Source organism: Rattus rattus, chromosome 2 (assembly GCF_011064425.1).
Source record: "Rattus rattus isolate New Zealand chromosome 2, Rrattus_CSIRO_v1, whole genome shotgun sequence".
Classification (NCBI taxonomy): Eukaryota; Metazoa; Chordata; class Mammalia; order Rodentia; family Muridae; genus Rattus; species Rattus rattus.
Window position 1 is genome coordinate 170,330,037 of NC_046155.1, and position 120,000 is coordinate 170,450,036.

Sequence of the window (120,000 nt, forward strand, 5' to 3'; positions counted from 1 at the left end):
ACTGGGGGGTGGGACTTGCCACTATATCAGAGAATAACTTAAGGGAATCAGGTCTCTCCTTCTACCTACCTTGTTGGTCCTGGGGATTGAACTCAGGTTGTCAGGCTTGGCAGCAAGTTCCTGAACCCACTGAACCATTGTACCAACCCATTTTGTTGTTTTTGAGGCGAGATCTCATGTGGCTGAGACTGGCCTTGAACTCCTAATCTTGCCTCCACCTTATAATAAGTGTTGGGATTATAGGCGAGCACCCCCAAATTTAGCTGAGGCTAGCCCCAAACTCAAGTTCTTCCTGCCTTCCACTGGTTTTGGTTTTGTTTGTTTTGAGACCAGGTTTTAGTATGTACTCCTAGCTGTCCTGGAGCTCACTATGTAGACTAGACTGGTCTTGAACTGACAGAGATCCTCCTACCTCTGCCCCCCAAGTCCTTTGATAACCCAGAGCCTCCTGAGTGGTGAGAACATATGGGGAAGCATATGCCACCAGACCCCTCTACAGTTGGGGAAACTGAGGTTGGGGACAGGGCAAATACCTCCCGCAGCAAGATCTGAAGGACTTGGGTGTTTGGAAAGAAACGGCAGCTTTTGGCTTTGTTTACCATTTATTACAAAGTATGAGGGTAGATTGGTGAGCGGCACCCCGCACCCTACTCCCGCGCAGTTTCCGCATTTTGGGGGAAGCAGCGTCCACCAGGGGGCAGCACCTCCCGCCGCTCGGACCTGGTTCCTTCAGCGAGGCCGGCCTGCGGTGACTGAAGCTTCTTCCTAGCATCTTGGACCCCGGGCACCTCCTCTTCCAACAGAGCTTGAGGGGTCATGAACAGCAGCAGCACAGCAGAAAGGACTTTTGATGATGGCCTATGTGTAGTGGTGACCATAGTAACCCCATTGCCATGGGAGGTCCAAGCCAGTGTCCACTCATGGCTGCCACCACCAGAGTCCATGCATCTCAACGTGGATCCACTGTGTCCTGGCATCTTGAGGTGATTTATTCATGGGGCTTGGTCAGAATCGGCAGGGAGGATGTCCTTGAGCTCAGTCCTTCGGTACATAGCCTGATTCTTCTGTGGGTCCTGAGGAGAATGTATAGATCGGTAACAGACTAGAAATCATAGGGGCAGGGATGCCAGAGGTGGAGGTTGGCAGAAGCCGGAGAATGTCCAGAGGTGGGAAGACAGAAGGGTGCCAAAGCCCAGGAAAGGAGGGTACAGGTGTGCACAGGGACACAGAGACCAATCAAAAAAGGGAGAGGGCTGGGAAGCCAAAAGCTGCTAGTTAGGGAATATAACTCAGAGTAGAGCCCTGCCTAGCATCCCCTAGTGAAGGGCTGGGGGCGTGGCTCAATAATAGAGCCCCTGCCTAGAATCCCCCAGTGAGGGGCTGGGGTGTGGCTCAGTGGTAGAGCCCCTGCCTAGAATACACAAGGCCCTAGATTCCATCTCTAATCTTTTGGCCATGCTGCCCCCCCCATCCCCCGCGCACAAAAGCGTGAAAAGTGAGGCTGAGAAGTGCAGAAGGAATCGCTTCAAGTCCAGCTCTGAACTCAGAGTCTTAAGAGGTGAGACAGCTTAAGAGAAAGGGTGGTCTTATCTATAGGCAACAGCCACAGCAGGCACAGCCATAGGTGCCTGTCTCTCCCTCGGGATTTTTCCTGACCCAGCCCCTGCCCCCTCACCAGCTATGTGGCCTCCTGGATGGGTTCTGGCGGCTGCTGCTGCTGCAGGGCAGTGCTGAGCAGTTCAGTCAGGGCATCCAGCTTCCCTGCCAGCCCATCGATTCTCTTCTCCAGGGCAAGGTGCGAGGTGCTGAGCCCGAGCTGCAGGTCGCACAGGATCATGTGCATCTGAGTGGGAGGGGAACACAGGAGTGAGGGCGGAGGAGAGCCCCGTCTGTTCTACAGTGTGGGATAGCAGAACACTGCCGAGCTCTCTCTGTCCCTGGAGGACTGTTCTTTTTGGGGGGATTGGGGGAGTCTCTTGTAGCCCAAGCTGGAACAGAATTTGCTGTGCTACTGGAGTTGCAGTCGGATGAAAGCTGCCATTTGGGATCTGGGAACGCAACCTGGGACCTCTGCAAGAGCAGGAAGTGCTCTTAACCGCTGAGTCATCTCTTCGGTCCCAATAAGCCTGAATTCCTGCTCCTCCTGCCCCTGCCTCCCAAATGCTGGGGTCACAGGCATGCACGCCATGCCTGGTGTTTTTCAGGGCTGGGGATTGAACCCAGGACTTCATGCTTGCCAGGCAAGTGCTCTTCCCCAACCTTGTCTATGAGCTTGCTGTGAGAGCCTTCCAATTCTGTGCTCAGGTCCCATAACCTTCATCCGTAGCGGCCCACCTATTCCTGCTGACCGGAACCATCCTGTTTTCTGAGACGTGTCATGTAGTCCGGGGAGCTGTGTCTATGTTTACCATGGCCTCAGTGCCAAGGGTGGCTGTTTGAATTGTGCTGGGCTAACAAGAAAAGGCCACTATATAAAGAAGGGCCAGTGTGAGCCAGGCCAAAGGGGCATGACGTCATCATCACTGGTGGAGGCGAAGGATCTGAACCTTAGCAGCGAGGGGACCCCTCCGCCCTCGGGTACCCGCTTCACCACAGCCTTAGGAACTGGCTTTGGCTGAAACAACTTTATCACCTGTCACCGTGTCTCTTAAAAATTTTTTTAAAGTTGGGTTTGTTGTCAGTGTTTGAGCTGTAAGTTTGCCCGGTTTTATTTGCTTAAGAGTTGCACCTGGAAGGAAATTTATATCCGTCCACATGTAAATGATAAAGATGATTTGAAACCAAACATTGGCGCTCTTGGGGTGTTTTTTCCCCTTAAGTCTAAAAGGAGCCAGCATCTTACGCAAGCGTGGGAGGCTTTATTCTCCATCCGGTAACCTTTACTGAACATCTGTGTGTTTCAGCCCCCTCCCCCTCCCCCAGGTGATTTCCCCTTCCATGGAGTCAGTTTGTTTTAAAAACAAAATCTTTACTATTGTGCGTGCAGAGGGCTGTGGCGGGCACAAGACTGGATGGAGGTCACAGAATAACTTTGTGGGTCTGTTCTGTTCTTCTACCTTTATTATGGGTTCTAGGAATACAACTCAGGTCACTAAGCCTTTTCACTGGGCCTTAGGGTGGGGGTTATCTGGGGATTTTTTGCTTGTTTGTTTTGTTTTGTTTCATTTTTGAGACAAGGTTTCTCTGTGTAGCTATCCAGGCTATCCCGGAACTTACTCTGTAGACCAGGCTGACCTGGAACTCAGAAATCCACCTGCCTCTGCCTCCCGAGTGCTGGGATTAAACGTGTGCCATCACCACCTGCTTTCTCTCTCTCTCTCTCTCTCTCTCTCTCTCTCTCTCTCTCTCTCGCTCGCTCGCTCGCTCTTTCTTTCTTTCTTTCTTTCTTTCTTTCTTTCTTTCTTTCTTTCTTTCTTTCTTTTTTTCCAGGTAGCGTAGGCTGGTCTTGAACTCACAATTCATCCAGTCTCCTCTGGAGTGTTAGCCTGAGCTACGGTGTCTAGGTCTAAGAGTCCCTCCTTCACTGCCTTCCATCCTCCGTCCCACCTTGCCCCTTCCCCAAGACCTCCTCCCCAGGACCCTGGTACCTTGGAGATGTCCACCATGGAATTCACTTGTTCCCGGAGCTTCCGGTGTTTCAGCCGTACCTGGCGGAACCTGCGGGGAGGTGGACTCAGTTTTAAACTTGGTCCCTGGGTGAGTGAGAGGGTAGGGGAACCAGGGGACAAAGGAGCAGCCTGCCTCAGAGCAGGAGGGATCCCAGGAATCCAGGGCCACCAGCACTGAGTCATGGTCACTCATGGGTGTCCTGGACAGGCCTGGGCACACACACGAGCTAGGCAGAGAGGTGACAGGGACACGGGGAGGCCCTCACGTGTGGATGGCAGCCAGCATCTTGCGCTGATGCCTGCGAGCCGCGCGGGAGTCCTTCCTCCGAGTGTGTTTGTAGTACATCCAGGCTTCCTGCAGCAGCCGAGCAGCCGACTCCTTCATCTGATGGGATGACAGTGTCAGGGGAGAGGGGCGCCCCGGGAATCTGGAAGGCCTGGCTTAGAAGTGTGGGGACTGGACTTTTCCTTTAGGGTCTTGCTATGTAGCCCAGGTTGGCCTCAAATTCCCTGTCACCTCACTGCCTAATCCTCCTGAGTACTGGGCCACACACATGAACTACCACACTTCAAGGGGACCAGCTTTAATACAGGGTGGTCTCCTGTAGCCCTGTTGGCCTTGAACTACAGAGCTGAGGGTTACCTTGAACTCCTGATCCTCCTGCATCTGTCTTCCTAATGCTGGGATCACAGGTCTACACCACCATGCCCGTTGACACAGTGCTTGGGGTTGAACTCAGGGTCTTAGGTGAGCTAGGCAAGGGTCTAACCACTGAGCTACAGCCGTGCGTCTGGTGCCCAGCCTCACCTCTTTGGCATAATGGATGTCCATCATGAAGTTGTGCACATGTTTCTCCGCCTTGTTGAACTCCAGCTTCCGGGCCACCACAGCCACTAGTAGAGCCGTGCAGCAGACCCCCTGTGGGCACGCCAAGCAAGGCATGTGATTTTGTGGGACTGGGACCTGTCTGTCTTCTCATAGCCACTGAGGGCTGTACAGCCACTGCCACTCCACCATTAGCAGAGCTGGCCTGAATTCACTATGTGACCAAGGACGACCTCAAACTTCTGACCTCTGCCTCCACCTCCAAAGTGCTGGAGTTACAGGCACTTATCACAACACTCAGTTAACGCCATATCGGGTACCTCTAACCCCAGGTCTTCATGAATGCTGGACAAGCCAAATTCCCAGCTCCGTTTGTCTTAGGATGTGGACAGAGTCTTTCTATGTAGCCCAGGCTACCCCCAAACCTGCACGGACCCTCCAGTTCTGGATTCCCAGGCATGCTCCACCCATCACCCCCCCTGCAGCTCGAATGCCTCTTTCCTTAAATGACTGATTAGAAGATGAGAGGACGGCCTCTCTAGGGGACAGACATCTCTCAGTATCTGTGAAAATGCCACCAGTTGCACTGGAGAACGTCACAGCACTCTGCTACAGAGGACCTGTCTGCTACAGAGTCAGGCTCTGTGACACACACCTATAGACCTAGTACCAGGGGAGGAGGGGGCAGCACTGAGGCAGGAGGATCAGCCGCAGTTATATGGCAGGCTTGAGGCCAGCCTGGGCTACAAGAGCCTTTGTCCATCCTGCTAACCTCAAAATGAACAACATAGAAAAGTCACTGAGGTGACCCAGTGGGTGCCACTAGGCCTGGTGATCGGAATTGCAGCCCCATCCAAACCCCTCACAGCGGAGGAGAGAACCCACTCTCTACAAGTTGCCCTTGGACCCCAACACGAGGGCCCTGACATGCAACCCCCCAATAAATAATCAAATATAATTTAAAAGTATTAAAAAGATGCTATTATCTCATTGCGCCATGGAGGCTCTGAGCCAGGCATCGTGTGCGTGTGCGTGTGCGTGTGCGCGTGTGCGTGTGTGTATACTTATCATGCCTCATACTTTTGGTTTCTCTTTCTGTCTAATGACACAGCCCTGAGGGGCTCTGATCCTCAGGGATATTTTTCTGGCTTTTCCGTTCACCTACTTTGTGTGTGTCCCAACTTGTTCACCACACCATTGCTCACCCATGGACTCAATGTGTCCTGGGGCAGCATCAGAGCTGGGAGCTGGTGGCTTAGGTCCTCTGTGGGAAGGGCTAGGCCAAGGCACTTGAGGCTGGGCCCCCGAGAGGGAGAAGGAGCTGGGTGGAAGGAACTGGATGGTGGTGGTGGGAATCTGTAGGAGATGGAGGGTGACTGTAGGGAGGGGACAGAGCCTGGAGGAGGTGAGGGTGGGGCATAGCCTGGAGATAGGAGCCTCTGCCTGAAGGGCTCTGGAGCATGGGTGGATGCAGAAAACTGCAGAAAGGCGTGGGATCCATTACAACAACTGCCCACCCCCCCAACCCCCACTTCCTCCCAGAGAGCTCAGGGGCTGGGGTCAGAACAGAAGTGTAGGATCCATCACCGAAACCGCCATCTCCCCCACCCCACCCCCAGTCCTGCCTGTGCTTCCTGTTTGAACCTTTGACGTGACGGTCTTCATTTGTCCTTTCAACAACTCCACAAGGAGTATGCTGGGACTGGCACCCTCTTTACAGATGGGGGCGAGGCCCAGAAACATCATGTGGCTTGCCTGAGCTCCATAGCTGGCAAGGGACAAAATGGGGACCAATCTATGAAGCCTGGTCTTCAAAACATACTCCAGATGGTGACTTTCCACCCAACTCCCTCTAGGGGAGGACAGGAGACTGGATCCCTTGGCTCAGGAAGAAATGGGGCCTGGCTCTGGGGAAATGAACCCTGGGTTCTAGACGAAGGGACAACAGTCTCAAACTAGGTTATTTGTAGTGACCAGCATGCTTGAAAGAGGAAGCAGGAGGATTGAGGGTTTAAAGGCCAGCCTGGAGTACATAGGGAGTTTGGGGCTAGCCTAGGATACATAGCAAAACCCTAACTTTAAGGAGGAGGAGGAGGAGAGAGGGAGAATGGGGGAGAAGGAAGAAGGTGAAGAGGAGAGAGAAATGGGGTTGATATCTGGGTCTTGAATAAAGGATGAAGCTGGAGGTGGAGTCCAGATACCAGCATTTCTCAGGGATGTCAGGGAGGACCTACGTTGGTTTTTCTGAGCCATGAGTATCAGCAGTGGTGGGAGAGGGTCCTGGGGGGCAGTACTCACCATGACTCCGGTGCACAGGCAGACAATCTTGCCCCATATGGTGCCAGGCACGACGTCCCCATAGCCAATGGTCAGGAATGTGATGGGTATCAGCCACAGTGTATCTGTGAGGTGTCCCGTGGCGTTGACAGCCTGCCTACGGGCAAAGGGAACTTAGTTCTGAAACCCCAGCCTGGGGGTGCTTTATCCTCTAACACTGTTTCTCTTCCTGCTCCACTTTTAACGCCAAGAAACATCTGGATAGAAGGCCAGAAATTCTGCTCTCTTCTCTGCTGTGTGACCTCTCTCAGATGCTCAACTATTCTCAGCTGCAAAGTACGAATCCAGGACTGGCAAGTGGCCCTCGACCTGTGGGTCACGACCTCGTGGAGTTCAAATAACCCTTTTACAGGGGCTGCACATGAGATATTTGTGTTATAATTCACAACAGCAGCAAAATTACAGTTCTGAAGGAGCAACAAATATAACTTTCTGGTGGGGGGGTCACCACAGCGTGAGGAACTGTACTAAAGGGTCGCAGCATTGGGGAAGTTGAGAGCGGTTGCTCTAGAGCCTGTTTGAATTCAGCAAGGCAACCAGCCAGGGTCGCTAGACTCAAGGGTGTGGGGATGAGGGCTGAGATGGGGCTGTGACCCAGCCTGAAGTTCACTTGGCAGGAGCTATCCAGAGGAAGCTACACTTTTATCTAACATCCTCAAAGAGGCTCCATGGCCTTCAAGGGATAGATCGGGGTCAAAATGATTGACATCACTAATAATAATAATAATAATAATAATAATAATAATAATAATAATAATAATGGCCTGTCAGGAGCAGGACACAGTGACACTCATCAGTAACCTCAGCATTCAGGAGACTGAGGTACTTGGGGTGTTGGAGGCGGCCTGTGCCCCAAAGTCCTATTGCCAGTTCTCAGGCCAGCGGCTGGATTTCTCTCTGAGACCCTGAGGATCCTTAGGAATCGAGTAGTAGCTTCCCCCTATCTGTTTACAGTTGCTAAGCACCAGCTAGGCCCTGCAGGGAATTCCCCCAGCAAAGCAATTCCAAATGTCTGCTTTCCAGACTCAGCAAGCACTTATGGTACCCGCTAATTTGGAAAAGCTGTTCCTTTCAACAAGGTACTTACTAGGATTAGCCCTATTACCAGAGTCTGAATCTGGACTCACTATGGGAGCCGGAAGGGTGGATTTGCCTGGGCTTGTGCTCTTGCTCTCGTGCTCCCCACCCCCGTGTGTGTGTGTGTGTGTGTGTGTGTGTGTGTGTGTGTGTGTGTGTGTGTGTGTGTTCTAAGTGGCTCAGAAGTTGGGAACCATCTCAAGGGCTTCCGATTTCTCCGCCAAGAAGGACGGAAAGTGTGAGCCTGCCCTGATGTTGGCTAGCCCCCAGCATTGTAGCCTGCACCACCATATCCAGCAGACCCTGGTGTCTCTCCTCCCTGTGCTCCAGGCCCCTCACCTCTCAGCCACAGACAGCACCCATGCTGTGGTGAGCCAGAGGCCCAGCGTGAGGCCCAGAAGCAGGCGACCCGGGTGCGTGTTCATGTATAGTTTGGCCACGAACCAGTGGCGGAAGCGGACTTGGTTGAGCGCCCCGATGCTGCGGTAGGACGCGTTGAGCAGGACCCCGCTACGCAGAAGTACCGCGCGAGGCACCAGGTAGAGACGTAGCAGCATGGCCAGGGACAGCAACGCCTCGCCTTCGCCCAGGAAGCCCGGCCAGGCCTGTGAGTCTGTGGCCTCCCCCGCCAGGGTGCAGTGCGGGCTCCGTAGGGGCACCGGGTGCACCCCGCATACCAGCAGCTCCAGCAGGATCTGCGCCACCTGCCGCCGGGTCAGCGCCACGCGCCAGTCCCGGAGCCCGTTGTCAGTCATGAACAGCTTCAGGGAAGGGACAGACACAGGGAAAGAGGTCAGGTGCGGGGCAGGCAGTGGCACACCCGGCCTGCGCCCCGAGATAAGATGTGGAGGACGCCCTGGGCCAGGAAAGGGTAGGACAGAGATAGCTGCCCGGGGCGTGGGGCTGGGGAAGGAGGCAGGCGGGAACCCAGCAAGTCATCGCTCCACCTTCTCCACTTTCTCCAACTCTCTGGGATAGTTCTGGCCTACTTTCAGAAGGAATACTCCTCCTGCATGAATTGAGTGCACTGGCAGACCGATTTGTAACGACCGAGACAGAACCATCGACCTCCCAGGGCTATCTGCCCATCCTTGAGGGCTCTGCCCACTTATGACTCTGTGGTTAACACCGCTGGCAAAAATAATAGTCAGGGCTTGTGAGATGGCTTAGTGAATAAAGGCATTTGCCACCAAGCCTGACTCCCTGAGTCAACATCGCTAGCATCCACGTTGTGCACGGTGGCGCCAGGTAATTTATAACCTAGGCTGGGCTCACCTGAATGATCTTCCTGCCTCAGACTCCCAAGTGCTGGGACTACAGGTGGGTGCTGCCACACTTCGCTCCATTTATGCAGCATTTGGACGCCCTAGGGACTGCTCTGTCCCCTGTACATGTGACTCAATAAATACACAGAGATTCATGTACTAGCGCTCCCAATTTACAAATCTGAAAATTGAGGCCTGGGTCTCACAACAGGGCAACTGAACACTGGGCCCAGAGCATGAACTGCTCTCTCTGAGGTTTGTTTCTTTGTTTGTTCTTTTGTTGTTGTTTTTTTTTTTTTTCAATGTGAGAGCCTCTCACTGGGGGATTCTAGGCAGGGCCTCTACCACTGAGCCACACCCCAGCCCCTCACTGGGGGATTCTAGGCAGAGGCTCTACCACTGAGCCACGCCCCCAGCCCCTCACTGGGGGATTCTAGGCAGGGGCTCTACCACTGAGCCACGCCCCCAGCCCCTCCCTGGGGGACTCTAGGCAGGGGCTCTACTACTGAGCCACGCCCCCAGCCCCTCACTGGGAGATTCTAGGCAGGGGCTATACCACTGAGCCATGCTCCCAGTCCCTCACTGGGGGATTCTAGGTGGGGGCTCTACTACTGAGCCACGCCCCCAGCCCCTCACTGGGGGATTCTAGGCAGGACCTCTACCCTATATTACTGTGTCCCTACCTATTGAAATCACAAATCACCTAATGCTTAACATCCCACAGTAGTGTCAGCCCCTAGTGTGAGGGTTTTGTTTTTTTTCCCTCCTCCAGACTCAACAACTCTTCCTAGCCATCTTCAAACTCTGGTCTCACTGAAACACAATGCCATTCCCATTTTGATTTCTCCAGATCTTTTCCCCAGTTGCCTGACTACCACGTAAGACAGTATTCTCAGCCATGTACAGCAACACCCTGGGATGTGCTGGGCACCTAAGAGGCGCTCAGTTAAAATTCACATTCTTTGGGCCTTTGCGATGGCTCAGTGTGCCAAGGCCTTTACCTCCAAATGCTATGGCCTGAGTTTGATTCCTAAAAACCCCACGTGGGAAAAGGAGAGAACTGACTTGAATAATTTGCCTTCTGACTTCTAAGTGTGCCCCATAAATTAATAAATGTTAAAAATTTAAGTACACAGGGTTGGGGATTTAGCTCAGCAGTAAAGCGCTTGCCTAGCGAGCGAAAGGCCCTGGGTTTGGTCCCCAGCTCTGGAAAAAAAGAGGAAAAAAAAAAAAATCCCCTGCCTAGAATCCCCCAGTGAGGGGCTGGGGGCGTGGCTCAGTGCAAGGTCCTAAATTTCAGTCCCCAGCACCGAAATTAATTTTAAAAAAGTAAATGGTCTTGGGACTTGGGAGCTGGAAGGGCAGGCGTTGCCACCATCTCTAAGTGGCAAGGAAACACATGGGGGCTACACTGGAGGATGAATCAGCTAAGCCAGCAGAATCTGTCTGTCTGCCTGCCTGCCTGTCTGTCTGTCTGTCTGTCTGTGGCTGGTTCCACCCCAGCAAGCAAAAGTGTGGACTCATGCATCTCAGGGAAGGAGAAGGGTACACGTAGAGCAAAGCTGAGGGGTGGGACCCAGCTTACCTGGACCTCCTTGGCGTGGAAGACCACAATAAGACAAAGGAGGAAGGCAGTGGACAGCGTGATTAAACACTTAACCAAGAGCAGGTACAGCACCCACTGTGGGGAACAAAAGACAGTGAGTGGCGCTGCCACTCCACCACCCCCATTCCCTTCCTTCAGAAAGGCCATCTCTGCACTCCCAACCGTCTGGCTCCCGAACCAGGCCCTCCTGACATCTCAAACCATTCTCGAGTCTAGTGTGTAGGTCACACGTATGATCCCAGCCTCAGTAGGCTGAGACAGGAGGATTTCCAATTTGGGGTCTACTTGGGTTATGGCAGATGGAGAGCATCTAAGCCAGACAGCCATGTCTCATCCTCACTTCCCTCCACTCCCCCACCATCAGGGAGCCTTGAAACTCACATCCTTTCTCTTTCCCTATGAAAAACAGTTCCTCATTTGTGCGTGCATGTGATGTCTAGAAAAAGACATCCAGCCTCACGAGCATGCTCCTTCCATCTCCTGGGCCTGCCCCGAACCCAATTCCAGAAAAGACTAGAGACTGTCACTCAAGTCACTCAAGTCTCCTACAGCATCATCTGCCCTTCTCTAATCTGGGGAATGAACCCCAAGACCCCCGGCCCCAGCTCCCCAGAGGGGGGGTCCCCAGTCCTGCTTCGTGAGCCCCTTCTTCCCCTCTCCTACCACTTCCTCTGGCTATGTGCCCAGGGCACATGGGGCGGAAGTTCAGGGCCTACATAAAGTACCAGAAGTTTTTTTCTCTTCCTCTCTTTGTGTGGCAATGCCTTGGAGAGCGCTAAAATTTAGGGAGGAAGGATTTAGAGAGTTGGGGGTGAGAATTGCTGAGTTCCCTAAGATGAGCCGATGCCCATAGGGAGATACTGTCCCAGGGCAGGGCTTGCCGGGTTCCCTCATTGAACCCTGCACCTGTTCCTCCGCAGCCCTCTGCCAGCTTCCCTGGCTGGGCCTGCGCCAGCACCCCGCCTCTGAGCAGGGGAAGAGGGCCAGTTTCCTGCCCCCGGGGGGCCTCCCCCCACCCCTGTCTGAACAATGGCGCTGTTGTCCCCAGCCTTCCCCTCCCCCGTCATCCTTCACCCTTCCCCAGTTCCCCGTTCAGTTTTTCAGTTTGTCTCAGCCCCTATCGCTTCAGACACCAGCCACTTTCCCACAATGCAATTCATTTCTCCTACGGCGGGGGTCGGGTGGGGGGGGTCCCCTTTTCCAATTCTACACCCAGACGGGGGTCTCTTATGCCCCTCTCTCTGAGAGTTCTGTCTGCTTCTAGACCTCCTAAGTGCTAGGATTGCAGGCAAGCAGCCTTACAGTCCAGAGCAGGAGATCCGAGTCCAGGGCCTTTGCGCATGCTAAGCAAGTACTCTACCAACTGAGCTACTGCCCAACTCTTGTGTGTGTGCATGCGCGTGTCCGGTGTGTGTGTGTGTGTGTGCGGTGAGTGTGGTGTGTGCATGTGTGGTGTGCATATGTGTGTGTGTGCATGTGCGGTGTACGTGTATGTGTAGTGTGTGTATGTGTGGTGTGTGTGTGTATGTGTATGTGTATATGTGGTGTGTGTGTGGTATTGTATGTGTGGTATTGTATGTGTGGTATTGTATGTGTGGTGTGTGGGGTGTGAGTATGGGTGTATGTGGGAGGTGTGTGTGTGGTGTGTTGTGTGTGTGTGTGTGTGTGGTGTGTGTTGTTTTTGGTGTGTGTGTGTGGTGTGTGTGTGTGGTGTGGGTGGGGTGTTTGTGTGGTGTGTGTGGTGTGTGTGTGTGTGTGTGTGTGTTTGTGTGTGTGTGTGTGTGGTGTGTGTGTGTGTGTGGTATGTGTGTGTATGTGTGGTGTGTGTGTGTGTGGTGTATGTGTGTGTGTGTGTGTGTGGTGTATGTGTGTGTGTGTGTGGTGTGTGTATGTGTTGTATGTGGTGTGATGTGTGCGCGTGCGCATGTGTGTGTGTTTGTTTTGGTGTGTGTGTTGGTGGGTGTTATTTATGTGTTGTGGGTTAGGTGTGTATTCGTGGTGTGTGTGTGGTATGTGGTGTGTGTGTGGTGTGTGTGTGTGGTATGTGGTGTGTGTGTGTGTGTGTGTCTTGGGGGAGGAGAGTGGTCCATGCATCATGCACTGCCTTTCTATCCCTTTGTGTGCATCTCTCCAACTAGGGTTTCTCAGTGACTCTGGAACCTTTTCTGTCATTGTGGCATGCGCTCTCTCTCCTCTCTCTCTCTCTCTCTCTCTCTCTCTCTCTCTCTCTCTCTCTCCCTCCCCAAGTCTCTGTCCCATCTTCTCCGCTTCACCTCATGCGAGGCTCTGTCTCTTCCTTCCTACCTTCTTGGCACCCGCCCCTCCTGAAGAGCAGGTGTCCTCGTTCGGTGAAAAACAAGTTTGTTCGATTGAGATGGAGTTGGGGAGGGAGGGGGCATGGAGGTCACCAAGGCAGCCATAGGAGGGGGTTTTAGGTATCGATGTAGCTCAGTTGGAAGAGTGTTTACCTAGCACATGCAGAGCCTTCGTTTGACCCTCATCCTGTGTAAACCGAGTGTTGTGGTACCTGCCTGTGGTCCCTGCACTTGGGGAAGCGGCGGCAGGAGGATCAGAAGTACACGGTCATCCTCAGCTACATTGCGAGTTCCAGGCCAACCTGGGCTACCTTGTCTCAAACAAAGATTGGAAGAGCACTCATGGCTACGGTTGCAGAGATGGGCAAACTGAGGCTCAGAGCGTGGCATCTGCTCCTTCAGAATCACAGTTGGAGGAGAGGGCCTGGGTAGGTAGTGAAAAGGGAGAGATGAAGGAAAAGAGACCCCCTGGTCCCTTCCCTTCTGCTGGACTCCCAGGTCCCCCACCTCCCCTGCTGGGCGCGGTGCAGGAGCGTGGGAGCGCCGGGCCGGCCCCAGCCATGTTTCCTGTTGGCATGGCTCTGGACAGCCCCACCCCCTTGCAGTGGCTGCCCTCTCCTTGGCCACTTGGCTGAAGGAAGCTGTCCTGCCCTGACCGTCCATGTGGCTGCCGGTCACTTCACAGCAGCTGCTGCCCCTTCCTAATCCTCAATCCCAGGGCCCAGAAGTTCTCTCAAAGAACGGTCCACCTAAGCGCACGCGCGTGCGCACACAGGCCGAGCCCCTGCTTCAACTTTTCTGTTGAACAAGTGCGTCTCCCCTTCAGGCCGCATTCCCAACCTTTGCCCTCCATCTCTCTTATGCCACAAACCTGACCAGAGCCAGAATATTCCCGGGGCTTGCTAAGACCTGTCCCAGCCCCACCTCACTCCCTGGTCTTCCAGAGATTGATTGATAGCTCTCTTGAGTGTGTTCTTCCCCCACCCCATTGTTTGGATTTATTTCTGTTTTTTGAGATAAGGTCTTGTGTAGCCCAGGCTGGCCTCCAACTCAGTATGTAGCATAGGCTGGGCCTAACCTTCTGATTCTCTTGCCTCCCACTTCCCCAGTACTTGGATCCCATGCCTGGTGAGACTTTTTGAGGCTCCTCCTGCAGACTCAAGTCTGAACCCCAAGTCTCCTCTCCCCTAGGGACGAGTTCAAGCCATGGTAAACCACTATCTGGTAAATGAATAACAGGTGTCTTCTGGGGGTAACGGCACTTCTGTACGTTAGAGGTGGGGTGGAGGCTCCACTCCCCACCTTCTCCCTGTCGGTTACTTCAGGGCACAGCCTGGTGGCACTGGGTAAATGGCAGAGGCTAGATAAGGAGCAAGGAGACGCCTAATGACAAAGTCTTTCTTCCTCGCCCTCCCTTCACCAGAGATGGGCTATCAAGGGTCAGCCTTGCATGGGCCTCAACATGGCCCAGACCCCCAGTGGTCTGATAACACCCAAAGGCTAACACTGAGAACTGTCTCCCTTCCGTGCGTGGGGGAGGGAGGGAAGGAGTAGGATGGATTCACAGTAACTCAGGTTTCAGGGGTGCAGAACCCCCATCTGCTTCTCCCACACCAAGGGGTCCAGACCCAGCCCTCTTCCCTTAGATCTTAAGAAGTGTAAGACTTCAGATCCCCTCCCTTAGACGCGGGAGTCCAGACCAGCTCTCTTCTCTCACAGCCAGGAGTGCAAAGCCCAGTCCTCCTCTTTCATACCCAGGGTATAAGACCCCCAGATCTCCTCTCTCCTTCACTCTCAGGGGTGTAAGTTGCCAGCACTCTCTCACACAGCCGCAGTGCAGACCCCAGCCCTCCTCCTTCACAGTGAGCGGTATAAAACACCAGCCTCCCTCCCTCACACGCAGGGGTTCAGGCCCCAGCCCTCTTCTCCCCCCACAGGGGTGCAGACCCCAGCTCTCCTTCCTCACAGTCAGGGTTGCAAACCCCAGCCCTCTCCATCACTCCCAGGGGTGCAGACCCCAGCTCTCCTCTCCTTCACACTCAGGGGTGTAAGGCATCAGCACCCTCTCTCACAGCCAGGGGTGCAGACCCCAGCCTTTCCCCCTCACACCAGGTTCCCTGTCCCCAGCCCCCCTCCCTCCCTCCCCCTCTCCCTCACACCAGGCTCCCTGTCCCTTCCCTGCCCTGTGGGAGGGCTCCACTCACCTTGCAACCCAGGAACCACAACATCTCAGCGTGCAGCACCATGAGTCCGATGCCAGTTCCCGCCAGGACCAGTGCCCAGCCGGCCACCCTCTTCTCCTGCTCCAGCAGGCGCTTTCTCCGTCTCAGGGCCCCCAGGCCAGTCACCAGCTCCCCGCCCATGGCCCCCGAGCTCTTGGTGCTCAGCCAGCTTCCTGCCCAGGGTCCCCCACCTCTCAGTACGCAAATGGCAGCCAGCTTGGCTTCCAGGCCAGCGGCCTGTTCTGCTCACCCTGGGACTTTGGCTGGAAGGCACAGCCTAGCCCCATGCCCTCTGGGGAGTGGTAACTGCAGCGGGCAGGGCAGGGCGGGGAGGGACGGGGAGGTCCCTGGGTAGGGGGAGGCTGCCCATCCCATCCCCTTCTGAGACTAAGGAGGGGTTGGGGTGTGTCTTGTGGCCCCGGGCAAGGAAGAAGCGCCCATCCACGTGGGCAAAGACACACACTCTGACACAATAGGTTGTGACTCTCCAACCGTTTGCACTCTGTGGTACACACCTACAACCCACCACACCCACACACCACAGAGCACCCCACGGACAGGCCGGGGATGGAGCTCAACACACCAGCACACACCACACAACCTCCACAGAAGTGACTCACACTCCCGAAAGTTCAGAAACCCACAGCCACACCCAGACACCACACACACATGGTGTGACACACGCCAGCACTTAGCAGGGCAGCAGCGTCCCGCTGCACTCAGGGCCACCCAAAGGTTGTGCTCACACAGTCACACGCAGTCAAAGTGGGGCGGGGGGAGGGGCTCGAAAGTCCGGCACTGAGATTAAAAGGCAGTGCTACTATCGAAAGGAGTCTGACTTCCGTTTCTAGCACCTACTTACCAGGTGGCTCGAATCCACCTGTAACTTCAACTCCGGGAGATCTGACGCCCTTTTTCTGGTCTCTGCGGGCTCCCCTATGCATGTGGCTTATATTCGCACACATACACACGAATAAATTTTAAAAATTAAATAATAATATTTAAATGGGGCCGGGGTGGAGTGCTGTCATTAGCAGTCTCCTTTGGATCACAGAAGCCCTGAGGTGGATCCCGGCATGGCATAAAGTGGGTTCTAGGAAGCCGGAGGCAGAAAGATCAGCAGGTCTCAGTCACTGTCAACTATGAGTTCCAGGTCAGCCTGGGCCATATGAGACCCTGTCTCCAAAAACAAAACCAAGTAAAACCCCATAATATTCCAGGATAGAAAGAGCTAGGCATCACCGACCACAGGAAACAGGAAACATGCACCAAAAGCGACACAAATACACAGCAGGTATGGACACACCAATTTGTAAGAGTCACCAGGCACAACTGTCACATGTCACACAGTCAACAGGCACAGAAGGAGGTGCGAGTGTGAAACACATAGAGATACTCCATATGCGCAAACGTCTAGGGGTAGCAGACACTGTCACCCAGCACCTAGAGGACAGGAAACACACAGTAGCTCACATCTTCGTGTGTGGGGCTCAAACACACACGCCCCTGACACTGATCCTGACACACACACTGGTGCACTTGACACTCAGCGTGCCCTCGCACTGGATGTGACTCAAACCAGGGAACAGTCAACGGAAGTGTGCAAGCAGCTTCTATCCAAAGTTGGACATTCTAGGACATTCTAGCCACACACGGCACAGTCCAGGATGAGATCCTTTGAGGGGGAGGCGTGGGTTAGGGGCCACAAGAACACCGACGTCCAGATTAGTCACATACAATCGCCGTACACGTTACATTCCAACATGCATGGCCACACAAACACAGCACACTCAGGGAAAAGGAAGATCCTTAACGTGGGCATATATCCTGACATGAGTAAAAAAGGCTGTTTCCCTGAATCAGACGGGGTGTTACATTCACATTTACACACACACACACACACACACACACAACCTATAGGTAGGGCTGGGAAGATGGTCAGTTGTTAAAGTGTTTGTGCACAAGTATGAGGATCTGAGTTCGAATCCCTAGCACATTTGTGAAAAGTCAGGTGCAGGGGTTGGAGAGACGTCGTAACAGGTAAGAGCCTGGGCTCCTCTTGCAGAGGACCCTGGTTTAGTGTCCGACATCAACTTTGGGTGGCTCTCGATAGCCTGTAACTTCAGTGCTCCCCGCTGACTTCCACCTGCACACACATGGCAAACACAACACACACTTGGGCATGCACATGCATGCACGCACATACACTTGCATGCACACATGTTCACACGCACTCATGAATGCACGCATGTGCAAGCACAAATAAGACTAAAATAAAACAAGTAATTTTAAAATGTTAGGTGCAGAGTCACACGCCTGCAACCCCTGCCCTTGGTTTGGGGGGGGGCGATGTCGTCAGATGCATGGAGCCATTCTAACCCAATCAATGAGTTCCTGTGAAAAACCGGGCTTCCAAAAAATGAGGGACAAGGCTCAGAGGGTTTAAGGGCACCCACTGCCAACACCGAGAATCTGAGTTCAATTCCCAGAGCCTGCATGATGGAAGGAGAGAACTGATCCATGTGGAGTGACCTTGGATTTTCTTTTTCTTTTTTTTAAAAAATTTGCTTTATGCATATGAGTGCACTGTCGCTGTCTTCAGACACACCAGAAGAGGGCATCGGATCCCATTACAGGTGGTTGTGAGCCACCATGCGGTTGCTGGGAATTGAACTCAGGACCTCTGGAAGAGCAGTCGTGCTCTTAACCCCTGAGCCATCTCCTGTACCATGGCATGCACACACAGTGCACATAAATGTAAGGTGCAGAGCAATTGAGGAAGATATTCTTATATCAACCTCTGATCTCCACAGACATGCACATCCTGTGCACCCAACTCCAACACAGAACACACACACACACACACACACACACACACACACACACACACCTCTCACAAGAGACAAGGCAAAGGCACAGGGTGAACGTGATGCTAAGAACAAGATGTTGTGTGAGACACAGAGATCCAAATAGGGCCATACAACAAAGAAAGCAGACACATGGGTCTACACACCAGGGCCTTAAATGTTCCCATGCATGGCAACACCCACGACAGGACAGGGACATCAAGACAGGTCACAAAGGGATCTTGTAACATGGTGTTTCACCTCACAGTCCTCAGGCTCAGAGAAACGCTCAGTCACAACTCCTTCCCACCCTGTGTCCTGTGGCATCGAGAGCTGTGCACCGCCAGCCACAGGGAAATGAGATACCGGTGGATAGACATGTCTGGCACCAATGCAACCCACATAGACACACCCGGAGACTCCCAACCACACACACACAGACACGCCCAGTGACAGAAACACACCCCGTAGGGGTGCCCCACCCCATGGCACACATGATGATCCCACTCAGTGACACATGGCTGGAGAAGGATGGAGACACACCCAGTCACACCCGGACACCACACGTGTGTCTACTTGGAGAAAATGCTGCAGCTGGGGACTCCTCATGCTGCAACCCCGGCATCCCTGCTGGCTTGCTGCCTGGAACTTGGAGCCATCTCTGCCTCCTCCTCCCCAGAAACATCTCTGGACCTTGCATACAACTCTGTATTAGTATCTCCCTCATTTTAAGTCTTCATGGTTATTTTTCACTGTTGGAATGGGACACAGGGTAGTCTGTGTGCTAGACCTGTGCTCACCACTGGGCTATACTGGGGCCCTTCACTGGGAGATTCTAGGCAGAGGCTCTACCACTGAGCCACACCCCCAGCCCCTCACTGGGGGATTCTAGGCAGGGGCTCTACCACTGAGCCACGCCCCCAGCCCCTCATTGGGGGATTCTAGGCAGGGGCTCTACCACTGAGCCACGCCCCCAGCCCCTCACTGGGGGATTCTAGGCAGGGGCTCTGCCATTGAGCCACACCCCCAGCCACTCACTGGGGGATTCTAGGCAGGACTCTACCACTGAACCACGCACCCAGTCTTGTCTTCATTCTCTCATCTTTCTTGTTTCTTTGTTTCTCTCCTATGGCTGCTGTCCTCAGCCTCCATCTCTGTGTATGCACCCAGAGTCGCAATGCCCTTTCTGCCTTTATGTCTCTGTGTCCCTCATCCATCTGTTTCCATCTGTGATCCCTGCTTTGCTGTTCTATTCTGTCTCCTTTTCTGCCTCCGTCCTTCTGTGGTCACCATCTTCCGTTCTCTCAGACTATGAGCTTCCGTGTCTTCCTCTGTCTTTCTGTCTCGTTCTCTCCCCCTTCCCTCGCCCTCTCTCACTATGTCTCCTGCTCCTCGCCTCTTCCTCAGTCTGCATCACTGGCAGGTGTGGACTTCCATTTCCTTCTTAGCTGCACAGAGGAGCTGAGAGCCGTGTACAGGGACTAGGGCCACACAAGAGGCAAACTCCAAGAACAGCTCAAGCCACTCCAACTGCATAGCTTCTGGGCCCCAGTTCAGGGATTTCTGAGAAATGTACACAGACAAATATCGAGGGAGGGAGGAAGGGAGGGGCTGAGGGAGAGGAGGGCATGGGAGGGGGAAATGGAGGGGGGAGGGAGAGGGAGAGGGAGAGGAGGGGAGAGGGAGAGGAGGGGAGAGGGGGAGAGGGGGAGAGGGAGAGGAGGGGAGAGGGAGAGGGGAGGGAGAGGGAGAGGAGAGGAGGGAGAGGGAGAGGAGAGGGAGAGAGGAGAAATCACAGAGGGTCCAGGAGTCAGGTGTGGTATTAAACATCTGTAATTTCAGAAAAGTGGAGGCTGAGTCATGATAATCAAGAGGTTGAGTCCAGTCAGGGATGTGGAGTTACTTCCTGTCACAAAAAACAAAAACAAAAACAAAATACAAAAAAGAAAGTAAACCACAACACAGGTTTTGGAGGTAGAGGTGAAAAAAAGAAAAGGCTGTGGGCGTGCTTCAGTGGTAGAGGCCCTGCCTAGAATCCCCCAATGAGGGGCTGGGGGCGTGGCTCAGTGGTAGAGCCCCTGCCTAAGGCCCTGGATCTTATCCGTACCATGTGCGCGCACGCACACACACACACACACACACACACACACACACACACACACACACCATCATCATCTGGGAAGTTTGGGTGTAGGAGATACCCCAGCGGGCACCGTTGAGTAATGGACGTGTGAAATGGACATCAAACTCTATACTGAAGCTATGAGCAGTTGAAAGAGTCCCATTTTCTGGTTCTTTCCAGCCCTGGGAGGGGCCGAACTGAGAGGTGGGAGTGACTCAGGCCCCAAAGCTTCCTGTGAGTCAGCCTTGAGTTCAATTCTGAAACACAGAGGGGAGACAGGGGGTCTTTGAGGAAAGAGAAGAGGACTGCGGAGTATAAAAGCAGGGTACTGAACTAGTTTAAGGGAAGAAGGCAGGCGTCTGGACCCTTGGGTCTGAAGGAGGAGGCTAGCACTTGGATCCGTGGGTCTAAGACGGTAGGTGTAGGCCTGCACCCCTGGGTTTGGAGGGAGGAGGGTTGGGGCCTGGAGCTCTGGGTCTGAGGGAGGAGGCTGGTGCCTAGACCTCTAGGTCTGAGGGAGGAGGATTGGGGCATGGAGCCCTGGGTCTGAGAGAGGAGGCTGGTGCTTAGACCCTTGGGTCTGAGGGAGGAGGATTGGGGTCTGGACCCTTGGGTCTAAGATGGGAAGGCCTGAACCCTTAGGTCTGAAGGAGGAGGATTGGGGCCTGGAGCCCTGCGTCTGAGGGAGGAGGCTGGCACCTGGAACCGTGGATCCAAGGAGGGCGCTGGCTCCTGGAGCCCTGGGGGGGGGGGCGGGGGACACCTCTGGGTTCTAGGTGAGAATGGGGCTAGATCCCATAGTTCTATCCAGGAAGAGTGGAAGAGCTGATTCAAAGTCCCCAGGACATTTCTTTGGCCGTTACCCAGATGCCCCACCTTTGTCCCAGCCCCATCTCCGGGCCTGGAAGAGACCCAGGAGCCTCGGGGCTCAGCCGGAAGGGGCCAAGGACAAAGGGTTGTTTAACTGGCTGGTGTTAGAGGGAAGTAGGGAAGAGGGTTCTTGCCGGAAAGGTCAGCTGTTGCCCAGGGCATGTACTGGACTGGCAAGGTGAGCCCCAGGGAAGACACCCTGAAAGGCCTAGGCTGGTGGCAGCATAGCACACTAACGCCAGCTCTGGGACTTGGCTCACCGAGGCGTCAGGGTTTGAAAGACTCCCACCTGGTGGTCATTTTGGGAACTACAGGCACTCTGTGGCTTTGGAACAAAAGTTTCTTGTAGACAGGTATCGTGCACCTACTCAATGCCTGACATTGTTCTAAGAGCAGGAGATATTGCAACAAACAAAACAGACAATCCTGCCCCGAAGGCGCGTTCGGGCCATGGGAGAGAGCGCTCAAAATTCCATCCATCTCAGTGTCTGGTATTTTTGCCAGTTCAAAGTTTTCCTTTCTCTTTGGCCTTTTGTCTCTTCCTCCTAGGCTCTGAGAGCATGCATGTGGCATTCTTACATTGCAGCATTCACCTAGTCCCTTCTTTCCCTTCCTCTTTTCCTTTCCTGTCCTCCTTTTCCCCGTAGTTCACACACACACAAAATTCATACCATTCTTTATTTTAAACATACATTGAGGCTGGGCGACGGTGGTGCATGCCTTTGATCCCAGCACTTGGGCAGCAGAGGCAAGCAGATCTCTGTGAGTTCGAGGCCAGCCTGGTCTACAGAACAAGTTCCAGGGCAGCCAGGAAAAAAGCCAACCAACCAACTAACTGAACAAACAAAACCCAACATACATTGACTGGTTGGTTTTGGGGTGTCCACTGGCATGCACGCAAGTGTGTGGAGGCCAGAGGACAGTTTTCCTGAGCGATCAGGACAGGGTTCTCTCCTCCGCCCATGAGTCCCGTGGGTCAAACTCAGGTCCTCGGGCTTAGCAGCAAGGGCCTCTTAAGCTGCACGAGCTCACAGGCTTTCTGTTTTTGCATTTAAAAACTTTTTTGTTTTGTTTTGTATTTCCGAGATAAGGTCTCTCTACACGGCCCTGGCTGTCCTGGAACTCTCTCTGTAGACCAGGCTGGCCTTGAACTTGCAGAGATCCACCCGCCTCTGCCTCCCCAATGCTGGGATTGGGGAGCATGCATCACTATACCCAGCTGGGATTTTGTATGTTGTATTTTGATCGTATTTCCCCCCTCCCTCTTTCCAGTTCCACCCTCACTTCCCTTCCCACCCAGTTTTGTGCGTGCCTCTCCCCCTGCTCTCCACATCGAGTTATGTTTGTGTTGTCCAGAAGCTCTTGGTTGTGTGATCTGCCACTGGAGTGCGGGCGCACATCAGACTCCTCTCAGACCTTCCCTCCCCCAGCAGCACAGCCGTCAGTACCTCCTCCGCCAGGCATTGGACTCTGTGCTCAGTTCTTCTCTCCGTGCTGGGATTTATCCTATCTTGTGCTTATGAGCTATGAGTTCTCTCCCCTCTCTTTCCTGTGAGTGTTTCAGCCAGGGCTTCCCTTAAAGCCACAATCCTCCTGCCTCAGTCTCACGCGTGCTGCAACATCTGGTGTACACTGCTACATCCACCTCTGCTCACAACCACCGTGAGTTCACAAGTGCAACAGCCCTTCTGGTGGCGTTTGCGTCCTCCCACAGCGAGCCCTGGAGCTTTAAAGAAAGGCATATTATATGTGTGCTGGCTGGTTTTGTGTGTCAACTCGACACAAGCTGGAGTTATCACAGAGAAAGGAGCCTCCGTTGAGGAAATGACTCCATGAGATCCAGCTGTAAGGCATTTTCTCAACTAGTGATCAAGGCGGGAGGGCCCCTTGTGGGTGGTGCCATCCCTGGGCTGGTGGTCTTGGGTTCTATAAGAGAGCAAGCTGAGCAAGCCAGGGGAAGCAAGTCAGTAAGTAACATCCCTCCATGGCCTCTGCATCAGCTCCTGCTTCCTGCCCTGCTTGAGTTCCAGTCCTTACTTCCTTTGGTGAAGAACAGCAGTGTGGAAGTGTAAGCTGAATAAACCCTTTCCTCCCCAACTTGCTTCTTGGTTATGATGTTTGTGCAGGACTAGAAAATCTGACTAACACACATCCACTCAAGAGTTCCCAGGATTCCAAACATCACACAGTCACAGAAACCATCTGGAGCTGGGCCATGCCAGAGCAGGAGGCATGGTTAGCTGTTGTAGACAAACTGAAGCAGCCCCATATCCCACAACTGGGGTTAAAACAAAAACATATCCCCATAACATTTCTGTGCTTAGAGAAACCAAGCTTCTCACTGTATCTGATGCAGCAATAACACTCAATAATCAATAAGCAGAGAGTCGCTCTCCGGGCAATAACACTCAATAATCAATAAGCAGCGAGTCGCTCTCCGGGCAATAATACTCAATAATCAATAAGCAGTGAGTCGCTCTCCGGGCAATAACACTCAGTAATCAATAAGCAGTGAGTTGCTCTCTGGGCAATAACACTCAATAATCAATAAGCAGCGAGTCACTCTCCGGGCCTCTCTAAGTGTTTGGACCTAAGTTCTCCTGTAGCACAGACTGGTCTTGAACTCACTTTGTAGCCAAGGATAATCATGAACTTCTGGTCCTCCTGCCTTCGGATGTCACATAGATTAGAGGCACGAGCATACCCCATCTCTCCCACACCTCTTTCCTGTCGGTGTTTGAACCAGGGCTTTCCTATGTATGTATCCCTTAAAGCCACGGTCATTTGCCTCAGGTTCACAAGCTCTACAATATCTGGTGTACACTGCTACATCTGCTTCCTACAGACATGTGACATTACATCTGACTACACACAGACACACACACAGACACACACACAGACACACACACAGACACATACACACACACACTCACACACACAGACACACACACTCACACCACAGACACACACACTCACACATACACACACATACAGACACACACACACACAGATACACAGACACAGATACACAGACACACAAACACAAAACACACACAGACACACACACACACACACACACACACACACACACACATACAGACACACACACACACAGACACACATACACAGACACACACACTCACACATATACACACATAGACACACACAGAGACATACACACACAGACACACACAAACACACACACTCACACCACACACACTCACACCACACACATTCACACCACACACACACATACACACACACTCACACACATACATACACACACACTCACACACACACATACACACACACACACACACACACACACACACACACACACACGGCGCATGGGAAGTCTCACTATGTAGCCCCAACTGGTCTCAAACTCACAGAGATCTGCTTGCCTCTACCTCCCAAGTGCTAGGATTAAAGATACATGTCATCATGTGAAGCCCCTGACTCTGATCTTGGTGTGTCATTGGCTTTATTTTTACATGGAATTTCCCACAGAAGCAGCCTTTTTTGGGAGCAGATCTGCTTGTAGTTTAGCTGCCATCCCTAACAGGCTGCCCTCTGAGCCCTGTAGAGAGGTCTGGTCCTGATTTTACAGAGTGGTTTGAAGAGTGAGTGGGTGAGAGCCCTTAACTGAGCACCCGTGGCCCACTCTCATAACTACCCAGGTCTCCCTGTCTGTACCACTGTGCAGTCCTTCCTCCAGGCACTGGCGTGGTTCTCCTCTTTGTATCTGACTGGCTTACAACTTGCTAATGAACAGGATTCTGTGGGAATATCTTGGTGTTTGCCAAGAGCACGAAGAATTTCTGTTTCTGTCCTCCCAGACTTTAAAGCAGCCACACTGCAAGAAAGCTTAAACTCATCCCACAGAGAGGGACATTGGAGGAGAGTCCAGACATTGTAAGCAAAAGATTCGGGGTGACAGAATATAGCCATCTAAGTGACCCCAGGAGAAACCAGCAGAAGAGTCCAGAACACAGAAGTACAGGAGCTATATGGGTATGTTTGTGTAGGAGTATGTGCACATGGGTGTAGGTACCAGCAGAGGCCAGAAGAGGGCGCCAGATCACACAGTGTTGGAATTGTAGGTCGTTGAAATCTACTGGATGTGGGTTCAAGGAATCAAACTGTGGTCCTCTGCAAGAGCAGTGTGAGCTCTTAGCCAGCTCTCTGACCCTAACCAATATCATTTTGCTTTACTCTTTCTTGGTCAACCTCTGCTTTTCTCTTACGTGTTCCTGCCTCTTCCTCTCTCTGTGTCTGTGTGTGGATTCCTGTCAAAATTCATCTTACCATAGTCCTTGGCTTATTTTTGCTGATCTGCAAACAACACCAAACTCTTTTTGGCCTCAGGTTCTTGACATTTGTCTGTCCTTTTGGATTGGACGAGTGTCCTCCAATCTCCTTGCTTATGATATCTGGACTCTCCTCCAATATCCCTCTCTGTGGGACGAGTTTACGCTTTCTTGCAGTGCGGTGTCTTTGAGATCTGGGAGGATAGAAACAGAAATTTCTTGTGGCCTTAGCAAGGGTCAAGTTATTCCCACTATGAGTTGCTCATTTCTATACTGTATTCAGCTCTCTGCTCAGACATGTGATCTCTCTCTCTCTCTCTCTCTCTCTCTCTCTCTCTCTCTCTCTCTCTCTTCTAGAGGTGGAATCGAGGATGCCATGCAAGCTAGACAAGAAGTGCACCACTAAGCTACACACAGTATCTTATCTTTCTTGATCACCTCTTCATAGTCTCTGCTGTGGCTGTCACTGCCAACTCGAAGATAACAGCTCTGAACCCCCACTGTGTGAGCCCTTGGAACTAAACTCAGGTCTTCTCAAAGCGTTCGCCTTTGCCCTCTGAGCCATCTGGCTGGCCCATCATGGCCGACTACAGGTGTACCCCTTGGATGTACCTGCAAGGGTGTTTCCAGAGAAGACAAGCAGGAAAGGGTATAGAAGCATCCAGAGTGATAAGTTGTGCTCTGAGATCCTCAAGTGAACAAACTTGGGGGAGGGGAGCCAGAAGAGTGCCAGCATTCACCTCTCTCTCTGTTGTCTGCCCCACCCAGAACTCAACAGGCAGCCCAACGCTCCCACCATGCTTCCCTCCTACACGATGGTTTGCGCCATTACAAACCGAGAGGCAGAGGTAATCCTCCTTCTCAAAAGGTGCTTTCTCTCAAGTGTTCTTTCCTAAGAAAACAGGAACGAATGCTAACACAGCAGCCACTCTGGTCATCCTGTCTCTCAGACTAGTGCCTTGTCCTTACACGGGGTCCATGGTGGAGTAAGGTGATCTTACCTCTTTTTTAGTATTTATATTTATTTTATGTGTTTGGGTGTTTGCCTGCATGTATGTCTGTGTACCATGTGTGTGCCCATGGAGATCAGCAGAGGGTGTCAGATCCCCCAGAACTGGAGTTACAGGCTGTTGTGAGCATCCATGTTGGTGCTGGAAATGAAACCAGGACCTCTGTAAGAGCAGCCAGTGCTCTTAACCACGGAGCCATCTCTCCAATCCCCATGAACTTACTTTCTTATTTGTCAATTTGTTGATGATAGAACCCTTTGCTATCTGGATAGCACACAACAATGTTGGTAAGATGCTGCATCATATGTTTTGAGATGGGGTCCCAGGCTGGCCTTGAACTTACTACGCAGCCAAGATGGTCTCGAACTCTTTATCCTCTCGCCTCCACGTTCTGAGTGCTGAGATCGCAGACACGAGCCATTACATCCAGTTTATGTGCTGCTGGAGATGGGGTCCATCTTCCCATGAATGCTAAGAGAGCATTCTACTCACGGATCAATGCCTCAACCCTCATGGATACTTGTCAAAGGAATGCTCGTGCTCTGTGATCCTGACTGGCTCTTCTGCTGCAGCCTACTCCACACCCTTCTACAGGAGGGAGCGACACCATTTCTCCGTTTCCATAGTACTTGCCCTGACCCCTCAGTCTGGTGAGTTGCTGTCTCTGGTCCTGAGAATGGTGTCTCTGTCCTTGGTGCTGACGCCGAGACTTCACCCCTGGGACAACAGAGAGGGTGGGAGCACTTTGGGGGAGGGGCAGGGTCCTGTTTAGATGCAAACATTGACGCACTGTGTCCCTGCGGGAAGACAGACATGAGTGTGAAGAGGAGGGTTGCACTGGCCCCTGTGAACACTGTAGGATCCACTGTGTCTATCCGCTGTGTTTATCTAGACACACATGCTTGCATGTGTGGGTGTTGATTGAGCCGGGTCTTCCTCGGCATCCGGAGGCACTTGGTGCCACCCCACCCCAGGACATCAAGACCCATGGATTCTCATGTGTCTTAATAAAATATCTTAACATTTAACTTATTAGCACCAGTCCCACTCTTTATCTGCTCATCCTTCCATCCATCCATTTATTTATTGTATAGATATGCACACGTGTTAGCCTATGTGTGGGTATGTGATTGTGTGTTCACATGTGTTATCATGTGTGAAGGCTAAAGATCAAACTTGGGTGCTATTCCTTGAAGGCCATCTATTTTAGTTGTGTGTGTGTGTGTGTGTGTGTGTGTGTGTGTGTGTGTGTGTGCGTGTAGCTCCGGCTGTCCTAGAACTCACTCTGTAGACCAGGTTGACCTTGAACTCAGAGATCTGCCTGCCTCTGCTTCTCAAGTGCTGAGCCTAAAGGCATACGCCACACCACCTGGCATCTTTTTTTTTTCTCCTTCCTTTCTTTCTTTTGAAACAAGGTTTCTTTGTGTAGCTTTGGCTCTGTAGACCAGGCTGACCTTTTTTTCCCACCTTAAATATAAGTACTTCAGGGGTTGGGGATTTAGCTCAGCGGTAGAGCGCTTGCCTAGCAAGCGCAAGGCCCTGGGTTCGGTCCCCAGCTCCGAAAAAAAGAAAAGAAAAAAACATATAAGTACTTCAGGTCCTTGTGCTTCCAAAGAAAATGCTTTACCAACTGTATGTAATATCTCTCCAGCCCTCATTCACTCATTTAAAAGATGGTTAGCCGGGAGTGGGTGAGATATTTCTGCAGGTAAAGGCACTTGTCACTAAGCCTGGTGATCTGTCTTCAATCCCTGGGACCCACATATTGGGAAGAGAAAGTCAACTCTCCACCTCCTGAACGTTGTCCTCTGGCCTTTGCCCTGGCATGCGGGTGCCTCTCCACCCTACAAAGCACATCAATGAACATAAGTAAAAATTAAAATGAAAAAGCAAGACCTTAAGGCTAGCCGCAAACTCATGATACTCCTTGTTTGAGACAACATCTTGTCATGTAGCCTAGACTTGCCTTGAACTCGTGGGTGATCTTGCCTCAGCCTCCTGAATGTGGGGTTCGGGTATCCACCATCACACTTCTTCGTCTTTGCTGTTGTGTAAGATTTCTTTTCTCCTGTGTTCTTGTGAGTTTAGTGCCTGCAAAGGCCATAAGGGGGCACTAGACCCCCTGGAGATGGCGTCTCAAGCTGTTGCAAGCTGATGTGATGTGGGTGCTGGGGGCCAGGCTGAGGCCCTCTGAGAGCGCAGCACATGTAGCACATAGAAATTCACACTCAGGAGGTAGATGCAGGAGGATCAGGTGTTCAAAGTCATCCCCAGCTGGGCCTCATGAGACCTTGTCTCAAAGGAGATCCAAAGCAAAATAATACGAACAAAACAATCCCTACGTAAACAATTCCAACAGCATTTGGCCTCCTGATGTGGACTGAGGCATCTCACCAGTCCCCAGCCCTAGATGAAGCGCTACGGACGACTTAACAAAGGCTCAGAGAGGAAGGCTCAGCCCTCGCAGAGATGACCCCCCTGACCCTGGAGACAAGCAGACAGCAATGCTGACCGGACTCAGCAGACTGTAATCATGTTTATTCATTTATATGTCTGTATAACAGTGGTGGAAGAGGAGGCCCCATGAACTGGTAGGTGGGACTAGAGGGAAGGGAAGTGATGTCATTATTTTGTAATTAGACGTACAATTCAGCAGTTTGTTGTTGAGTTGGTTTTTGAGACAGGGTTTCTCCAGTTTCTGGTTGTCCTAAAACTCGCTCTGTAGACCAGGTTGGCTTTGAACTCTTGGAATTCTTCCTGCCTCCGCCTCCCCAGTGCGGAGATTAAAGGTGTGCACCACCATTGACTTTAAAAAGACACAAAGATCCCTTGCCCCCAGCCTCTACCACTCTAAGAGAGGATACAGCCCTCCTGCGGGATTGTTAGCATCCCCACTGGATCCTCCCTTCTGGTCCTCCCCATTGGTCCTCCCCACTGATCCTCCCCACTGATCCTTCCCATTGGTCCTCCCCATTGGTCCTCCCCACTGATCCTCCCCATTGGTCCTCCCCACTGATCCTCCCCACTGATCCTTCCCATTGGTCCTCCCCACTGATCCTCCCCACTGATCCTTCCCATTGGTCCTCCCCACTGATCCTCCCCACTGATCCTTCCCATTGGTCCTCCCCACTGATCCTCCCCACTGATCCTTCCCATTGGTCCTCCCCACTGGTCCTCCCCACCACCACAGGAGAATGCTGTTTTCGAGCAAAGGTAGTTGGCTCCCTCCCCACAGCCCTCACTACCCACCCCAGCCTTTCCTTTTCCCTTTCCCTCTGATCTTCAACATTAAGCAGTCCTCGGAGGAGAGTCACCCTTGACGGTCCCTCCCTCTGTCCCTGCCTTGGTCTGGTCTCCCATCTCTATTTTGGTTTTTGTCGCGCTCCTCTCTGTCTCTAAATCCTTCCATGGCTCCCACTGTCTGTTGGAGGAAACAGAAGTCCCACTCAAATGGAATATTCTAGGCCTCTCAGGCCCAACCCACCCTTTCCATGCTCAGCTTCCTCACCTTTATATATCACCACACCCCAACTTTTAAAAATTCATTTATGGGCTGGAGAGATGGCTCAGTGGTTAAGAGCACTGACTGCTCTAACAGAGGTCCTGAGTTCAAATCCCAGCAACCACATGGTGGCTCACAACCATCTGCAACGGGGATCTGGTGCCCTCTTCTGGTGTGTCTGAAGACAGCTACAGTGTACTCACAAATAAATAAATAAATAAATAAATAAATAAATAAATAAATAAATAAATCTTTAAAAAATTCATTTATATATTTCTATGGAGTAAGTGTGAGCGTGTGTATATGTGAGTATGGCACATGTGTGGAGGTCAGAGGACAACGTTGGGGAGTCTGTTCTCTCCCTCCCTGTGGGGGATCCGGGGATTGAACTCAGCTCATCAGATTTTGTGGCAAGCACCTTTAGTCACTGAGCCCTCTCGCTGACCCTATCCTGACTCTATGCAAGTGGCCCTAAAATCTCCTCGCTTACTGTTTTGTCACAAAGGTGTCTTCTCAGGCACCAGTGCCATCAAAACTGTCACCCAAGCTCCTTTCTGGACTTCCCTTATTGGATCATACTCTTTTTTTTTCTTTTTTCTTTTTCTTTTTGTTTATTTTGAGACAAGGTCTGATGTAGCTCAGGCTAGACACTATCAGACTTAGACCTTGAACCCCTGATCATCTTCCTCCATCCCTGGAGTGTTCCGATAAAGGTTGTGCCCCCCACCACCCTCCAAGCTGATTCACACCCCAGTTTCACCTACCATGAGCTTCCAGGTCTGTGACTGTATCTTTCCAAACCAGGAGGGCAGGGCTGGGTCTGACTAATTGCCGGGGCCGGGACACCCCAGCCCAGAAGAACAGGTTCCAAATGGTTGCCGGATGCCTCTTCCCGTCTGTCTGTTTCTTCTGATTCTGGCCTCTGCCCTGTCTTCTCACCATCTAATGACTGCTTCGAGCCTCCTTCTCATAGACTGAGCCCTTGGCCTGGAGTGCCCCACCCACTGCGCCTTCCCTCCCGGTGAGATCCTCCCAATCCCTCAGGACCTGGCCTGGCTCCATCCGTCCATCCATCACCTCTGATGCCCTGTGATGTTGTGTCAACTCGTCAGAGTCGCCTAGGTGACAGGCTTCTGGGCATACCTGTGAGGGAGGCTCCGTGTGACTTAACTGAGAGGGGAAGACTAACCTAACCGTAGGAAGGAGGATGTGGACTGAACCACCTCCCACTCCTGCCGCATGACTTCTCCACTGCTACGGATGGTACCTTGGGTGGATGGAATGGGTGGAAGATGAAATTAGCCCTTCCCTCCCCAAGTCACTCTTATCAGTTTTGTCGTGGCAACAGAAAACACTAAACACATGCAGTTTGGCTTGAATTGTCCTGTGTGTTTATTTGAAATTGGGTTTGTGGTCATCTACTGGAATACTTAGCCATTTTTTCTTATGCCTGCAATGTCCCCACCACCACCACCACCACTACTGCGGTGAGCTATCCAGGGCCTCACATGTGCTAGCTAGACATGCGCTCCATGACTGAGCCAAGCCTCTGTCCGGACCCTTGCTGGGGGAATTCCCTACAGCTGAGCTACATCCCAACACCTTTTATTTTTAAATTTTGACACAGCGAGGTTACTTCTGCTGGCCATGAATTCATCTGTATCACAGGCTGGCCTTGAATTCATGATCCCCCTATGTCAGCTTCCCAGTGGCTGGGACTTCAGGCTCATGGCCCCTCATCTGGCTCAATCCTTGCCATCAATGTGCTGCCTAGCACGCAGAGGCTGGGGCAAGGAGGCAGAACTCTTCCCTCTGCTCTGTGACTTGTGCCCAATAAATACTCTCAAGTGATGGGTCAGCTTTGTGGTCCCCTGCAGCCTCTCCACCTGCCCCTTTCCCATCAGAAAAGTTTGTGCACTTTTAAAACCTTTTATTGCAAATAACATTCCTGTGGGAAGATGAGAAAAGACAGGCGTGATGGATCCCACATGCAATCTCAGCATCTGTCTGGCAGTAGGTGAGGGGATCAGGAGTACAGTATGATCCTAGGTTATACCAACGAGTTTGAGGCTAGCCTGGGCTACATGAGACCTTTTCTTTCAAAACAAAAGAAAACAGAGACAAAAAGTTTAATGTGTGTGTGTGGGGGGGGAGAAACTGGATCAGTAAGTTCTTAGATCCAATAACTCAACATCTAGACCCCCCCCGGCACCCATATTTCCTCTTCTGGTTACTTGTTCCCAAAGACAGTCACTCTTCTCTCTTCTAATTGCAAATACTAGCTCTTAGCAACCTCCATACGTTGTTTGAATGAAATCATATAACCTGCTCTATTATGTGTCTTTACTATTTTGCACAACACTGTTTTTTGTGAGATTCTTTCACGGACACTGCAGGTAACTGTCAGTTGCCATTGTTCACTGTTGCATAGTACTCCATTTTGTGGTTAGACCACAGTCTTCTCATCCTATTTGACTGTTCATATTTATTTGGGTTGTTTCCAGTTTGTAGCTACTATGAACTGCCCTACTAGTCTATATAGTTTGAGGGAGCATATGGACCAATTTCTGTCGTGGTGATAGACCCAAGAGGGACTGCAGAGTTATACTATGGATTTCAACTCTGCTTTAGAGAGACACTGAAAAGGGCGGGGGTGGGGTGGGGTGGGTGGTGTGGGGGTTGTTTTCCCTTTCCTCTCTCTTCTTTGTTTCTTTGTTTCATTTGAAACAGCCTCACTATGTAGTCTTAGCTTTACTGGAACTCACTTGTAGACCAGGTTGAACTCAAGCTCAGACCTGCCTCTGCCTCTGTGGTGCTGAGATTAAAGGTGTGGGCCACCATGCCGGAAAAGGTCTCACACTGTAGTTCAGGGTGGACTTGAACTTGCAATGTAGTCCAGCTTGGCCTTGAAGTAGCAATCCTCCTGCTTCAGCCTCCTGGGTGCTGGGACAACAGGCTGGGGTTACTGCTATCCTTGCTAGAAGTGGGTTTTTAAGGTGAGTGGCATGTTTTGCTGTGAGGGGTCACAAAAGGCTCATGTATTGAAGGCTTGGTGACCAGGGGATGGCACTATTGAAAGCTGGTTGGACCTCGTTCAATGCACTGGACAGATGGGCCGTTAGGAGGCGGGGCTGGTGGCAGTAAGGAGGGACAGAGAGTAGGGTGGAAAGTAGTGAGTGGAGGGACAGGGAGTATGGCTTATTTTCACGGCATTTTTTTTTTTTTTGGTTCTTTTTTTCGGAGCTGGGGACCAAACCCAGGGCCTTGCGCTTCCTAGGCAAGCGCTCTACCACTGAGCTAAATCCCCAACCCCTTCACGGCATTTTTTAAAGGAGCCCCCACCAGGTGCCGGAGCCATGAGAAGCAGAGCGATCTGGAGACACTGTCTATGCAGGGAGCCCGAGGGACGCCCCCAGAGTGAAGGCCAGTAGCGGAGCAGTGATCAGCAGGGTCAGAATTCCGGGAGCCCGGGGAGGGGCAGAGGACATGGCACCAGGGAGGGTCTGTGTCACCGAGGCCTTGTTGCAGAGGTGGCCCTCGCAGCAGTAGCCCTGCAGGTCGATGGACGTCCAGGGGCTGGTGGTGCCCATGGTGGTGCAAGAGGGCCGGTGGCAGGTTCGGATGTACACGGGCACCGAGAAGTTGCCTGAGTGGACAGTGGGGGCGGGAGGGGCGGGGTCAGGCCCTGGTCCTCTGACACATCTCAGGTCTCTTCGGAGACCAGGACCACAACTCTCAGTGCAGACAAGCCTCCTCCCTCAGACCAGTGCCATGTCTCTTCCCTAACATGCTTGCTTTCTCCTTCAGTCTACAATAGGCCTTTCCCCTTAGATCGAAGACATGCTTCCTTAGAATAGAACCATACCTCTTCCCTCAGACCCCAGTCATGCCTTCTCCCTCAAACTACGACCCATGCCTCCTCCCTCAGACCAAAGCCACAGAGAACCATGCCTCTCTGGTACCTCTGCCCTGAGGCCTTCAGCGCCATCCCACCATCCTAGCCGCTCACCAATGGTCATCCGGCCGTTGCCCTGAAAACAGGCGCTCTGGTCCTGGTGGCACTGGACCCGTCGGGACTTCTCAGGAGAACAGTCTTCAGGGTGAGTCCCTAAGCAGGCATAGCACTCGGTGCCACTGAGCGTCGGTGGGTTAGGCGCTTGGAGAAGAGAGTAGATGAGATTTAGAGCATTGCTCGGTCTGGCAGTGCAGGCTGTGCAGTGTACCGGCTCATGCCAGGGAGGAGCCTGGCATCCTACAGCCAGAGTAGCGCTCAGCGGTGACCACGCCCCCGACCTCCTCCCAGCCCCAACTCCGGAATCCTCCAGCCCCGCTCCCGCCCTCTCTAGCGCCACCCCAATTTCTCCAGCTCCGCCCCGATTTCTCCAGCCCTGCCTCCGACCTCTCCAGCCACGCCCCTAGTGCACCTTGGCTCAGGTTGGGAAGGGCGTCGTGAGTCTTGAGGTCGCTGTTGCAGTAGTCAGTAGCACAACCGCGGACCACTGCATAGTCGGGAGGCAGAGCATCCTGGTTGGTCTGCATAGGGCCGGTAGTGGGGCCCGTCCAGCATCCCTTTCGGACCATTGTCACCAGGCTGCGGTAACCTGGGCCAGAGAATACCAGGCCTGGAGTGAGCCTTCCCTCCCCCCTCGTGCATTTCTTCTCTTCTCGCTCACTTTTGCCTCCTCCCTCCTTCCATTCGTCTTCTGCTATCTTGAGATTGTTTTCTTTTTTCTTTTTCCTTCCGACCTTCCTGTTCTCTTTCCTTCCCTTCCCAGCTGTCCTTTCTCTCCTTGATTTAAAAGTATGTGTATGATGCATGTATGCAGTGCTCACAGAGGCCAGAAGAGGGCGTTAGATCCCCATCTCTGCAGATGGTTGTGAGCCTCGATGTAAGTGCTGGGAACCAAACCTGGGTCCCCTGGAAGTGCAGCCAGTGGTCTTAACCACCGAGCTACCTCTCCAGCCCTGTTTGTTCGTTTTTCTGAGACAGGGTCTTATGTAGACCAGGTTGGCCTAAAACTTGTGTAGCCAAGGATGACCTTGAACTTGTGATTCTCTTGCCTCTACCTTCCAAGTGCTTGGATCAAAGACTTGTGCCACCATGACTCTTTCTCTTTTTCCCTCTGACAAGATCTTTCCTTGTAGCCCAGGCTGGCCACAAACACAAGCGTTCCTGCATCTACCTCCAGAGTGCTAGGATCTCCAGTGTGAACCACCAAGTCCAGCCATCGCCTTCTTCATTCCCGCTCTTCTCCACCTTCCCTTATCTCTCTCCTTCTCTCCTACTGAATATGTTTCTCTTCCTCTCTCTTCTCCATCCCTCCTTTTCTATCTCCTCTTTATTTCTCGGACTGCATATCCTTTTGTTGCCCTCTGGTCCTCACCGGTATCCAGCGTCAAGACCACCTCGGAGCACCCCTGAGGACAAGAGACACTGGGGAGCTTGATGGCACTGAGGTCGAAGGGCCCGAAGTAGGTGTGCTCGTAGCTGTAGCACTGCAGCGCGTGGGCGCCTAGGAGAAGGATGGGGTGTGTTAGCGAGTCAGGGGAAGCTATCCCAGGACCTAAGGCTCCACACAGAATGGGATAGACACACACCAGGCTGCAGCGTCTCATGTCACCATGCCTGCCTGGCATCACCAGGCGCCACCATGGTTCCGGAAGACCTCAGTCATTTACATAAGGGTCTGAGTGACTTCTTTCTGTTCCACCCACCCCTGAAACCATCTACACCCGCGGCGGGAAGAGTGTAGGGTCACACACACCCAGCCAGACCTCTAAGTGCTGACACAGGTCTGTACAAACCTACTAAAATGCACGCGGAGCAAGATGGCTCAGCAGCCAAGGATGCTAGCTGCCAAGCCTCACTACCTGAGTTCAAGCCCTGGGACCCACGTTGTGGAAGGAGAGCATCAGCTCCTGAAAATTGTCTTCTGACTTCCACATGTGAGCTGTGGCATGTGCCGACACACACGAAACCCACACGCACATGCACATACAGTAGCCTTTTTGATTGTTTTGTTTGTTTTTTGTTTTTTTGTTTTTTGTTGTTTTTTTGTTTGTTTGTTTGTTTGTTTTGTTTTGTTTTGTTTTGTTTTGTTTTGTTTTGAGACAGGGTTTCTCTGTGTAGCCCTGGCTGTCCTGGAATTCACTCTGTAAACCAGGCTGGCCTTGGACTCACATCGGTCCCCCTGTCCCATGCTGGAATTAAGGGCATGCAACATTTTTTAAAAAAAAAGAATTTGAAAGTTGTGGGAGAGAAAACCGTGTACAAAAAGAGAGCACATATGCAGCTAGAAATTACAGCAGCGACTGGGAAGATGGCTGGGGTCGGGGTGGGAGCCTAAAGCTTGACCTTTGGGTGTGAGGGCTAGGGTTAGACCTTAGGTGTGGTGGCCTCCCTGTCACACTAGCATAAGGGTGGCAGAGAGAGGTGATCCCCAGAGCAAGAAAGTCAGATGGACTAGAGAAGCAGCACAGTCTGAGACCCTCCTCTCCCTCCCTTGACTTGACCTGGCAGACAGCGATGGAGGAGGATGCCTCATTTCAACCCCAGGCCTCCACACATGAATATACACACCACACATACTACACACACACACACACACACACACACACACACACACACACACACACAAACACACACACACAGCAAAAAGAATGAGGAAAACAAATGATCTCATCAAAGTAGTTTAGAAATCATATATGCACACAGGATATTTAGAAACACGGAAATGAATAGGCAGAGAGAAAACACACTCTAATATCTAAATATACACGGATATGGACATGTGAGCCACAGAAATAACACAGGGACAGTGGACATGTGTGTTGAAAATTACACACACATCCTTTTTTCTTTTCCTTTTTTTTTTTAAGTGAAGGAGAGAAACCAAAGTCAAAGAACTTTTCTTTTTTTTGAGACAGGGTCTTATGTAGCCTAGGCTAGCCTGGAAATCACAGTGTGGCTGAGGCTGGTGGGGGGCTGGGACTACAGTCCTGCAGCAAAAACATTTAAAATGTTCACATGGTTGCCAAGTTTGGTGGCACACGCCTCTAACCCCAGCACTCAGGAGGCAGAGACAGGTGGATCTCTGTGAGTTCGAGGCTACCCTGGTCTACATTGAAAGTTGTAGGCCAGTCAAGGCTAAACAGTGAGATCCTGTCTCAAAATCAAAATCTTTCTGATTGCATTTTATTTATCGTGTCGTAGGTGGAGCAGGGGCATGGGGATGCCACCCCAGGGCACATGTGGCTGTCAGAGGACACGTTTTAGAAGTCAATTCTTGGGGTTGGGGATTTAGCTCAGTGGTAGAGCACTTGCCTAGCAAGCGCAAGGCCCTGGGTTCGGTCCCCAGCTCCGAAAAGAAGAAGAAGAAGAAAAAAAGAAGTCAATTCTTTTGTTTCACCATGTGGGGCCAGGGGATCAAACTTGGATTGTCAGGCTTGGTAGCAAGCACCTGCACACACACACACACACACACACACACACACACACACACACACACACACACACACACACACACACACACACACACACACACATTTCTTAGATATAGAAGTCTGGCACACAGAAGCATAAGTGGTTGCTAACTTGAGGACGCACAGAAACCGAACTGCACCCCATGATGAGCAAATACACACAAATTAAGCCTTGTGCAAGAAGGGTTTGCTTAATATCCTTCTAATTCTTCCTTCACGGCCCATGCATACTCAAGTGGGTAAGTCCCTGTAGAAGAGGGTTCAAAAATGGAGCTAAGGTCCTTGCTAGCTCTGGGGAGATCCCCAATTGCTCCCCAAAATGCCCTCAATGAGGATGTGGGAAGGAAAGGAAAGCCCTTCAGGGGAGATGACAGTGTGGGGATGCAGAGGGGATGAGAATGGGAGCACCATGGTCTTTACAACCCCAAGATTCAAGACAACAAGCCTCCAGCCCTCTTCCCTCAGACCCAGGAGTCCAGACCTCAGCCCCTCTCCCTCAGATCCAGAGTCTAGATCCTAGTTTCCCCCCTCAGACTTAGGTATCCAGGCCCAGCCTTCCTCCCTCAGATCCACGAGTGCAGACCCCACTTCTCCTTCCTCAGATCCAGGAGTTCAGACCCCAGCCCTCCTCCCTCAGACACAGGGATCCAGACCCCAGCCCTCCTCCCTCAGACACAGGGATCCAGACCCCAGCCCTCCTCCCTCAGACACAGGAGTGTAGACCCCTAGCTCTCCTCCCTCAGACTCAGGTATCCAGACCGCAGCCCTCCTCCCTCAGACACAGGAGTGTAGACCTCCAACTCTCCTCCCTCAGATCCAGGAGTCCAAGCCTAACCCTCCTCCCTTGAACCCAGGAGCCCTAGCTCAGGCTCTTCTGCCCACTGGAGTCAGCATAGGTAGGTACCTGTCAGGCAGAGCACGATCCCAAGGAAGCAGAGCAGGAAGGTCCCGGGAGTCCCCATGGCAGTCGGTGGAGCTGAGATCTGACCCTGAGGACAGTTCCTTCCACTCTGGCTTGCAGTCAGGCTGGTTTTCCCTGCTGATCCCCAGGCATCCTGGCCACCCAGCCTGGCCAGGATTCCAGGATCCTCCACCCCACCCTTCTGCCCTCCTTCACGTGGGCTGTCTCCTTCTAGGTAATCATGGTGGGGCTGCTGAATAATAGGGGTGGGGATTCAGGCTCCTGGGTCCTGAGGAAGGCGTTAGGGGCCTGGGGCTTTGACTTTGGGGGCAATATGTATTTCGAAGGTCTGTTGGTATCATCGTCCTTTCTACATTCTGTGACAGTCTGTGGTTGGTGCCCCGAATCCTGCTCCTTCCCCATACCCCACTCCAGCACTCAACACCCACGCAGACACAGGCTTGTAATCCCTGAGGCTGAATGTCCCGACGAGACACCCAGACATCCTCTCTCCAGAGTCTCTGACCCCATCTACTGACTCCGTTTCTTCTCTTCAGCCCCCAGCATCTCCCTGTCACCCTCTCTCCCTGCCATTTCTGATCGTATAGGATGGGTGGCTGTTTCTCTCTCCTGCTGGGTTGGGGATGCCTCTGCAGCCTCCAGGAATGTCTGTGGCAATGAATGAATGAATGAATGATTGAATGAATGAGTGAATGAATGAGTGAATGAATGAATGAGTGAGTGAATGAATGAAGAACGAATGAATGAATGACCAGCAAGAGGGGGAGAGAAATAAAAGACGATCACCCACAAGATGCAGAAGGACAGGTTGGGTTTGGTTCGGTTGGTAGAGAACTTGCCTAGCATACATATAGCCCTGGGTCCTGTCCCCTGGGCTGCATAAACCAGGTGTTCAGGCCTGTCGCCCCAGTGCTTGGAGGCAGACAGGAGGATCAGATATTCAAGATTGTCCTTGCTACTTAGTGAGTTTGAGACCTGAGCCATATGAGACCCTTTCTCAAAACGAACAAAAACAAGCAGAATTTTAAAAGAAAGGTTGGGAGGGTAGCTCAGTTGGTCCTGGGTTCGAGCTCTAGCACTGCATAAAACTGGACAAGATGGTTCTGAGGCCAGTCTGGGATACAAGAGATCTTGTCTTTAAAAAAAAGAGGGCGGGGGCTGGAGAGATGGCTCAGGGGTTAAGAGCACTGACTGCTCTTCCAGAGGTCCTGAGTTCAATTCCCAGCAATCACATGGTGGCTCACAACCATCTATAATGGGATCGGATGCCCTCTTCTGGTGTGTCTGAAGACAGTGACAGTGCACTCAGAAATAAAATTAATAAATCTTTAAAAACATAAATGCAGAATGATCAAGATGGCTCAGTGGGTGCACGTGCGCTTGTGCGTGCACACACGCACACACGCACACACAGACACTGAAGACACTGAATAAGTTGTTGGTTTTTTATTTTTCTTTTTTTGTAGTTGAAAAGAGATACAAGGAAGACACAATCCTGTGTGGACAGATGTAAATGAAGACACACAGACAAACTCAGAGGGGAAGAGAGGCACCCTAATAGACAGGATGCGCCCACAGATGGTGTTGATAAACCCTTATTAGATGAACGGAGAGCCGCCTGCTTCCACAATACCTATAATTAAAACCGATGGAGATTTGATAGCGAGAAGGCAGTTTGAGAAAATTCCTGAATTAGTGATTGAGGCAAGGGCGGGGGTGGGGAATGATTTGATCCACACCATTTCTGTCAGTTCTGACGCCTTTGTCTCTTCCAGGGCCATTGGAGACAGAGTTAGAGGGGAGCTGGGCATGGCAGCCCAGCCCATTATCCCAGTACTGGGTGGAGGCAAGAGAGTCAGAATTTAAGGTCCTGCTGGCAACAAAGGGGGTTCGAAGCCAGCCTGTGCTACAGGAGACCGTCTCAAAACAAAAACAAAAAGCATAGGGCTGAACACGTGGACAAATCAATAAATCATCTGCTGTGAAAGTGTGAACTCTATCTACCTACCTATCTAATGTGGATGGGTGTTTCCCTGACTGTGTGCATGCAGTGTCTGCAGAGAGCAGAGAAGACATCAGGAGGTTCCCTGGAACTGTAGCCACAGACATTAGTCAGTCACCATGTGTGGTGCTGGGAATCGAACCCTCGTCCTCTGGAAGAGCAGCAGTGCTCTTAACCACCGAGCCATCTCTTCAGGCCTGACCTTGTATTTTTTTAAAGTTTATTTTTATTTATGTGTGATCAGAAGACATATGTGTGCAGGGCCAAAAGAGGGCGCTAGATCCCCTGGAGCTGGAGTTAACAGTTGTTGGAGCTGGGAATCGAACTCGAGCTTTCTGTAAGAGCAGTAATGAGCGCTTAACTGAGTCATCTCCGTGGCCCTACAAAAGCCTTGTAATTTCAGTTTCTTTCCCAGCCCCTTTGGAGGGAAGACGAGTCTTCTATTGGCCTCAGTCTAATTTTCAGGCTAAGAATTTCCTTTTCCCTGCCCCGTCTTCCACCTCCCATTGAGCTGTGTCTTTGAAATACAGTCACGGGCGATAGCACCCTTATCTGCCAATCTCCACGGCAGGGTAGGATCCTGATGTCGACAATCCACAATGAGCAGGCACAATTGGCCCGATGGGAGAGAGAAAACTCCTTCTTCCTCCTCCTCCTCCCCTCCTCCTCCCCCTCCTCCTCCCCCCTCCCCTCCCCCCTCCTCCCCCCTCCCCTCCCTCCCCTCCTCCTCCCTCCTCCTCCTCCTCCTCCTCCTCCTCCTCCTCCTCCTCCTCTTCTTCTTCTTCTTCTTCTTCTTCTTCTTCTTCTTCTTCTTCTTCTTCTTCTTGAAGTCTCAGGAAAACTCCGTGTATGGCAGATTCCTTGGAACAGCCTTCCACTGCCACCTTCTAGATTAAACACTTCCCACCGCCTACCCTTTGTTTTAAAAGAGCTGAGGCTGATTCTAATTTAAGGCAATAGTATTGAAAAATATTCCCCTTTTGTGTCAAAAAATGAAGCAACACAAAAGCAGTTTGTTTCTTTGTTCATTTTTTTTCTTTTCTTTTTTTTTTAAGAACCAGGAAACTATGTATCCCCAGGGAGATCTGGAACTTCATGTGCGAACCAGGCTGGCCTGGAACTTACAGAGATCCACCAGCCTCTGCTTCCAGAATGGTAGCATTATGGGTGTGCACAACCATGTCGAGTCAACAGCTTTTATTACATTTATTTACTGTGTGTGTGTGTGTGTGTGTGTGTGTACATAATGTATGTGTAGTATGTGTTAGTGTATGGTATGTGTGTGTGCATGTGTGGGCACATTTGTGTACATGATCTCAGGGGAGGTGTGCACACACATATGTTCATATATGAGGAGATCAACATGTCTAGGCTGCTTGGCCAGGCAGTCTCAGGCATCCTCCTGTCTCCAGCTTTCTAGCACTGGGATGTGCACAGTATACTCAGCACCCTTTTTACAGAGGTTCTGAAGATTTAGCTCAGGTCTTCATGCTGGTGTGGTAAGCACTTTATGGATGGGCTCTCTCCTCAGCCCTGTTTCGGGGTGTTCCCATGCAGTTGAAGCTGGCCGCCAACTCCCGATGTAGCCAAGGATGACTTTGAACTCCTGCCTTCACCTCCCAAGTGCTAGGATTACAGGCTTGAAGCACCAGGCCCACAGCAGGTGCACGTTTTCCTGAGGGAGACACGGAGCCCTTATGGGCAGTCCTGTGACCCGGGCTCTCTGCTCACCTATCATCGGGCTTCTGCCCCTCCCATAAGGCCTCACTTCCCAGAACCTGCTTGGCATCCATGTTGATCATCCTGCTTCTCTGGTCCCTGCCAGGTAGGGTGGATGGAGTCTGGGCCCTCTAAGGGTGGAATCTAGCTTGGAAGTGCAGGTTTTGCACTTACTGTGGAAGGCAGCAGAATTGAAGGATGGAAGTTTAGAGCGGGGGAGGGAGAAAGGGAGAGGCAGGAGAGGGGGAGGGGGAGATCCTGTGTTGTGTGATCTTATGCATGTGTGATCTTGTGTGTGTGCAAGATATTGTGTGTGATTTTGTGTGTGTATTGATATTGCATGTGATATTGCATGTGTGTGAGATCTTGCATGTGTATGTATGTGATCTTATGTATGTGTGTATATGGTATTGTGTATGTGGGTATGTGATCATGCGTATGATATTGTGTACTGATCTTGTGCATGTATATGTGATGTTATGTGTGTGAAATCTCATGTGTGTATGTGATCATGTGTGTGTGATCTTGTGTGCATGAAAGATATTGTGTATGACCTTGTGTGTGTGTGATATTGTATGTGTGTATGTGATCTTGTGTGTGTTATGTGATAGTGTGTGTGTGTGTGTGTGTGTGTGTGTGTTATTTTGTGAGTGTTCTTGACTGATAGCCTCAGGTACTTGTGAAGATGTTGAGGTGTCACATGTGGAGTTCCCCATTATGTGAGGCAATGATTACGGGCCGCAGTGATTCCAAAGTGTGCTGTTGGGATTCCTAGGGAGTTCACCACCCTCCCTGTAGCCCTCTGGAGAGGTGAGAGCCCCACCCACACTCCTAGCATTAAATGAAACGTTTAGGAGCCTGCCGGTCAAAACCAAAATAAACCTAATGGCCAAGGCTCACGTCACGAGACAGAAAGGACAACAAATTGCAGTGAATCCGACCCCTGGAGCCCAGATGGAAGGAGAACCAACTCCCAGACTGTCCTCTGACCTGACCTCAACACAGCACTGCCACGACATCCTGCTGCATAAGTATGTATATTAGTAAACACAAGAAGCATTAAAGCTGTGTGGAAGCCAGGCAATGGTGGTACACAGTTTTAATCCTAGGACTTAGGAGGTAAAGGTAGGTAGATCTTTGTGAGTTTGAATCCAGACTGGTCTACAGAGTGAGTTCCAGGACAGCCAGGGCTACACAGAGAAACTCTGTCTCAAAAAAAAATCATAGAAGAAGAAGAAGAAGAAGAAGAAGAAGAAGAAGAAGAAGAAGAAGAAGAAGAAGAAGAAGAAGAAGAGGAAGAGGAAGAGGAAGAAGAGGAGGAGGAGGAGGAAGAGGAGGAGGAGAAGGAGGAGGAGAAGGAGGAAGGAGAAGGAGGAGAAGGAGGAGGCGGAAGGAGAAGGAGGAGAAGGAGGAGGAGGAAGGAGAAGGAGGAGGAGGAGGAGGAGGAGGAGGAGGAGGAGGAGAAGAAGAAGAAGAAGAAGAAGAAGAAGAAGAAGAAGAAGAAGAAGAAGAAGAAGAAGAAGAAGAAGAAGAAGAAGAAGAAGAAGAAGAAGAAAGAAGAAGAAGAAAGAAGAAGAGCAACTGAGGAAGACACCCAGTGTTGACTCTGATTCCAAATCCACCCACAACTGGTCAATGTGCAGAGAATGAAACTGTAGGGTGCTCAGCCCTACCCGGGACATCTGAATCGCATCGCCTCCTCCAACAGTTCACGGGTCTCCGCAGAAGAGGACAGAAGAACATAAGAGCCGGAGAGAGCGGGCATCACCAAGGAAACCGCGTTTTCCTGACGCAGTGGGGCATGTACGAACTCACAGTGGTGCGACAGCAAGCTCAAGGCAGACAAAAATCTCAGCACGGAAAGGGAGAGATGGGCACAGAGCCTCAGCCCCCGCAGAGGAGCTGTTAGCGTTTGATAGCTTCTGGGAGAGCGAGAGTGGGTTTTCTTTAATGACGTAATCCCCGGGAAGGCGACCACGCTCCATACACATTTTCAAATGTCTGTTCTCCCGACTAATATTCTCAGATTTAATTTCTGTAAGCTGTTTACCCGATATCGTAATATCTACCATCTGTTTCCAGCTTTGCAGTTTGTTCACGAGCCAGAAACCTCCCCCCCACCCCTAATACACACGCGCGCGCGCACACACACACACACATACACTCGCGCGCGCGCGCGCGCACACACACACACACACACACACACACAGTGTTGATGCATAGACGTAGGCACATCTTGGAAATCTAGCAATGGTTTTGGTCAGAGGACAATTTTGCCCATCCATCCTCGTCTCCCACTCTGTCTCACAGTCTTTCCTCCGATGCTCGTTGTTGGGTGTGCCAGGTGAGGTGGCCATAGGTTGTTGGGTGTGCCAGGTGAGGTGGCCAGAGGTCCTGTTGGTCTCCAGCTCCCATCTCACCACTGGAGTTCTGCAACTACTGATGGATGTGTGCTTCATGCCTAACTTTCTATGGGTCCTGTGGTTTTGAACTCCAGTCTCCATGTTTGCATAGCAAGCACTACCCATTGAACCATCTTGCTAGAGACACAGTGTTAACTCTGGAGTCCCAGGCTTCCTTCAGGCTTACCTCTGCTTCACCATTCCCAGAACTGGGCTTACACACATCATGACACCTAACAAACAATGATCTCCATTTATTTTTTTGTTTAAATCATTAATTTAATCATTAATCATTATATATATATATATATATGCTCACACTTGCATGACGACTGTGGAAGCCAGAGGATATATTTTTTAAAAGATATTATTTATGTTATGAGTACACTGTAGGTGTCTTCGGACGCACCAGAAGAGGGCATTACAGATGGTTGTGAGCCACCATGTGGTTGCTGGGAATTGAACTCAGGACCTCTGGAAGAGTAGTCAGTGTTCTTAACTGCTGAGCCATCTCTCTAGCCCCAGAGAATATCTTGAGGGAATTGATCCTTTCTGCCATGTGGGTTTTGGGGATGGAAGTCAGGTCATTAGATTTGGCAGCAAGCTCCTTCACCCACTGAGTCATTTTGTCACCCCCACCCAAGCAATTTTTTAAAAATTTACTTTGGTCTCACAATTTAGCCCTGAGTGGTCTCGAACTCACAGAGATCCACCTGCCTCTGCCTCCTGAGCGCTACGATTAAAGGTGCACGCCACAACGATAGGCTCCAAGCAATGGTTTTTAAATGACCCATTAACCAAAAAGTCTTTGTGACCCGTATATAACTGCACAATATTTAGTATTCCTTATTTCAAATGACGCCATTAAGTCAGCGTGTGGTAACTGTAATGAGTTTTCAAAAATTAGCCCCAAGTCACGTGTCATTTCACCGGTCAATCTCTGTTCCCATGTGTCATCTGCCGGGAGATTAGTTTTCGAGGACTCGGCTTGATGTCTCATCGGAAACCAAGTTATGTATATTGTACGCCAATATTTTCTTTTGTTATTTTCACACACTCGGCTTGGCGCATCAATATTTCCTCCTCGGAGCAGATTTTAATTTTTTAAAATTTAGTGCAGTGGTGTACATATGTTCACACTGTTGTACAAACCAACAGTGTTTGGAAGCCTCCGTCTTGCAAAGGGGGGACTCCAGGCCCATTAGGCAAATTCTGCTTCTTTCGCCCTCGCTCCCCCAAGGCCCTGGTGCTTTGGTCACAGACTGGATTCTTTATAAAGCACAGAGGTTACGTTAGCTGGTGATTTTGGAGCCTGGGGAAATCTAAGAACAGGGCTTGGTGGGATCCCTCTCCCTCTCAATGTGTCTTAACATGGTGAATGAAGCATGTGGTGAGACAAGTAAGATGGCTCTCTCCTTTTATTTTTACTTTTATTTGTGTATGTTATGCACATATACATGTTGGCATGTATGTGGGTGCAAGCACACACATGTGTGCATACATGCAGAAGCCAGAGGTGGACACTGTCTCAGTCACTGTTCTCCATCTTATTCTCATTAGTGTGTGCATGTGTGATGCATGTGGGCACATCTGTGCCACTGCGCATGTGTGAAAGTCAGGAGCAGCATCCATGCTACTGCGCATGTGTGAGTCAGTTGCGGCATCCATGCCACTGCGCATGTGTGGGCCAGTTACTGTTCGCTATCTCTTTCTCCCTCTCTACGGAGTCTGGTATTGAACCCAGCTCACCAGTCTTGTCTGTCAAGTGTGTTTACTGACTGAGTCATCTCCCTGTTCCTCATCTTACAACTTTGAGATGGGCTCTCTCACTGTTCCTTCTTCCGGGATCCTCCTGTCTCCACGTTCCCAAGGCTGAATTACAGGATCTCACTCGATACCACATCCCACTATGGTGTCGGGCTACTGTGTCCAGCTTTTTATGAAGGTGTCTGGGAGTTGATCTTTGGTCTTCACGCTTGCACAGCAAGCCCTTAACCTGATGAGCCATCTACACACACACACACACACACACACACACACACACACACACACACACACACTGTCACATATATTACATATATTGTATGTGTGTATAAATATATGTTTTTGTATATATGTTTGTACGTTTATATGTCTATATGTCTATACATATATATGTATATAATACAAGTATTTGCCTGAAAGAATTATGTTCACCACATGTGCATATGTGGGGCCTCAGGGGCCAGAAGACAGCGTTGGGTCCTCTGGAACCAGAGTTACAAAGGGTTGTGAGCCATCCTGTGGGTGCTGGGAACAGAACCTGGGTTTTCTGCAAGAGTAGTAAGTGCTCTAAACTACTGAGCCATCTCTCTAGACCCTGTTTTTTGTTTGTTTGTTTTTGTTTTTGTTTATTTTCTTGAGATCTTCTATAGCCCAGGCTGGCTTCAAATCTGCTATGTGGCTGAGGTTGACCTTGAACCATACCTGCCTTATGCAGGGTTGAGGGTCGAACCCAGGGTGTGATGCATGCCAGCCCAGCACTCACCAATTCAGCTACATCCCCAGCCCTGTTTTTCTTTAGAAAATCACTGATACCATCACGGGGACCCATCCTGGTGACCTCATCTCAACCTCATTATTCTCAAACACTCCACTGTCAATATCAGTTGATAGGGACCTGAAGAAGAAGCTTCCGACACCTGAGATCTGGGAGAAGACCGGAAACAGGAAGCACTTGTCAGGCGGCATTCTACTTAATTCTTGTGGCCAGGATTCCACTGCAAGCCTCACGGGAGGCGGAATTGTGAGACTCACACACTTTGTGTTTTGATACAAGATCTCAGAACCCATGACCCTCTTGCCTCCCGAGGATTACCATCAGACCTGGCTTTCTCCTTTTTAGAGACTGAATAATATTCCATTGTATGGGCATACCACATTTTCTTTGCCCATCCATCCATCCATCCATCCATCCATCCATCCATCCATCCATCCATCCAAGGACACGTGAACTGTTTCTATATGCCAGTTCTAGCAAGGAAAGCTGTCATGGATGAACATGGGTACATATATGTCTACTGGGGGCCCCCTCGGAATTCTCTTGAATATACAACAAAATGTCTTTGTTTGTAGTGTTGTACATTATTACAAGTGCAAACTTTACCTTCTCCTCTTTGGACAATGTGGGGTCAGTGGCATTTGTTTGCTATAGGCTGGATGTGTATTTGCCCAAGTGAGGCTTGCTTAAGGCGTGGCACTGCTGAAATGATATAAATCCCAAGAGGCAGGGCAGGTGGAAACAACTTACGTCGTGGGGATTCCACCCTGGTGAATGGACTCACACTGTTGCTCAGGGTGAGTCAGGTCCTGTGTTACTGGTTTATTTCTCATGAGAGTATGACAGTATTATGGAAGGTTATCCCACATGCTTCTGCTTCTCCATCGTCCTGTGACACAGATGGGATTGCTGGGGGCAGGGATTATAGGACATTTTGTACAACTAAACCTTTCTTCTATGTAAGGTGCTCAGCCTCAAGTGTTTTGTTACAGCCACACATAGAGATACCATCTACGCTGTGGCAGGGCAGGCAGTCCTGGGAAGTAGACTCTGAGGTAGTTGATGAATGGGCAAGGCCCTGGAACCAACACCTTCAGGAGGGAAGAGTAGAAACTGCACTGAATAAGGGTAAAGTCAAAGTGTGACTTAGTTTTAACACAAGGTTCGGTGTATCTCAAGGGACTCTCCCGTGAGACCTGTAGACCCTCATTTGATGGAACTACATCCGAGGGCTCTGACATCCTCAACTAAGAGAGTCTTTCTTTCTGAAAAGTGTGCATGCCTGTGTGTGCACAGAACCCAGGGGTTACCTGCTGGTGTCTTTCCTTTTCAGGCACCGTACACCCTGATTCGTTTGATTGCTGAGAGAGGATTTCACTATGTGGACCGGGCTGGCCTAGAACTCGCTCTGTAGACTGGCCCTGCCTCTGCCACCTCGCTTGGCTCACGTACCTTGTTTTCTAATGCAGACGGACTCTCTCAGGCTGGTGAGATCATCAGGTAAAACCGTCACCAAGCCTGATGACCTGACTCCCTTCCCCAGACGTGACAGGATGGAAGGAAAGAACTGGCTCCCTCCTGACTGCCTGCACAACAAATAAATGTAAAAGAATAAAATAAAACAAATGTGAAACCAACAAAAACAACCCCCCCCCCAAAGACAGACTCTCCCTGAATCTGGAGCCCTTGGTCCGGCTGACTGGTTAGTGAGTCCGGGAGCGAGCCTGCCCCTCCCCTGTGAAGGGCTTATAAGTGTTCACCACCATCATCCTCTTTACCATAATAAATAAATGTACTTAAGGGTTAACAATCTGACTTAAGCTGTCTCCCCAGTCCTCAGATCTTTTTCCTTCTTTTTCTTTCTTTTCCTTTCTTCCTTCCTTTTCTCTTTTTTCTTTCTTCCTTCCTTCCTTCCTTTCTTTCTTTCTTTCTTTCTTTCTTTCTTTCTTTCTTTCTTTCTTTCTTTCTTTCTTTCTTTCTTTCTTTCTTTCTTTCTTTCTTTTGAGAAAGAATCTCATCTTGTAGTCCAGGCTGGCCTGAAATTTGCCCAGGTTGACTTCTGTCTCATGAACACCTAAGCCCCAGACTTCCAAATGCTGGGATGACAGACTTGTATCACTGACTTAGATCACCTGGAAAGATCTTGGTGTCAAATCACAGCATCCACCCCCATCCTCTACTCAATCTTTACCTTTTGGGCTTTTTTTTTTTTGGAGCTGGGGACCGAACCCAGGGCCTTGTGCTCGCTAGGCAAGCGCTCTACTGCTGAGCTAAATCCCCAACCCCGCTTTTTTTTTTTTTTTTTGAATGGAGCTGGAGAGATGGTTCAGCGGCTAACTGTACTGGCTACTTTTCCAGAGTGGGTTTCCATTCCCAGCATCCACATGACAGCTCACAGCCATGCGTCCTTACAGTCCAGGGAATCCGACTCCCTCTTCTGGCTTCTGTGGGTACTGCATGCACATGGTGTACAAACAAAACACACAAAACAACAATACGCCTGGTGTGGTGGTGTATGCTTTTAACGCCAGCACTTGGGTGGTATCAGGTAGAGCTCAGTGAGTTTGAGGCCAGCCTTGGTCTACATAGTGAGTATCAGGCCAGCATGGCTACAATAAAACAAACAAATCTATTCTGAGTGTAACCTGTGTTCATACCCCCGACCACACACACACACACACACACACACACACACACACACACACACACACACACGCACATGCACCTCCCAGACTAAAGATAAATGCAAAGAAATGAGACAGCTCTGGAGACTGTCACTTGCTGCTGCAACAACTTCTCATATTCTCACCCTGTTAACTTTTCATCTTTTTTATGGATGGAGTTGAGGAGGTGGGGTTTGGAACAGGATCTCATATGGTCCAGGCTAGCCCCAGTCTCCCTATATAGTTGAGGCTGGTCTTGAACTCTTGACCCCTACTGTCTCTGCCTCCAGAGTGTTGAGATCACTGGGCCGTGCCACACCTGACTTGGCAACATCTTGACAGGTGTGAAGTAGAGTTGGTATTTATCTCAGAATTTTAACAACTTAAATATCCAGGTAACGGGTCACGGGGTTATAGTAAGAGTTTATTTTCATGCTGTGGAAACATCCGCAGCCATCACAACACTGCTGACTGGCCCACATACTGTACCCTGCACTTTCCACCCACTCACACGTTTTGTCATTCTTAAAGAATTTGCACGTTCATTAACGTGCGGTGATTTGCGCCAAGCAAAAAGGCTTTAAATTTCCGGTCTGGTGTAGGGAACAATTACCCAGCGTGCTGGGTGTGGTGGTGCCATGTCTCCAACCCCAGTTCTCAGGAGGTGGAGGTAGGAGGATCAGGAGTCCTCTGAGTTACGTGAAACCCAGTCTCACAGCAAAGCCAGTGGGGCTGGGGATGCAGCTCAGGGGTTGAGAGCACTGGCTGCTCTCCCAGAGGTCCCAGTTCTGTTCTCAGCAACCCCATGGCGACTCACAACTGTCTGTAACTCCAGTTCAGTGGATCTAATGCCTTCTCCTGGCCTCTGTGGGTACCAGGCAGGCATGTGCATAGACATACATGCAGGCTGAACACACAAATATGAAAATAAGTAGCTAGTTTTTTTTTCTTTTCTTTTTTTTCGGAGCTGGGGACCGAACCCAGGGCCTTGCCCTTGCTAGGCAAGCACTCTACCACTGAGCTAAATCCCCAACCCCAAGTAGCTAACTTTTTAAAGGACACACATAAACATAAAAATAAATTAGTAGCTAGTTTTACAAACCCGTATAAAATACCAAGGCTAGAGAGGTGGATCCATGCTTAGAACGTGGGCTGCTCACTCTTCTAGAGGACCTGATTTGGTTCCCAGCACCCCCATCACCATCACCCGTGACGCCAGCTTCAGTGGAGCCTAAACCTTCTTCAGGCCTCTTTGGAAACTGTACATGTGACACACACAGATATAAACCCATATGTAAAAGGAAGGAATACAAGAGATAGGCACGGCTGTGGCACACCTTTAATCCCAGGACTGGGGAGGCAGAAGCAGGTGGATCTCTGTGGGTTGGAGGCCAGCCTGGTCTACAGGACAGATAGGGCTACACACAGAGAAACCCTGTCTCAAAAAGAATCTTAAAGCAAAAGAAATATCAAACATAGTTTATGTCAGACACCACTAAGGATTTGGGGAAGGACCCCCGGGACTGTTGGGAAAGCATTTCTTGTGAAGAAGTCGGGGTGTTTTCGGACAGTGTAGGAAAGAGGCCTTTAGTCGCCAAAAGCTGACTCCTTTTGAAGTGGAAGCAGAAAGCCAGCTTCCTCTGTGTTGAACACAAGGCACTTTATCGCCACCTACTGGAAGGTGGCCACAATAAATTATAAGTCAGGCATCCGGATTAGCCAGTTTAGTGAAGGAATCACACACAGACCATTTATTTTATTTTATTTTATTTTTTTGGAGCTGGGGACCGAATCCTGGGCCTTGCACTTGCTAGGCAAGCGCTCTACCACTGAGCTAAATCCCCAACCCTTATTTTATTTTTTAATAACAGTATCTCGGGGTTGGGGATTTAGCTCAGTGGTAGAGCGCTTGCCTAGGAAGCGCAAGGCCCTGGGGTCGGTCCCCAGCTCCGAAAAAAAGAAAGAAAGAAACAAACAAACAAAAAAAAAAAAACCCCAGTATCTCATGTATCCCAAATTGGTCTTGAAAACACTAGGTAGCCAAGAATGGCTTTGCACTCATAATTCTTTCTACCCTGGATTACAGGCATGCACCACCATGCAGTTTCTGGGGTGCTGGGGTCCTACGTCATGCCCAGAAGGCAGAGCTCCAAATGGGCGTCATGTACAGGCACTGTAGTTTAGGTCCTAGTGTGAGAGACTGCCGATGGGCTGTGATATGGAGGGAAGTATAAGCAGAATAAACTCCTCCTTTCCCGTGTAGTAGTATGTAATGGTGAAGCCGTTTGTCTGGCTTCAAGCGAAATGCATAGTGAATGTGTACCTGTGTCTGCCTTTGAGTGAAACGTCCCAGCAAAGCCTTCACTGTGTTCGGGTTAGTGAGTAGAGGCTGGGAAATTATTTTGAGACAGTTTGAACCTTGAAGAGTTGTCTCCCGGGAAAAGCTGCCCTTGGTACCCCATGAGAGCTTGCAGCTGTGCACATCTCGGTTCTAAGATGCTCCCGGCAAACCTGGAGTCCATGCCTTTGACTGTGGCTAGCCGTGGTGAAAAGGGACTGAGATTTGCCTGGGTTATCTGCTCTCAAGGGTGGCAAGGGCAAGACAACATTGGTAGCTGAAACCTTCCCAGCCCCAATTAACCTTGTAGGGTGTTTGAATGGAGTAAGTGGAGAGAGCTCGCTGGGGGGGGTCAGTCTTTCCCAAGAAGGCTGAACCTGTCTGCTCCTTTAGGAGATAAAGGCTTGGCATCTTGGTGAGCTTTTCTCTCCTCTTCCAGCCTTCTCTTCCCTTCACTCCCCCCCCCTCCTCCTCCTCCCTCCCCCCCCCCTTCTTCCTTCCTTCCCTTGAATGACTTGGAACTCAGCTGTGCAGACCAGGTTGTCCTCAAACTCACAGAGGTTCTCCTGCCCCCTCCCTCCCAAGTGCTGGATCACTGGCCATTTTAGCATCTTTTATAAGACAAAGACACACATTTTTGTGCTTTCCCAGGGTGGGCCTAGGAAAACCAAAGTGTGCTCTCTCCTCTCTTTATATATATATATATATATATATATATATATATATATATATAACGTATAAAATATATAATAAATATATGATACATAACATTATGTCACATGTAATTCATAATATATAATATGTAATCTATAATCCATAATGTGCACTGTGTAATATACAACACATACATAATATATATGATAATCTACTTCATTTCACTGAATTTTGGGAGGAAAAAGTCTTTAGGGATTGTGACGGGCCTGCCCTTACAGAGGTTGTTTTGATGACCTAACAAATCAGAATGGCAGCAGGGTGAGACCGTCCAGGGAGCCCAGGCCCTTTCACTGAGCGCCTGAGGTCGTCTGGAGCTCACTGGGCACCATGGGTGTCTCACATTCGTCCAGGGAGGAGTGGGAGCGCGAAAGCAGGACCGACTTATGGTGGGCGCACATCCAGGAGGCGTTCATGAAGAAGTGCGACTTCAGCTGGGACCAGATCAAGCAGTTGCACCAGAGGTTCCGGCTGCTGAGCGGGGACCAGCCCACCCTCCGACCCGAGAACTTCGACAACGTCCTGGACCTGGAGTTCAACCCGATCCGCTCCAGGATCGTCCGTGCCTTCTTCGACAACCGGAACCTGGGCAAAGGGACCAGCGGGCTGGCGGAGGAGATCACCTTCCAGGACTTCCTAACCATCATCTCCTACTTCCGGCCGCTGGAGCCCCGGCCTAATAAAGAGGAGGCAGAGCAGTACCGCAAAGAGAAGATGCAGTTCCTCTTCAACATGTATGACCAGGACGGCGATGGGATCATCACCCTGCAGGAGTACCGCCGGGTTGTGGAGGACCTGCTGTCGGCGAACCCGCAGACGGAGACAGCCACTGTGCGCTCCGTCGCCAACTCCATCGCGCGGGTCGCCTTGATGGAGGCGTCCAGGGCATCCGACCAGCCTCTGAATGGGGACGAGCCATACGAGGGCATCACCTTCGAGGACTTCTTCAAGACCTGGCAGAGCCTCGAATTGGAAGTCAAGATGCAAGTCAGCTTCCTGAACCTACAAGCCATGGCCTTCTGCCAGTGACCCGCTGGCTGCGGCACCCCCAATGGAGAAGCTGCCCCTTGCACCCGGCTGACTCCAGCAGCAGCTACAGGGTACGTGGGACTTGATGGCCTTTACCTCTGAGAATAAAGATGATCAAAAGAGAAGAACGGGGCGTGACGGTGCTTGCCTTGAATCCCAGCAGTCGGGAGGCAGAGGCAGGCCGATCTCTGTGAGTTGGAGCCAGCCTGGTCTACTGAGTGAGTTCCTGGCAGGCCAGGGCTAACATAGTGAGACTCGATGTCAAAAATTAAAATGAATAAACTATAAAAGAACAAATGGCCAGTAAACACGAAAAAAAAATCGTAAGAATCCTTAGCCATCAGAGAGGGGTTCTATCTCATGCTAGGCGCGATGGTTATCAATGAGACAAATGCTGGATAGGATACAGGGGCGTGAGGGAAGGAAACATAAGCACATGATGACTGGTAGGGATGTAAATTTGTTCGGCCTCTGTGGAAGTCAATATAGAAGTTTCTTCAAAGCCTAAAACTAGAACCGTCCAATGGCCTGGCTATACCACTTCCGGGTGCATACCCAGAGAACCACGTAGTACCAAACATCTGCACAGACTGTGGCTTTACTCAGTATAGCCACCTTACAGAAGGAGCCCAGACGTCCCTCGGCAGACTAATGCATGACTAAAATGTGGTATATACGGGGACGATTTTACCCATCCGCGCAAACAAAATGTGGCAGCGACGTGACTGGAGATGGTCATAATCAAGCAAAACAAGCCAGAGACACAAATACTCCTCATTTGTAATCATAGGGCATGGGAGCTTGGCAGGTAAGACTGGAGAAGGAATAGGAAGGAAAGAGGGTGGGGTCACTGTGGTCAAAGTACAGGGCGCACATGTATGAAACTGTCTCTCCGAAACTCATCGCTGTGTGCAGTGGACATACCCCAGTAAAGAGAGTACCAGGGCCTGCTGGGAGCGTGTGCTTAGGCATAATGTCCTCTCGATTGGTGAAAGAGCAAATTTAGGCAGTTAAAGACTCTTTACAAGTAAAAGTTTGTCAACCCTAGCTGTACCAGCTACTCTCATCGTTGCTTGGACAAACTACTTAACAGGGGCACGGTTAGAGAGGAAGGGCTTGTGTGACTCATAGCTTGAAGGCACAGTCCGTGATAAAGCCGGCCGTGACTTTAAGTTAGAGTTAAGCTATTTTTTTCCTAGTGGTGTCACTGTGGCATGCATTTGAGTGTCAGGTCATAGCCTAAGATGGCCTTGATAGCCGAGGGTCACCTTGTTCTCCCATTCTTACTTCCGAAGAGCTAGAGTTACAGGCCTGTGCCGCCGACACATCAGCTGTGGATGAGCAAGAATCCACAAGGCCCCGCCCCCAGATGAAGAGGCACGGGCAGTCATTGGCTGTTGAGGAAGAGACCCAGTTTTCTCGTGGGATGAGGTCTCCTTCTCTCCCTGCCCCCATAGGTTACCCAATCCCAAACGGTCAGCCGTAGACTCATAAATGATCAACACTGATGAGCTCAGTTGTATTTGTATGCACATATATAACAATAATAAAGGAGACATCTTGGATTTGAGAGCGAAGGGGTGGGGGATGGGAGGAACTGGACCAGTCTTGTTCAAGCAACAAAGCAGTTAAGTCAAGGGTGCGGCTTTCCTGGTGTGTCTGAAAGACACTCCTGAAGCAGGTGTCCTTGTCTTCCGACTCTTACAATCTTTCTGCCCTCTTTTCTGTGATGTTCCCAGAGCCTTACGTGCGCGTCATTTGGAGATGAACAGCCATGGTCTTGCATACCTTGCATTTTGACCAGCCGTGGATCTCTGTGACTGTCTGCCGCAGCTTCTCAGATGAGAGGCGGGAGCTACATTTAGCAGGAGGCCAGGCTGATATGCAAACTCCATCCTGTTCAGTTTTTGAGACAGGGTCTCTTTATGTAGCGTTAGTTTGCCTGGAACTCAACACGTAGACCAGGCTGGCCTCAAACTCAACAGAGACGTACCTGCCTCTGCCTCTTAAGTATTGGGATTAAAGGTGTACACCACAACCCCTTTCAAATTAATGTGAGCGCTTGCTGGTCTGTGCAGACCCTGTTAGCACAGCAAATCCTGAGCCAGCTTTAAAAGTCTCATGGAATAATTTTCTCTTTGTCATTGTAGTCGGGAAAACATTAGAATTTTGAAGTCTGCCAAATACCCACTGGAGTTCTAAATTACCCCTAATGAGAGGCTGCTGCTTTCATGAATATGCATGCGGGAAGATAATGATGAATTTGCATACAAGAGCTTGAGTTCCCTAAGGGGCCATAGTTGTTTCCTTCCTGCAGATATGTTTATTTAAATGTTGGGGATAAAGTCTCAAGTATCCTAGGCTGGCCTCGAACTCTCTGTGTAGCAGAGGATGACCTGCTTCCTGGCTCAACCTCCTGAGTTCTGGGAGCACAGGCTTGCACTCACTGGGAGCACAGGCTTGCACTCACTGGGAGCACAGGCTTGCACTCACTGGGAGCACAGGCATGCACTCACTGGGAGCACAGGGCACTTGCACTCACTGGGAGCACAGGCATGCACTCACTGGGAGCACAGGCATGCACTCACTGGGAGCACAGGCTTGCACTCACTGGGAGCACAGGCTTGCACTCACTGGGATCACAGGCTTGCAGGCATGCACTCACTGGGAGCACAGGCTTGCACTCAGGATCACAGGCTTGCACTCACTGGGAGCACAGGCGTGCACTCACTGGGAGCACAGGCTTGCACTCACTGGGAGCACAGGCGTGCACTCACTGGGAGCACAGGCTTGCACTCACAGGCTTGAGGCATGTGTTCAGAACCAAACTCAGAGCTTTCTGCATGCAGGGCAAGCCCTTTACCAGCTCAGCCTCACCCCCAGTCCCCCGATCTTTGCTTCAAATCAGAGCACACACAGGATTGCTTCTGTTCGTGGGAGGGATGAGTATCCACCAAGTAAAAAGATCTGGAGAGCATTGTTTCGCCAACACCGTCAGAGTCCTCCAGGCAGTACCAGAGTCGCCAGTGTGTGCTGTGGACTGACTTATAGATGGAAGCAGAGATACCTCATTGTGTGGAGAAACACTGGTTCCCTATGAAAAAGCCACACTGGGCTTTGGGGAATCAGTGAACTAGAAGAAACTGGGGCTTTGTGGGGAAAGGGTTTGTCTGCAAGGATGAGAACAAAGTTTGGATTCCCAGAGCCCACATAAAGCCAGATATGATTCTGCACACCTATAATCACAGTGCTCCCTGGATCACAGTGCTCCCTAGATCATAGTGCTTCTCAGATCATAGTGCTCCCTGGATCACAGTGCTCCCTAGATCATAGTGCTCCCTAGATCATAGTGCTTCTCAGATCATAGTGCTTCCTGGATCATAGTGCTTCTCAGATCATAGTGCTTCCAGGACCAGCTGGGAGGCAGAGACAGAAGAATTCCTTGAAGCTCCAGGGCCTGCTAGCTTTGGCATAGTGTTAAGTCTGAATTCCTCTACCCCGCTCGGTTCAGCTCGGGAGGGCGCGACACCCAAGAATGACAGGAGACCGGGAGTGACCGATGCAAAGGCGACAAGCTGTATTTCGGGCAGAGCTCTGGACCAATACGTACCTCACGCAGGAGGCAGAGGGATTGGCCCCGAACCAAAAAAGTACAGAGTATATATAGGGTTTTTGAGAAGGAGCGAAGAATGGCGGGGCGATACATGATTGGTCCCCGCGCTTATTCAAACTTAAGCAGGTCTTGAGCGGCAGAAGAGATATCTGGGGTCCCACAGATGTTCTTTGTGGCTTTTCTCAGAGCTCTGGATGCAGGGCGGAGGAGCTCATTTTCTTGGAACTCACCCCTTCCTGGAGGACAGCTATCTAATCTCATGGCTCCAGAGTTCCTGAACAAACCTCCCAGTACTTGAGTCCTGTCAGAATTAAGTTGTACAGGCTGACAGAATTAATTTGTACAGGCTGAAAGCCAGGTTTAGGCCTTGAGTGGGTGGACGGTAGGGACGAGTTTTTGAACAATATTTTTTTTTCTTTTTTTTTTTTTCTTTCGGAGCCGGGGACCGAACCCAGGGCCTTGTGCTTGCTAGGCAAGCGCTCTACCACTGAGCTAAATCCCCAACCCCTGAACAATATTTCAATAGCAGAGGCTAACAGCAAAGAGAACCTGGGCCTACATGCATGCTATGACATTCATACACACACACACACACACACACACACACACACACACACACACACACCACACCACACATGGGTGCCACAGCATTATGTTCCTGTTCTCACAGGCTTGAAGATACACGTACACCACACCACACCACACCACATACAAAGACTGAAAAAAAGACAAACTACATGTTGGAAAAAAAAAACTTAGAAAATCTAGGTTAACCCAGGGATCAGCCGCAGTAGATGACGGACAGGCTGCTTTTGCAAACAATGCTGACTTTTCAGGTGGGCCCACGGATAACCCGTAAGTAACAAAACCCAGACAGAACTAGACGTGAGTCTCCTGGGCCCAAGTCTTGCTCTGCTCTGATGTTGGCGTGCTAATCGTTCCTGGAGTGTTCGTAGAACACCGATAACTCACCTTTCAAGGGCGAAGACACTGAGATAGTCTGATGTCTTTTTGACATTTTTTTCATGGACATTGTCATCGACAGATTACTGTTGCCTGCTTTTATAGTCTCCCAGTTGAGGCCTCTGGAATACTGTCCAGCAGGCTCCGGTCACCTCCTTAAACCCACCAGGAACACTGAGTCTTCTAGGCAGCTCTCCCTATGATGAGGTTACCGCTAGGAAACCGTCATCTCTTGGGAACCAAATCACTTCAAACAACAAGGATCCGAGAGCCTTGCAGAACCTGAACAGAAGTAACGCCCAGGCAAGCCACAGTTTGACCCAGAGCACTTAACTATGTGAACCTCTTGGCCCTTGTTCCAACTTTTTTTTTTTCATGTAGTATGTAGCCCTGGGTAGCCTGTAACTAAGTGGACCAGGCTAGCCTCGATCTAACTGGCTGTGACTCTGATGTTCTGAGATTAAAGGCGTGTGGCACCTCACCTGGCCTGTTCCAGTCCATATCCCCGATGGCTGAGCTGAGGACATTCAATCCTCCTTTGCATTCCTGACACTGCTGTCTTGAACAAATTTGTTTTTAGCTTTTCACCATTTGTGTGTGTGTGTGTGTGTGTGTGTGTGTGTGTGTGTGTGTGTGTGTGTCTGATTTCGGAAGTGTGTGGCCAGACTTGATTTCTTGGGACACCAAGCCGGGTTTTCTATGGTTTGGGGCTCTCATATCGCTGTTTCCTCTTAAGTGGGTTTCTCTTGTGGAGGGAGCCAGGGGGCTTATGAAACTCAGAAGACAGGAAACTTGAAAGATGCCCAAAGCTCACAAATCACAGGCTTTCGGGACGATATCTCTGTGTCCTTGCCTGGGGCACATTTGTCAAGGCCAGGCTGGGGTTGGGGCCAGGGCCTCGGCCTGAAGGTTTCAGTTCATGGACACCTACCTGGCTTTTTCTCCTGAAGAAACTGGAGTTATCCATCCCAAGGCTGTGTGCACAGACTGTGGCACACTTGATATATCTTGGATGAAACTCCAGATCAGAACATTAAGATCATAGAATCTATGTGGGTGCGATGATGCTCCCCTTAATCCCATCCCTTGGAAATCAGAGGCAGGAGGATCAGAAGTTCAAACAAAAACACATCCTTGGCTACACAGTAGGACTACCAGACTCTGCATTTCAAAAGAAAAAAAAAAAAAAGAAGAAGAAGAAGCAAAGCCATCAACATTGACGGTTTCTCCCCCAACCCTCCTTATTGAAACAAGGTCTTAATCTGTAGCCAAGGCTAGTCTGGAACTCATTATGTAGATCAGGCTAGCCACAAATTCACAGTCCTTTACCTCTGCCTCCCTCTAGTTAGAATTTCACGCACACGCACACCCACACACGCACACACACACACACACACACACACACACACACACACACACACACGCGTGCGCCTCAGCTTTTATCTGGAAGGGAATTAAGAGAGAGTTTATTCTGGAGCCAAATATGAGTGACCATGGTCCAGGGACATATGCTCAGCTTATGGTAGTCACCGAGATCCAGAATAACAGTTCCATCATGTTATTAGAGTCACAGAATAAAGAGAACCATAATCGGGACACTTCAAATGGCAGAAACATGAGGGGTGGGGGTAGGAGGTGTCAGTAAGCCAGGGACACTTCTGCTGCAGGCCTCAGATCCTATCAAATGACATTAGGTTGTCAACCTTCAGGTTGGCAGAGCTAGCGTCTGTTATGTTCCTAAGGCATTCACCAAACAGTTGCAAAGAAGCCCCACACAGATGCAAACACCAGCGAGTGGTTATTTAGGGGGCTAAGCTGCCTGCGAGAACTGGGCTCTGGGCCTGCCAGTGCCTCCTGCAAACATCCCGATTCCCCACTCCTGACTCACTGACGGTTTCATTAGCCGTAGTGTTTAACTCAGCTCACACAGGCCCATACCGGTGAGTGCAGATCCGGGTTTGTGGACCAGAGCCTCGCTGTCGACATTGAGTTTGGTAATTCTCCTAACCAAGCTCCTACTTCATCAGTACTGACTCCCAGTATCACTCCGTCTCCTGTCTCTTTTTACTGTTACCTCTCCCCTTTTCCGATTTGGAGTCAAGATAGGAGACGAAAGGTGTATTTTCAGAAAGAACAGTTTTGAACTAAATCCAAAGGGGAAAAAAAGAAAATGAAGCCCTTGACCGTGAGACATCCACTTTCAGAAGTAGCGGGACGAGCGAAGGCCAATCCAGAAGAGTACAGGAATGAATACGTTTACCTCACAGTAAATCCTTGACTGGGAGACGTCCTCTGTGTATATAAGGAGCGTGGGAAGGCTGTGGCTGTGGCACAAAACGTGTACCACGTGGGAACTCATAGGCCAAACACGCTTTGAAAGTAAGGACCATGGGAAGAACTCTTATGACTTACTGCTTGGCAGTGATTTCACACTGGTGAAGAAGCGTGAACATGGAGTGTGGAGAGGCCTTTGGTTGCTTCTGATTAGCAGAAAACTCATATTGATTTGAGAAAACCTTAGGAGTGTAAGGACCTTGGGGAGGCCTATTGTGGGGCCTCAAACCTTGCCAAATAAGCATGGAATTCATCCGGGTGAGACCCTCGTCAGTATAAAGAATGTGGGAGAGGCTTCCATTACAGCACTCGACTTTCACAGCATTGGGAAAACCATACCAGCGAGAGACCTTCTGATTTCGAGACTGGGTGGAACGGCTTTCTGTTGGCGTCATCAACCCACTTGCCATCCTGAAGTTCACAGCGGCAAAAAAACAAAAACAAAAACAAAACAACAACAACAACAACAACAAAAAACCTTAATATAAATGGATTTGAGGAATGTGGGAAGGTCTTTAATTGTGGATCAAATTTGTTCGATATGGAAAAAAAAACCCATATTGGCAAGAAACATTATGAGTGTAAGGAACGGGAAAAGGCCTCTAGTTATGGTTCGAGACTTGTTAGACCACAGAAAATCCACACTAGTGAAAAACTATGAATGCCAAGACTGGGTGGGGCTTGGGTAGCGATCTTTGCCTTAAATGACGCCAGTTACTTTGTATGGGTGAGAAACCCTATACATGTAAGGACCGCGGGAAGACCTTTGATTATAGATCAAGTCTCGTTCCCTGTGGAAGAACTCACGCTGGTGAGAAACCACACCAGTGTAAGGAACTCAGGAAAGGCTTCAGTCTTACTGGTCATCTCGCTCACCAAGGGAAACACCACACCCATGAGAAAGCTCTTGCCTGTGAAGAACACAGAAAGGCCTTTAGATGAGGTTCGAGCCTTGTGAGACATGAGAGAGTCCACACAGGTGAGAAGCTCTCTGAATGCGAAGACCGAAGGCTTTGGGTAGTGACTGTCAACTTAGCCTTTGCTCACCAGAGATGTCCTACTGCTGGGGAACACCATCAATGCGTGGGGGGTGGGGAGACCTTTGCCTGAGCCTCACGCTCCTCCGATCCACTTGAGAGAACTAATGGCTGGCTATAAAGACCCAGGCAAGGCTTTTCGCAGACATCTGACTCGGATGAGAACATTGGCGCTGGTGAAACCCGCAGCTAGATAGACAGGAGCCAGCTAGGAAGCTATTGAAGATGCACCGCTCCCCCTCCTTTCCACCCGTTTCCCTGGCAACAGTACAAATAGAAGCATCAAATCGGCTCCTGACGACTTAAATTGTCCTGTAGAAATTATAGGTATCCGGATTTGGTTGAGGTCATTAAAGAAAACCTACTTCCCCCTGTAGCTGTGCGTAGAGACAGGATATTGCAAACTCCGCAGTGTGTGTGCCTGCCTGCCTGCCCGGTGATTGCTCTTTGTTGAGTTAATACTTTTTCCTTCCTGGAGACCCCTCCCCTCAGTGCAACTCGCAGAGCGCGCTAGCACCGCCCTGCTGCTTCTCTAACTCGGATGTTATTTCTCCGCCGGCGAATTGAGCCAAGGTGGGAGTTTATAAAGGCAGGTTTATTGGGAAGCGGCTCCGGACCGTTTCCCTGTCCCTAGAAATGAGGGCCTGGAAGGGAGACAGTGGGGAGGGAGGAGGGAAACAGACAAAGAGTGCGGGCACCTGGGGAGAGAGAAAAGGCAGAGAGAGGGAGAGGAGGGGAGGGAGACGCCAAAAATGTCTGATTATATGGGGTAGAGCTTCTAGGGGAGAAGCCCAGCCTCTGGGCTGTAAAGTCCAGGGTAGAGGGCGGATATGCCGAGTTGGGACTGAGGGATGCTGGGAGAACCTGGAAGCCAGGTCCGCTTTAATGTGTAACAGGTGCGCCTCAGCTCCTTGTCCCGGGTCTAAATCCCAACATTTCTTTTTTTCCTTCTTTACAACTTTTTCTTCCGAATTCCGGCTGAAGCATGCGCATGCTTTCCCAAACACCCTAAGGGCTTTTCAGCTTTTCTGATATACCCCACCCCCACTTCCCACCCCCTCCCACAAAGAGGCTTGCCAAACTCCTGCTGGCTTTCTCAGACTCTTACACTAGAAAGTGTGACCTTCTCTTTCCCTCATCTCCAGGTAATCGTCACGATTCCCGATTCCCGTTGTCCCTGCCCCAGTTGTCTCTCTGAGTCCAATAACACTGTCCTCAGGCTTCCTTCTGAGTCCTTTTTTTTTTTTTTTTTTTTGGTCCTTTTTTCGGAGCTGGGGACCGAACCCAGGGCCTTGGCGCTTCCTAGGCTGAGTCCATTTTTAAATGATTTTATTAGCAAGCCAAAACAGACAAAAAAAAAAATCTTAGCAAGTCATGAGTATACGATGCCGGAAACATAGACACGTGTGTCTTTCCATGCCACAATCCATCGAGTAGCAATTTGACAAGCTATAGCACATGCAAGGGTGGCAGCTTGCCATATAACCCCGCCCGCCTTGCTAATTCAGATTCATTTAGTTCAGTTTTAATTACTAGTACTAACATTGTATAATGCATTAATAACCTTCAAGATTCAGGAGTCACTCCACAAACCACACGAACACCAAGCTCAGTCAGACAGAGATGGTTTATTGAACACACACCGAAAGACTGATCAACCAGGGTGATGGCTCATGCTCAAGGGCTTGAAGCTGAGCACTGGACATTTCTCAGGGCCAGCGTATAAATATAAAACTGCAAAGACCACAATGAGCTCATACGCAGGTGCTGGAAGTGCTGCCCAGTGGTCAGCCCTGGCTCAAGCCATTTAAGACCTAACGGTTCATATTGACCTTAAATTTGATGGGTTCTAAGTGAAGCTTATGGCTGAGATTTCCTAAGATTGACAAACCTCATAACACAGAACACAGGGTATGCGGTCAGCATGACCCTGCTCTGCATCAAGTTGTCTTTCTGTGTCAATGACTGGCAGGCGTGTTACAGCAACAATTTGACATAGATTGTGGGTAGGGAACAAAATGGCTACAGCTATGCTAGGGAGGCAGACCTCAACAATAACTATGTTCACTTACCTGTTACATGGTAGCTGAGACCTAATTCATAATCTCCTGAGGTGTGAGGTTTATCAGAATGAGGGGACCACAAAGCCATGACTGGACCGTGAGGTAGGAGGGAGAGCATTAGACAGAAATAGTAAAGCTATGGTGGCTGTGCTTGGCTGTCAGGTTAACTACATCTGGAATGTAGATGCCCCAGCTATGGGCTTCTTAGTCAATGGGATCGAGTTAGGAAGACCTGCTTAAATACAGATCATTCGAGGGGGGAGACCCACCCTGAATCTGGGCCACGCCTTCTCATGGCAGTCCGATGGAAAGGGCAGGTAAGGGAAAAGCTTTTGCTGCTGGCCTGTTTGCCCTCACTGGAGTCCATTCCTTCACTGACATTAGACCCTGCTTCTTTGGGATTCTGGTGTATACTGAGGACGAGCTGAGACATCCAGCCTCCTGAACAACGACTGGGCTCTTGGACTGTCCACTGGTGGACAGCCATTGCTGGACTACCCTGACCCCAGCCTGGAAGCCACTCTAATGAGAGGGAGAGACCCCTTCAGGGTACCTTCCTAAGCACCGAGGGGTCTTTTAAAGCCAAATCCACAGAATCTGACCCCTTACAACCTTTTGGAGGTGACAAGAAGTTTTGCGTCATGTGATTTAGCACAGGATACTGTGTGTGGTGAAAACCATCCAGGGGCCAGGGGCCATGAATTGAGAGCAGTCGAGCCATACAGCAGTCTTCTTGGGCATGAGTCCATGCAGGCTTCTATAATTTTGTATACTCAGTCCAGCTCCATTATCTCACTTATTATTATAATTATTTGCCTTTTAGTTTACACAGAACATTTTAAAATGTATTTTTACTTATGTGTAGGTATATTTCTCTGTGCGTGCCACTTGTGCCTTAGAGGCCAGAAGAGGGCAGCATATCTCTGGTGCTGGAGTTAACGGCAGTTGTAAGCTGCCCCCATGTGAGTACCATGTGGGTACCTGGACCCAAACCCCAAAGGTACGGGAGCTTTTAACTGCTGAGGGTCTCTCAGGCCCCACATTCCTTTATAGTTATTTCTTTCTCCTTTCGCAACATTGTGTGCATGAGTCAGAGTTCTCTAGAGAAAACTTATAGAATGAATCTATGTGTATTTTACAGGCTGTGGTCGGGCTAGTCCAACAATGGTTGGTTATCAGCATAAAGTCCAAGGATTCAGTGGTTGTTTGGCCTACAAGGCTGAATGTCTCAGTTTGTGCTAGACACCTGAAGAAGTTGGTTCCAATTCTAGTGAAGGAATGGGCTGGCCAGTGAGAGTGAGAGAAGGCAAGAAAAAGAGCCAAAGCCTCCTTCTTCCCTGTCCTTTATACAGGCTGCCAGCAGAAGGTGTGGCCCGGGTTAAGGGTGGCTCTTCTCACCTCAAAAGTTGGTCTTTCTGCTGCTCCACTGTTCTCAGCCTTTAACCTCAGCACTCGGGAGGCAGAGGCAGGGGAAATCTCTGCGTAGCCTGGTCTACAGAGTGAGTCCCAGGATGGCCAGGGGTACACAGAGAAACCCTGTCTGGGAAGAAAGAAAAAAGTTGGTCTTCCCACTTCTGTAGGCTTAGATTTTTTTTTTTAAATCCACTTTTAATAAGGTTTGTAAAATGCTCTAAGTTCCCTTCTAGCCCAATCCCCTACCAGAGGTAGTAGAAAGGAAAGGTTAATAGGGCAAAGGAGGATGTGGACCGGTTTAGGAGCAGTTCTTTGGGGCGATCCCAATCTTCAATGTCAGGATAGCTGCAGTTCAGCTCACAGGAATCAGCAGTGGCGGCTCAATCCACTTGCAGACACCATTAGTGAATCAGCCGTGGCACGGCTCCTAAACACCACTCACAAATCAGCAACAGCAGGTCAATCCAGCAGAAACCACAAGGCTCTGCCAATTGGTCTGAGTCTGAGGAAGCAGCAAGAAGCCACTGGATACCACCAGAAGTTCTTTGGTGACATTACTGTCTATGAAGTCAATGCAAACAACAACCAGCAAAGGGTGGCAAGGTGTACCAATACCACACAGCCTAGTCCATTGTCTGTTGGGTTATATTTATACCCTTTCCAAACATCACGTGTTCTCTCAAGTGTCTGCTCTAGCAAAAACATCACATGCCCCCTTTCCAGGCTGCTTCCAGAAAAACACCATGTGCCTATTCTCAGTAAAACATCCTCTCATGTGTCTGCCTTAGCAAAAAAAATCCTCTCACAAGACAGCTTCCAGAAACCATCACACGACACAACTGAGTCTCAAAAGAAACCAAAATTTTTTATTTCATATTTCAAATGATTTAATTAAAAAAAAATACCCAGCCAGATGGTGGTAGCACATACCTTTAATCCCACACTTTGGAGACAGAGGCAGGTGGATCTCTGAGTTCCAGGCCAGCCTGGTCTTCAGTGAGTTCCAGGAGAACCAGGGCTATATAGAATAATCTTGTCTCCACAAACAAAACAAAACAAAACAAACAAAAAACAAGGAGAGGAAGAAAGAAAGAAAAGAAAAGAAAATGAAAGAAAGAAAGGAAGGAAGGAAGAAAGAAAGAAAGAAAGAAAGAAAGAAAGAAGAAAGAAAGAAGAAAGAAAGAAGAAAGAAAGAAGAAAAAAATTCCTCATGGGTATACCCAGCAACTTTGGGTTTTCACCAATTCCAATGCAGTCAATTTTATAACCAAGAATAGTAACCATGGCTGGTAAAGCAGAAAAATGAGAAAAGGGAACTGAGGTTGAGCTCTACAGGTCTTCATTCAGACACAACCTGGCTAATTTGTTTCTTGTGTTTCTGAGACGTGTGCTGCACATGTAACTGGTGGTTTGAATGAGAGTGCTCCCATAGGCTCATCGTGTATTTTAGTGCTTAGTCACCAAGGAGTGGAACTGTCGGAGGATTACAAGGACTGGGAGGTGTGGCCCTGTTGGAGGAAATGTATCACTAAGGGTGGGCTTTGAGAGTTAAAAACCACTCCAAGAGCTGGAGAGATGGCTCAGCGGTTAACATCACTGGCTGCTCTTCCAGAGATCCTGAGTTCATATCCCAGCAGCCACCACATGGTGGCTCACAACCATCTGTAATGAGATCTGATGCCCTCTTCTGGTGTGTCTGAAGACAGTGACAGTGTACTTATATATAATAAATAAGTCTTTTTTTTTTTTTTTTTTTGGTTCTTTTTTTTAGGAGCTGAGGACGAACCCAGGGCCTTGCGCTTCCCTAGGTGGCGCTCTACCGCTGGCTAAATCCCAGCCCCTAAATAAGTCTTTTTTAAAAAGCCCATTCCAGGCCCAGCCTTTCTCTCTCTGTCCGTTGCCTACGGATCAGGTGTATGGCTCTCGGCTCTGCCCCAGCACCATGCCTTGTCTGCTTTCCGCCACGATGATCATAGACTGAGCCCCTAAAACTGTAAGCAAGCCCTCAGCTAAGGGCTTTCTTTTCTTTTTGGTCACGGTGTCTCTTTTTTTTTTTTTTTTTTTTTTTTTGACTTTTCAGGTTTTTTAATAGTCACACGCAGAGGTCTGGTTCATTTCAGCTCCTTCACTGCCAAACCTGGGGGCAGGGACTGCTTCAGCTTCTCCACCTTCTCCTTGTCTGTGATAACCAGGGTGTAGAGGTACCTGCTACAGCGGACCTTGAACTTTACATTATCCTTGTTTTTCTTGATCTTGACAGATTTGGCATCCTTCCGCCGGGCTGTGAGTAGAAAGTCCTTGATTTCCTCAATTTTCCGAGGCATGGCGACGGGCGCTCGGCTCAGCACCTGCCCAAAAAAACTCCGGTCACGGTGTCTCTTAACAGAAACAGAATAATAACTAAGGACTCTTTCCTCAGCCTCTGGAGTACTTAAGTTCCTAACACGCCCAACTTCCACCTGTTAACTCGAAGGAAAATTGTATGCTGGTGGAGAAAGAGCCTTACAGAGAATTCCAGACGCTTCCATGGGAAAGCTCCACGGGAAAAACTGAAGTATAATCCGCATGTTTAGTGGGATTTCGGAGGCTAGAAAACAAAGACAATGAATACAAAGAATCTAGGAAACGCTACTCAGGCATGGGGCGCCTGTGCACTCTTTTGACTACTTTGAGGGGCTTCTCCCTCTAGGAATCCTGGGAGTTGTAGTTCTGGAGGACGTTTCCGGGCATTTCTCCGATAGAGGTCGGAGTCCTGCGACTGCGTTTCGTTAGGGAGGTGAGTGGGTCAGGGTGGACTTGAGGACCTCACGACCTCTTTTGACTTCCCTGACTTGGTTCCCGGATGGACGAGGACCTCTTCCGGGTCAACCAACTGAGCTAGTGTTGCTGATGTTGCGGGTCAAAGGCGGCTACTGCCTTCTGATTTGGGGGAAAGTTGAGCAATTCTCAGGGCTCCACCAGAGGAACATCTGGACTTGCTAGCGTTTGCGTGAACTCTTCGGATCCCTGATGCTAAGCCCACCTTCCCTCATCTTTCTCACACTCTGCCTCTGAGTAAGAATCTGTGCCTCAGTTTCCCCTTGTGCAAGAGGGACTATTAGGAGGACCTATAATATATATTTGGTTTTAGAATCAATTATAGAGTACAAGTAAAATGCATGCGTGCATATATACATATATATATAGAATGTATTATATACATTACACATATATGTAATATATTACATATTATGTAACGTAATATAATACACAATATATGTGTGTATATATGTATACATATATATACATATATATATAATTAGAGTACTGTTTATATATGTGTGTTTGTATGTGATATTTTGGTATTCTTGAGTCCACATATTACTATTTTTGTTTGTATACTTCTTGGTACATGCCGTGTTCATGTGATTATGTGACCGTAGATGTTCGCCACCCTTTCTTTATGTGGGTATAGCTAATTGTGCCCGAATGTGTGTGTGTGTCTGTCTGTCTGTCTGTCTGTCTGTCTATCTATCTATCTATCTATCTATCTATCTATCTATGAGACAGGGTATTAGTCTGTAGCCCTGGCTGCTCTAGAACCCACTAGGATCTTCCTGCAGTCCCCACCTAAGAACTGAGATTTCAGTGTTCACTACCACAACCTTGGTTTTTCCAACTCTTTCTGATTGTTTAAGAACTTTTTAATTTTTGAAAGACTTTATTTTTTAATTATGGATATGTGCATATATACCCACACCTACTCATGCACGCGCGCGCGCGCACGCGCACACACACACACACACACACACACACACACACACGGTGTGGGACCTTTGCAGCTGGAGTTCCAGCTGTGTGCTAAGAACAAACTCACATTTCTCCCAGAGCAGTATGTGCTCTTAACTGATGCGCCACGTCTCTGCCCCTCTCTGACCTGCTTTGTTTTTCACTTTTAGATTGATGTGTGGGAGTATTTTACTTGCATGTATGTCTGGGTATTGAAGAGTTCAGAAGAGGGCATGGAATCCCCCGGAACTGGAGTTAGGGATAATTGTGAGCTGCCTTGTGGGTGCTGGGAACTGAACCTTGGTCCTCCGCGGCAAATGTTCTTACCTGCTAAGCCAGCTCTGTGGCCCCTGACCTGTTTTAAGCCCCAGGAATTGTTATCACAGTATTCATAGTGGGTTTTTTAAGTTTTGTTTTTCACCATGGAAATGTCCAAACAGTCTAAAATAGAGTAAAATCAACTCCCATGTGACAGTCACTCTATCTCATTTGTGTGTTTGTGTAAGAGGGTATCAATGTGTGTGAGTGTGGTGTGTGTGATGTGTGAGTGAGATGTGTGTGCAATGTGTGTGAGTGTGTGTGTATAGGGCTGGTGTGTGTGTCTGTGCATGATGTTTGTGAGTTACATGTATAGAGGTGGTGCGTGTGTGTGCACATGTGTGTAGAGGTGGTACATGTGCGTGATGTGTGTTTGTGTGTATAGACAAGGTGCATGCGTGTGGGGACCCCCTCTCACCTTCTGAGACAGGCTCACTGAGCCTGGTGCTTGCCCATTCTGTAAGACTAGCTGCAGGGGGGTTGGGGATTTAGCTCAGTGGTAGAGCGCTTGCCTAGGAAGCGCAAGGCCCTGGGTTCGGTCCCCAGCTCCGAAAAAAAGAACCAAAAAAAAAATTAATAAAATAAAAAAAAAGGCTAACTGCAGGGAGCCCCTGTTCAGGATATTGAGTCAGTAGGACTTTAAATTAATTGTGTCTATATATGAAGACCAAGAGAGGACCTTTTCTGCTCATTTGTTAGGGCCATCATTCAAGAGCAGACAGCTTAACAATCTGTGCGTGTGTGCGTGCGTGTGTTCAGCTCAGGAAAGCATCAAACTCTTTTTGAAATCCAACCTACCCAAAGTAGGGAGACCCAACATGTGGTTAGAAAAATGGCCGGCTTCCTTTGCTCTTTTGGAATTGTGCCTGTCACTAATATCTGACTCTTGTTTCTTTGTATTTATTGATTTTTATTTTCGTCTCCTGTTAGGTTGCAGGGACGTCTGTTTCATGGCCCCTGTTATGTTCTTCTCAGAGTGACCAGCAGTGGACCTGCGAGGGGACTTACCCAATAAGTAAGTGTGACTCATGTCGCCTGTGTGAGTCAGATGGCCAGAACATGGTGCTATGACTTGGCTTAGACCACAAAACAGGGACGAAATGTTCCTTGTCTGACTTATATTTGGCAAGCTGTAGAGTCCGTTAACAATATTCAAAAACTGATGTAAGTTGTTGTGGTGGTTTGAATAGGTTTGGCCCTCACAGCTTCATGTATTTGAATGCTTAGCCCTGGGGACTGGCGCTATTGGAGGAGGCGTGGCCTTATTGGAGGAAGTGCATCGCTGTGTGGGTGGGCTTTGAGGTCGCCTAGTGCTCAGGCTCTGCCCAGTGTGGAATCAGTCTCCCTGGCTGCCTTCTGATTGAGGGGTAGGACTTGGGGCTGGAGAGATGGCTCAGAGGTTTAGAGCACTGACTGCTCTTCCAGAGGTCCTGAGTTCAATTCCCAGCAACCACATGGAGGTTCACAACCATCTGTAATGAGATTTGATGCCTTTTTCTGGTGTGTCTGAGGACAGTGACAGTGTACTCATCATATATATAAAATAAGTAAATAAAATCTTATTTTTTAAAAAAAGTAGAACTGTTAGCTCCTCCAGCATCAAGTCTGCCTGCACACTACCCACCATAATGATAATGGACTGAACCTCTGAAACTGTAAGCCAGCCCCAATTAAATGTGAGCCTTTATGAGAGTGGTTATGGTCATGGTGTCTCTTCACAGCAATAAAACCCCAACTAAGACAGTTAGGATCTTGGACAGGTACTGGCTGGCAGGCTGGGATGGTGCTGGAGCAGCTGCTGAGCGAGCCACAAACAGGAAGCGGAGACTTAAGTGGGAATGGCTTGTGGCTTTTGAAACCTCAGTGCCCTTCCCCAGTGATACATTTCCTCCAGCAAGCCAGGCCTCCTAACACATGAGGCTTCTGGGGCCATGTCATTCAAACTGCCCCCAGTGGTGAGCGTCTTGTGCTGAGCCATCTCTCCAGCTCCTCAGGGTTCTTTCACCTTCTAAACCACTATCTCCCGTCCCTTGATCCGAGCTGGTCCTGTATGTGCAGGACCATAACTCCCTTTTGTCTTCAAAAGCCTGTGGTGTGAGAGGTGGGCTTAGGGATCCCGCCTGCCTCCACCTCACTTGTCCATGGGGGGGACACCTTCCATCTTTATTGTTTGAGAACTCGGTAAGGTACCTGAAGGGTGTTTTGTACCTTTATACCTAAAATGCCTAAATGTACCTGTCTCCATTAGTGCCCGTCACCGCGCTGGGACTGGCACTCCGTTTCTGCCCTCTTTATACCTGAGGACCCACACACAGTGGAGGAGCTGCTGTCAACATCATGCAACTGGCCAGACAAGAGCTTCTTCCCAGGTATGTGTGGGAACTGTGTCTGTGTGTTTACGTGGTCCTCACGAGCCCTCTGTGAGTCGTTGCTGTTGTTATTATGTGTATGACTTGTGCATGTATGTATGTGCACCATATATGTGCAGTGCCCAAAGACATCAGAAGGGGCCGTCAAATCCCCTTGGAGCTGGAATTCCAGACATCTGTGAGCCTGCATGAGGCTCCTGAGGACAGAACCTAAGAGTGGCTAGTGCTCTTAACTGCTGAGCCATCTCCAGCCCCAAACAATGCAGCCTACGTTATGTATTTTACCAACATGAAACCACAGTTGTGTGTACACACTATTTATTTGGTTGGTTTTTTTTTGGACAGGATTTCTCTGTGTAGCCCTGGCTATCCTGCAGCTTACTCTGTAGACCAGGCTGGCCTTGAACTCCGAGATCCACCTGTCTCTGCCTCCCAGGTGCTGGGCTTAAAGGTGTGCGCCACCATCCCAAAGTTTTTGTCTACATACTCCTAATTGTTATGTAATGAGCTTATATACAGTCAGAATTGGTAATCAAAATGGAGGCCGTGATGCTTCATATTAAATTTTGCACTTTGAGTACTGGCTATATTTTATGCACGTGTTCTCCACGAAAACCAAGAGTCCAAGACAGAGTTAGAACTAGAGAAACAGCTGATTTTTCAGTGTTATTTATAGGCGTGTAGTTAAAGTGACCAAGAGAATGGAATTCAGGCATCGGCAGTGATTTCCATGTGCAGAGCACACAGGCCTAGTGCTCCTTTGATGGAAACCACTTAAGAGGGGGCTGGAGAGATGGCTCAGTGGGTAAGGGCTCTGTTGCTCTTCCAGGCATCCAGAGTTCAATTCCCAGCACCCACATGGTGGCTCAGAACCGCCTCTGACTGCAGTTCCATGGGATCTGAAGTCCTCTTCTGCTGTGCAGATGTACTGCAGACAAAACACCTCTAAGTACATTTCTCTCTCTCCTCTCTCTGTCCTCTCTCTCTCAGAGGACACTGAATGTTACCTGCTTTGTAGCAGTTGAGGAATGGGGTATGGTGAGAGTTTTCTTTGAGTGTTTTTCTTGTGGAATGTAATTTTTAAAACAACCTGTGATATTAATTCTTCCATTGTTAAATAGCTTTATTTTATGGATGGGGGAATTGAGGCATGCTGCTTGGAGGCCTGGGCAGGGAAGACCAAAAGTTCAAGGCTAACCTGGGTTACATATCAGGTTATAGGCCAGCCCGGGCTAAATGCTGAAACCGTGTCCCCAAACCCAAACGCACTCACAAAGTATAAAGGCAGAATCAATGCACAGAGGTACCGATCGCGTTCAAGGTTTCCCAGGTGCCGAGCCACGCTGCAGTCCCAGTCCGAGTGTGGACAGTGGACAGGATTCTCCTCACCTGGGTCCTTTCTGCGCCGTCTCTGCTGCCCATGGAGCAGAACTATAGCCCCGGGACTCCTAGGAGACAGCGTGTTGTGAACGATCTGCCTGTGCTTGGCTTGGGGTGTTATTTACAGGGCCCTGAGTAGACGGAGTGAGCTGTGACTATAACTCAGTACTCTCCATCAAGCCACACCGAGGAGTGGACACCATGGCTAAAGCTGTGCAGTCATGGGGACAGGCGACGCACGCCACTGAGCAGACTCTCGAGGGCAGTCTTCTCCCTCTCATGTCTTCCCGAGACGCAGCTGTTCCCCAGGAAGACAGAAGGATGACCAGCAGCAAGGTGAGTGGAGCTTTTTCATCTGTGTTTGGTTTGGCTTTGTAGCCCTGGCTGCCCCGGAACTGTGTAGACCAAGCTAACCCTGAACTCACAGGCACCTCACTGGGGAACTCTGTCTCCCCAGCGTTGACGGTAAAGGAAGGCACCACCACACCTGGCCAAGTTGAGCTTTTTCAACTTGGTTTCAAAGTGTTGTCTGATTTCTCAAGGTTTCTGACATCTTGTTTCCTTCTCTGAGGAAGAATTGAGAGAACCAGCTGGAGAGACGGGTCAGCCATTAACATCACCGGCTGCTCTCGCAGAGGATCCAAGTTGAGTTCCTACTGCCTACAGCCATCTGTAACTCCAGATCCTGAGGATCTGTCGCCCTCTCTGGCCTCTGCCTCTGGTAGAGCCATATACAGGCAAAATACTCACACACATAATTTAAAAACAAAAACAAAAAAACCAAGAACCTGTCGCTAGAGGCTCATTACTTTTATTTTGATATAGATTAATTTCTTTTTATTGCGAAAATTACCTTAGGGAACAGGACAGGTGGCTCAGCAGTCAAGAGTGTTACTGTTCTTACGAAGGACCTGGTTTGGTTCCGGCATCCACGTGGTGACAACTGTCTATGGCTGCAGGGCATCCAGCACTCTCTTCCAACTCATGGGCACCAAGTATGCATGCGGCTCATAAGTATACATGCAAGCAGATCACTCACATAACTAAAATAAAAATACATAAATCCAGTCATCGCCTTGAAATTAGATAAGCGAGCATAGGAGGGAAAATGAGTAGCACTGAATCCGCTCACATTTCCTATATTTTGTTTATAAAACACCCAGTTTCCTTTTTGCCTTTCTCATGGCATAATGTTGGATTTGTAATAATTATATAGATAAAACTTTTAAATTACATATTTCAAATAATATGAATATGAATATTATTTGAAATACACACCCTAATTCTTTTTTCTGGAGATCAAATCCAGAGCCTTCCTTGTGCTAGGCAGGGGCTCTACCACTGAGCCACGCCCCCAGCCCCTCACTGGGGGATTCTAGGCAGGGGCTCTACCACTGAGCCACGCCCCCAGCCCCTCACTGGGGGATTCTAGGCAGGGGCTCTACCACTGAGCCCCGCCCCAGCCCCTCACTGGGGGATTCTAGGCAGGGGCTCTACCACTGAGCCACGCCCCCAGCCCTCACTGGGGGATTCTAGGTAGGGGCTCTACCACTGAGCCACACCCCCAGCCCCTCACTGGGGGATTCTAGGCAGGGGCTCTACCATTGATCTATAGCCCAAGTCCTGATTTTTTTTTTAATTTAACAGTCTTACTGTGTGGTTAAGTCTGGTCATAAAGTCTTAGTCCTCCTGCCTGACCCTAAGTGCTACAACTTCAAACATGTACTGTCATAACCGACTTTACCCTGTTTTTAATCATATTCCCACAAATTGATATGATCTGTAATGGAAAAAGTACATTCAACAAATGTCTCTTCTCTATTCACAGATATTTAGGAGTTTAGCAGTTTTGATGTGTTAAGGAATGTTATAGTAATAGTTATTTTTTTTTTTTTTTCGGAGCTGGGGACCGAACCCAGGGCCTTGCGCTTGCTAGGCAAGCACTCTACCACTGAGCTAAATCCCCAACCCCAGTAATAGTTATTTTAATAAATATTTTCCTCAAAAAGAAACTCAAGGAAATTTTGCTATTGTTCCCATTGTTTAGAAATACTAAATGTGTTTCAAAAAATGATTTTATTTGCATGAGTGTTCTGCCTGTATATAAGTCTGTGCTCCATGTCTGTGCCTGATACCCACAGGGGCCGAAAGAGGGCATTGGATCCCAGGAAGTGGAGTTGTGAGCTTCCATATGGGTGCTGGGATTTGAACCTGGGTCCTCTGGAACAGCAGCCAGTGCTCTTAACCACTAAGTTGTCTCTTTAGTCTCTAAAACTTGCTTTTGATTTGTGAAACTTTGGCTGCTCTGCACGAAGATTATTTTGTTCAACATGTTCTAACAAATCGTAGAAGACAGCTGTTTCCACCCAAGATGGCTAGGATTTTCTTTCTCATAGCTGAGTGATACCCTGGGTGTGTTTACTAACCATTTACATGCTTCATTCCCTGTGTGAATGTGTTGTATTGGCAGAGTAATGTATTTAATCTTTTTTTTTTCCCCCCGGAGCTGGGGACCGAACCCAGGGCCTTGTGGTTGCTAGGCAAGCGCTCTACCACTGAGCTAAATCCCCAACCCTGTATTTAATCTTAAAGGTTGAGTCATACAAGGTGCCTTGCCAGGTTCCTCAGACCAACCTTGTGAGGCAGCCCTGGGTTTAGTGTGTTCAAAGGATGGGAGGCTAGCAGCTCATACCCCTGCTGAGGTCCGCACACAGGACGCACGTCCACCAGCCTCCAGTGGTCTCCTGTGACCGTCGCACAGTCAGCGAGCGTGAGGTGCAGAGACCAGGATCCCACCTATGGGGTGTGTGGCTGCGTGGCTTGTCATGGTGGGTGCAAGGTGCTGCACACACACAGGTACCCTCCCTGGCTGACTTGAGTGCTTCCTCTTCTGGGGTGACTATGGTTCATCCGGGGATCCTGAGTGACGCCCAGGTCTCCAGCAGTGACCAGTTAGTTTTCAGATGAAAAGTTAAAACTGCCTCGTTGGCCTCGATGGTTCTAAAGCGCTCATTTCACACTTGGCCAGGCAACACTTGGAAGCAGTTCCGTCCCCACACCTTGGGGGTTCTGTTGGTGTTTATTGGTAGAAGCTAGGGATGATGGTGAACCGGCTCCACAGGTCTATGGAAAGCTAAAATCTGTAATTCTAAGTTAGCACGTTGCTGTCCAGAGGCAATTCATCTGCCTAGTGTCTTCTTAGTATTGAAGTTTTGTATAGATAAACTCAGTTAATATTTTATATTCCGTCCTTGCACCTACTATAAATTGTTCATTCCCCTTGATGACTCTGGTTGTCCGATAATGGTTTTATAGCCGAGAGGAATGTTTTCCTTAGTCATAAATCTGTGCCATTCTTGCTTTCTATCCTATTGCAAAGAGCTCGTGACACATTGAGGATTAGAGAGCCCTAACTAATGACGGTGTTTCTTACAGAGGATTTCAAAGTGACGTGCATGGGTTTCGGAATGCTGTAGACTCACTATTGGGAATTAAGAAACTATCTATTTGTCTATATAACATTGCTACCAAAGACTACATCTTCACTGATCTGTAGAAAATCTGCCCAATAGGGCGGGCTAATGCCCAGGAATTGCTATATTAATTTAATAATGACAGGCGGGCTGAGAGATGGCTCAGTGGTTAAGAGCACTGACTGCTCTTCCTGAGGTCCTGAGTTCAATTCCCAGCAACCACATGGTGGCTCACAACCATCTGTAATGGGATCTGATGCCCTCTTCTGGTGTGCCTGGAGACAGCTACAGTGTACTCATATAAAACAAATAAATAAACCATTTAAAAAGCAATGACAGGCAAGGCATATCAATAGCAAGAATCAATCCTAAGATGAAGTCTCTCGGGCCTTGCCTGCAATAGCTCATTCATGGTAGTCATGAAAAAAACAGTGGACCATCTCAGGGAAGTCATCCTCCAGCCTCAGCCCCTCCTAGATGGCTTCTGACACGCACGAGGCCCTGGTTTCAATCTCTCATTTCCACTCTCAAAAAATCAACAAAAGATTGTGCAGTTAGGCAGATGAATTTTCCAGGCATGGTGGGTAGTTCACACCTGTAATTGGGGCAGGGGTGGGAAGATCAGTTCAAGTTCAGGCCTAGCCTGGTCTACCTAGCAAGTTCCTGACCAACCAAGGCTAGATAGCAAGACCCTGTCTCAAAAGCCCAAACAGAGCAGTAGCAAAAGGTGGGTGAATCGCACAGAAACATGGATCCCGGGTTCCCAGCTCAGGAGTTGCTTCCTTCTCATCCAGAAGACCAAGGTTGAAGTTCTGTGTTCGGTGCTGTAGGAGACGGTGACGTTGAAGGACGTGACTGTGGTCTTCAGCGAGGAAGAACTGGGGCTGCTGGATGCTGCCCAGAGGAAGCTGTACTGTGAGGTGACGCTGGAGAACCTGAGGAATGTGGCGTCCCTGGGTGAGAACAGATACAGGTGCTGCATGTCAAGGCCATGCAGGGTGGCCCTGGATGTGACTGGAGCTCTGGAAGTAGGTTCTAGTTTTCTAGTCATCATGATTCCGAGTTGGACATGCTCTTCAGTTTTATAAATGAAGTGAAATTAAAGCGTGCTAGTACGTTTTAGTCTTCCTCAAATTATAATCTCAATTGGTGGGTGGTTGCACATGCTCAGTCGTGCCTACAGATGCCTACTGAAGTAAGTTGAGGCAGCTGGAGAGAGAGCTCATCAGTTAATGCTTTCTGCTCCTGTAGAGGACCAGAGTTTGGTTCCCAGCACCCATATCAGGTGGCTCATAATCCGGGGGATCTGGCACCCTCTGCTGGTCTCCATGGGCACCTGCACTCACATACACATGCACTGACATACACATCAAAAAAAAGTCCAAATAAGTACTGTAGAAAGAATCTCTTGTGGACTGTATTTATGGAAGTATCACCTGTCAATAAAAACAATCTGATGTCCTATTATTTGAGGCAGGAAATTGGAGGTAGGAGTTCCAGCAGGGAGATAGGAACTCTGGGATAGAGTCAGGTGCAGGAGGAAATTTGCCCCAAACTCTGGGGAAACAAATTCATGAAACTGAGGAGAGATAAACAGCCATGTGGCACTCGTCGAAAAGAATGAATAGGTTTATTAAGTTTCACGCTAGTTGGGGAACAAGCCAAGGCTTGTGGCCTAGGCATTTTTTTTGCAGAAATAATTCTCAGAGTCATTATTTCGGGAATTGAGGCGCAGGTGGAAAAAGCCCATGGTACAAAGTATCTAAGAAACGAAATAGGGTTGAGGCCATGACGGGGTCAGCAGGTGCCAAGGCCGATGACCCAAAGTTCAATCCCCGGGGCCTACCTAGTCCCACCTGCTGTCTCTAACCACCAGTGGAATGAATGAATGTACACATGCCCTAAATAAAAAGGTAATAAGACATCAAAGAAATTACGCTGGCAGTCTGTCTACGACATTGCCAACAACAGTTTTGAGAAAGGAGAGAGGAGATAATGAAAATAGATGTTTGTAAAATTATACTAAAGTGTACGTTATTTTGGGTCTTTTCAAATGACGTTTGTCTTCCTCTGACTGGAGTTATCAGCTAGGGGAGGAATAGCTGGATGCCCTGAAGAAGATGCAGTGGGATGCTCCTTTTCTGGACGTGTTAATTTAAAATATGTTCTCCACAGGGCATCGGATCGGGACTCCAGATGGTTTGATCAGGCTCAAGAGAGAAGACATGTTTTGGTTGTTGACAGTGGCTCGCTGGAGCAGTGGGTCTACGGGTGAGGACAGTGCAGCAGCTCGCCCGCCCTGCTTCTTAACCTGGGGATGGCTTTGGGGCTGGGGTGGGCCAGGGCTGTGAACTGCTCTGGTCCGCCCCCACTGTCAGCATCCATCTCCACATGCACTGACTCCCGTGACACTTGGTCACATCATCACCGCTGGCCTGCCTAGGACTGCCAAGTGACGACACGGAGACATGTTAATTATGGAATCCTATGCAGTAGCGTACTCATTCCCACCTAGCTCGTGTAACTTAAATTAACCCACTTATGTGTATCTACACTGTGTTGCGTGAGTGATGCTACTTGATAATGGATACCTTGATAGTGTGGTACAATTAACTTATTCTGTGTCTGGCTGGTGAGGCCTCCCACCTAACTCTTTCCCAGAATTCCCATCCCTGCCCAGAAGTCCCGCCTCTATCCTCTCCTGCCTAGCTATAGGCCATCAGATCTTTAATAAACCAACTGGAAGATGCCTTCAGTAGGTGAGGAAGGACAGATGGTGTACACCACCACACATGGTGTACAAAAAGATTTCACAACATATTATACTATTCCTTTACATCTGGATGGTTCCTTGTAGATATGTACATAGGCACATGCATGTGTGTGTGTGTGTGTGTGTGTGTGTGTGTGTGTGTGTGTGTGTGTTTGTGTGTGTATATACGTGTGTGTATTCCATAGATCAATATTTTCTTCTTTAGTTACTTTCCAACTTTAATGTTTAAAAAGTTATATTTATTTATGTGTATGGGGAGCACACATATTGCAGTGTTGCTCACTTGTGGTAATTTGTAAAACTCTAAACTGGTCTCATTAATATAAGTACGGGAGCTTGCAGCACTGACCTTGGCTTCTGGGCGTGTCGGTGAGATGACAGGATACTTAGTGTTAAAGGAAGGGAGCCATTCGTTCTCTGGTTCAGTGAAATCTTAGGCTGTGGTCTTAACTGTATCACTCCAGCATCAGGCAACAGAGCATTCACACGCCCTGCCTGCCTCTCTCTGAATTCTCTTTATGCTTTTAGGAGACAAGAATCCAGAGGACACGGAGTCTCTCGAGGAGGTGGGACTGAGGCACCTGCCACACGAGGAGCTTTTCTGCTCACAGATCTGGCAGCGAGTTACAAGGGAGTTAACCAAGGCTCGAGACTGCAGAGTATGTGTCGGAGAAAATGGCTCTCCGGTGAAACCAGAGGATGTGCACCGTGAAGACGAGGAATACAGCAAACATTCCAGTCAAAATTCAGTCCTTCAGGTTCACCACAGGGAATGCCATGAAGAAGAGGCAAATGAGAGAGATTTCGGTTGCAGCCACCATCTTCGTACCAGTACAGGAGAAAAGTCCTACAAGTGTGGAAAATGTCACAACGCCTCCCATTGGTTCTCAAGCCTTCAGTCCCATCAGGGAGTGTGTGATAGACCCAGGTGGAACAAGTCTGTGTCACAGTTTAAAATTTTCCGTCAGTGGCGACTGTTTCATTATCAACAGAGCATGCCCAATGGAGAAAATGCACAGGAATATGAGGCATGTGGGAATGCCGGGAAAAACTCCTCTGGTCAGACAGCTCTGTTCGTCCACACCGCAGAGGAACCCTATTCATGTGAGGAGTGCGGGGCACGCTTCAGTCAGAGCTCATACCTTCAAGTCCACCAGAGAGTTCACACCGGAGAGAAACCGTACAAGTGCGAGGAGTGTGGGAAGGGCTTCGGCTGGTTATCACAACTTCATGCTCATCATCGAAGTCACACTGGAGAGAAACCCTATACATGTGACGTGTGTGGCAAGGGCTTTAGTTACAGCTCACACCTTAACATTCACTGTAGAATCCACACGGGTGAAAAGCCCTATCAGTGTGAAGAGTGTGGGAAAGGCTTCAGCCAGGCCTCCAACCTCCTGGCCCATCAGCGCGGCCACACTGGCGAGAAGCCATACCAGTGCGATGCTTGTGGGAAGGGCTTCAGTCGTATCTCTGATTTTAACATTCACATTAGAGTCCACACGGGTGAGAAGCCTTATAAGTGTGAGGAGTGTGGGAAAGGCTTCAGCCAGGCCTCAAATCTTCTGGCCCATCAGAGAGGCCATACTGGAGAGAAACCCTACAAATGCAACACGTGTGGGAAGTCCTTCCGTAGGAGTTCAGACCTTAACGTTCATTGTAGAATCCACACCGGAGAGAAGCCCTATAGGTGTGAGAAATGTGACAAAGTCTTCAGCCAGTTCTCAAGTCTCCAAGTGCATCAGAGGGTCCACACAGGAGAGAAACCATATCAGTGCTCAGAGTGTGGGAAGGGCTTCAGTGTAGGTTCTCAACTTCAAGCCCACCAGAGGTGCCACACTGGAGAGAGACCCTACCAATGTGAGGAGTGTGGGAAGGGCTTCTGTCGGGCGTCCAACTTTCTAGCTCATCGTGGGGTCCACACAGGAGAGAAACCATACCGATGTGACGTGTGTGGGAAACACTTCCGGCAGAGGTCCTACCTCCAGGCCCACCACAGGGTCCACACGGGAGAAAAACCGTTCCGATGCGAGGAGTGCGGGAAGGGCTTCAGTTGGAGCTCATACCTCCAAGCCCACCAGAGAGTCCACACGGGAGAGAAACCGTACAAGTGTGAGGAGTGTGGGAAGGGCTTCAGCTGGAGCTCAAGCCTCCTGACTCACCAGCGAGTCCACGCCGAGGACGAGGGGCAGAAGGACCTTTCTTCATCAGGGGGTTCGTACAGGAAATAGGCTCTACAAACTTAGGTTTTGACATTTCAAGAGGGCGCCGAAATATCTAATCTGAGCTGTTGCGGGGCATGGAAAAGTTAACATAGCTGGGCTTGTGTGTTAGAGCTGTACTGGGCTGCTACATGGTTTGGGGCACCAGAGTGAACTGGGAAGAATGGATCTGTGATCATTTCATCCAGAAACCTGACCCTTATCAGACTGATGCAAATAAGGTGTCCAGGAAGTCGAACCTGGCCTGGAGCCAACTCAGAGCATGGTCTACTCTGTGGAATTTAACCCCCCTCAGAAGGAAGAAGGAAGACATCATCTCCAGCTCAATTTGCCTGCCTTTCCAGTGCCTGACACATCAAACGCTTTTGGCCATTGTTAAGTATCAAGAAAGGCAGTCATGGCAGCTCACGGTTGTTCTTGCAGCCCTCAGGAGGCTGAGGCAGGTTTTCTGTAGGATCAGCCTAGATTAAGCAGGGGAGCCCATCTCAGCATACCAATAGGGACAGGGAGCAGCAAGAGGAGCAATCATTTGGAAGGTGGTTGTTGTAAAAATATAAAAAATAAAAAAAGCATGGCGGTCTTTTACCTCGCTAGGTCCGACACTGCGGTGCCCCAAGATATCTGCTAGAAGCACACATTCTAATTCCATGGCGGCCCAGACCAGCCGCCCCACACTCCATTACACTTAAATCTACACATGAAAGAACATACAACACAATAACCTTTGGCCCAGTTGGTAAGATATAATTGCCCACCTAAACATACAAAGCCCAGTACACATCCATCCCTTAAAAACATTTTAACAGGGGTTGGGGATTTAGCACAGTGGTAGAGCGCTTGCCTAGGAAGCGCGAGGCCCTGGGTTCGATCCCCAGCTCCGGAAAAAAAGAACCCCCCCAAAAAAAAAACATTTTAACAACTTGTAAAGGTACAGTGTGGAATCTTAATGTCACCCACCATATTCTCTCCTGCCACGGCTTCTCTCCCCCTCCCTCCTGTCTCTTCCCTTTTCCATTCCCGTCTCCTCCTCCTCCTTCAAAATTCTCTCCCGCCCATTCTTCCTTCTCCTCCAAAGACAGGCCTCCTTCTCTCCTGTACCTGCCCCTCACCTGTATTTACAAATTCAATGGGGAGAAGGTTCTGGTGAAGTCACCTGAGTCCTGAGTAGGCAGCTGTCTTTGGGGCAGTGGGATTAGCATCAAAATACAGATAACACCAGGGCAAACCCCTACAGAAGGTTTTTATTTGGTTTTCAGTCAAAATGCCCTCAGAAGTGTTCCAGAGGCTTGAAGGGCTTATGAATTAGGTGTCTGTGTACATTTCTCAACCCTATAGGAATATCTGTAAAATTCTATGCAGAATCTGTGCTTTGGACAGGACTTCAGTGTACATCACGTGCAAATGTCATTTGTGCACTCTTGACAAGTATGCGACTCCCTGCAACACAAGGTCTGTAGGGATGATCTCTTGTGCACTGTATGGAAGCATCCTCTGTCGATAAGAAGCCTATGGCCAATGAGCTGAGGCAGGATTAGAAGGTGGGGAGAGGGGGATTCTGGGAAAGTCAGGCACAGGAGAGGGAGATTCGCCCCAAACTATGATGGAGACAGACACAGGAAGCTAAGAGGTAAGCAGACATGTGACACTCATAGAATAAAATGAATGGCCTAGGCATTTATTCATATATAATTTAGTCTCAAGAGTTGTTATTTCGGGAACTTGGGCACTGGTAGTAAAGCTTGCAGTCAGAGGTCTGTGATGCTTCCACTAAGACAATGCTTCCAGCCTGTCTGCAGCGAGTCCGCCCCACCTCCCCCGTCAGTGCCAGCGAGCGCACTTCCTGTGTTGCACAGTGCTAAGGTTTGTTTGTGAGCTTCATGTGGATGTAAATATGGACACTTGGTTCTTATATCAATAGATGCAGAAGGAGATATTTAACAGAAATTTCCATCTAGTTTTTATAATAAAAGTTCTCAGAGAAACTTCTACATACGGTAAGTTCTACCCAAACATGGATGCCCACCTACCCTTATAATCTCAGCTCTCAGGACAGGATCAGGGGTTCAAGACTAACACTGACTACATAGTGAATCTGAGGCCAGCCTGGGCCTTGTCTTACAGAAACCAAATGGGGCTGCTGAGATTGGCTTGGTGGGGAAAGAAAGGTTCCTGCTGCTGGATGACCTGAGTTCTGTCTGTCCCAGCACTCCTCACATGGTGGAGAGGGTTGACTCCCCTAGGTTGTCCTCTGACCTGCAACATGGCACACGTAATCCAACCCCTTAAATGAAAAGGTAATTGAAGAATTGGGCGGGAGGTTGGGTCTCACTGTGTCTCTGGCTGGGCTCGAACTCGAATTTGTCTGCCTCCCAAATGTTGAGTAAAGAGGTGCACCACACCCCCTCACAATAAAGGACTCTTTTTGACAGACCAAAAGAATTTCTGCCATTTAAAATAACTCTAAATGAATAATTTATTTACAGTGGAATTGATTTTTTTTAAATTTATTATATGTAAGTACACTGTAGCTGTTTTCAGACACACCAGAAGAGGGTACCAGATCCCATTACAGATTGTTGTGAGCCACCATGTGGTTGCTGGGAATTGAACTCAGGACCTCTGGAAGAGCAGTCGGTGCTCTTAACCACTGAGCCATCTCTCCAGCCCCAAACAATTTTTTTTTTTTTTTTTTTTTTTTTCCGGAGCTGGGGACCGAACCCAGGGCCTTGTGCTTGCTAGGCAAGTGCTCTACCACTAAGCTAAATCCCCAACCCCGGAACTGATTTTTATATGTCATTCTAAGTTTTGAAAAATGCTGCCGGCCAGCCGCCACAGTCAGGCTTTTGAACAGCTCCAGGACTTTCTCCTGAGCCTCTGTAGTCCCCGTCCTTACCCATAGCAAACACTGATCTGGCTCCTTTCTAATAGTTTACCTCTTCCAAGATGGAAATGGAGTCCTGTAGTATGTGGCCTTTTGAATCTAAGGTTTTCACTTTGTGGAGTTCTTTAGTTCATCTATGTTCTTTATGTGTCTTTTGGGGGAGGGTAACTAGGGATGGAACCCCAAGTTTCACATATTAAGCAAACGTTCTACACTGAGTTCACCCCCAGGCCTCTCATTCCTTTGCAGTGCTGAACAGCATTCCTTTGTGTGGCTATGCCACGACCGTTTACTCTTTCACTACTTGGGTAATGTTTGGATTTCTAGATTTGGTGATTTATGAAGAAGACGGCTATGAGTGTGTCATACCGTTTTCTATGTAATCTAACAGTTCATTTAGATCCATAAATATCTATTCCTGGGTTATAGAGTAGGGCCATGCTTCACAGAAAGCTTTACAAATTGAAGTTACGTATATGTGTCTGTCTCCATGCATACGATCGATCACATGCAGATGCCACATTGCCAGTCCTCGGGTCCTGTGGAGTTGTGGTTACAGATGGGTGTGAGTTGCTGGACATGGGGCTTGGCAGCTGAGCTGGGTTTTGTTTGTCCATTTGTCCCTGCTGCCTTTGAGGTTTCTCATCGATGACTGGTCCGTTTCGGCTAACTTTGCATTGGTGTGAGGTCATAGGGACATCCAGTTCACTGCCCTTTCAGTACTGAATTCTGTCACACTTGTATGACAAACCCGTGTGTTCATCTTTTCCTGGCCTCTGCGTCCCCAGATGCTCCTGTGGGTCGTTCTGCCTGATACTGTGTGATCATAGCTGTTCCAAAGGCGTAGCTTCATGATTGATGGGAGTCAGTGTGAGTCTTCCAGCTCCAGGCTTTCTCGTGGAGTTTTCTTTGGTTTTGTTTTATTGGGTTTTGGTTTTAAACGGGATAGCTCTGTGTAACCCTGGCTGTCCTGGAATCCAGTCTTTCTCAAAATGAACTTGACCATTTTTTCTTTTCATTTTTGGATAACAAAAAAAAGTTTTTACTAAAACATAAGATTTATAGAAGTTTCCAGGCAAGCCATACAAAATGGTCACAAGCTAGCTTCCTCTCTCTTCCTCCTCTTCCTCCTCTTTCTCCTCCTCTTCCTCCTCCTCCTCCTCCTCGGGGTGGGGTGGGGGGCAGTGAATCTGCACTTGACAGCAAAGCCACGGTGTTATTAGTGAAGGCTGTAATGTTTAATGTTCCCATTTTGATTCTGAGATTCTGATAATCAGGCTTGTCTATCTAATTAGACTTGGCAGAGAACATATTCCAAGCAAGCCGGCTAGCTGTGTTTAATCACTGCAGTTAGGTCTCATCATAGGAGGGCAGTGGGGAAGAAGGAGCCAATGAAACAAAACTACCCCCTCCCAAGAAAAGGTAAAACCACTCAAACCCCTGGCGGCTAACCTGCTTCCTTCTTGGTGCCTTGTACTTACACTACAATGGGGAGAGTCAAAGCAGAGTCACTGCTTTCCAACATCTCAGAAGAACCGGGACGAGGTTTCCAGCCTCTGCTCATGCTCTGCAGCGGTGAACCAGGACAAGGCAGGTTTGCTAAAGACACCGGCGCCTGGGCTTTTAATCTGTAATGTCTCTAAGCCTGTGTTCACTGAATGTAAACAACAAAAGTAAGAACTGTTGGCAGAACAGGAGTGATGCACACTTGACGATCTCTCTGATCGACTTAAATGTCATTCGTGTCCATGCTCTCACTGTTTCACGGCTTGGGCTTTGCGGCTCTTCTGCGGCTACACCATCTGCTAATGGGTCAGTTGGATTAGGAGAGCTTAGAGCCTGCATTGATGGCAGAACTGTGGATCTGCAATGCCAGGGACCACTTCTCTTTCACAATATCCCGTCATATTCTTCCTCTTATTAGGGTAGTGAATATTGGTGTTTTAGGTGCTGCCATTGGGTGGCGTTCTGGAAGAAATGGTTACATCTAAAAGTCCCTCCCTCAAAAGCGGAATCCTGGGGCCCCTGAAGTGGCCCCATGAAGACGACAGGTGCTGCTCTTACTCGGTTCTGCTTTAACGCCAGGAGCCGACCAGTTTTCGTGTTTGCGTTTCAGTGCCTTTTAGAATCAGTTTTGCGACTTTTAAAAAGGTAAACTCTGGTTTTGTTTGGGACTGCACTGAATATATAACTCAGTTCCTGGGCAGTTGACATCTCGAAGCAGTCAGTGTGGGACAATCTCCCCGGGACTCCAGGTTTCCTTCACAGAGATGTGTAGCTTTCAGCAGAGCTTCTGCACATATTATTCAAGTTAGACATAGACTCCCATGGGATTCTTCTGTGATAAATAGGGATGCCATTTCTCTAACTTCACTTTCCGGTTGTTCACAGCTGTAACGTCGAGCTCCACTGGACTGTAGTGAACTCATGTGCCACGGTCTCAGCTGACTTCATGGCTGAATTGTGGGGCCTTTCCTGTGGACAACTGTAGCTGTCTTTTGCTACATTGTTGGTTCTTTTTTTTTTTTTTTTTTTTCCGGAGCTGGGGACCTAACAGGGCCTTGCGCTTGCTAGGCAAGTGCTCTACCACTGAGCTAAATCCCCAACCCTTACATTGTTGGTTCTTTCTTCTACCCTTCTCCATCTTTTCAACCCCCTAACACTAGATAAGAGAGGAAAAAGGAGAGGAGAGATCCCTGAATAAGGTGTGTGGGGTGTGTGTGTGTGTGTGTGTGTGTGTGTGTGTGTGTGTGTGTGTGTGTGTGTGAAAGAGTGGATGTTATTGATTGACTACTTTCTTCTGATCAGCGGCATCAAGTTTCTTGGGGGCAAGTTTGATCCTTGCTGTTCTCGCTGTTTCTTCTTTGCACGCGACCACTTAACAAACTGCAGCCAACAGCAACCACCAACCACCAACCAACAAACCACCCACAGCCCCACTGAACAACCAGCAACAACCAACCAACAACCACCCCTCTTGGGGCCCCAGCATTCTGAAAAATCCCCAGAAGTCCAAATGTCACGCCATCGCACAAAGTCTCCGCAGCTGGTAAAATCACACCGCTGCTGGGGCACGAGGCAAATCACAGCAGCTGTGGACAATCTGAAGCGGCCACAAATTCCACACCTGGGGTTTAAAAAAAAAAACCTATACTATTTCTGTGTTTTTCAAAGAAGCCAAAATTCCAAAATTGTCCTGACAGTCATATCATATAAAAACTAGTCTTTTCCCCAGCTACTCCGTGCACCTGTTACAGCATCTCCTCTGTGCCACACACATACACCGAGATTTGGTTTGGATGAAAAAAACTTTTGACAGTGGTCCTTTGAGATAAATAAAAACAAAGAAAACCAAACTTGTTCATCCTGTGGATTAATTACCAGAGGATCTAGAAGGGAGCGAGGCAGGAGGGAGGCGGGGACAAGGAGGAGGAGAATATGAATTATCAGTGTAGCCGTGTTTTTAAAGCCCAGCAGAAGGGTTAAGGTGGTTGGATTGTATGGCTGTGATGTGCAATTTTGGTTTCTTTGAGAAACAAAGAAATATGTACAAATATACTTAGGTATATAAGGACACAGTCGGGCCAAATTGCCGCCTATGGGGTGAGGGCTCTTAATTTTCCAGGGTCCTCTGGGACGTGTCAAGTTCAGGGGCAGCGTGGTGTCATGACACACGTTAGCTCAGCATTTGAAGGTGAGGCAGGAGGACCAATCAGTATGGATTGTATAGTGCGCACCAGTGTCTCGCAGATCACATAAAAAGTTCCGCAGGGAACTAGGAAATACCTGCGTGGCACGCACACACTCCACAGAGTTGCTATATACTAGATGAAACGAGTATAAGACCCACTTTTTCTCACCCACTACCAGAAGTGTTCTTCAACTGTTCCACAACATTTAGCACACAGGGATGCCGCGAGCTGACGCGGAGACTTCTGGGAAGTGTGGTCCAGGGTCTCTGCGATGAGCGTGCTTCTGTTGAGGCCGGCGGGCGCGGAGCATTCTGGGAAGTGTAGTTCAAATTCTCTGTGCGTTGCGCGTGTTTCTGTTGTGCGGCTGATGCGAAGCATTCTGGGAAGTGTCTCCCAGGTGGTTTCTGTTAGCATCTGCTTTCCCTGGTCCTCCCTTGAGTCTCTTCTCTCCCACACCTTCCTCGACTGATCCCTGGATCTGGAGGTTTGCCGGGTCGGCGGCGGGCGGCCGTAGGGGAGTTGGTTCTAAGCTGGCGAAACGGAAGCACAGGGCTTCCAGTGAGCCTGCCTCCAATCCCACAGATACTATCGCACTGGTAGGGTCTCAGCGCGTAGCTCAGTCATCCTCCTGCCTCAGCCTCCGGTGTTTTGCGATAACAGGTGTGGGGCATCACACCTTGTTTCGCTGCTGTCTGGAATTGGGATGGGAGGACCATGCTGATAGAGTTGTTTTGGAGGATTGATGTAGCCAGTGTCACGCTGCCCCGAAGGTTCTACGTTCACACTGCAGGGAACTGGGATGGGTGGAGGAGATTTGCCGGGAGCCTGTCTTGTAGAAGGATAAATGGACACATCTGTGGCTTTCCACGATGTCAGATTTTACTGAACGATGAGAAAGTCATAAGCTGTGTCAGTTGGCTGCAATTTGCCAAGGAATCTCGATTTCCCTTGGTAGTTGGCCATTAACCACGGCTTCTTTTATTCCAAGCTTAATATAACTATTGATAAACCACGCGTCACTCCGCACACAGTTATACATGCACGCATGCGTACAGGTTATGGAGGTGGTTAGAGGGTTAAAGATGCTTTAGCATTCAGACAGGTTCCCAGAAGTCGCAGGCAGAGAGCTGATTCAGGTGCAGAGAAGAGCCCAGGAGAGGACTAGATACAGATCTTCAGGGGAAAACCCGATGATAAGCACATCTGTGGGTGTGGGGTGTTGAGCGGGGTCGGGGTGGAGTGGGAATGGGGAGCGTGTCTTAACGATGAGAAAGTCACAAGCTGTGTCAGTTTCATTGGCTGCAACTTACCAAGGAATCTCGATTTTGCTTGGCATTGGCCATTAATCACAGGTTCTTTTATTCCAAGCTTAACCTAACTAATGATAAATTTCTGAGCACCTGTCACTCCGCACACAGTTATACACGCACGTGAGTTTATTGTCACAGGTTGGATCAGGGGAACTGGACTTGGGAACAAAGATAGGAGTCTGGAGTTCTTCACTGAACAAGGTTCCTGTCTCGTGACCAAGCCACTGAATAGTGTGCCTGCCACATACGGGTCCTTTGGTGAGGTAGTTACACGTGATATGGTGGATGAGCTTATGTTTTCTGTTCCAGGCTGGCTTTGAACTTACAGAGATCTGCCGGCCTCTGACTCCTGAGTGCTGGGACTAAAAGGCTAGCCGATATCTTTTAATAGCACTTAAAATAAGTTGCTTGGCTGTGGCTGTTTGTTGGTGGAAACAAGACATGGGTTCCTTCTCTGCACTTTGATCCAAAATGGAGAAACTCAGATCAAGACTGTTGCCCCATAAAATTCAAAACTACACAGCCTGAAAGCTGATAGCTGATAGTCCAAACAACAGAGTTCCCAGCCCCAGCCCAGCATGCTCTCAAGATGGTTTGATCAAGTGCAGCCCCTCCCCCTAACTCCTACTCCCTTTACAGATTCAGGGGAGGAAGGAGGAAGCAGTGGTGGTCTGTTGACCATGCATATGTAGGCACAGCAAGCCAAATGTGTTTCCTCCTGTTAAGGTGTAGCCATTTAAAATACATGTTCGTTTATTCTTTCTCTTTCTATGACTTGTGAGGGGTCATAGATGTGTGCTAGTGCATACATGTGCTGATATGTTCATGCTTCTGTATGCATTTGTGTGGAGGTCAAAGGTCAATACCAAATGTCTTCCATGATCACTCTCCACCTCTATCTATCTATCTATCTATCTATCTATCTATCTATCATCTATATCTATCTATCATCTATTATCTATCTATCATCTATTATCTATCTATCATCTATTATCTATCTATCATCTATCATCTATCTATCTATCTATCTATCTATCTATCTATCTATCTATCTATCATCTATCTACTTTGAGGTATTGTCTCTCATGGACCCTGCAGACTTGCTGTGGAGGGAAGCTAGTGACCCTCCTGTCTCTGCCTCCTCAGTGACAGGATTACAGGTGCAGGAGCCATGCCCAGCTTTGTACACAAGTACTGGGGATCCAAATTCAGGTTCTCAAGCTCCTCTTTAATAATTTTTTTCACAATGATAATTTGTGGTGTGTTTGTGTTTGTGTGTACTCTCACACGACACATTGTGCATGTGCAGGGCAGAGGAAGACTCACAGGAAGAGTCAGTCCTAAGGACTGAACTCAGGTCATCACTTTGGTGACAAGCCCCTTTCCCCAGAGGTCTGTCATCACATAGGTTCTTTACCTCTTCCCCACCCCCCCTCCCACCCCGATCCCCTTTGAGACAGTTTCTCCGTGTAACCCTGGCTGTCCTGGAATTTGCTATGTTAACCAGGCTGGCTTCAAACCCACAGCAATTCTCCTGCCTCTGCTCCGCCTCCACCTCCTGAATTCTGGGTTAAAGGCCTGGGCCTCCACACTTGGCCCTCTCATTAGCTGTTGGGTCTTCTCTGTTAGAGTAGACACGGCAGCCTTGGACCACTCTTTTCAGGAGATCGTAATCTCTTCTTGTGGGTACTAATAACTCGCCAGCAGTCCAGCCTCTCACTGGGGGCAGCCAGGTGCTCCTGGCCTTCCTTTCTGTCCCCATCAATCCTGGTTAGCCCTGGACACCTTCTCTGTTCTCTTTAGGAAGGAGAAGATTGTCTCCAGCTTGGTGTCAAGGATGACTGTCCTATTTCATGGCTTCTCTCCTTCCACAGCCTGACCTCTCGACAAGGACTGAGTGGAAGGTGAGGTCGTGATTCCTTCATTCATTAAGGCTCCTGGTGAGTGTGGCCTGGATGCTGTTGTTGTTGTTGTTGTTGTTGTTGTTGTTGTTGTTATTGTTATTGTTGTTGTTGTTTTGAGGTGGAGTCTCACCACGTAGCCCTGGCTGTCCTGGAACTCCCTCTGTAGACCAGGCTGGCCTCAAACTCAGGGAGTCACTCTCCTCTCCTTCCTGTCAATCTCAGTGATGGGATTAAAGATGTCACCACGTTTAGCATATTTTTCGTATTTGAATGATGAAGTGTTGGTATCAGGGTCATGAGGGAACAATCAAAGAAAGAGGGCCACTCCAGGATGGAATAAGGCCTTGCTGCAGCAGGGAGGTCCGGCCTCTGATGGACGGAACCTCAGACAGCCACGCAGAAGCATATTTATTGATTGTCACACAACAGTTATTTTTAGAGTAAAGCAAGTTGCTCATACTAAAACCCAGATCTGCTCTCCGTGTTTCCTGAAGGAGCTCCTCACCCTGCAGTCTCAGTCAGTACTCAAGACTGCAAGACGCGCCAGGTTTGCCAGGACTGGCTTGGGATTAAGTCATACAAAGGCTGTTAAGCTCCCTCAGAAAAACAACTTTAAAAAAAAAAAAGATATATTTGTTTATTTCATGTATATGAGTACACTATAGCTATTTTCAGACACACCAGAAGAAGGTGTCAGATCCCATTACAGATGGTTGTGAGCCACCGTGTGGTTGCTGGGAATTGAACTCAGGACCTCTGGAAGAGCAGTCCTTAACCGCTGAACTACCTCTCCAGCCCCAACAACTCTTATAGATAACAAAAAACATTCACTTTTTCCTACAATGATTTCTTCAAGGCCCAAGACCTTGTAAAATACAACCATTTCATTCTGATGTTTACCCTAGATACAATGACTCTGCTAATTTTTCCCTCTACAATGAAGGGCTTGAGGCAGGGTAGATTAATGTTTATAAGTTGGGTTGGAACTTATACAGCCCAGACCCATGGCCTCGAGTCATACCTTCCTGGATATAGTCTCACTAAGGTTCAGAACTGCCTGCAATTTAGAGCCAGAGTCCTCAGGAAACCCGAGGAGACCTGGCTCAGTCACCTGTCCCAAACCGACCAGAGACAAGAAATGGCTAGGAGAAAGGTGCTCAAACCACGGTGGCTGCATTGGGACTTACAAAGGAAGGGATCCAGTGAGCTCCTGCTCCGACTTTGTGGTACCAACTGAACTTTAGGTTCAAATAGAGGAACAGGGGCCTGCAAGATGCGGGACTTGTAGGAGTCCGTGCTGCCAAGCTTGGCGACCAGTGCTCCACCCCCAGAGTGTATGTGGCGAGAGGAACCAACTCCTGCTGCAGGTGGTCTTCTCGTGACCCCCACATGTGCCCTGCAAGCACATGCTACATAAATCAAGAAAGAAAGAAAAGAAAGAAAGAAAGGAAGAAAGAAAGAAAGGAAGAAAGAAAGAAAGAGGAAAGAAAGAAGGAAAGAAAGAAAGAAAGAAAGAGAGAGAGAAAGAGGAAAGGAAGGAAGGAAATAAGGAAGAAAAGGAAGGAAGGAAGGAAGGAAGGAAGGAAGGAAGGAAGGAAGGAACCTTGTTAAGTCTCGCCATTCTTGTTTTGACCCAGATCCCTAAAAGTAGCTTGATACATAGCTAATGCCTGGCATTGCCTGTGGGACCCCTAATTAGTTACAGGGTATCCCTTCTCTATCATAGCTAACTTCCTGTCTTAGAGGCGGTCTGTCTATCTACAGTCAAGGTGGTGGCTGGTTTGGGATAGTGACTCCTCTCGATGCCTTCAGATGAGAGTGCTGGCACCCGGTGCCCTGTGTAGGTTTCCTCGGAGTATTTCCTTTAACTCTGACCTCTCTCTGCTCCGACCTGTATCTGCCTCTCACCACTTTCTGCCAGTGCCCGCTTCTCTCTCTGACTCCTGTCCGTCTCTTTTTGTCTTTAGAAGCAACAGAGAGACAAGGCTTGGGATGCTGGCTGTGGAATGAGTCTGGGTGCTGGGACCCCCACCTGCCTCTGCCCTCACCGGTGCGTGGGTACAACAGCTGCCATCTTTGTTGGTAAGAGTGCTCTAAAATACCAGGCGCCTCACCGAGGGAGCCGCCTGCCTGTGTTCATTTGCTTCCCACCGTAATCGTGGGACCGGCATTCAATCCCTGTCCTTCTGATAGCCAAGGAAGCGCACAGCAAGTTAGGTGTTGAGCTTGAGGCCACACAGTAGCTTCTCCTTTGCAAGGTACATGTGAGGAAACTTCATGGAGCAGTGTGCTAGCGTGCATGTGCTACTCAGGGTCCCCGGTGTGCCAAACACTAGCCCATTTCTAGCTCTTATAATGACTTTTTGAGATAGGGTATCACTGTATAATCCAGGCCAACTTGAACTGATAGCAATCCTCCTGCCTCAGTCTCTCCTGAAGGCCAGAATTGCAGGTGTGTGACACCACAGCATCCCATTTCTGGTCCCGCAATGAAGACTCCGGTAGTCTGTTAATCCCAGTATCATCGATTATAGCACTGTGATTACCTACATCTCTCAGAGGCGGGGACTTCATTCAGTTGTCTCTGTTTCTATGGCAGAGTCTCTCATGGCTTTCCTCTTAGCTTGGCGAATGTGCAAATTCTTATGTCTTCGAGAAGCTGGCCACCCATGCAGCCTGCTTTTTAGAGTACCGACGTGAGCACCATTTTCTACTGTCCCAGGATGACAGGCAGATCCGGAGGCGAAAGGGAAGGGTGTCTGCTTGAAACACAGCAGTCGCGTGTGTAGCCAGGCGGGTCACTCGTGGCCAGGGGCTACTGCAGGGTCGTGTGCTGTCTGAGTCAGGCTCCCTGAGGAAGGGCACAGTTGCTGTCCATGGAGGACAGCCACCTGAGCTAGTCACACCCCGGCTGGGCTCTCTTTTGCCCTCTTCCTTCATTGCACCTTCTTAAGACCCAGCCATTCCCCAGGAGGACAGTGACCAAGGTGAAGGGGAGTTGGGCTCCTACACTTCCATTTCCTGGTTCACTTGCTGAGTGGATGTGGCTGTATAGAGGCGCACGTGCGCCACAGCCTGGCGTGTGTGTGGAGCTCGGAGGAATCTTTCTCCTCCCACCCGGTGGGGCCTGGAGATGGAATCAGTTTATGAGGCTTTGTGGCAAGAGCACCTTCACCCCTAAGCTGGCTCACCGCCTTAGCTTCTCATCTCAAAGCCAGGGTGGCTCTCACCCTTCCTATCGCTGCCACCCTGTAATATGGCCCCTCGTGCTGTGGTGACCCCAACCATAAAGTTACTCTCATCGCTGCTTTATAACTGTAATTTTGCCACTGTTATGAACCGCCATGTAAATATCTGATACGCAGGATATCTGATATGTGACCACTGTGAAAGGGATGTTCGGTCCCCAAAGGGGTCGAGACCCACAGGTTGAGAACCACAGCCCAAAGGTTCCACTTCCCTTCTTTTAGGAAGAATTAAGGAGAGTTGTTGACGTTTGAGAAATTCTTGGATGCCAGACATCAATCTCCCCTGTTTTCGTTGTTAATGTCACTTTATAATTGGATGAACGAAACAATAAGATCAAGGGCTGGAGAGATGGCTCGGTGCTTCAGAGCATCGGCTGCCCTTCCAGAGGATCCACGTCGGAACCTAACACCTCCATCAGGTGGCTCAAGTGAGCCTGTGACTCCAGCTCCAGGGGATCTGACGCCCTCTTCTGGCCTCTGAGGACCCCAGCACCCACCTGTACATAACACGGCCACACATACAGATAATTAAAAATATTTAAAGATTTAAAAAAATAACAAAAATGCTGGGCATTTTTAATCCTAGCACCTGGAAAGTAGAGGCAGGGGGATCTCTGTGAGGTCAAGGCCAGCCTGGTCTACATAGTGAGTTCCAGGACTGTCAAAGCTATACAGAGAAACCCTGTCTTAAAAAATAAAACAACAAAATACAAACTACTACTACTACTACTATTACTACTACTACTACTACTACTACTGCTACTACCACCATTACTACCACCACTACCTATGATTGGATGAACAAGCAGAGACTAGAAAATCCCGTGCCTCCATCCTCCATGTCGGGACACTCCTCTATACACAAAGTTAGAGAAGAAGAGGGAAAACATTCACTACATGGATGCTAAGGAGTGGAAATGCAGGCCATCGATTAGCTTGGGCAGAGCACTTGCCTCAATGGTTCAGCGCCTTGGCCTTGGTCCCCAGCACTGCAGAACCAACACTTACGAAGCTAGTTAAAATATGAGAAAGGGGGGTTGGGGATTTAGCTCAGCGGTAGAGCGCTTTCCTAGCAAGCGCAAGGCCCTGGGTTCGGTCCCCAGCTCCGAAAAAAAAAAAAAAAGAAAAGAAAATATATGAGAAAGGTACGTAGAGTACCAAAGAGAAACAAACGGGGGGCTGGGGACATAGCCTAAGGGGTAGAGTGCTTGCCTTGCATGCATGAGGCCCCAGGTCCAATACCCAGCTCCACATACTCCAGTCTTGGCACCACACCCTTGTGGTCCCAGCAACCGGGAAATGGAGGCAGGAAGATTAGAGAAGTGCAGGGTCATCCTTGGCTACCCAGCAAGTGTGAAGCTAGCCTATGCTACGAGACCCTGTCTATTAGATAGATAGATAGATAGATAGATAGATAGATAGATAGATAGATAGAAAATAAACATGGTTAATAAATATTTGACAAATATTTTAGTGATCACAACATATCAAGTTGTTTTCACTGACTTAAATTAGTTGTTTTTAACACTTAATTTTTTAGCATTGGAGTGTACTTCGAGAACAGCCCATACAAGTCGGTTTTCTTCTTCCATAAGGTGGCCCCCAGGATTTGAACTTGGGATGTCTGACTTGTCAGCAAACTCCTTCACCCACTGAGCTACCTGTTACTAGCCCAGATTTATGTCATGGGTTCAGTGTTGTCTATGGCATGAAGAACCAAGAATCTTTGTATTCATTTTGGGGAAAGAATACCGATAAAAGAAAAACACAGAAGGAAAATTGCATATCTGTTGCCATGGCATTTTTTAACATAGAAGAATAGGGACTTTATGTAAAAAGTGGTCTTTCTGTGACATTTCTTTTTGTTTTATGCTTTTAAGACAGGGCTTCATCCTGTCCTGGAACTCGATGTGACTTCAAACTGACAAGTCACCCTCCTGTCTCAGCCTTCGTGTGCTGGAATTACAAGCATTGTACGGGGGTAGGGGGGAGTGTGTGTGGTCCAGTGTGTGTGGCACTGGGGTGGGACCCAGGGCTTTGTGGATGCCTGGTAGATACTCCATGGCCCAAGCCCCACCTTAGCCATAGCTACCCTCAGTTGAAAGATTTAGATGTCATGTATTTGCTGTCACAGGAGATGGTGACCTTCAGGGACGTGGCCGTGGTCTTCAGCGATGAGGAGCTGGGGCTGCTGGATGCTGCCCAGAGGAAGCTGTACGGAGAGGTGATGCTGGAGAACTTCAGGATGCTGCTCTCAGTGGGTGAGGATGGGTGCGTAGCAAGTGGTGGTTCCCATGAAGTCTGTGTGGCCCTGGCTGTGCACGCAGCTCTTGAAGGGCCTCAGGGTTTTAATCTTTGCGAGGCCCAGAGCTGGGTCATTGTAGTGCCCCAGCCCCGCCCCTTTAGCTAACTCCTGTGGTTTGTACATGGACCACAGTGGGCAGTGTGCTTTCTCTGATCGTAATCCCCTCCACACATGTCATGGATGTAGGAACAGTTTTTTTTTAACATTAAAAATCTTTACTTTGTGGGGCTAGAGAGATGGCTCAGGGTTAAGAGCTCTGGCTGCTCCTTCAGAGAAGCCAAGTTTGGTTCCTAGCACCCACATGGCAGCTCCCAGACTCCTGTAACTCCAGTTCCATGGAGATCTGACTCCCTCGTCTTCCCCCTACAGGCACTGCATGCACACGGTGCATAGACATACATGCAGGCAAAACACTCATACACATAAAATAAATAAACCGTAAATTAAAACAATCACTGTGTGTGTGTGTGTATGTTTGTATGTGTGTGGATGCATATGTGCCGTGGCATGCATAGGGAGGTCAGAGATCAACTTGTGGGGTGGGTTCTCTCCTTCTACCTGTGGGTCCCGGGAATTGAACTCAGGTCTTTGGGCGTGGCAGCAGGTGCCTTTCCACTGAAAGCTGACTTGCTGGCATATGAACAATTTTTACCAAAATAAAGGGCAGAAAAGCCACGCATGGTGCTTCACAACTTTAATCCCAGCACTTGAGAGACAGAGGCAGACAGGTTTCTGTGACTGTAAGGCTATCCTGGCCTACAACATAACAAGCTCCAAGACAGCCTGGGCTACACAGAGAGACCCTGTCTCAAAGGGTCAGTGGGAGGGGCAATAATCAGAGCCCTTGGTGGTAACTTCTCATTGCAGTAAAAAGTATAGCTTGTTGCCAAATGAAAATGGTATGTTTGTCTGCGAGTGTGTGTGAACATGTGTGTGAGTGTATGATGTGTGAGTGTGAATATGTATGTAAGTGTATATGTGAGAGTGTGTGGCTGGGGGGGTTGGGTGAGTGTGTATGTGTGAGTGTGTATGTGGGTGAGTATATATGAGTGTATGTATGTGTGAGTGTGTGTGTATGTGTATATGTTTGTGTGTATACGTGTGAGTGTATATGAATGTATGTGTGTATATATGTGTGTATGTGTGAGAGAGTATATGTATGTGTATGTTTATGTGTGAGTGTGTATGTGTGTATATATGTGTATATGAGAGTGTGTGTGTATGTGCGTGTATATGTATTTGAGTATGTATATATGTGTGTATGTATGTATGTGTATGTGAGAGTGCATTTGTGTGTATATATATGTGTGAGTGTGTATATGTGTGAGTGTATGAGTGTGTGTGTGTGTGTGTGTGTGTGTGTGTGTGTGTGTGTGTGTGTGTGTCTGGTGATGGAGATTGAATCTAGAGCCCTGTGTGTGCTCGGCAAGCACTCTGCCATGAAGATATATTCCTAAAACTGTTTTTACCTTTTCCTGGGACAAGGGCACCATAGCAATCAATCCAGGCTGATCTAGAACTGTTTCCTGGGCAGGCTTTGAACCTGTAACCCTCCTACCTCAGTTTCCCCAATGCTGGGATTACAGGCCTGACCAGTCATGGTGAAAATGGACCTTTCTAACATTCATGCTAATGTCTGCATCTTTTGTGTCTTTTACATAAAACACATTTCTTATGACACAGAATATTAGAAAGCTGGGCCGAGATGGGTGGATCTCTGTGAGTTTGAGGCCAGCCTGGTCTACAGAGCGAGTTCCAGGGAAGCCAGCATACACACCCTGTTTTGTGAAACAGAACAGACAAAAACATCAAGTTTGGCAAACACACTGGCGTGTGTCTGTGCACGCAGGTGTGCATGTGCAGTGTGTACGGTGTGTGGTGAGGGTGGGCACGTGTGCCACAGTATGCTTGTTGAAGTCAGAGGACAACTTGTGGGTGTCGCTTCTCTGCTTCCTCCATGTGGGTCCCAGGGTAGACTACCTGTGGCGAGCCACCCATGGCGGTGACCCTGCAGGTGCAGACATCGAGGCTCTGAGTCCGTCCTGTGTAGTTGTCATCTTGGGCACAGTGTTGGTAACAAGGCCACAGAGAGACTTGTCCGGGTCTGTACTACTCTGGTGCTACTGTCTTGGGCTTTTATCGTCAGTTCTCCACTCACCGGCTCCTTTGCACGTCAGCCACATCACAGCTTCCTGTGACTGAGGTACCTACTGACTTAGAACTCAGTGACAGTGGCCCGTGCGTCTGTCCCTCCGTCCTCCCACTATGTAGACATGGCCTGTGACTCCTTACCTCCCAGCCTTACCCACACTGGTGTCCTTGCTGTATCCACACATGCTCTTGCTTCCTCGCCTGCTTTTAAACTGGCAAGAGCGTTCTTAATCTGAGACCCTCCTGAGCCGTCCGGGATCATGGTGGTCTCGTCTAAGCTCTTACATCACACAAGGGGCCTTATCGTCCTCTTCCCTTCCCTTCCCCTGTTCTGTTGTCTGTCTGGCCACTGATGGCTGTGTGCACTCCTACCGTGCCTTTATCTCACTGTGTTCCCAGCGCAGCGCCGTCTCAGGAGGAGACCTGCAGAGGGCAGCTGTGCTGTGAATCCCCACTGAGTGAACGGAGGAGCTAATGAATGGATGAGTTAATGGACGAATGAGTTAATGATGGCTGTGTTAGATGGGAAGATACATAATGGTTGGCAAATTTAAAATGACTAATCAAAGCATTGTGTAGAAAAGGGTTTTTTTTCTTTTGACAACTTATCGTCAAGACATTTTTAAGATATCTAATTTAAATTTTCTAGGTGCCTTTACAGATAGATAAGTAGATAGACAGACAGGCAGACAGACAGATAGAGGCTAATGTTCATTATCTGAACTCTGTAGCCTCTAGCACCTGTAACAAAAGATCGTGGGCTCAAACTCTGTGTTTAGTTCCCTGCACTACCACCACCACCACCACCAATAATAATAATAATAATAATAATAATAATAATAATAATAATAATAATAATAATAGTAATAATAAACAACCCATGGGCTTAAGTGACCTATAAACAACGGAACTTGGGTCTGGAGAAGTGATGAGTCCGGCTGCTCGTGCAGAAGACCCGAGTTTGGCTCCTACCCACATCACGTGGCTCATGTCTGTACTTCGTGCTCCAAGGAATCCAGTGCTCTATTCTGATCTCAGGCACACGCACGTACATGTGCACACTCACACACACACACACACACACACACACACACACACACACACACACACACAAGCACGCGCACATATACACGTTCTTTTCTCAAAACAGCTGAGATGGAGAGGTGGCCCAGAGGTTAAGCGGCCTGGTTTTGTTCTCAGCACACACATGGCGACTCACCACTGACTGTAACTCCTGTTGTGAGGGACATGATGACAACCCTCTTCTGGCCTCTGTGGGTACTAGGGACATATGTGGTGGACAGACATGCATGCAGGCAGGCACTTACACACATAAAATAAAAACAGAAACACGTGCAGAACTATGTCTCACTGTTGTAGAAGCATGAAAGTCCAAGTTCAAGGCAGGAGTAGATCTGATGCCTGATAGGGACTGTTCCCAGGGTTACCCACACCTCCTTGCTGTGTCTCCTTGGGTTGAAGGGCAAGGAGCCTTTCACGGCCTCTTTAATAGTCACTAACCCATTCTTGGGGTCTCCACCCACATGACCTAGTTGCCTCCCGGCAGCATTGACCTTTGCTTCTGGGCACGTCATGAGATGACAAGATCCTGGATGTTAAAAGGAGGGAAGCCTTTCTCCAGCTCAGTGAAGCCTTAGGCTGTGGTCTTTAAAAGAATTGTTTATCTTATGTATGCTATAGCTGTCTGCTGCACATTGTTGCTCTCTTCAGACACACCAGAAGAGGGCATTGTATCCCATTACAGATGATTGCTGGGAATTGAACTCAGGACCTCTGGAAGAGCAGTCAGTGCTCTTAACCGCTGAGCCGTCTCTCCAGCCCTAGGCTGTGGTCTTAACTGTATCTCTCCAGCATCAGGCAACAGAGCATTCACACGCCCTGCCTGCCTCTCTCTGAATTCTCTTTATGCTTTTAGGAGACAAGAATCCAGAGGACACGGAGTCTCTCGAGGAGGTGGGACTGAGGCACCTGCCACACGAGGAGCTTTTCTGCTCACAGATCTGGCAGCGAGTTACAAGGGAGTTAACCAAGGCTCGAGACTGCAGAGTACGTGTCGGAGAAAATGGCTCTCCGGTGAAACCAGAGGATGTGCACTGTGAAGACGAGGAGTACAGCAAACATTCCAGTCGGAAATCATGGCTCCAACTCCACTGCGGACTAAATGGTGGTGAAGAACCTGACAGAGAGGAGAGGAGTGAGAAAGACTCCTGGGACTCTCGCCTTCAGGCCGACGGGCGATCCCCTGTGGGAGAGAAGAGGTATAGATGTGAAAAATGTGACCACTCCTTCTGTCGGTTATCGGGTCTCCAAGCCCATCAGGTGAGGCACACTGGAGAGAAACCCTACAAATGTGAGGAGTGTGGCAAGGGCTTCACTCGGTCCTCCACCCTTCTGGACCATCAGAGAGGCCACACTGGAAACAAGCCCTATCAGTGTGGCGCTTGCTGGAAGAGTTTCTGTCACAGCTCGGAGTTTAACAATCACATACGAGTCCACACGGGAGAGAAACCCTATGTATGTGAGGAGTGTGGGAAAGGCTTCAGCCAGGCCTCCCATCTTCTGGCCCATCAGAGAGGCCACACGGGAGAGAAACCCTACAAATGTAGCACGTGTGGGAAGGGATTCAGCCGGAGTTCAGATCTTAACGTTCATTGTAGAATCCACACAGGAGAGAAACCCTATAAATGTGAGAGGTGTGGTAAAGCCTTCAGTCGAGTCTCAATTCTCCAAGTGCATCAGAGGGTCCACAGTGAAGACAAACCGTATCAGTGCTCAGAGTGTGGGAAGGGCTTCACTGTAGAGTCTCACCTTCAAGCCCACCAGAGGTCCCACACTGGAGAGAGACCCTATCAGTGTGAGGAGTGTGGGAGAGGCTTCTGTCGGGCGTCCAACTTTCTAGCTCATCGTGGGGTCCACACAGGAGAGAAACCATATCAATGTGACGTGTGTGGGAAACGCTTCCGGCAGAGGTCCTACCTCCACGACCACCACAGGATCCATACGGGAGAGAAACCATACAGATGTGAGGAGTGTGGGAAAGTCTTCAGTTGGAGCTCATACCTCAAAGCCCACCAGAGAGTCCACACGGGAGAGAAACCGTACAAGTGTGAGGAGTGTGGGAAGGGCTTCAGCTGGAGTTCAAGCCTCCTGATTCACCAGCGAGTCCATACTGAGGATGAGGGACGCAAAGATTTCCCTGCGTCAGAAGGCTCACAGGGGAAACAAACTCTATGATGTTTTATATTTTGGAATTTCAAATGGAAGCTGAAAGGTCCCAATTCTTAGAGTTCTCAAGGCAGACAAAGGAGTTGTAGGATCCGTATTTGACTGGAACGGGATGCTTGGGAGACCACAGATAGAGAAGCCTTATAAGTTGGAGCTATGTAGACTTTGGTCAGAACCTTGACCTTTAATCCATGGAGACAGGAACTGTGGGAAGGTGGAGTGTGATCTGGAGGTCTCTCAAAGGAAGGGACCGGATCTGTTCCACAGGAGCAACTTTCTTACACTGCTGATTGTGGCCACACATGGGGCTTCATAACTGTAAGCGACAGTCATGGGATATTTAGGGACGCTACAAGCTTTCTGCATATCCAGTGACCAAAACCTCAGAATTCATCAGGTAAGAAATCCGAGGGGCTTCTGGCAGCTCTTACCCATGCCGTAACTGTGTGACTTCACTGTAGCCTTCCTCAGAACACACGGTGTGAACCCTTACATGTCACAGTCGCCACACACAGGGCCCACGGGCGCTGCCTGAAGTCTCTCCGCTCAGGGCCAGCGTCGTCGCCTGTTATAAACCGCACTGCTTTGGACTGCACACTTCTGCTCTTCCTGAAGCACAGTGCTGTACTTACGGTCCTTTCCCATTCTCGTTCTTCAGTGCTCACGCATCAAGCTAGTCTGCTGCGGATTACGTTGCGTCTCAGCGTGATTTCAACCGTCACCATTCCTCCCCTTAACACAACGTGTTCCACGGCACTACTATGCAAATTTGGTTTTGTGGTTAATAAATTATCATTTATTGAAATTGTTTCAAAATACATTTCTTTCTGATTAATAGTAAACGTTTGAGTTGTATATCTACATTGTGCACCTATGCACCCAAGGACTACCTCCAGACCGAGGCACCCCTTCCCCCTGAGGGACCAGCCACACAGCGGTATAGTATAGAATAGAGTTTATTCAGGGCACGGGGAGGGGAGTTAGGAGGTTAATAGAGGCAGAGAAAGGCAGAGAGACAGAGTAGAGAAGTAGAGGCCGGCCATGAGCACCTTGAGAGGTGGCAGGGGAGGACAAGAGGACAGAACAGTAGCAGGAAGGCAAGAACAAGAGAGGGAGGGAGGAGGGGGCAAGCAGCCCCTTTTATAGTGAGTCAGGCGTACCTGGCTGTTACCAGGTAACTGGGGTGGAGCCTAGACAAAATGCTAACATTCCCCTGATCTGGTTTAATTAAAAAGGAAAAAGTTAGAAAGAGGTGATGGTGAAAAGTTTATTCAATCTGTCTCTGACTAAAGTTCCTATAAATTGTTCCTACGGGGTTGGCAGACATTTAAGTCATCTACACAGGCTATCCCCCACCGAGTGGAGCCTGTCTACGGATGTCTATTAGAGTCTTAGTGCACTGGTGGCCTCCGAGAGCAGTGGGTTGTGACAGTCTTACTTGGATGCTCGCCCTGCACTGATTTACGTATATTTGTATGCAGTCATACAGGCTCAGACCTCAGTTTTATTCCTGAATTGTGACTAATGCATACACTCCTGAGGTTCTCAGTGCCAGCTGCATACAGTGCTTCTAACAAACAGAAGCACGACTTACGGCCATTTCCACTCGGTCTCACCTTCAGTGTCAGCACAGGTTACACAGACTTGTCACATCCGTTCTCTGGAACTGTTTAGATGCAGGACGTTTGTGCACATGGAGTCTGACTGGTCCCTTTCAATTTCTTCAGAAAATATCTGACAAAATTCAACATTCACTTAAGACGAACATTCCCTCAGTGAGATCAGAGGTAAATATGGAATCATTTAAGCTAAGCTGATTTTAACAGGACTATATTCAGTAAGACTGACTTTGTTATACCTTTGTAGATTTGGCAGATGTTTACTTTGGGGTAGCTCCCACCAAGACATTTAAGGTTCAGCATCCTCGCTGCTGAATTCTCCCCTTTCTGCCCTTGATAACTACTGACTTCCGTTCTGTTTGCATTGTTGAATTTTTCCAAAATGGTGTAAATGCAACCCTATCCTATGTGGCCTGTTGCCTCTGACTTCTTTCACTCCGTATAATTTTTGTTTGTTTGTTTTTTGAGACAAGGTTTCTCCTGGCTGTCCTGGAACTTACTCTGTAGACCAGGCTGGCCTTAAACTCCGAGATCTACCTGCCTCTGCCTCCAGAATGCTGGAATCCAAGGTGTGTACCCACCCCCACAGTGGTATAATTCTTTAATTTATCCATTTTGTGTGTATCTTGTTGGGGAGTGCTTACTAGGTATTGAACCCATGGCTCCATACATAAGCAAGTGTTCTACCATGGCCTTCAGTCCTTAGAACCACAGTCATTTTTTTTTTTTTTTTTTTTGGTTCTTTTTTTCGGAGCTGGAGACCAAACCCAGGGCCTTGCGTTTCCTAGGCAAGCGCTCTACCACTGAGCTAAATCCCCAACCCCCACAGTCATTTTTTTTCATTGCCGAATAGTATTCTTTTGAATGGATATACCACATTCGTTTGGGTTTCCAGGTTTTGTAATTGTGAGGGGAAAAAAGCAGCTATAAACAATTGAAAACCATATTCTGTATCAACCTAAGGGTTCCTTTGCCTCCATACATATCTAGATGTGAAATTCCTACCTTTTTTAAAACAATAGTAACCAGTCCTCTTAACTGCCTGCCAGACCTCGTCTCAGTTCCCACCCCAGCCCCTTCAAACATTTCTCCTCAGCAAGCATTCTTCTCTCAGTTTCCCAACACTGTGCTTAAATGGTCCCAATGTTAAAAGCTCCCAATTAAAACCGTTCTAGCCAACTTCTCCAGCTCAACTTCTAGCTCAACTGTCTCTAGCAATATCTTCTGCCCTTTTCCTCTGGCTCTGCTAGCCCGGTCCTCTTGTCATTTGGCTAGCCAGCCCTCATCCTCAGCTGGCGTTTTTATATCCTACCCTATTCCCAGAAATCCAAGAGACAACCAACACTGAAGGTCATGGGTCAAGCAGTTGTAACAGTTAAGAATTCTTTTTATTTTTTTTTTTTTAATATCATGTGCATTGGTGTTTTGCCTGCATGTATGTCTGAGTGCGAGGGCGTCAAATCTTGGAGTTACAGACAGTTGTGAGCCACCATGTGGTTGCTGGGATTTGAACTCAGGACCTCTGGAAGAGCAGTTGGTGCTCTAACCACTGAGCCATCTCTCCAGCCCCAGCTAAGAACTCTTAAAGGCCAGTTGACTAACAACTGCAGGTCCTTTAAAGGGCCAGGTGCACAAGACAATTCACAGTACATTTACCCCCATTTGTTTGAGCTCCTAATTATGAAGTTTCAAAGGGCGCTCCTGGTAGCCATGCTACTGTTGTGATTTTTGCTTCTCCACTCTTTCAATCTCTGTCCCCAGCTCTGTGAACCTTTGGCTTGCCGCTCTGACTTTGGGCTATGCAGGATGCAGTATTCATCATAGCCTCTTAAAGTCCTGCTCACGAGCCATTGTTGCTCTGCCCTGTGGGTGGCTCTGTATTGCAGGAGACCAAAGTCCTGCTCATCGGCCTGTCAGTGGTCAGGTGCTGAACACTTCTTGTCCGGGCTTCTCCATCTGGCAAGGAAGTCTCTCTTCTTCCCTCTTTTTGGGTCAGTGGCCAAGGTTCTCAGAAACCTCCCCCGCTCAACTCTGAGCTTTGTAAGTTTTGATGGGATCCATGGCTTTTTGTTTCCTGTGAAAATATAAACAAACCCATGTCCCCAGTGCAAAACACAAGCTGACTTCTATTCAGTTGTTGACACATTCTTACAGTATACAGGATGATTTAACTCCACAGTTTTTCTATAGCCCGCGTCTCTCAGCCGCTGCAGTCCCTTTCTCATTAACATCCAGAACGGAGCGCAGTTTAGTCTATCCCTGGGGGTTGGGGTGGGGTCTTCATTCCTTCTTTTTGTTTTATAAGCATTTCCTTTACGGTGCAATTGGATCTTTCTCCAACTGCTCATCCTGTAGGACTGTGTGGTATACCTGTAATGTGCTTTAAATTATAATATGCGAAGAATTGCCTCTTCTCACTGGGGAAGTGGTTTGCCGAGGAGAATTTGAATTCTAAGCTATAAGACTTAACCAAGAGTGACCAAATCAAATTCATCTTGGAGATCCTCACTTAACAAGGACCCTTTTAAGAAGAACTATAGTTTAATCACATGTGAGCCCCTGGGGTCAATGCGACTGTTTGAAGTTCTCAGTGATGTTCTAGCTGAGATAAACTCCAAGCAAGATGTTGATATCAGAGAGGAAATGCCAGAACAGACAACCAACGGAATTTTGAAACTTTTTGGTATCCTCAAATACAAACCTTTGGGAAAGGCTGCAAGCAAGAGGACCTTTCTAGGGTTTGGTAATTGGAATAAACCTGTAATTTACCCATTGCGTCACTGGCTTCTTCAGATGAATGATGAACTTCAAAGGGGGGGGCATACATATTTAGCTCATTTTAAAAATAAAAAGTGAGTTCTTGAAGATGAGACTGCGGCTGATACCAATCAACAATATGGAGAGCTGATGGGCGGGCGCCTTTAAAACGCTGCAGAAAGCTTGTGAGCAGCTGGAAACATCTGGATTTTTTTTCTTTTTACAGCAGGTATGTGAAGGGATGCAAGTGCAATGGAAGAACTAAAAGACCATCTCATTAAGAGAGTTGAATGTTTGAAGAAGAGGGCAAAGACTGTTCAGAATCGTCGGCCGATGCTTAAAATAGCAAGTCAGCTTTGAGTTGAGAAAGAGAAGAATTTCTTGCACAACAGAAACAGGAGAAAAGGAATCAGCCATTCGCGTGGTGTAGAGACTGTAAAGAGGTTGGAGCCAGCTGACAAGAATGTGGCGTGCGGGGTTTGGGGATTTAGCTCAGTGGTAGAGCGCTTGCCTAGCAAAGCAAGGCCCTGGGATCGGTCCCCAGCTCTGAAAAAAAGAAAAAAAGAAAAAAAAAGAATGTGGCGTGCGGCAGCGGGCCGAGGCTGGAGGAGGAGACACAGTTAGTTCATATGTGGTCACTGAAAAGTTCCCAAAATAATTAGCAAGAAGCAGGAATTACATTTGTTTGTTTATTCATTCATTTATTTTTATGTCGAAAGTGAAGTCAGTGAAATAAACACGGAGATCAGTTGCTTGAAAACGATGAGAAGCGAGCCAATTAACTAAAGGCAAGCTCTCACTGGATAGGTAATAGGCATCCATCATTTCTTGTGAAGCTGCACAAGCTGAGGAACTTCAGGAGACCAATGAGAAGGAAGCTTTGGCATGGAAAGGGGGCGGGGCTAGCAGAACAAGAGGAGTGGGCAGTTGGGACAGAGGGTGCTAGGAGACAAGCGAGCCAGGAGCAGTTGAGCTGAGTAGATAGGGCTACAACAGTCGCTATAGTTTGGAGCAGTTAGAATTGGGGAAACTGGGAGGAGGGACTGTTTACACCTTTGGGAAACTGAGAGGAATGGTTGAGAGAAATGTTTGAAGGGGCTGGGCTGGAAACACGAAGGGGGAGTCAGGAGAACTGGTTACTGTTGTGAAACAGCCATTCACCTCTAGGCTAACTGCTATGTTGATTAATGGCAATATGTTTAACTTTCCTAAGAACAGCTTGAAACAAAGCACAGCTGTTCATTCTGTATTTTCCCCATCAGCATGTCAGGTACAGTTAGGTTCTCGCGTGTTAGCATTTTCTCTTGTTTTTATCTCGTTTTCCCCTCTCACAAACTCATTTTGCTTACATCCATTTCTTTAAAAAACTTATCTAAAGATAAACATCTTTGTTCGCTATTCATATTTCTATTTAAATTGCTGAACCGTGATTGAATCTTTGTTCCTTTTTAAAAGTTGGTCTTGCTCTGGGCCTTTAAGAGTTTTCAAGGACTGGCAAGGTGGCTCAGCAGGTAAAACACTCCTGTTGCCCAACCTGACAACAAGTGAGTGCAAAGAGAGAATTTACTACTGTACGCTGTCCCCCACACATACATGAACACACCAATAAATAGTTTATTTTTTGGTTTTTCAAAAAAAAGTTTTATGTGGATGTCTTCTCTGCGTGTTTTGTCTGTGGTGCGTCGTGGACATGCAGTACTCAAGAACGCCACGAGAGGACAACGGATCCTCCCGAGCTGGAGTGACTACAGTTTTGAGCTCCCTAGTGCCTGGTACTCTGTACCAGCCGCGCTCTCCGCACTACGTCACCTCTCCAGCGCCAAAGCACATATATCCTACAGATATCACACAGACAGCCTACGATGTAAAGACATTGTTGCTCAAGGCTTTCTTAGGGACTATGAGAAATGAAAAAAGAAAAAAAAACATACAAACAAAAAACAGGGAAATCCAATACGGGAGGGCGGTGCTCCTTCCCTAGCTTCATGGATGGGCCACCCACGCCTCTGCAGCCTCACTTCCGTTACCACGGAGCCGAGCGTCGTCACAGTTTCTCCACGCGGAATTCTGGGAACTCATCGGGTTCTGGTTGGCTTGTTAGCCATCTGTGCCTCTGGGTTTGAGTTGTTTTAGCCAGGATGTCCCCTAGATGCTTCTGAGATCGACAGTAATTGTGTCTCCGGCGAGAAGGAAGGAGCGAGGTTTGAAAGGTAAGGAACAGCGCGAGCTCCGGAGGGAGCGTCCCCCCGGTCTGCAGGCCCTCGGGGCAAGTTGATTCTGCAGGGATCCCGCGCTCCGTCCCCGCAGCCCCCTCTCCCTGTCTGCTGCCCTCTCTAACGCCTGCAGTACCCCCTTCCTGCCTGTTGCACCCTGCCCCCTGCCTGCTACCCCTTTCTTGGACTGCAGCCCCCTCTCTGTCTGCAGCCCTCTCTCCCTTCCCACAGCTCCCCTTCCAGCCTGTGGCCTCCTCTCCTGCCCGCAGCCCCCTCTGCCTTCAACCTCTCTCTCTTTGGTCCTGCAACCTTTTCTAGCAACCCCCTTCTTCTGGCCCTCAGCACCCATCCTGCCTGCATCACCCCTCCCCTTCTGCAGCTCCCCCCTCCCCTTCTGCAGCCCCCTTTCCTCCCTGTAGTCCCCCTCCCTCCTGCAGCCCCTCCCTTCTGCAGCTCCCTCTCTCCCTGCAGTCTCCCTCACTCCTGCAGCCCCCTCTCTCTGCCTGCAGCCATCTCTTCCCTTCTGCAGCTCCCTCTTCTACCTGAAGCCCCCTCCCTCCTCCTGCGGCTCCCCTCCAGGCCTGCAGCCCACCTTCTCCACCCCATAGCTGGCTCTGCTTCTGCCCCAGCTCATTCCTCTGTGCATTTACTGGCTGTTCTGCAAAAGACAAAAATTAGACCTTCCTAGTAGCATACCTGGAGGGGAAAAAAAACAAAACAACAAACGGATAGTGAAATGCTCAAAACTTCCTAGCACATAGGTCACGGAGACCGCTGTAATACTCCGTCCACTTCTTGCCTCTGTGGATCAGCTAGCTACTCACAGCCATGACCCACCTATGACCTTTATGGGAAGGAGCTGGTTGCTTGCAGTAGGTAGGGGGGCAGGAACTGTGTGGTTTAATGTAGGGAATTTTGTAATTTTACAATTTTTGGTTTCCCTGCAGCCCTGACTTCCCAAAAAGCAGTGCTGGAAGCCATAAAGCCACATGTGACTAAGACTGACTGACGTCGGAGGTTATACACCTGGGAATGACCGTAATTAGAGGTTAGTTTACACAGAGTGTTGTGCCCAGATTGCAGAAACCCCAAAGAGACCACCAGGAGCCACAGCTCCCATGCAAGCACATGAGCATCTCGCTTCAAGTCGAGCTTGGGCCACACGACCTTCCTGACGGAAGAGAAAGGAGAGCGACCCCCAGCTCTAGGGGAAGGGGGTTTATAAAGGAAAAAAGCCGAAAGCGGGGTTTCTAAGACTTGGCATTGCATGCGAGGGTAGAGGAATGTTGGTCTCTTTCCCAGAGCCCAAGGGTGTGGGTCATATCACTTCAAGGACCGAAGACGCTAGCTTTCTAGATAGTAGCTTCCTCCAAGGACAGCATTTTAAAATTGTTTGGAGGACAAGATAGACTGAGTCTTAAGATCAAAACGGGGGGTTGGGGATTTAGCTCAGTGGTAGAGCGCTTGCCTAGGAAGCACAAGGCCCTGGGTTCGGTCCCCAGCTCAAAAAAAAAAAGAACCAAAAAAAAAAAAAAAAAAAAAAAAAAGATCAAAACGGAGTTTGTTCTGCTACCTCAGTCCCTTCAGAAGGAAGCCCCAAGAGTGGGGAGGCTGGCCTCAAAGCTAGGCTGTGGGAACCCACAGCCAGCGGCTCCATCTCACTGGTACAAGCACCCCGAGGAAGCCAGCCAGTATGGTGAACGTAGTTAGCACCGGCCCACAGGGACCTGGAGAGCAGGCTTTGGATCTTTGTTGAGACCTGAATGTGTGTACGGGCGGACGTCGGAGGTCAACCCCGGGTTTGGGTAAGGGTGGGGCAAGCGAGTTGCAGTTTGTATGTGGAGATTAGAAGACCACGTTGGGGAGATGCTGCCCACCTTCCACCATGTGGATCCTGAGGACCAAACTCAGTCAGGCTTGGTGCTAAACGCCTTTACCCACCACATCCCCTCTGTCGACTTAGAGCTTGCCTGCTTAGGTGTGGCAGGCTGACCGAGAGGCAGGCAAGATAATACGTTGTCTGCCTTCCCAGCACTGGCATTACAGCCCCTAGCATGCAGCCCCCAGTCCCCCCCTCCAGCTTTCCTTGAGAGGGAGCCAAGCTCCTCCCGCTTGCCTCTTTACCAACTAAGCCATCCCCTCAGTCCCTAGTATTAGGTTTTTAAAAAAGTTGTTTTCACCAATTCTGTTTTTTCCAAATAACTTTTTTTTTTTTTTACATTATAGACATGGAGATTTCCAAAATGACAGGATCGTGTTTTTAAAAAAAAATTGTTAGTACTTTAGCATGCAAATGGAACAGTGGTTCTTTTAGCGTGGTTCTGAGTACGGTTCTGTCAGGTTTTCTGGGTAAGTTTTTGTTAAATGGCAGCTGTGTGCCTTGGGACTGGCTGTTCCCTGCAACCATTTAGAAACTCACCATGGGGCTGGAGAGATGGCTCAGCGGTTAAAGGCACTGGCTGCTCTTCCAGAGGTCCTGAGTTCAAATCTCAGCAACCACATGGTGGCTCACAGCCATTTGTAATAAGATCTGATGCCCTCTTCTGGTGTGTCTGAAGACAGTGACAGTGTACTTGGATTAAATAAATAAATAGGTAAATCTTAAAAAATAAAAAACAAACAAACAAAAAACAAAACAAAACTTTAGAAACTCACATGAACCAGCAGAGAGAATTTCCTCTCCTGGGGATGTTGCCAGAGCTTAAACTCCACCCAGACTCAAGCCCTGCTCATCTAGCAAAATTCCTGCAGACACACCCCAGAAATCAGCATTCTAAGGAGACCTGGGTGACTCCCACACAGGTCCAGTGTAAATAGTTCACGGAGGGGTCTCATCTGAAGATTCAGCCTACCATGTTTGCCGTGCCACCTGGCCCAGATAAAATGGAGCAGGGTACCCTGTAATCACAGCACTGTGATTCACCACCCCCCCATGCTTAATGAATATTGTCAACAGTCACACCTGCTAAAAGTCCCAAGCAACGTGAGGCAGTGCTGTGTGCAGAGCCAAATCAGGATTCACGATGCATCCCCTGTGGGCTCCAGGGAGGGATTTACTGCCTTCCTTGTGCTACAGCACTTCCAGCAGGAGAGGGACGCCGAGTACCAGTTACAGTGAATTAGCGTTAGATGCTGTTTCCACGTTTACCGTCCTCACTGCCAACACTACCGATTACTGAAAGTTTCCTTAGAATTTAAAACCTAGAGAAAATCGCAAAAAATTAGTACAAGGAAATCTCATATGTTGTGGTTGGGCACAGTGTTCCGTGATTACTCCTGAATGGAATTGACATCATACGCGGTATCATTGTCGTCCTCTGACCGTAGGCTACAAGGAACACGGACCTGACTATCTGACAAGGATCAGCTGTGTGGTCAGTGGTACCGTCGGGTCGTCTCTCTCTTCCGATTTCTGCCTTTTTCAGCTCTGCATCTCCCGGAAGGAAGGGTAAAAATGAGTGCGCCCATGGTAAGTAGAGCTCACCATTCTCCCTGTCAGAATGCAATGGTTCTTCTCAAGCTAGAGGATTTTTCTCTTGTTAGGAGACTCAAAGCATTTGCAAGCAGACAAGATGGCTCAGGGGTTAAGGTCCATGCCTCCAGGCCGGATGACCTAAGTTTGATCCCCAAGATCTACATGGTGGAAGGAGAGAACCAGTTTCCACAAGTAGTCATCTGTCTTTCACACAGTACTATCATACACACACACACACATACAATGAGTAAATGTAATTTTAAAACTAGAATGTGTAAAAGTACGTGAGGTCTTTAGGCTATGCCAGGTGCTTGTTTGTCACTGTAAGTTTAACTGTCCCAGAGCTATTGTGCCTGTAAGCAGGCATTGTTGTTGATCCTTCTCTTAGGGTGACAGAGACAGACATCTGTTTACCCCAAGTAGGGAATCCACAACAGACTCAAGTAACAATATGACCCAAGTCCAAGTTGAGGAATTGGTGAGTTTATTGGGGTTAGTCTCGGGAACAGGATGACTCCAAGGTATCTGCATCATAGAAAGGTTTCCTTAGAATTTTATGTACGACTTGCAGACATCTCAATAGGTAGGAGAGGCTCTTCTAGGAAACTCTGTTGACCGGAGTCCCCTCAGCAGTTCTTATTGCTCATAGAAGTCTATGGCCAGAGGGACCTTGGACATTGGTCAGTTTCAGGGAGTTCCCGTGACTTATGAGTTGTATAATTCCATAATCTCAAGGAACCTCCTTTTAGAACTTCTGAGTCTTTATAAGCTTCCTCCCCCTCGTCCCCAAGATAGACTATTTTAACTCTGACAGTGTCACTAACAGTAGTTATTTGTAAGATTGAGGTCATATGTGCTTGTTGTAGGAGGCAGTAACATTCAAGGATGTGGCTGTGATCTTCACTAAGGAGGAGTTCAGGCTGCTGGACTCCACCCAGAGGAAGCTGTACCAAGATGTGATGGTGGAGAATTTTCGGAACCTGCTCTCAGTGGGTGAGGACAGGTGCCCTCTGGCACATACCTTGGAGTTGGAACATTTCTTGTCTTTTATGAACAGGATATTTCAGGACATTTTGTTTGTTTGTTTGTTTATATGTCTGTATAGGAGTATATTGCCTGGTACCTATTGAGGCCAGTGGAAGGTGTTAGATCCCTTGAAACTCAAGTTACAGGTGGTTGTGAGCCATCCTAGTACTCAGGAGGCAGAGGCAGGTGAATCTCTGTGAGTTTGAAGCCAGCCTGGACTACAGGGCTACACAGCGAAACCTTGCCTTGAAAAACAAGCAAACAAAAAACCCCGCAAAATCATATCTTATTTGGGGTATGTGTGTGTATGTGTGTGTATACACACACACGTAGGTATGTGTACCCTCTGAGGCTAGAATTAGAGGAATTACAGATGGTTGTGAGCCACAGGATGTGGGTACTAGGGACTGAACTTGGGGTCCTGTGGAAGAGCAGCAAGCACTCTTAACCACTGGCCCATCTCTTTAGCCCCATACTGGTCATTTTAAAAAGATATTTATTTTTATTACTTTTATGCGTGTTGTGTGAGTGAGACACACCTTTGTGTAGGAGCCCTCAGAGGCCAGAGAAGGACATTGGACCCCCTGAAGCTGGGGCTAGGTGGTTGTAGGCGCTGGGCACAGAACTCTGTTTGGGAGAGCAGCAAGTGATCTGAACCACTGGGCTGTCTCTCAACGCCTCTGCTGGCAATGTCTCCTGAAACACAATGGAGTGGAAAACACCAGATTCCTTAGAGAAAATAACCACATTGTAGGAAAAGGAATGAGCGGATGCTGAGCGAGGGAGAATAGGTCTGAAGACTGCAGGTGTGAGCTCAAAGTGGGTCGCTCAGACTGTTTCTGACACGCGCGTGTGTGTGGTAGAAGGGTCGCATCATAAACGGTGTGTCTTCCCTGGGCTACGTGTGTACAAGCTCTATCACACTGTATCTGTTGTGTTGGTGATGATCTCCGTGACATCCCCAGTGCATTTTCGCCCTTTGACATTTGTGATCCTTGCCTGTTCATAGAGTATCAACTTTTCAAACAAGAGAAACCACAGCTAGAAAGAGAAGAGAAGCCTAGGGAGCAAGGTTCAGGTGAGTCTCCGTTACTCGTCCCTAGGACTTGCCATCCACGGTCCCTGTGGCCAGCACTGTGTGGGCCAAACAGCATGCTTTGAGCACTTGCAGCGTGTTATGCTGGACTGCATGCCAGGCACCGTTCTGGGTAGCTGCGGGAAAGCTGAGCACCATAAAATGTTTCTTCCTGTGGACACCATCCTGTGGTAGGAAGGAAAGATCCATAATTTCAAAAAGAAAAAAAAAATTCAATCAGTACTCGCTTTTAAATGGCTTCATTGGTTCTGTCTTTAAATTTTTTCATTATTATTTTATGTGTATGGTGTCTGCTTGCGTGTGTTTATGTGTGCCACATGTGTGCCTGGGGTCCACGGAGGCCAGAAGAGGGCGTCGGATTCCCTGGGAGTGGAGTTACAGCTGTGAGATGCTGTGAATGAACCCAGGTCCTCTAGAAGGGCGGCCAGTGCTCCTGACTGCTGAGCCATTTATCCAACCCTTATTGGTTCCTAACAGTCGGGACCTCAGTGGACTTTACAGTGGCTTCCGTTAGCAGTTACACCCGAAAGTTTCATCAATAGTGAAAAGGAATCATCTTGATTTGCATTCAAATCTGGTATTGTGAGCTAAGTGTGAAATCCAAGTGTAAACGCTTTTCACTTGTCCTTACCTCTGTCTCCATAGGAATGAACAACCAGAGTGGGAGAGGAGCTGTCCAAGGTGGAAGGTCACCGGAAGCCCTTTCCTGCTGGCAAATCTGGCAGTGGGTCACGGACGACTTAACCACGTGTCGGGACTCTGTGGTAAATGCTCCTCAGTTACAGGACGATTCTCCCTGCTGGGTCAGGCTAAGGTCATCTCCTCACGTTTCTGAAGATGAGAACTATATAAAGAGTCATAAAGTGAACGTTCCCATCCATACGGGAAGGCTCCCGCTTTCCCAGAAAACTTTACTGACTGAGCCGCAGACTCGTAAGGACCGATACCAGCAAGTCTCCAAGAGAGATGACCAGGGTCAGAGTAAACCGGATATACACTCTACAAGTAGGAGTTCACATCCCCACCCCGATCGTAGAGGACACAAGAGTAAACAGTCGTATAGCCCCAGTGATCACGGGAGAGACAGTACAGAGGTGGCACCATTTGACCAGAATGGAGTGAGTCACACTAGACAGAAAAGCTCCCCATACAAAGAAGCTGTTACCGATCTCTGCAGCTCTGCTCCTCACCAAGTGTTGGACTCGGGAGAGAAGTCTCGTGCGTGTGCCGAATGTGGGAGAGGCTCCCCCTGTGGCACAGACGGCTGCGCTCATGAAGATCGCACAGGAGAAAAGCGTAAGGAGTCCGGTCATAATCTCCCCATCCACCAGGGGGACCAGACAATAGCGAAACCACACACATGTGGGCAGTGCTGGAAAACCTTCAATTGCAGGTCCGCCCTTAACATCCATCTGAAGGTGCACACCAGGGAGAGACCTTACAACTGTGAGGCATGCGGGAGTGCCTTCAGTCAGGCCTCCCACCTCCAGGACCACCAGAGACTCCACACCGGCGAGAAACCGTTCAAGTGTGATGCCTGCGGCAAGAGTTTCAGTCGCAACTCCCACCTGCGGTCCCACCAGAGGGTCCACACGGGAGAGAAACCGTACAAGTGCCAGGAGTGTGGGAAAAGCTTCATTTGTAGCTCAAATCTCTACATCCATCAGAGAGTCCACACGGGAGAGAAACCCTATAAATGCGTGGACTGCGGGAAAGAATTTAGTCGCCCTTCGAGTCTTCAGGCCCATCAGGGCATACACACCGGAGAGAAATCGTACGTGTGTACTGTGTGTGGTAAGGGCTACACTCTGAACTCGAACCTCCAGGTCCATTTGCGAGTCCACACTGGAGAGAAGCCGTACAGTTGCGATGCGTGCGGGAAAGGCTTCAGTCGCTCGTCACAGCTGCAGTCCCACCAGAGAGTCCACACGGGGGAGAAGCCCTACAAGTGTGAAGTTTGTGGTAAGAGCTTCGGTTGGCGGTCAAATCTTATAATTCACCACAGAATCCACAGCAGCGGTAAACCTTACAAGAGCAAGAGAGACGTTAAAAGCACTGGGGAACCCGTTCAGGAAAAAATGTTCTATAAAATAGTGCTTGAACTGACTCGTGTCGTGTGAATTCTTTTTTTTTTCCCCCTTTCGCTTCATTACATTTTAAAACACTTTAGTGTGGGGGCTGCAGGAGCGGCTTGGCAGTTAAGAGCAAAGAACCTAATTCCCATAACCTTGCGTTTCAGAAGATCCAGTATATGGCACGCATGCGTGCATGTGGGCAGAACATTCACACACAGAACGTAAACGATCTTTTAAGAATACGACTTAGTGTATGTGGAGCACACATGTACTCGTGCAGGCATATCATAGCATGTGTGTGGAGATCAGTGGGTACCTTCTGGGAGGCAGTTCCCTCTTTCTACCTTGTGAGGAGCCAGGGATCAAACTCAGGCTGTCAGGCTTGGTGGCAGCACCTTTACCCACTGAGCATCTCACCGGCATGCTCCGTGAATTCTTTTAATCATTTTTCAAAAGAAAGATTATCTCGTTAAGGTCAGTGTTTCTGGTCCTCGTATTGCAGTGTTTCCGGGCACCGTTAATTTCAAGGAAACTGTAGTTGCAACCGTGTCCTTTTTCAAGTGTCACAAGGAGAACTGTGGGAAGGGTGCCTCATCGGGGCTTTTTGGAAGTTCTTTATAAAGGAAAGGTACTGCTGAACTGACATAATCCTAGTACCGAGCACTTAAAAGATAGTATTTGTTACTAAAACGCGGGCATGTACTTTTGAAACTGTTGAGCTGTAAGTTCCTGTTACAGGAACCACAATAGCCTTAGTAAGAACTCAGAAGCAACCGAAATATAAAAACTCACTTTCAACCTGGGGATGTAGCACAGTGTTAGAATAGTTTATCACGCACAGGTCCTGGGTCCAGTCCCCAGTATAGACAAAACAGAAAGCCACTCGTTACTGTCATCTGCAGTATCAACATGGTATTGTCTTTTTATGATTAATATCTGTCCTTTGCCCCAACCTTCGTCGTCCACTGGGTCCTATCTTCTTGGGTTTTTGTCTCGTGTTTTGTAGAATCAATTATCCTTTCTGACCGTATCGGCTGAAAACGGGTTTTGTAAGTCTGGCAGTAACAAGATAATCACTCCACACCATGGATTCTTTGGCATTGTATGGGCTAGATGGGAAATGCCCCCAAACCCCCGGGATTTGAAGACTTGACCCTCGAGTTACTAAAACTTTGGAAATGGGGCCTCGAGGGACAGACCTTTGCTTCTGGTTCTGTCATGCCTTCTCTGCTTCTTGGACCAGCCACCAGATGTGAAACTGCATTTCTTTACTCCCAAACCAGAGTCACCAGGCCTTTCCAGCTATGATGTACTGAAATCCCTTTAAAACTGGGCCAAAGAAAACTTTCAGGTTCTTCCTGTCTGGTATTTTCCCCCTAGTAACCCCAAAAGCAATACAACTACTTAACACTCCAGGAATTAACCACCTAAGTATGCACGGACTAATTTTGTGACGTGATGGAATGGCCGGAAGAAGAAGGGGCTTCTGGAAGTTGTAGTTCGGAAGCTCACAGACCTTTTTTTCCCCCCCTCTGTGGGTCAGGATTTGGATCTTCCAGTAGTGAGAATTCTGGGAAGTGTATTCCAAGACTATCTGGAGGGCGGGCGCTCCCGATGGCTTCTGGGAAGTGTAGTTCAGGAACTAGAGCAAGCTAAGCTGCTCCCGCCCTCTGGAGAACTATGCTGCCATCCTCTTTCGGATCAGGGAGTTGAGTCCACCCCACATCTGCCTGAGTCCCTTTTAGTCTTTTTATCCTGTCAGACGGTCGCTCCTGGAGACAGGAAGTGAGGGCACAGGACCTCTAAGACCAGAGGTTCACAACCTCTAAACTTCAGCTCCGATTTCCTCAGTTGGAAGTTGGCAGTAGCTGTCTGCCTTGTTTCGTTGAAGCACAGTCCCTTCCTGGACATGTGGTTGGTAGCCAGCAAGCCCCAGTGATGAACCTGTTTTTCCCACAGCACTGGAGTGAGACCGTGCCTGGTGTGTTACATAGGTGCAGGGATTCAATCCCTGTCCTCGTGACTGTGTAGCACACACCAGTCACCACCAAGCTGTCCCCCCAGCCCCTTGACTTTTCAGTGCAATTCACGATCAATTCATGCCACAGGTTCTGAGGATTATGTAATTCAGGCAAAAAAAAAAATGTGCTTTATCTTGCGTTTATCTTCTTTTTTTTTTTTTTTTTTTTTTTTTTTTTTTCGGAGCTGGGACCAACCCAGGGCCTTGTGCTTGCTAGGGCAAGCGCTCTACCACTGAGCTAAATCCCCAACCCCTCTTGCGTTTATCTTAAATGCACATGCCTTGTCTTTTCTTAGGTTGCCTTCCCCTCAAAGCAGATACTGAGTCCTTATTGGAAGCAGAAGAAAGGCTTTGGCTGAAGGAAACAGAGGTTCAGAGAAGTAGGTATCATGGCACAGTCCACTCAGCAGTACATCCATGGTTGCTACTCCTCCCACTGACTTAGCTAAGCTTGAAGCTTTTCTAACTGAAATCCCATTTGCCATAAGTACTGAGGAAAAAATGACTATGTTCTTAATTGATGTTATTATGTGTTAGAGCATGGATAGTCATCGAGCCACCAGCCCTCATGGTTGCTTTGTTTGGTTCATTGGTTTTGGTTTTTCAAGGCAGGGTTTCTCTGTGTAGCCCTGGAACTTGCTCTGTAGACCAGGGTGGCCTTGAACCCAAAGATCCTCCCTCTTATACCTCCTGAGTGCTGGGATTAAAGGTGTGTGTTACCACTGCCCAGCTGGTTTTTCATTTTTAAATTTAAAAGTGTGTGTGTGTGTGTGTGTGTGTGTGTGTGTGTGTGTGTGTGCAGGCCATGTGTGTGGGCATTCACTGAGTTAAAGACCTGTAGCTGGAGTTAGAGGGAGTTGTAAAACCTTTGCAAGTGCTTTTAACCACTGAGCCATCTCTCCAGGCCCCATAGCACTCCCGGTATCCATTAGATACATGCCTGTACACTTGGGAGTCAGGAACCTGCTGATCTCACTCTTTGCTTCCACCTCGATGAAAACCTGATAATATGGTAAGCAATGAAAGGCCTGGTGACCTATATACTGGCTTGATTAGGTCTCACCCCATGTCCTTAGTGTAGAGTTTCCCCATTACCTGTGTTTCATAACACATGGGTACGTTCTGGGTCATGAGGGCAGAGATGGGGAGGGTTGCGGAAAAGGACAGAAGAGGGAAAGAGAGAAAGAGACCGGCAAGGAACACGTGGGAACAGATGGAAACAACGCGTTTGCAGTGGCGGGCAGTACAGCTGCGGATGGCGCCGGGTGATGACGTCAGCTGTTGCTAGGTCCCTGGCAGGAACCTGGTGGAGTCACCTGTACACTCACATTCTATCCTCTTTTCTCACTACGGCTCTTTTACAGGCGGCAGGGGAACAAATGAGATGGCGACTCGTGGGAGATTTGCACTAAGGTACCTTTCCCAGGAGGAGCTGTCTTGCTGGCAAATCTGGAGACAGTCTGCATGGGAATAGACCAGGTATCTTCCGAGGAAGCGTTTTCAACTGCTGCAAGATGATTGCATCTGGGTTTC

At 49.0% G+C, this 120,000-nt stretch overlaps 6 protein-coding genes, 1 long non-coding RNA gene and 1 pseudogene across 15 annotated transcripts; 5 read left to right on the forward strand and 3 right to left on the reverse strand.

Moving 5' to 3' along the window:
• Nucleotides 1–583: 583 nt before the first annotated feature.
• Nucleotides 584–15,776, reverse strand: Kcnn4 (potassium calcium-activated channel subfamily N member 4). 2 transcript variants are annotated; one of them, XM_032894228.1, is made up of 9 exons: nucleotides 15,239–15,776; nucleotides 10,699–10,707; nucleotides 8,188–8,609; nucleotides 6,733–6,868; nucleotides 4,417–4,527; nucleotides 3,875–3,993; nucleotides 3,588–3,657; nucleotides 1,676–1,843; nucleotides 584–1,073 (listed from the first exon to the last, which is right to left on the reverse strand). In XM_032894228.1, exons 1-8 carry the CDS (start codon nucleotides 15,395–15,397, stop codon nucleotides 1,679–1,681), a joined length of 1,191 nt encoding a protein of 396 aa, XP_032750119.1. In that variant the 5' UTR covers nucleotides 15,398–15,776; the 3' UTR covers nucleotides 584–1,073; nucleotides 1,676–1,678. The 2 variants fall into 2 exon arrangements, with proteins under 2 accessions (XP_032750119.1, XP_032750118.1); XM_032894227.1 differs by having other exon boundaries at nucleotides 10,699–10,794; nucleotides 15,239–15,770.
• Nucleotides 15,777–33,302: 17,526 nt separating this feature from the next.
• On the reverse strand, nucleotides 33,303–38,360 carry Lypd5 (LY6/PLAUR domain containing 5). Its single transcript, XM_032896201.1, has 5 exons — nucleotides 38,303–38,360; nucleotides 35,301–35,429; nucleotides 34,341–34,517; nucleotides 33,926–34,072; nucleotides 33,303–33,562 (listed from the first exon to the last, which is right to left on the reverse strand). The coding sequence occupies exons 1-5, from the start codon at nucleotides 38,358–38,360 to the stop codon at nucleotides 33,303–33,305; spliced, it is 771 nt and encodes a 256-aa protein (XP_032752092.1).
• Nucleotides 38,361–52,989: 14,629 nt separating this feature from the next.
• Nucleotides 52,990–54,031, forward strand: LOC116894493 (calcineurin B homologous protein 3-like). Its single transcript, XM_032896202.1, has one exon. It carries the CDS (start codon nucleotides 53,025–53,027, stop codon nucleotides 53,721–53,723), a length of 699 nt encoding a protein of 232 aa, XP_032752093.1. The 5' UTR covers nucleotides 52,990–53,024; the 3' UTR covers nucleotides 53,724–54,031.
• Nucleotides 54,032–67,255: 13,224 nt separating this feature from the next.
• LOC116892494 (60S ribosomal protein L38-like) lies at nucleotides 67,256–67,483 on the reverse strand. The gene has a single exon (XM_032894238.1). It carries the CDS (start codon nucleotides 67,468–67,470, stop codon nucleotides 67,258–67,260), a length of 213 nt encoding a protein of 70 aa, XP_032750129.1. The 5' UTR covers nucleotides 67,471–67,483; the 3' UTR covers nucleotides 67,256–67,257.
• A 372-nt stretch (nucleotides 67,484–67,855) lies between these two features.
• Nucleotides 67,856–71,903, forward strand: LOC116892495. Its single transcript, XR_004386954.1, has 3 exons — nucleotides 67,856–67,922; nucleotides 70,163–70,247; nucleotides 71,481–71,903. It is a non-coding gene; the product is annotated as an uncharacterized LOC116892495 (long non-coding RNA).
• A 1,076-nt stretch (nucleotides 71,904–72,979) lies between these two features.
• On the forward strand, nucleotides 72,980–103,002 carry LOC116892493 (zinc finger protein 45-like). Of its 7 annotated transcripts, none has more exons than XM_032894233.1 (5): nucleotides 88,382–88,506; nucleotides 91,136–91,236; nucleotides 93,204–93,318; nucleotides 96,619–96,745; nucleotides 100,877–103,002. In XM_032894233.1, exons 4-5 carry the CDS (start codon nucleotides 96,622–96,624, stop codon nucleotides 102,193–102,195), a joined length of 1,443 nt encoding a protein of 480 aa, XP_032750124.1. In that variant the 5' UTR covers nucleotides 88,382–88,506; nucleotides 91,136–91,236; nucleotides 93,204–93,318; nucleotides 96,619–96,621; the 3' UTR covers nucleotides 102,196–103,002. The 7 variants fall into 7 exon arrangements, 6 of the variants coding, with proteins under 6 accessions (XP_032750128.1, XP_032750126.1, XP_032750127.1 ...); XM_032894234.1 differs by having other exon boundaries at nucleotides 91,207–91,236; XR_004386953.1 differs by lacking the exons at nucleotides 96,619–96,745; nucleotides 100,877–103,002 and adding an exon at nucleotides 96,080–96,271.
• LOC116893396 lies at nucleotides 102,518–107,032 on the forward strand (annotated as a pseudogene).
• Nucleotides 107,033–108,415: 1,383 nt separating this feature from the next.
• LOC116892492 (zinc finger protein 226-like) lies at nucleotides 108,416–116,502 on the forward strand. Of its 2 annotated transcripts, XM_032894229.1 has the most exons (7): nucleotides 108,416–108,772; nucleotides 109,723–109,823; nucleotides 112,103–112,244; nucleotides 112,639–112,728; nucleotides 113,117–113,243; nucleotides 114,286–114,354; nucleotides 115,018–116,502. In XM_032894229.1, exons 3-7 carry the CDS (start codon nucleotides 112,230–112,232, stop codon nucleotides 116,490–116,492), a joined length of 1,776 nt encoding a protein of 591 aa, XP_032750120.1. In that variant the 5' UTR covers nucleotides 108,416–108,772; nucleotides 109,723–109,823; nucleotides 112,103–112,229; the 3' UTR covers nucleotides 116,493–116,502. The 2 variants fall into 2 exon arrangements, with proteins under 2 accessions (XP_032750120.1, XP_032750121.1); XM_032894230.1 differs by lacking the exon at nucleotides 112,639–112,728 and having other exon boundaries at nucleotides 108,418–108,772.
• Nucleotides 116,503–120,000: the final 3,498 nt, after the last annotated feature.

What these genes read in the sequence shown, in the direction of transcription:
- LOC116892492 (XM_032894229.1), top strand. An exon ending in TCGGAACCTGCTCTCAGTGG is followed by an intron (nt 113,244 to 114,285) that starts GTGAGGACAGGT and finishes GCCTGTTCATAG; the next exon opens with AGTATCAACTTTTCAAACAA. An exon ending in GCCTAGGGAGCAAGGTTCAG is followed by an intron (nt 114,355 to 115,017) that starts GTGAGTCTCCGT and finishes CTGTCTCCATAG; the next exon opens with GAATGAACAACCAGAGTGGG.
- Lypd5 (XM_032896201.1), bottom strand. Translation starts at nt 38,360, where the DNA reads ATGGGGACTCCCGGGACCTTCCTGCTCTGCTTCCTTGGGATCGTGCTC. An exon ending in GGTCTTGACGCTGGATACCG is followed by an intron (nt 34,518 to 35,300) that starts GTGAGGACCAGA and finishes TCTCTGGCCCAG; the next exon opens with GTTACCGCAGCCTGGTGACA. An exon ending in CCTTCCCAACCTGAGCCAAG is followed by an intron (nt 34,073 to 34,340) that starts GTGCACTAGGGG and finishes CTCTTCTCCAAG; the next exon opens with CGCCTAACCCACCGACGCTC.
- LOC116894493 (XM_032896202.1), top strand. Translation starts at nt 53,025, where the DNA reads ATGGGTGTCTCACATTCGTCCAGGGAGGAGTGGGAGCGCGAAAGCAGG.
- LOC116892494 (XM_032894238.1), bottom strand. Translation starts at nt 67,470, where the DNA reads ATGCCTCGGAAAATTGAGGAAATCAAGGACTTTCTACTCACAGCCCGG.
- LOC116892493 (XM_032894236.1), top strand. Translation starts at nt 79,746, where the DNA reads ATGCTTTTAGGAGACAAGAATCCAGAGGACACGGAGTCTCTCGAGGAG. An exon ending in GCCTCCTGACTCACCAGCGA is followed by an intron (nt 81,396 to 101,280) that starts GTCCACGCCGAG and finishes CAAGCCCATCAG; the next exon opens with GTGAGGCACACTGGAGAGAA.
- Kcnn4 (XM_032894227.1), bottom strand. Translation starts at nt 15,397, where the DNA reads ATGGGCGGGGAGCTGGTGACTGGCCTGGGGGCCCTGAGACGGAGAAAG. An exon ending in TGTGGTTCCTGGGTTGCAAG is followed by an intron (nt 10,795 to 15,238) that starts GTGAGTGGAGCC and finishes TGTTCCCCACAG; the next exon opens with TGGGTGCTGTACCTGCTCTT. An exon ending in ACATCCATTATGCCAAAGAG is followed by an intron (nt 3,994 to 4,416) that starts GTGAGGCTGGGC and finishes TCATCCCATCAG; the next exon opens with ATGAAGGAGTCGGCTGCTCG.